Below are 144,179 nucleotides of genomic sequence, written 5' to 3'. Positions count from 1 at the left end.
GGCACTGGGCCATTTTGACATGCCATAAAGATAGGCAGATGTCTAATCCAAAGCTCACGAAACCCATCAGCTCTGCAGCAACCTCCAGGCTTCCTGTCAAAGTCGTTAATGGCAAAGCAAAGCATGTGAGTGTCTTGAGCTAGGGTCCTTCTAATAGCATCGTGATTGCCAAGCGATTGAGGACAATCACCAGGACAAGACCGAAAATGGCCTATTAGGACTTTGTGGCCACCTCCCTTCCTTCCCAGAGAGTGGCTTTCTTTCTCCAGGCACAATGGAGCAGTGACCCACAGGGACCAGGGAATAGCTTTCCTTTACTCTATTCAGCTACAACTTTAAAAAAAAAAAAAATCTAACAAGGAAGGGCATGGCTAGAATGGGGAGAAAATCTAGCTTAATTCTATAAATATATACTGTATTGCTAAATATTTTCAAAGAATTGCTTCATATAGGAGACAAAATAATGTAGATGTTCACATGTAGGCTATACCTACCCCCTTTCTTGTTTTGTTTAATAACAAGCAATCTCACAAAATTCTGCATACAGAATGCATTTCTTTTAGTACTTTGGGAAAATAATAGGTGAAATTATGTTTATTATTTTCCAGTCACATCCAAGGATCTGCTGTGTGTCTGTGAACAGCCCTTTTTCCATCCAAATAGCATAACTGGATCCAGCAGAGGGTAGGCTATTGCAGAAGGTGGAAGGTGGTACCCAACAAACACACAAATTATGCTGGCTTTGTTCTCTTCTGAGTCTATGATCTTTTGGGGGAATTTTACAAGACTCCATTGATAAACATTGCTAAGAACACAATGAATGGCCAAGACCTTCATAGGCCTAGAGAGATTTAAAAAATAAAATACCAGCTATGTTCCCAGAACTGATGATGTGGAAATTATATTTTAAACATCCTGTTTCCCAATCCTATTTGATTAGGAGACTCACTTCCTCCTAAAGAATGCCCATTAACCTATTAACAAGTCAAAGCACCCAACTGCCACCTGCCAATTATAAAGCAGTTGGGAACATGTTAGCCTCAGTGTTTCTTCTACTCACTCTGAGAACATCTCCAGTGTCTGCATAAAAATGTTTGCCTTGGAGATGGCATCTTTAAATGCGGCCCCATTAGATGGCTTTAATCTCAGACTCGATCTGCCTTCATGGCTAAGGCTGAAGAGTAATCACCATTCATAAGCTGAGTAAATCATATCTCTGTGCCTGTTTCCTCATCTCTGAACAAATGAACTCATAGCCAGGCAGCACTTAACAAGGCTTCTACTGCCTTGTCAGGAAAGCATGATTAGTCAGTTTCATTGTTGGGTGAACCTCACAGACGGCATCGAGGTATCAAAGGCAGATACAGCCTCTTAATACCAAAATACTTGGCTGCTTAAAGATGCAATACATACATATATATATATATATATATATATATATATATATATATATATATATATACATATGACTTAGAATAAAGATAAAAAGTGGAGAATATTGCATGTATAAACCAAGAAGTGATACTGTCACTTATTGTCAGCATCAAACATTTATATAGGTAGCACAGTGGGAGTCTTTCCATCAGCCTCACCATAAACATATATGTAATGTGCTGTTACAGCATCATTATGTCTATAATGTTATTAGGCAACAGCAATTTCCAGTTTAAAGTAATCGTGTAAGACCATCTACATAAATGCAATGCATGTCTAGGTACAATGTCATGTTGCAGCAGATGATGATGTACACGGTTCCATACAAGGGCTTAGATAATGTTCCCAGAACACCTAACAAATGCTAGGGACTGCTACTGTCCTTATTCTGATCCGTAAATGATTGAGACCAGGCCTCACAAAAGAAACTTCATCCTCACTCATTTCTACGTCATTCTGACCTTCCTTCTGTATGCTCACAAAATACTCTCCACTGCCAATTTGGCTCTTAACCTTCTACCATCTCAATTAGTAAAAATCTTTTGAAATAGAAAAAGAAAAGGAAGGACAAAAACAACAGAAATTTACTCCATGTCCTTGTACAACTCCAATTTTGGCTTTCCCACTGAGATTTTCCACAATTTTGAGATGAATTGTAGCAATTGTCTCAGTTGCTAAGCCAAGCATGATACCGTAGGAGAAGATTTCCTAGAGGCAATTCCACATCTAACTGTGGTCTTACATCTTGGTCACTTCTGGTTTTGTTGGCTTTAAGTAGCATGACAAAAAGAACTCTGAAATACATAATGCTTGCTGCCAGACTATCTCATATTGTTGTTCTCTACATTAAATGGAAGAGACTCTCTGGACTGATTGAAACACTGGAGAACGCATCTAGAGAAGGTCCTGGACTGAATTGAGACCATAATGTGTCATATTTAAACAATGGGATGGGTGGTCCTTTTAAAATTGTATAAGCCTTCTTTGGACATGTGAGGGAGGGCTATTTTTTGTCATTATGAAAGATCTTTTATTTGGAACTTGTTTACACTGTTTCCCAAAAGAAATATAGAACAAAGAGTGCTCATCTATCTTTAGACAGTGGTGAAGAATAAATGATTTTCTCTTTCCTACACACACATGTCGACACTTCAGTTTCCAAAGTGATACAAAGATGGGATCTTTGGGTGTCAAGTTAGTCATAAGAGTGAGACCTTCATGAAGGAAATTGTGCCCTTACAGAAGAGTCCCTCAGAAACTGCCCTGTCTCCTCCATCATGTGTAGATAGAGCATGGAAGTGGGCATGTATAGCCCAGCAAGCTCTTGCTAGATGCCCCACCAGCTCCTGCCTTGATCTAGAACTTTCTAGCATCCAGAGAGTGGGAGATAAATTTCTGTCATTTATAAACTGCTTGGTTTATGGTATTTCTATCATAGTGCTCAAGTTTTAACATTTTACGGCATTACTTTCTCTCTTATTGCCCTTCCTCATCTTTGTTTTTTGAGTTTTTATTTTTGTAGGTCACTTGAAGTATTTCTTTATCCCTAAAATAAGTTGCCTATATGTTGCCTCTGAAGAAGAGGGGTATTTATTTTCCTACACAACGGTACCATAATTAGCAACTTTAGTAAATTTAACACTAAGATAGGAATTTTATCTACACAATAAGTAATGTTCAAAGCTCTATCAACTGTCCCAAGGGTGGTTTTATTTCATTTTTTTTAACCCTGTAGCACAGATCTGGTGTGATTGATGCGTTTCCGCTCACATATTTAAGCAGTCTGTAATCTGGATCAGTCCATTGTCCTCTATAGTAACGTTTAATATGTTTTTTAGGACTAACATGAGTGAGAAAAAGAGTTTCTCCACACTTTCTAGTACTTGTCTTAATCATATACTGCTCATCTCAGGCTGCACAGAAATTGATGGATTAGATTCAAGTGTCCACTGAGACCAGAATCCCACACAGGTGATGCCTCTTTCTCCAAGTGTGCAAGCTAATGATGTACAATGCCTTTCTAGCCCTCATTAGTGATGCTGAGTTTGATCATCTGGTCAAGGTATTGCCTAATTAACTGCACAATTAATAAACAGTATATGAGAAAAACAATTTAAGAACATCTGAGTTGCCTACTCATTATCTTCAAAGCTTCTTCCCAAGTTTAGCATCAATGGACAATTCTTGCTTGATCACATATTTACTATTCTTTCTAAACTTCTGCACTCCCTCCAATTCTCCAGGTCTTCATTAGCTTCTACCATTCTCCAGGAAGCAGGACCTGCCTTTCTCTTTGTTTATGGCTATCTTTTATTACAGAAACTCTAATGATTTTGATGGATTAAATTCATTACCACACATCATTCTGGCACTGTGGTTGGTCAAGAATTGGCTAGTAGACCCTTCATGTTAGCTTCCGTATCCTGAACATTGTTACCATCATTTGTCATAAATCCTTCTTTTGTAACATAATAAGGAAGTACAAGTCATTTTACATATCCAGACTCAACCTTGGATTCAGCCATTTCTCTGATCTTTTTAAGATTAATGAATGATTTTAATGATCAAGGTACAGACGTAAGGTAAAGACATTGCTACTGAGGGTCTTTCCTTCCTTCTTGATGAGTCCAGTGACCAAAGATCAGAAATATATAAGGACATATACATTGATAGCCACAAGTGCAATTACATGGATATAGATATGAATGTGTGTGTGTTCTTATAAAACCACTAAGAAACTTTCAGTCCATTTGCTTTCCTGTTTCCTACTATTCCATATTTAGGTGTGATTTCATGTTGAATCCAGTCATCATTCTGGCTTCCAACAAAACAAACCCATCTATGCATTTGCTTAGTTTTGTTGTACATCTAAATGTTGCACCTAAGTTATGGTGACATTGAAAGTGTCCTATTCCATAGTAGAAACACATTTAAAAAAAGAACTGGGATGGGTTTGCGACTCACTCTAGTCTTCTGGAGACTGAGGAAATACACAGTTGAGTTCTATTCAAAAGTAATTTAACTCTTCTTTTCCCTCCTTTCTTCTAACCTTCTTTTATTTTCATTATCTTCAATTCAACTAAAATAGTCATTATGAAATACAACTTATTTGTCCTAGCTTGCTTCTGGTTCCTACAGATATGATTGTATTTTTTTTAATGTGTACAGTCATAGGCTTTTTAAAGTCAAAAGGACACACAATCATTTATTCAACAATCATTCCTTTGCCTTCCACTCTATTCCCTACCTCTCTGTAAAAAATGTAGTCATTTTCTGGTTTAGTCTTCCTACATACTTCTTAATAAAGATAAAAAGACATATGCATATTTTCTAGTTTTTATTCCATACATACACTGCTACATTCTGCTGTGTACAGTGTTTTCATTTATATGTCCTGAAAAATACTTCATTACAGAGGCTCCCCCAAAACTGTCTATAGCTGCATCATGTCTAATGAGACTTCATAGAATAGCTTATGCAATCAATCAATGTGTCCGTACATTTAAGAAGTACCCAATATTTTTAATTTCAGTTAATGCTTTAGTGAATATGTTTTTCATATTCATATGAGGCAGATGGGGGAGATGGGCAGATACAAAGTTGACCTTCAGAGTGTGTTCTGACAGTGGGGTTGGAAGGCTAACATGCAAGTGTCCTCGTGGTTGGGTAGTTGGGCAGATATTGCAATTTTTTCTGCCTAGGAAAGGTGGCCTTCGCTGTTCCCTCTAGGAGGGTAGGGGAGCACGCAGCCTTGTTCACTGCTGTTCCAGCAGATTTCAGCCTCAGACTTCAGAGATTACCAGTCTGCTAAATGGAAAAGAACATCAACAGTTTAGTTCACATTTTCCCCATCCTGCTCAGAAATTTACACATCTTTCATGTGTTCTTTCTGTGAATTGTTCCTTCTTGTCTTCTGACTGTAGTTTTATAAAGAAGCTTGCACTTTTTACCCTTCCTTTTCGAAAACATGTTTACACATTAAGTTGTAGCTCTCTGTTGCTGATGTGCACCAAAACCGTTTCTTCCTAATGGTCCATGGCCATTTTCTTCCACCTTCTTTCCTTGAGATGCTTAGGTGCCTGGTGTTTGGCTTATTCATTTTTGCCTTCTTTCTGTTTGTTTCCTTGTTGTTTTTGGTTTGTGGTGAAAAATATTGGTGTTTGTTTGTTTTGTTTTAATGGGCTTTGTTGGTTTGGCTTGAACATACAAAAATTTATTTTTAGAAAGCCAAATTTAGTTTTTATTCTAAATAATGAATAGCATTTTTTATACCATTGATGCAGAGAAATTCAGATATCTTTTCTACTTTCCATATTTTTTATTTAAATCTATATGTACTGAAGTTTTGTTTTTTTCTGTATGAATGAATTAATTTTGTCTTTTAAAAGGTGCTATGTCAAGCCAGGAGGTAATTCTACTGGCCTTTAATCCCAGCACTTGGGAGACAGAATAAGGCAAATCTCTTAAGGCCAGGCTGGTCTACTGACCGAGTAAGTTCCAGGATAGACAAGTCTACACAGAAAAACCCTGTCTCAGAAAAAAAAAAAAATGTGATTTCAAGACTAATTTGGTGGTACGCATTTCTAATTTTAAATTCTTGGGAGGCTGAGGTGGGGGTATTCAAGTTTAAGGCCAACCTGGGAACTTTATTGAGACATTTTCTCAGAATAAAAAATATGTAAATACAGTATCTAATAAAAAAAGAGAAAAATACAAAGTGGACTGGAGACAAAGTTCAGTGGGATAGCACTTATCCATCATGTGCAAGACTTTGGGTTTAAGCTTAAATGTCACATACTGAAAAGAATAGCAATATTAATTATTACCCAAAAAGCTAAAAATACTCCTGGTTTATTGTACATTTTATATGGATTGGAATCACTTTATAGCATGCCTTCTATTTCCTTCCTTTTGGTTTCAAACAAGGAGTTTTGTGCACATATATTTATTACCATATATATATTTGTATATAACATTATATACGTTATATATATTATTATGTATTACCATCCATTACTGTATGTTAGCATATATTACTAGATTCTTGTAGAATCTGGCTTGTAATGGCAGAGCATTTTTCTTAATCTTTAGTTTTTTTGATATTTGATATACATTTTTTGAAAAGCTGTACAATATTTGAATCTAGCACATTCATTTTACTCTATGATTGACAAATTTTGGGAATAACCCATCAGCTCTGCACTAAAACGATGTAATGAAAAGCCCTTTCTTAGATGACTAACAGGAAGCAGTTTGCAACCCTCACATTTGCTTGATGTCAGATGTGGAATTAACAAAATCCATGGGTTGTTTCATCTTTTGTGCTGGTTATGATAATGGTGCATAGATTCTGATGGCTAGTCAACCAGGATGCCTTTGGATGGCGACATGTCTTCTTGTCCATTCTGCCATACTGTAGTTTTGAGACACTTAACTTATGGGGAGATGAATACACACACACACAAACACACACACACACACACACACACACATACACACACACACACACACACACACACACACACACACACACACATACTATTTTAGAAGAGAAAAAAAATTATATAAAAATCAAAGGTTAAGAGTTGAATACATGTAACAGAAATGAACCACAATAGGTGAAGTGACTTGTTGAACTCCTCATAGTTACCATGAAATCACTCTCTCCTGGCATAGGTAACTCAGCAACTAAGTGTTCTCTTTCTCACTCTCCTATTAGGATAATTCTATGTAAACCAAAGAACATTCTTCATTTTGCAGATACCTTGGGCAGCTGAAAATTTGTATGCCCAAGACCATGTGTACATCACAATGCATTAATTTTGTCCTTATTTTCAGATCATTTATAAGAGGAAAACAACACAGAAGTGAGCCAGTTGGCTCTTCAGAAAACAAAGGGAAAAATAGGGACAAACATTGTGGCATTCTCTGGCATTTCAGTGTCAGAAAGAGAAACAGATGGGTGTCCAGGACAATGGTGACTAAGCCTGCAAGCTGAGGGTCACTTGTGGTCCTGACCCTTTATCCTGCCTGGCAGTCTCCAGGACCCCTGCTGTGACAGCCACTAAAGCCCAGGCTGACACAGATGCCTCTCCTAACTTGGGTAGCATAATACATAAATGACAAACTGACAATATTCAATGTCGAAAAGTGCTGGGGGTGGGGGAACTTTGTGTCTCTCTCTCTCTCTCACACACACACACACACACACACACTGTTCTTTGAGGAAGAAGAAAGTAATCAGGCCTGCTAGGCAGAAGAAACTCTAGTGGTGTAAGAGCGGTCAGTGGTTCTGGAGGGATAAAGCATCGCTGCATGCTGAGGCAAGCAGCTCATTCACAGACGTGTCCTTCAGTGCAGCAGCAGCGTGGAAATCAGCTTAATCAGGAGAGAAGAATGCTCTGGGAGTACTGAATAAAGCACAGTAGAGTCCCAGGAAAGGGTAGAACTTGTTTTGGTCAAAACACAGCCGTGATAGCAATGGAGGAGTCCCATCTCTCAGGGTCTCTGAAATTGTTGAGAGACTCCTACTCTCCTGGTTGGTCTCAAGTTGAGTCCTCAAAGGAGTTCTTCATGCAGACATGATTTCGTAGTCTATCACACAGGCAAGACTCCTGTTCCTGTACAGAGGAATGTAATCATCGTATATTTGTGGGTAAAAGATGAACAAGAATCTTCTAATATAGTGGTCTGAATATGCTTGTCTCAGGGAGTAGCACTATTAGGAGGTGTGGCCTTGTTGGAGTAGATGTGGCCTCCTTGGAGAAAGTGTGTCACTGTGAGAGTTGGCAATGAGACCCTCCTCCTAACCCCTAACCGTGTGGGAGCCAGTCTTCTCCTAGTGGCCTTCAGAACAAGAGGTGCTCCTCCAGCGCCATGCCTATCTAGACTCTGCCATGTTCCCACCATGATGATAATAGACTGAACCTCTGAACCTGTAAGCCAGCCCCAATTAAATGTTGTCCTTTATAAGAGTTGCCTTGGTCATGGTGTCTGTTCACAGCATTGAAACCCTAACTAAGATACTTAGTCTCTCCATTTCTTAGGGAGAAAAATCCTAAAAGTATTCAATTCACCACCCACAGACTAGGACAATGCCTTCCAGAGAAATAAACATTGTTCTGTTCATGGTTTTAAGACCTGTGATGCAGAAGTAAATTATTTACTTTCAAAACCCTGGTAGAATTTTATCCTTTGAGAGAAAAAAAGAAATGGCAATTGCTAACAGAGAGGCTCATTATAGAATTCTCCATGTCAGGGGACACTGTTCCAAAATGTTGATTGCGTTCTTCTTGTCATTCTCCCTGGTACCTTCCAGGCTGTAACCAGTGCCACAAAATGTAAGAGGGACATTCAGTCTCAAAGACAGTCACTTCTTGTTTACACACCCAAGGGACCATATGGAGATCATAATGGGTTAATGAGAGCCCCTAACTGTTGGTCACAAGGACGAAGAGCTCACCTCACCGATTAGCAGAGCAACAAGAAAGCAGGAAGCCATTTCCCAACAAAACAGAGAAAGCTCACAATTTGCAATTGTCTAAGAAATTCTTTGAGTGTCTGTAAATAATGAGAAGAAATAAACATTTCAAAGTAGGCTAGCATAACTTTGAAACTGGTGATTCCCCCCCCCCCCCCCCCCGAGAAAGAATTCTAGATGAACAGTTTCACACATACAGAGCACAGGGATTCTTCATAGAGTACATTGTGCCTAGGATTTCTGCCTGATCACAAGTCTTTGAATCAGACAGTGGACACTTGAATGATGGGTACCTGGCTGCCCAAAGTGTGTATAACACATAATTAAGAGAACTGCTCATGAAACCGTGGATGCAGGTACTTGGATAAATGGTGTCTTCACATGTGTACACTTTATAGTGGGGTGTGTATAGTTGAGACACACATCTCCCCTGCCCTGTCTCTGGTTGCCCATTTGTAAATGAGACAATCAAATGAAAATTAAATTAAAACAAATGACACAGCTTTAGATGGCTTCCTTATTAGAATATTTTTGTCATGAAGCAATTCAATCATGTTGTATCTAGGACCATTCCTCTGTTCCTAGGCCTACCACACTTTTCATTTAGGTGAAATGTTTATACATTTCTAGGAAAATGTGGACATTAAAATCACAATTATTCCATTTGTTTCTCACTTTCTGGTGTTCCAAGGAGACAGCAATGTATTATTCTCTTGGGTGACTTGGAAGCAGTATGGTTTTTAAGGAAATAACCTGGTACCATATGTCTATAAGTTTTTGCATTGTATGCATGAACTCAGAGGAGATGCTCACTGTTTAGGAGGCAAACACTTTGAGGTTGCTGGGATTGGGTATTTTCAGTGCGTCTAGGAGGCAGATGTAGTGTATAAGAAATGGCAGGCAGACAAAAGGGGAAAAAAAAGTCTGCAAGACAGTATCTGGCAGCAGGTGAATAAATAATAAAACGTAAATTAATGCTGACCACATAAACTGACAGATACAGCAACGCATTAGATAGGATAAGAAAAAGAGTGTGGTGTCAGAAAGGCAAGAAAATGAAAATTGATGTCATGGCTGTAGGGTAGCATGCAGGGAGTAGTGTAGGAGGCTGTAAAAACAACAGTCAAACAGCAGTCGGATGTGAGCCAATAGTGACCATGGATTAGCAGCCTAGGAACACTGCTGGACAGTCCCGTGTCCTGCCACCTCCACAACATCTACTCGACCAGCCTATGTGTTTGTTAGGGAAAATGGCAATTATAACACATTGATGACATTCCAATGCTCACTTTGAAAAGACTCCAACAAACATTAAAAAAAAAAAAAAAAATCTTGTATCTGTTAAGCCAAGGCAAAATTGGAATGTTCTCATGAATCCAAGGGGATTTTAGTTCAAACAAGTTGAGGGTACGTGACTAACATACGTCGTCTGTTTGAAATCGATGGAAATGAAAACGTGACTTCACCTCCTGGTCTTTGTGCCCTCATGCTTTGGTTAATGCATTCATGTATTACTACTTTTAATCAGCACATGACTGATTGGTAGAAAGAAAAAGAGAGAGGGGGAAAGAGAAAGAGAGGGTGGGAGGGAGAAGAAAGAAGGGAGGGGAGAGGAGAAGGGGAAAGGAGGAATGAGGACAGGAGGAAGAAGATGAAGAGAAAGGAGAAAGGAAGGGGGAAGAAAGGGTGTAGGAGGAAGGAAATGGACATGTATTAGATACTGAACATGTGGAACATTTATCTTCTCATTTACCAGGGTCCTGGACTGAGAAGGACCTGTCAGGCATATGTATTATTTCACCGCAGACTCCCGTTCGCTCTGGTATTGCTGAATTGCTTTGTATGAAAATAGTTGCTTTTTGATAAAGAAATCCTAAAGTTACGTACACATTTTCTTTGATTAATTTCCTAATTTGTTTTTTTTATTCTTCATACAATAGTTGAACAGTAGCGTTTCTACTGCTGGGGGTGGCTTTTAAGCAACACCCCCAATTCATTTTTCACACCACTAGAAAGCAAGAAGTCTAGGATCAGAGTGCCAACGGGTTTGGGTTATGGTAGAAGCTTGCTTTAAGGTAGAAGTTTGCAACAAGGAGTCGGCTTGTTGGTATGTCGGCTCACATTGGAAAGGACCAATGAGTGAGGGCCCTGGGCTAGTGTAATAGGACACCAATCCCCTTCCTAAAAGCACCCCCTTTCATGCTAATCATTCTTCAAAGGCCCCACCACTTCTTAATGCTATCACCCCAAGGCTTTGGATTTTAGCACATCAATTTGGATATGGTAAGTAAGCAGCCTAATAGTCAGGAGGGGAAGGTGTAGGTAAGCATTAGGAATGAAGAAAGATATAGTTGCTATAATGCCTTGAGATGGTGGTGACCCATGGGCTGACAGCTTCCTGTTTCCACAATGCAGGCTGGACTGTAAGCATTTGTGATGTTTAACAAGGGAGCTTCAATCAAGTCTCTGCTGTGGAAGAAAAAGAATGAAGACATTTCTAAATCTGATTTTTGGCTAACACTCTCCTAGCCAAACCCTTTGAACAATAAATTCTGAATAGTGGTACTTTATGTCTCCCAGACAAATGTTTCTTTCATGAAAATGGGTGGGGGATGGATGAATTTCAAAATGTCATAATTTCAGCAACCATTTATTCTACTCTATTACAAATTCAATAACCTTGAACCAGAGTTAATAGAAATTCATGATAAGTAATAAAACTCCAGATGGCCTCCAATCCCCTGACTTCAAATACCACCTCTAAACTACCAAACCCTTAGTCAATCTCATTTACCTCTCTCCCGAGTCCCTGCCAAATCACTCAGGAGCATCAAACTAGACACCTCTATAAACTCTGGTCTTCATCTCCTAAGTCAGCACTCCCCTAAGAATTCTGTGCTTCTTCGAAGGGTTGCTCCATCCAGCCTGCTTCCTGGAGTGGGCTCTCTCATATCTTTTTCTTTTTCTGTTGCTTCAAAAGCTGGAGGAGCAATTTCTCGAATTTCATCAGATGACCGCTAACCTTTCCCATGTATAATATCTCCACTCTGGAGTCTGAAATTCGAGTCTAGGCTGGGCATGGTGGTGACAGTCCTGTAACCCCAGTGCAATGGAGAAGGAGACAGGACAGTTTAAGGTCCACCTGAACCACACAGAAAACCCTAGTTTGAAATCAATAGAGGGATGAATAACAAATTAACTAAGAATCAAATACAGCTCTGATTATATTTTACAGCTTAAACTGTGCCAGGGTCTTTAGAGTAAAATTCACTTTTTCTAGCAAAGTACTGAAGGTGGGGTCTAACCAGGTTGGTAAATGGTTGCTGTCCCTCACCGATAGCCACTCCACGTTTCCCACCAGAGATTCTGCCCATTTGCTGGCTCACTGTAAGCACAGTCTCAGTTTTCCGGAATCCTATACATTTCTTGTCCATGTGGCGTTTGCTTCTATCATCCTTTCGTAGAAGGGAATGCCTCTCCTTCCCGCCTTTATGTGTCTTCCCATGACACGCTCAGTCCCTTTGTGCTATAGGGCACATTTCAGGGCACTCAAAGCAGTTGGATTCTGTGAGCCCCTGAGAAAAACCTTGTCTTCATTTACTTTAGGACTGTTACTAGGCATAGGATGAATGTTCAGTCAACACATAAAAAGTGAACACATACAAATAAAAGATATTTGAGATGGGAACCTTCTCGGTCTGAAGATCCAGGGACATACTCTGGCCCTAATCTGATTATTAACAGTTTCTATCTTTACTTTCTGAAGTGTTGAGGTACAGACAGTGCTTTTTAAGTCATTGTCTATGATGTAATATACAAGATGCTTTGCTAAGCCGGTCAATGATATAGCATTTGAAAGCTGCAGCGATATGTCCACTGAGAGACCTGGGAATAGATGATACCACTCAACTAGTAAAGTCTCCAGTGATGTCTACTCCTATCTGTGCTTTAATTAACTGACTTTCTTCTTTTCGTTGAACATATGGCACTTACACACAGTAAAGCCGGTTTTGAAAAAGTCACAGTATAATTCATTTCATGTGAACTTTCTAGAATATTCAGGTTTATCGTTAGAGTTACAGCATATGCCAACATTCTCCGCGTTGAAAGGCGGCTAAGTAAATGGCACAACGACTCCATGGTGGGGATAAAAGACATCTGAAATCCGTGGTTACATTCACAGATTTGTCACCCAAACCCTTATTCCATGAGAAATGAAACCAAACTCAGCTAAAATAAACAGCTCTAGAGAACAGGATATCAGACTACTCAGACATTTGTTTGGAAGGGTCTAGACTTCCACAGCTGCTGAGGAGAGTGAAGGCGCAGACCAAGCTTTCAAGCAGAGACAGCATATGGGATATGTTAGCTGGAACGTAAACTCCACTAATCAGAATCCAGCAGAGGTAATGCGAAAAAATGTCCCCATGTGTGGATGTTCCTCCTCTCTGAGCTCTTCTCTGCAAGCGACTGCATCTCATGAGTTCGAACGGATAACGATTAATGGAATGTTGGCGTTGGAGAAAAGCAATCAAGCCTCCTATCAAGTGTTTGCTGTGATTAAATGTGTGAGGCATCCTTGGCCAGTCACTTTTAACTCATACTTAAATATAGAAGTTATAAGTACATTCATGATTGAGTCAGTTTCAAATAAAGTTCCGGACCAATTACTTTGACTCACTTTCTCTGTTTTTCTTGCTGACTTGCAGATGTCTCCAAAAGAGAACAAACACATCTGTTCTGCCTGAACGGGGATATTTAAAATAAATCCTCTCCATGTTGGAGGATTCAGATTGGAGGCTGTAGCTCACATATCTTCCAGAGTTTTCTATTTCGGACACAGAATGGGTTATAAAGTCTTGAACATCAGCTTAACAGAAGAGATAATGAGGTTTACCGAAGTCATCAGAGGCTCTGACTCCCATTCTCTCAGTGAGTCAGATACCTGGGTTACACTCTACAAATGATAGTTGACTTGAGAGGCAAGCCTGTCCCCCAAACCAGGACCAAACTAACCAGTAAATTGAGGGGTGAAATCATAGCCTAGAGATTTAGGTAAAAATGCTGATCTGTGACTTTGGTTGACTTTCTTGAACCCTTGATGCAATTCCAAGAGAAGGCTGAGTTTTGATCACTGTTCATCACCCATGGCATAAAGAACCACAAGGTACTGGGATAAGCTAACTGAAGAAGCCATTTTCAGAAGAGGTAAGGCTCGTGAAGAGAAAAGTGAATATTTCTCAAGTCTTCAGTGAATTCCCTCTTGGGGGAAGGATACATGACAGCCACAGTGGGAACATACCCTCCGTGCAAATTAACATTCTTCGAGAACATGAAGGACCCTGGTGAAGATTGTCATTAGCAACTCAGTCATACTAGAAGTGACAGTTCTTCTAAGTGAGTGTGTTACTCACCCTCTTCGAGACAATTCAACCTCTTCATCAGCATGCATCCGTTACAATCCAGCCAGCCAGCCTATGTCACTCCGGGAACCCTCAGACATCTCTAACTGACTTCTGAGGTTTCCACTCAAATGTCATCTCAAACTCAGACTCAAACACAGACACACCCAACCCTTACCTCTTTACCCATCATCTGTTTAGTCTTAGGGAATGCTTTCACCATCTTTACTAGCAAACCAAACCCAAAAATTTAAATCTCATCTTAGCTGAATATGTGCCTTATATACAAAATAAAAAATTTATACATCATTCACAAACACAAGTAAACTAAACGGGAAACAGATAAACCAAACCAAACCAAAACCAAACACCAAGCCTCCTGTGATGCACGTTTCTATCAGGACTGTGGAATCTTCAAAACTATAAAAGCAAGCAACATGTTTCTTCTAGAAATTTATGTATCTATAGTATTTTTGTTCTCGTTTCTTTCTTAACAGTAGATTCTAAATATCAAGTATTCTTGGTATGTGGGTTCCCAATTCTCTTCACATCTAGAAGGAGTCCCATTTGCATCACCACAATTTATTTAAGCAGGTCTCTGTGGATGGATTTTTGTGTCCCACAGTGCTGTGGCAAATAACTATGGACATAAGTCTTCACATGTACAAAATGACATATCTAAGAACGCATTCCTGGAAGTGACATTGCTGGGGTCAAGGTGAGTACACTGTGTGTTGCCAATTTCTCTCCAATGGACTCCTAGAATTCTCTTGATATCCTACCCCAGAGTTTCTGGGGACTTGCTTCTTCAGAAGATTTCAAGAAAGCTGTCAAACTTCTGGAGGCTTTGGCTAGTAGGAGAAACCATTGTTCTTGTGATCTCTTAATTTTCATCATCACACTTATGAGTCAAGGCAGATGTAAGTCATTTGTTTAAGTTCTGAAGTTTTTCTTTACGGCTTCTCACTTTTGATTGTCTTTTCCTTTCCCCATCCTCTGCGTTAGCTTTTACCTCTCGTCTACTTTCAGGTGACTGTCAACGTCACTATCTTCCTTCAGGTCCTGTGTGTCTTGCAGAATGCTCCAGTTTGCTTCCTGATGACCAGCCACCCTCTCTGTATGATCACTACCATAACTGACCTCTCCAATTAGGGGAACGGAAAATGACCAGAGTGATTATGCTAAAGCTCAAAGCAGGGAGTCATTCCCTAGTACAAAGCTCCTTGTGTGCCTCAGTCTTAACCTCCCCCTTTTGATTCTCTGATTCCTAACATTTGTGCCTAGAAGACCAAATCCCCCAGTGCCACCCTGTACAGTTGGCCAATCTATGGCCTCCCTAGAATTCCAGCTCAGAACCTCATGTTAGAAGTCCGCTTCTATCCTTCCAGAGCATCTCATTCTTGTGGTCATCTGCTGAATTTAGCTACTCTGACCGTTGACTTGGTGGATTTCTCTGGTTCTTCATTACAGCTCCAGAGCCTTACTGATACTTGAAAGGCAACATCAGCATTAAGATCTCACTCCTACAAGCAACTGCTAATCCCTGCATGAGCTATCCAACTGGACAATGACATTGTTTCACAAAGCCACGATAAAGGAGCACATAAAGACAAAATCCTTGGCTCAGAGCTTGACATATAGTAAGCCATCAGTAATAGCCCTGATGTACTGTAAACTATCACCGGAGGGCCAATTCTGGCCTGCAAGTATGTTTTATTTGGCTCAGGGTTATATTTAAGATAGAGAACTTTTGCCTACAAGCCCAGAGTTTAATTTATTATGAAAACAAGTCTTAACAAGCTAATATCACCAGGCCTGTATTCCTCACACAGTCAGCGACTCAAGCCAAGTAGTACCCCTTGGATGCAACACGAAGCCAAGCCTGTCATTACAGCATCATCCCCCATGCTCCCAGCCCTGACCTGCCTCAGGTTCCATCGAGGCAGGCACCCACTCCTTATCCAGGACAAAATTATAGAAATACCCTCCTCTGTCTCTGTCTCTGTTTCTCTCTAGTGTGTATGTGTGTGTGTACATGTAAACACGGGCATGCACATGCATGTGAAGGCTCACGTTTAACTTCAAGCACCTTTGCTTTTTTAAAAAAAAACATAATTAAATATAGAGCTTCCCACTTGCCTGGGGCTGCCTGACCACTGAGTCCCAGGATGTCATCCTGTCCTTTCTCGTCAGCGCTGATTGACAACTATATGCTACTAAACCTGACTTTTTCACATCAGCTCTGTGAGTTGAACTTGGGTTCTCTGCTGGCTGAGCTATCACTATAGCTCCAAATTGAAGAAACTCCTTTGAGGTGCACATGTGCAAGATCATATGTAGAACATTCAAAATCAGTACAAATTGATTTCCATCTGAGCCCCGAACCCATGTTGAATGTGCACTAAATTACTATAGGTCTCTGAGCTATAGAAAAACTTTCATCCTAACACGGATGTAAGAACCATGACCTGAAGCAGAGAATCAGCCATTTTTCTTTGTATTCTTTCTTCCAGAAATATAACATGAGTTGGTGGATTTAATATTTACCTCACATAGCCAGAGAAGCCTGTGCTCTGTTTCTTAAGGAAAGATGGCCCCCCAACTGGGGATTGCTGTCCCTCCTTCCACATACCATCAGCTGCTGGTGACATTTCTTCAAATCAGTGAGGAGTCCTGTTGTGTGTGGAGCCCCAGCCTTCAGGCCCCATGGGGCCTCTGATTATGAAGTCCTTTGTTAAAATCTCTGCAGGCCAATACTCCATCCTCAGAAGGCGACTTCCCACAGGGCCTCTGATGTGCTGTTCTGTGGCATCTTTTCACAGACTACAAAAACCCAACTCTAAGCATCCTGACCTCCAGTTCCATGCAGATCAAACCAGAACCAGCATGTTTCAACAACAGCTTGGAATTCAGCACTGCTGCTGAGCTCCAATTCTGAACATGGTCCTAATTCATTGTGTTTCCCTGGGCTGGTCAAAGCTTTCATGAATCCAATCTTCTTGTGGCGATGTGGAGAATTACTGAATTGAAATATACCTTATACTTGACATTCATGTGTACACACAAAATGATTAGGAAATATGTCCTCTATAAATGCTTTAGATATCACCCAGTTGAATGAAAGGATTACAAAGCAAAGTAGCCATGGGGGGAAAATCAGTATTTTCAATCAATAGAAGTGTTCGGTCATTCTCTATGATTGTGTGTGTGTGTGTGTGTGTGTGTGTGTGTGTGTGTGTGTGTGTATGTGTGTGTATGTGTGTGTGTGTGTGTGTGTGTGTGTGTGTGTATGTGTGTGTATGTGTGTGTGTGTGTGTGTGTGTGTGTGTGTGTAATATAAAGTAGAAAAACACTGAGGGACTTAACATACATATGTTTGGTATCCACATCTTACTTCCAGTAAAAACTATCATTTATAAATTCATGAAAGTAAAACATTTCACCAAGGATAAACCTTCATCAGTAATGAATCAACAGCCAGTCACCTTTGTCCCATTTTCTTGCAAATACTGTCCCAGTTTTTCTAGCTGCCATCATATATGATGTTAAAACCACAGTCTTGTAAGTTCAGGCAAGTTAAGGATCCCCAAACAAAAGCTTGTTAATATATCAGTACTAGAGATTTTATTTTTATTTGTGTTTCTTCCTTCCCTTCTTTCCTTCCTTTTCCCTTCTTTTCTCCTCCTTCCCTTCCTGCTCACTCTCCCTACGCTCCCTCTTAAATAAACTTTTCTATGAACTATGTCATAGTTTGTAGAGTGGAATTCTGAGACCCCAACTATACTACTACTTACAAAAACAACAACAACAACAAATCATCTGCTTCTGTGATTAAACTGGCTGCAGAAGACACATCTAGAAATTACTAATGATCTGAATCATCAATAAATAGAAAGAAACCCTCTTTACAAGTTGCTATCAATTCCATATGCCCTTCAAGATGAGAATTCTCACTATCAAGCAGAGTAAGCTAGTGGTCAGCAAGAAAGAATTGTACCTCAACTAAGGATTCGTTAGGTGGGTCAGTAAAGAATACGTGTATTTTATCATAGCATGATGAGTTTCTTTGAAATTTCTTTTTACATCTGGAGATGGACCAATCACTGGCACAGAATCCAACATGCCTAAATGTCATCAGCTTTCTTTTGTGATGATATTATTCTAGAACAACAAGAAGCTAGCTAACCCATTCACATCAACACTAAGGCCCTGCAGCTCAGACTGGGAAAAAAAAACACATTCCCAAATTGCTTAGAAATATTTACAGATGGGCTGGAGAGATGACAGGCACTTAGGAGCACTGGCAGGGTTTGCAGGGGACATGGGTTCAATCCCTAGCACCCACATGCCATCTCACAACTGTCTGTAATTCTAGCTCCAGAGAATCCAACAACTTCTGGCATTTGACACACCCATCACACATGCGGTACACACACATACATGCAGACAAAACATGCATACACAGAAAATAGAAACCAACATCTTTAAAAAAGCAAATGTCAATAGAATTAGCTTTGTGGTTGCGGCTTTAGTGGAAGATTATTTAATGCTTGGGCTGCACAGCTCTTTGGAAAGAGAACAAAAGGTTCCTTCCTTTGTACTTATCATTGATGTTTCAACAAAACACCGTCTTATTTTTCTTATCTGTAAAATGAAAGGGTTGGGCCAGACATTCACTGCTACTAAGACCGGAAGAAAGGAAGTCACTGTGGGGGAGCATGCAGAGGCAGGCTCTGTAGTTTGAATGGAAAGGTTACATTATGAACCTGTGATGCATGAACTCAGGAATCCAGGGACTGTTGCAACTTGGCCTTGATTGCTGCCATGCTCCAAGAGACTTCTGGGATCATCTAATACAAATTCCTCTCCGTACAAAGAAGGAAACTGAGTATGATAACGTGCCATTTTTGTCAATGGGGACATTACCAAAGGTACTTTTAGAACTCTTTCTGTATGGAATTAAATGCATGGAGTTCAGAGAGTTCCATAAAAAGATGAAACTTGAAAAAAGAAACTTTTATACATTACAATGGAAGTCAAGTTTTTTGCTTGTTTTATTTTGTTTTGTTTTTGTTTTTGTTTTAGTATAAAGAAGGGTTTATTGGGGGCATGGGGAGGAAAGTTAAGAAGGGAGTACAGGCAAAGAGAAAGGCTTGTCCTGAGCACATGGAGGGGGTGGGGGCATGGGAGACAGCAGGGGCAGAAAGGCAAGAGCAAGAGAGGACCAAGAGAGCAAGAGAGCAAGGGAGAAAATCAATTTTTTAAGCTATGAAACAATTACAAAAGTGCTGTAGATCCTTGCATTCTGTAATCTAGCTCATTATTCTTTTACAAAGGAAAAGAAAAATTGTACAGTATGTGTATAATAACCTCATTGTTCACTTTAGCATCGAAAAAAGGGGGACTTGTTTTAACCAGGCAAAATGCATTTTTTTTTCTGATGTGGTGAGAATTAAAACAGAAACAGTAACATTGGCGAACAAGCTAAGCATCTTTTATGTCAAGAGAGTCATTGCTATAAGACAGTAACAATCAAGCATTCTAAGGGTAAGATTTCCTTCTAACTATTTTATAATGAATATAATTTGTATTGATACATCGTGCATTCAGACTACAGTGAACAACATAAAAGCTCACTTAGAAACTTTAACAGCTTAGTTCAAGCTTGTAGGTAAAATTAATAGAGTCTTCATTCCTTGCCTCCCACCAAACACTAAAAATGTAACTGCAGAAGTCTCACAGCATTGGGTAGGGCAGAATACCAAAAGAAAGCTCTGAGCAGGGTTTCCAGACAGCTGGGAGTTAATCAAGTACAAACTCTCCAGAAGTCAGCATCTGAATCATCACTTAAACAGAAAGTCTTTATAGACGTTTTATGATGAGAGTCTAGTCATCCAACTGCTAAAGTTTTGAGGGAAAAAAATATTTTTAAAAGAGAGAGAGAGAAAAAAAAAAGAAGAAATAATGAGTTTTCTCAGACAAAGGCCAAGTAAGAAAGGGTCTGTAGAAATTCTGAGACCGTGTTCCAAACCTCCTCTGTGCCTCTCTGAACATGATCACATGGAGAAGGGTGACTTAGTCTTGTGCACACATTGTGATGAGGAACCTTTAACAGCCTTACAGCTGGTGTCTGTTGGTCCACAGATAACACAGAGCCCCACCATATGCTCCTAAAACTCATACTTGGGTGGAAGACATTGTCAAGGCATCTCTTGCCAGTTGGCTGCTGTCATAGACAGAACAGCCAGGGATCAGGTTAAGGAGCCCTGGCTTCTCAGATCCTAGATCCTCCCTCACCCAGCAAAGTAACCACCATCCGTCAGTGCCTAGACCGAATTAACGCTTGCTGACGTTAAAGCAAATTTACAGAGGATTAAGGAGCCCAAACGTACCATTATGCAGCTTTCAAGTTTCCACCAGAGTCGGGGAGTCTTCAAAGGGAGTTCTGAGAAGGGTAGGACCCAGAACAAGGGAAGCAAACATTAAATTAAAAAATACTTAACTGCTAAGCAACAAGATAAGCATCTGGATGCTCATAAACACAAAGTCCCTGGATCTGCCTCTTCGGGTCATAACCCTAAAGTGCCTACTTGCAAAGCCCGTGGCCTTTGGGGTGAACAATATTCCAAAGCATTTTAAAGAAGTTGCTCTCGGGACATGGCATCATAAAATCTGACTTCTTTTAATGAGGAAACTTCCAAATGAGCATCTTTTAAATGCCATTGGTCAAACTATCACTGACTTTAGTTAGGTAAGCATATATGTTAATACTATATACCCTTCTTAAATATGGGGTAAAATTCTCAGAATTTGACTATCTTTTAGGGTTCCCTTTTAGAATATGGCTGCATTATCTAGAGTTCTCCTGCATTTCTATTCGAACTTTGGCCACTGACCCTTTAGCTATAATGTGTGTAGTGTCAGCCAAAAAAAAAATCTCAATGGCCAATTATTCTCCTGGTTCATCTCTGTCCTTATTTTTAAAAGAAAATAAAAAGCCTACAGTGTCCTTGCTCTTCTTACTCAACAATAGTCTTTTCTTTTTAAAAAAATTAATTAAAAGCTGTTACCATTTCTGCATCAAAACTCGCCTACGGCAGGCATATAGAACAGTGGTTACTTACACTCCCAGGCATTCTCCTGGTAGAGGCAGGGGGATTATAAGTTTGAGACCAGGTTGAATAACTTAGCAAGAACTTGTCTCAAAAATAAAAATAAGGGTTGGGAATGTAGCTGAATGGGCGAGTTCTTGGCTAGAATTCACAAGGCCTTAAATTTAATCTTCTGTACTGCAAAATTACTTACTAACTGATTAATTAAATAATTTAAAAGACCGAGGGCATAGCTCATCAACAGATGTTTAGTAGCTTTCAAAAAGCCTGGGATTTAATCCCCAATAAAAAATAAAAACTAAATGATCTATTTTGAATATAATTAGTTTTTAAATATACATAAAGCTATTTGAGAAACTGATCTATGGTATATACTCTGGAGTCCGGCTCAGCAGTAGAGCACTTGCCAAGCATGTTCAAAGCCTTGGTTTTTAGGATTGGTGCTGTAAAAGCACCTTTGCTGAAGATATTTACACACAGATCTCCAACCCAAATGCAACAGACAGTGAAACTGACAAAGTGAACAGCTGGTCTTATGAGTTACTCACACACATTCTCACAACAGAAGATGCAAAGGAGGAGTTTCTCAGCACCTCATCCCTCCATCCATTAAGGTCAGGCTGAGAGAACAGAATTAAGCAACCTCCCGCTCTTTCCTGCTCTCCAGAATCTGAGCTTAACAAAAGGGACATTGCTGGTACAGGGAAGAAGGAAGGCATCCACCCTCCAGCCTCTTAAATCAGGTTGAGCCATGATGCTTGGGGGCCCCAAGCAGAACTACATTCTTCTTGACCCCTCCGGTGGTCTTTGAGGAGCACACTGATGCTAGCGAATAGAGCTTTCCAAACGTTTTCATGAAAACACAGATATTTTCAAAGACCAAATAGAATCAGCACTGGACGAAAATGAGCCGCTTCATTAAATCTGGCCTTAGTTAGTTAGTTTAGTCCGTATGTAGTTAATTTGTACAGCCACAGCTTTATTTGAGACTGGAAATGTAACTACCAAAAAACTAAAAAATACTCTGGCTTCCTTGCATAATTTGTGAGATTTTTAAAAAGTTCAAAGAGGTTTTGAATCTGAGTATTTTCATTTGCCAGATACTTACAGACTAAAAGTTCATAATTTGCCTTAAACCTTTAGACCTATAATTCACAATGCAATCTCTGACTGAGGACTTTCCCAGATGAGTTGATATTTGTACATTTATCTTAACTACCCTATGTTAAAGAGAAAATAAGCCATGTGTGATTTCACACAAGAATTTGAAAGCACCAGGCTACTAAACTACTACCAAGTATAGAAATGGATTTGCCCTGTTTTGCCAAGATGGATATAAAGATTGTCTAAAATAAACTTAGGAACAGGGTCCCTAAGTTCTAGAAAGTGATCATCAAAAACTAAAAAATACTGAAATTGACAGATTTAGGAAGGACAAACATGCATTTAATTCATTCCATAATCAGCTATGAAAATATTTGGCCTCAGGAATTAAGGCCCTTCAAATCCATTTGTAAGAAAACGACTTGGCTAACCTGCCAACCACAGAATGCACAGTTACTCAAGTTTTCCTGCCTCGAAATGATATCGTTAAGCCTAGGGCCAGCCCTGCTGGGCACAGCAAACTCTCAATTCATGATCATATCCAAGGTACCAGCATCCTCTCTCTCTAATTGTGGTTTTTCAAAGGAATTCCCAAAGGGGCCGTGGTTTATGGAATGGATGGAGACAATGTAATTATGCTACTTAAAAAAAAAATCAAATTGCTAAAGTATGCATCTAGGGAGAAAGGGGTCCTTACATAATTCCTCTGAAGCCTTTGGTGAGTGAGATGATTTTCAGGAGTGCAGGTAAACGGACTAATGTTCCTGGCTGACAAACGCTAAGTGAGCTACTGCCCTTACTCCATCTTGCTTCATGTTACAAAACGATACATTTTCAGAAAGATCCCCTTCATAAAACAGCACCCCAAATGGCTTTCCCTTGGCAACCTGCTACACTTCTCCCCAAATATCTGCTAGGGGGAAATGGATGAGGCAGAAGGCAGAAGAAGAGGAGTACAGGCGGACAACAGAGCAGGCAGGTATAACTGGGAGAACCTCCCTCTGCAGCCTTCATTACTATTGTGGGGTGTAATCGAATGTATTAGTGTGTCTCTGTAGGAATGCAATTCACTAACACACTCTAATTTTCACTACTTTCTCAAAGCTGTCATGTGAGGAATTTGAAATATGTGCATAGAGAAATTAACAAGGGCTGGTACTGAACAAAAAAAAAAGGTATTAAATTGGTTTAAAGTGGAAGAGAAAACGCAGAACTTGCTTATGACAAGGAAGATGCTTAAATCACACCCAGGGCAGTGCTCCACGGACAGACTAGCATTTATTATTCCCGAGCAGCCGCTGTGCAGGAGAGAGAGGGCGAACGGAAGTCCTCCTGTACTGACCATGGCAAAAAAACACTTCATTGCGCAAAAGGTGGGTTCAGGGAAGCTGAAATTATGTATGAGATGGAGGGGAGAAGATTCTTTTTATATTTTTTCAAAAAGGTAAAGTCTGTCTGGTGAGGCTTCATGTTTTGCTAAGAAAAGACAGGGTGCCTTGCAAATACCTGCCTGTATTTGGTGGGTAACAAGATAATTCCAGCTCCCCCACCTGCCAAACTATATGTCAAATGAGCATACTAGGGCTAAAGTCAGATTGGTTCATTGTCTCTGGAACTACCCCAAGGGCAGTGACCTGTCACTGTTATTTCTGCTTTACAGATCAGAAACCAGAGATTGACAGACACAGGAGTCACTCATAGGCTTTCCGAGGCACTGGAGCCAAGACGAGCCTGTTCCATTAAGTGCAGTTTAAGGACAGTCAATGTGCCCCTGAGCTGAACAGAAGCAGGCACCCTTACCTACTAGCATTACCCACCATGCTTCGCTCACAGCACTCTAGAGCTTCTCTAGCCCACATCTCCAAACTCTTCCACATTCCTCACACAAACCAGCCCCAAAGCTCTAAGAACCACATGCTCAGACCCAGTGGAAGTCATTAACCTCACGACTCTAGCCCCAGGCTTTCAGTTAGTTTTCTCAACTCTCTGCCCAAATACCAGACACAAATAACTTAAAGGAGATGCTTATTTTGGCTCATGGTTTCAGAGGTTTCCATTCATCCCCACAGGGCAGACATGGATCATAATGTCAGTAATGTATGACGGGGGGATTCTACAGCGCAATTTACCAGGAAACAGAGATGCTAGAACCAAGGGATGTGCTCACATTTTCAAAGCCAGTCTCCCTTCAACAGTGGCCTACTTCCCCCAGGCAGGCAGTTCTAAGCTTATGAAATAGCTCTATAAGCCATAAAACAAGTGTTCGAAATTCAAGACAGTGGGGGATATTTCAGATTCATACCACAGTTGGGAAGTAGATTTCTAGAACCCTCTTCTCATACAATTTCACCAACTCAAAAAAAGCCAGGCCAACATGCCTAAGCACAGTCAAATCTCTACCTGTCCCCACTGTTCTGTTGGCTAAAGCCAGTCACATCACAGACAACCACGTTAATAAGGGTTAGTAGGGAGGTACCCACAGTGGGAAGAAGAACGTGAATATTTTCTATGCAGACATTTGATAACAGTTATTCTAATAGCTGTAACAGTAGCGTCAACATGAAGTCAAAACATACTGGGACAGAAATAAGACGAAAGGAAAATTTGCAGCTCACTTGAGAGGAACATGAGGACATCAGAGTCAGTCACAGCTAGTGCCACCAGCAGCCTCACGTTTCTCATACACGGATCTGGGGAAATACTCCCACAATGAAATGCAACAACCCATTTCTCTCATGGCCTGTTCCATCTTCTCCCTGCCTAACCTGCTCAACAGATTTTCCAGACATTGAGCTGGAAGCCTACCCTAAATGTGAGCAGTATCACTCTCTGGGCTGGGGCTCCAAACTCGATGAAAAGGAAAGAGAACACAGGACACGCACATTCATCTGTCTCTCTTTCCTCCATGTAGACAGTCTGCCCTGCGCCCCCGTGGCCTCACCTTCCTTGCCTGCCATGACAGACTATATCTTTAAATGTCAAGAGAATACAAAGGCAGAAAATTAATCTTTCTGAGCACATGAAAATAAAGACAAAGGTGCAAAAAGAGGGAAAAAAATCAGCTTTACTTGCTTGGTGGCTTAAATTTAAAAATAAAAATCATTGTCTACAATTTTTAAATATCTGTGTGAGCCTCCGGATTGAGTTCAACCCTTGCACAGGAACTACTGTGTGCTTGCTCCCACAGGAAGTCCCCTCCACGTGGATGTCAAGCACTTCCTTTACTTGGAAAAATGGTTGTCAGCCCATGGGGTGTTCGCTTCCTCCCTAAGGCCATCTCTAGGCTGTGCCAGGCTGTAGGCATAGACCTGAACAGATGCACGTATCACACCTGGTCCTTAACAACCAAGTGAGCCACTGGTGTCATTGCTGCTTCTTCTCCTGTGTCAGAAGGAAGAGGAAATCACAACGAAAGGAGCCCTCCAGTCAGGAAGCCTCACCAAAGCAAGTGACAGCAGGGTTGACCTGCTGGGGATTCTCATCCTTTCCACACAAGTGGTAGGTAGCCATGGTGAAAGCCTATGGCTGACAATTAGGACAGTTTTACAGCTAAAGGGAGCTTGGCCTCAAAAATACTGTATCCGATGCATGTGACCCTCAGTGCTGAATGGGGTGCACCCTATTTCTATGTATTCTTTAAAAGCATTTTTAAAAAAAGGAAACAACAACTAAAATTAACCTATATATGTCCTTTTTAATTTTTTCGTTTGTCTTACTAAGGTTCAAATTTGCTATGGGTCCAGGCTGACCTTGAACATGCATTCCTCCTATGACTCCATTAGTGCCCGTGTCATGAACCTGCACCCCCATATTGGGTGACGTGCAATTTAAAAATTATAGACAATGTTTTTTTTTTTAATTTAAGCTATGGAGCGAGCTCATTTGATTTGCCTCCTCATTCGAGGGTCAGTCCACACAAAAACGCATTATTATGGTTTTCTTTTATAGTGCCTTATACATGAGAGAATGAGCAGAGAAAAGGAAATAAGGGAGGCAGAAAGGAAGAAAGTTATGCAGGTAGAGGGACCAGAACTGGGAGAGCAAAGGGTTAGAGTCGTGGTACTTATACTGGTGATAAGATGTTTTAATGAGGATTTCTACTTAGAAATTCTGTATTAATAGTCTGTTAAAATTAATGAAAGTGCAACTTACTCTGCACCTGTCATATCAATTCGCTGTGGCTCATTGTTTATAAAATGCAATCACTATTGGAATGTAGTCCAAGAGTGGGTTGTGTGAGGAGATTCCTGAGTGATCGTGAGGAAAAAAAACTTCAAGAAAATAGGACATGGTTCTTGTGACCGCAGTGTCTTCTGAACACAGAATTGTTCTTGGAATGTGTTTACTGTGCTCTTCCCAAGTGTGGTGGATACACGTGGGTTTTCTTTGACTGCTGTTATTTGTATGCCTGAGCTATATAGTTTTATGTTAACTTGATCCAAGCTAGAGTCATTTGACAGGAAAGATCCCCATTTCAGAAATTCCTCCATAAGACAAGACTGTAGACAGGTCTATAGGACATTGTCCTAAACAGTGATTAATAGGGGAGGGCCCGGCCCACTGTGGGTGGTACCATCTCCTAGGCAGTTGGTACCTGGTCCTATAAGAAAGCAGGCTGAGCAAGCAATGAGGAGCAAGCCAGAAAGCAGCACCCCTTCATGGGCTCTGTGTCAGCTCTTGCCTGCAAGTTCCTACCCTGGTTGAGTTCCTATCCTGACTTCAATAATGAACGATGCTGTGATAGTGTAAAGCCAAATAAACCCTTTCCTCGCCAACTTGCATTCTGGTTATGATGTTTTGTCACAACAACAACAACAAAACCTAACTAAGACAGCCTTTGTGGAAAAACCTGTTTTTATCATGTGTGTGTGTGTTGTTCTTGTGACTGAACACCCTACTCATGTGATTCTTCCTATACCTCAGAATATCTAATGCCTGGTGGTATAAATAAAATTGACTATTGCAAGAGACTTTAGTCCACCTCATGTTTAGGTTCTGTTCTTTCAAGTTCATGTCACCAGCTACAGGGGTAAGCAACTGACCATCTCTGCATATTCCCCATGCTGGAAATTGTCAAGTGGCCCTGCAGTCTGTCATCAATAGATTCCCAACCCCATGGTTAAACTACCCCCGGCCTTTTTAGTCATTTCTTTAAATAAGTAAGCAAGCAAGCAAGTAAGTAAGTAAGTAAGTAAGTAAGTAAATAAATAAATAAATAAGCAAATAAATAAATAAATACCAAAGTTGTTTTGTCTTAAGAAAACCTAGCAATCATGACTGAAAATCCTTCTGTCCCCCAGAGTCCATCCCACTTCTGGGCTTTATTTTTTCGGTGCTCAGGATCAGAGAGGGGGCTCAGTGGCTCAGAGTCTTGATGAGCCAGCGTCATGGTAAAAGCATAAGAGAAACAGTATTTACTGTAAGGGAATCCTCAGTCTATCAACGTGCAGAATGCAGTAATCAGTTGCCCTGCGTTAGAAGGATGGAAGACCATCTATCCCAATGCCGCACACCTACCACCTCTGACTACTAAGCCTCTTAACAGTCACCTAGAAATGCCAAGCCTGTCTCACCTAGACTGCTAAATTATATCCTGTCTTGAATATAGATGACTCGATTTATTAAACTGAAGGAAGAGCTCCCTGTCTCTTCCCATTTAATTTTATCTTATTGGATTTCCTCATCTTTCATTCTACCCTTCAGAGATGTCTTTGGACCTTCCAGGGTGCAAATGTCTTCCCAGCTTTATATCTGGAATTAGACCACCAATATATTTTTTTTCTCACATAATGCATTTTACCAAAAGAAACAAGAAAAATAGAAGCTGACGGAAGATGTGTGGTGTTTCCCTGGAGCACACAAGCTGAATTGCCATCCAGGTAAATGATGTTCTTCTTGGATGTGATGTGGTCATGTTGTTGACTACAGGCACAGTCTAGCATTCTGTCACATGGGGTCCTTTTTTTTTTTTTTTTTTTTTTTTTTTACTTGTTGCTATGGAGAGTTTTATAGACTGAACAAGGCAAGAAGAGCCGGGGGAGAGCCAACTCTTTATACTTATATGCGCCCATCCTGAAAGGCCTCTAAAATTCAGGCCCATTGCAGGGCTTTTCCCTCTCTCTAGTGTTAAATGTCCATGTCATTGTCAACTTGATTAGGCTAAAAAAAAAATTACATAAGCCATCAATGAGGCATACCTTACAGCATGCTGGTGAGGGTATTTCCCTAGAAAAGTGGTTCTCCACCTCCCTGATGCTCTGACCTTTTAATACAGACCCTCATATTGAGATGACCTCCAATCATAAAATTATTTCATTGCTACTTCATAATTCTAAATCTACTACTGTTAGGAATATTAATGTAAACATCTGATGTGTCAGATATCTGCCATGTGACCCTCTCTCCCAAAGCAACTTGACGTAAGTTTAGAACTGCCATCTGAGAAGTCTAACAAAGCAAGAAAGACCCACCCTGAATGTGGACAGCACCATCTCATGTGCCAGGGTTCCAGTCTGAACTGATGTCCTCTTTTATCTGGTCCCTGATTAGTGCCATAGTCTAAGCTTTAACCACTGTCATGTCTCTGATCAGAATAGACTCTATTGTTTTGATCAATAACCTCCAGTATTTCTTTCATCCCTTAAATTGCTTCTTATCACCAACAAAAAATAGTAACCAGTATACAGCATTCTCAACGACAAGAAAACCTTAGCAAATCCCTATAACCTCATAATGTTTCTCCGTTTTGTTCCAATTCTCAAAATACCCTTCATATTCTCCCTTCCACTGGTCTAGAAATGAAGCCAAGTCTTTATTGTTTTAGATTTACTCTTACCTTTTCAGTGATGTGCATGCCTGTGTGTGGACCTATGCACATGCTTACACATGCTTGCACATGCTTGCACATGCTTGCACATGCTTGCACATGCTTGCACATGCTTGCAGAGGGCCAGAAAAGGGCATCCCGTACCCTGGAGCTGATCGCTGCAGAACCTTGGAGTTACAGGCAGTTGTGAGCTGCCTATATTGTGAGGCAGTTCATCTGCCTGGAGTGAGTCCTGGGGACTGAATCCAGGTCCTTCCACGAGCACTATATGCTCTTAGCCCCTATGTCATCTCTCCAGCCCCAAGTGTAGCATTTTTGAGACTTTATTTGCCAAACCTCGAAAACCATTGTTTCCTTTTAACCCACAAATATATCATGATGAACAATAATAGCCAAGAAAAATGACTTTCAGATTCTCTTCGTGAGATTAGATAACAATTAATTTTTATTAAGTCGGTGAGTGAGATAGTGTTATAATCTCCTTTCTTTACCTAAAGTCCATGACCAGACTCAAGAGACTCCATTGGCTTTAGAGAAAACACAGCGCAGCAGGCGACAAGCAAGCCCAGCAGTGGCTGAAGTCCACAACTCATGTTTCTATCCATGAGAAGCCAGGCCTTACTGTAGACTAACAATGTTTACTAAACCTTGCACTTGATATTTGGTAGCTCTTTGAAGCAAGTCCTGGGCACTGGGATACAATGAGCAGCATTATCAATCCTTTTGATCACAGAGATATAAAACAGTAAGCTACAGCAGCAGCGAACACCTATAACAGAATAAAATAACAGCAGACTATAAATAATATTTTTGAAACTGATAAAATTTCCTTTTTTTTTTTCTTTTTTTCTTTTTTGCTTTGCCAGTAGCCTATGCTCACTTTGAGACAAATTTCATCCAGGTTGAAGGCTGGCAATATTTTAGGCTGTCATCCAAACACAAAGAGATTTTCCTGCAGATTTAGTAGATGATAGCCCTGCAAACTCTAGACTGGGCATCATAAAGAACACAGGAGAAAATGGATAATTATGTAAAGCCAACATCTGAATGCATTGTGTGTGTCTGGCAGCCTTCTCCTGCCTCACATTAATATTCACACCGGGCACTGTTTAATGACGCCATTCAGTGTGGGGATGTGGAGCAGGAAGAGGAATAGAGGCAATCAAAAAATAATTTATTGCAATAGAAATATTCCTCCTTTTGAGGCATCATCTGAAAAAAATAAAAAGGCACTTTTTTTTTTAAACCCCGGTTCCTAATTTCACTAAATAGATTCTCTTTCCTGTCGAATCCCTAAGGTTTCTTTCTGAGAAATATGAAATTGGTATGATAAAAATTCCTACCCCACATGTATCTCACTCAGGTGCCTCCCGTACAAAACCTCCAAATCTTCCAACTGTCTGAAATACGCCTGCACCTTCCACAGATTGCACACTGCCCCCCTCCATGTGTTTATGACTTTGCCAGGTAGCTTGAAGAAATGCGGAAAGCACAGACTTCCTCTGCTGTCTTTGTATTTCCATCTTCCCTTATCCATTTTCAGCTGACTTGGACTGAGAAGCAAAGGGTCTTCTGTTGTTTTTCCTCCTGGAATCCGAAGGTAAGCTTCGCTTTCCTAAGGTCCCATAGGTAGTAATGGCAGCCGTGGGGAGGAGAGAAATTCTCTTCAGCAGTGTGGCTACTGGCAAGTTGACTGTGCTCTTGTATGTAACACCAATTAAACTCACTGGTTCACCAGCTTCACACAACACACACACACACACAACACACACACACGTAGAAAGAGGACTAGTTAAGAAAGAGAGAGTCAAAACTTGGAGAGGACAAGAATGAAAGATGTAAAATTTAATCAAAATAAATTATTTACGTGTATGAAATGAAACTTGTCACTATGTATAATTAATGCATACTGATAAGAAACTTTTAAAAAGCTTCTTACATAAATATTTCTTCAGTCGCTCCAAGGCCATTGCCTTCCCATTTTTAGTAAAGAGTATATATAATCTCAGAAGCTTACTGCTTTATTAAACAGCCCAGGAAGGACTGGAGAGGGAGAAGGGGAGAGAGGGGACTAGCAAGCCTGGAATAGTTTCAAGAGCCAAAAGAACCTTATAAGGTGTGTGCTGTTACTGCTGTGCTTTAGAAACCTATGAACTGAAAGTTTATATGAATGGCAAAGCATATCTAAAATCCATAAGAGGCCATTTAATAACGAAGCTAAGTCTATGTGCATATGTAACAAGGAGTAGAAGCAGTTACAAAGACGTAGCTCAAGAGGTGTCCAGTGACTTTTGAGTGACCGGAAGCTATTCCCTGGCAAAAAGAAGTCAAAGGAACTTAGATTCCGGGGCTACGGAGGGTCCACCCGTAAGAAGACGGTTGAGTTCGAATGACAGACAAAAGAATTGCGCTGTCTTAAGTAAAGTGGGGATTTAACGTTCTCACACACAAACATCGTGAGGTTGCTGCTTAGTAGTATTGGTTTGATGATGTCAAGAGCGGATGAGAAGGTAAGTTGGCTGCTCATCTCATGCAAGAATAAAGCCGCAGTGACTCTGGCAGCCGCACCACAACCCTGGGGCGCGAGCGGCACATGAATAAGAGGGATGCTAAAGCTTTCTCCAAACCACTCCCTCCTTGTGTCTCTAGTTAGGTCAGAACTCACTCACAGTCAAGCAGTACCAACAAAGCAAGCTACAGAATAGGTAGCAGGAGGATCAGAACATCTCCCCCCACCCATGCCCCATAGCCAGAACTGAGGCAGGATGCTGGGATTCAGTCAGCAGCTAGATGTGGGGTCGCCATGGCCGCCACAGGGCCTTAGGATAGCAAACTTCTGGAGGCAAGCAGGCAGGATAGATTTTAAGTTTTGAAGGCCACATAGTCAGTACCATATATCCCTCTATGTGTGGTAGGGAAGGAAGAAGGGAGAGAGGAAGCAGTGAGAGAATTCATGTAATTCGTGTGCTTTCTGTCTCTAAGAATACTTGGTTTGTGGGTTATCTTTAAATAGGGCATGAAGGGTCTCTCTCTCTCTCTTCTACAGTTTGTCAACCCACAGGCTACAGGCTACACCCATGAGCCCCTAGCCCTGTGCTGAAGGTATTCATGAGACTGACCATTTCTCTACAACCATACTTTCATTTTCTCAAGTAGCAACCAGGATGCTTTTATTTTTCCAGTCTCAGAGTGCCCGAGAAGGGCAGCTATAGTCCCCTCTTACACCAACGCTCAGTGACTGGAGCACTACAAGAGGGGACAAATCACAGAGACGGTTGGATGGAGGCATTGGACATGCAAGCAGAAAGACCTGAGTTCAAATTCCCAAGAAAGCATGTAGAAGCCAGATACGCAATTAAAGCATCTGAAATCACAGTGTTGCTCTAGGTAGATCGAGTCTAAGATGGGGAGTCTCAAGGAGTTCTGGTGGCCAAGACCAACAAAGAGATCTGACCTCAGAATAATGTGAAAGGGCAGGACCAACACCTGAGGATGTCCTCTGCCCTACACCAGTGTACCATACATAGTAAAGCACACATCCCCACACCCCCTACACACCCCCACGGCAGCTATCACATATGGATTTGCCAACCTATAATTCCTTCTCTTTTGGTATTCTCTTCATAGCCTCTGCCTCTTTGCTTTGAAATAAACATGGCGGCTTTTATTACTTCACAATAAGCAGAACTGACACTTAAGATCTGGGACCTCTGTGTGCGTTGGATGATGCTTCCACATCTTGGATGCAGGATCTGGTCAAGTGGGCGAGGACACTGACCCGGGACCTCTACAAACACTGCTGGATACCCTGCAACTGCCGGATGTGTCTTTATGGCCGTCGTTCATCGTAGCCTAGCTTGAAGGACTTGGGCTCTTCGTTTGGTTCCCAGAGTTACAGAAACTTAAAATGCAAAACAAATTTACCTAAGGAGTAAATAAAAGCAATTTTTTAGAAAAGTGAGTAACAAGGCCTTTGTTAAAATTCAATCTAATTAGGACAGCCCAATGGGCAGCTTCCATTTCTGATCCTTCGCTTTCCTGATGCATTCCACTTCGGTTGAATTTATTGTCCCTTTGAGATCTGCAGTGTTCAGGTCCTCCAGGCACATTGCCATCAGAGTGACAAGGCTCAGACCTTATTTCCCACTTCACACTTTGTTTGAAAGTGGCCTAACAGGAAGATCAGTCATGGGAACAAAAAAGATGGTATCAGGCTTCTTCATCTCTCTCGCCTGGAGTAGGCCCTGCAAGAGAGGGGCGGGACCCTGTAATATTTACTACAGTTCAAAGCACACCATATGCCCCGAAATCTGGAAATGCATTGTTTATATTAAAGCCCTTTGACATTCGAACAGTGAGTTTAGCATTAAAGGTGTTTGTCATGTGTGGCTAGTTATTCAGCAAGATCTTGCTATGTCAAAAGGGAAAAGCTGCAGAAGTGATCAAGGTAAAAGATATATTCTAGCATGACTGAAACACATGGGGACTCCTCCTGGTGGGCTCCTCCCCTTTCCCAGCTCTCCATTTATAAACTGTCACCCATAGTCCTGGGTTGCTGGTTAAGTGGATCAGATTGCCTATTTAAGAATGTGGGCTCAGATCCAGTAACCTGGGGTGAGGGTCCTCTTTCCTGAATAATAGGTGTGGTTGGGCTCTGAGTAATGAGCAGTAGAGAGGAAGTTGCCTCTGGGAAGTGCAGCATCCTCTGAGCCTTTGCAGCCCATTCTGAGACCCATAGCCTTCCTATCCTTGTCCTGGGGCTTGCAGTGAGTTCCCTTTGAATCTGAGGTTGACTCAAACTGTTCTCTGTGCTGTGCATAGAGAAGTGTAGTGGTAAGAGTCTTGCCCATCCTGGGAGATATTACTACCAGGAGAGCGAGAAGGAAAAGGTAAAAAATGAATATTTGCAAGTATTCTTGTCACAGAGGGGGTTACGTTATTGAGGAGATAGAGTCATTAAACAGCTTGAGTTAATAATTCTATGTGGTCTTCATAAGTGATAACATTTTATACTATACGCCATGAACTTAGATGATAAGGTCTACATGACAAGGGAAACTGGAATAAATAGTGTTGATCTTGTATTTTCATCCTGAAGCTCCAATACCGCCAGCCATGTCTCCGTCTTTCTCATATTCACCTGAGTTATTAGGTCTGATATGTCTGACTGGGAATAACAGAACACTGACAGCAAACAGGCCTCTTTGCAAAATGGCTTGCAGACTCAAGATTCCTTTCTGCAATCCAAACTAACATGTCCACATTGCAGATTGGTTTCTTCATGACGCCCTTGATATCGCTTTGTGGTCTCCCCAGGTAGAACAGCAGCCTCCTGGCCTCAGATGTGTGTGGTGAGTTCAGAGTTATGCACACACGTAGAGGCCAGAAGACTGTTTCAGGTGTTACTCTTCAAGGACTACCCACCTCATTTTTTGAGGTAGAGTTTCTCACTGGTCTGGGACTTACCAAGTAGGCTAGCTGGCCATCAAGCTGAGAAGATCTACTTGTTTCTGCCTTCTAAGCACTGGGATTGCATGGCTTCTAGGAATCTAACTCATGGGTATAGCAGACTTCTATTGAGCTTGTTGGGAGGGACTAGTTCTTTCCTGTTCTCATACTATCACTAATGGTCTCAAGCCAATCAATTCTAAGTCACTCAGTGGAGCCAAAAAAGACCTTTGACTTGGCCAGGCAGATAGAGGATGCCACTTGACCCTTATAAACATTCCCTCAGCAGCCAGGCTCAAGCTCCAGTGCCACTGTCCCCAACTTCATTCCTGCCTCCAGCCCGATTGGCACATCGCTTCCTTGCTCTTGTATCAAGTCCCTCCAGCATCCTTCCAACCATGTGCTCCCACTGTCGCCATCTTAGCGAGGTGTCCGCTTCTTGTGAAACTTCTAAAACGCTCCCCCAGGTCTTCTCACTGTCACCCCCTCTCTTTGCTTGGAGCCTGGGAAGTAGGTAGGCGGGTCTATAAAGCTCTAAGTGATGTCACTCTGCTTTGCTTCTGACACTTGCACTTGACTCCTCCAGCTTGAGAGAAGAATTCATGCTCACTTAGCCTGACATCAGAGACCATTTGAAATGGCAAACCAAGGTACATTTTCCACTGCCTCCTGGCAAGTAGTCTCATTTCCTATTGCTCTCCACATATGCGGGGGAGGGGAAGAGGAAGAGAAAAGAAGGGAGGGAGAGGCATGAGTCTTTATCTTGCCATTTCTCCCGTTTATCTTCTATTTCTTTTGGGTTTTGTTGTTGCTTTGTTTGTTTTTGAGACAGAAACCTCTGTAACCAAGGTTGATCTTGAACTGGTAGCAATTCTCTTGTCTCTGACTCCGAAGATCTGGGACTATAATCATAAAACTGCCACACCTCATTTCTCATGTGTCCCTTCTAACTTCACATACACACACACACACACACACAATCATGATGGACACATCTCATCTACTTAAGGAAGTTTTTTTTTTTTTGTTTTGTTTTTGTCTTTGTTTTTGCTTTTACTGTCTTCACAGCAGGCCAATCCACAGAATTCTCCCCTCCCCATTGTTATATTCTAAGCACAACCACTCAGTTAAAGTTCAAGGCCAAGCCTCTAACCAGCTGCTTGCCAAAGGCACAGCCATGAATTTTTCTAGTATCCAACATACTGGTAAGAAATCCATGCTCAGAGCATCTCCTTGCAGTCTCCCCATGTCCCATGTATGGCCCTCCCTCAATAATTTATCTCATACATTTCCTGTTGTGGCCTTGAAGCAGAACTAGCTATATCTGGCTCTTATCCCTCCCTCTATATAATACTTGAAAGCAACCTCTGCCCAGGCTTTGTAAACAGGATTTGTAGGAACAAGAATGCAAACCAGCTGTGGAGAAGCAGTTCTTACAACAGAGTTCAGGAGAGGGGTCATGGTCGGCCCCCTGAGGGGCTTCTTCAGGAATAAGATGGACACTGGGCTGAGAAGATGAGATGTGGTCCATGGACAGGGAGGTGAGGGAGAAGCAAATGAGAACACGGCTTCCAAGGCAACGTTCCATCTCCATCAGCACACACTGAGGGAAAGTGGTGGTGTTAAAGGCAGGGTTAGTTCATGGAGGGGAAGGGATCCACAGGGCTTCCTGGAGCTGAGACTGAGCACCGAGGTACTGAGAAAGGACAGTGTGGTTGCCCTTTCCAGCAAGGGCTGCCCATGGTTCCCAAGGCCAAACACCAATGTTCAATATATTTTTGACTCAATACATTAAGCTTCCTGTAGAAAATGTACCAATTCAAATGGTAATAATGTGTCTCCTGGCCATAAAATTAGAAAATTATGCTATTGAACTAGAAACCCAGAATCCCTTTGTTTACCAGGATTCCAGAGGGTATATAAAACCCAGCCTCAGTGAGAGGGACTATAGAACCCAGAGGACATGAAATGAGGCCACCAGGGTAATCACCAGTAGGTGGTGCACTCCATTGTTTAAACCTCTGAATCCTTGTGCCAACCTCTCCAGACACCAGGAAAGGAAGATGCTCCCACTAGGTCCCTGGTAGCTGAGTGGAACAAAGGAAGTACCCTTGCCTTTCTGCTGCAGGCTCCCAGAATGCTCTGTTTTGAAAATTGTTCTGAACACAGAGGTTCTTGGAAACTACTGAGAGCAGAAAGTGGATCATGTCATCTCTGGTAACGTTAAGGACAGAAAGTGGGAGACTTTCCTTGTGATTACAAGAAAATCATTGACCACTTCAGCAGTATGTGGGAATGTCTTACCTGAGTGTGTCTTACAGGTGCCCTGTCTACCCAGCATCTGGACACAGAACTCAGAACACATCGTCACTCTGGGTCAAGGAGTGTTTCATTTCCCTCAGGGTAGAAAAACCAAAAGACTTCATAGTTACCTTTTCACCTTGGCCACTAAGAAAATAGAACTAGGTGCAATGTTCTTTAAGTACTTAATTCATTCCACATACACAGTAACTCTATTTGTCTCATTGTGGAGTTTGTATTTTATGTTTTTGAAAAGATACCATGAGAAAGATTTCATCTTTGAACCACTTGAAACTATGTACCTTAACTTTAAGCTTATTTTTTATTTTTAACAGCATCATGCATGTTCATAATGAACTTTAATCGTTTTTGCTCCCTAATACCTTCGCTAATCCCTCCTCATTCTCCTTCAGAGATCCTTCTTCCGAATACTTCTCCTCTCTGCTAGAGATACGTTCTCCTTGAAAGAAGTAATATGAAGACATGAATATTCCAATCAACTGTACCAAGACACACAATTCTTTGAAGAGATGCAGGTGCAAGGACATCGCTCAAGTGGTGTAGCAGCAAATGGGGATGAGCTTGGACCGTTTCTTGAACTATATGACTGTGCTCATGGTTGATACTGGCCCGGAGGGGGTGACGTCACACTGGGTAGATCAGAAATGGGTTTCAAGCCTCAGCAGTTGTTCAAGCGGATAAGATAAGCATCAGATGGGGTGTTGATGATACTGTCGACTTTGGCTCTCGTCCATCAAGGCAGAGAAGACATGGCAACTGTCTATTTTCCATTTACAGGCAGGAAGCATGGAGATGACTTTGGTCTTCTGTTCACTTTTCCCTTTGTTTTCTCTTACTCCATCACAACCTATACCTGTACCACAGCTCCAAATTCTCCTGCATCTCCAGCCAGCATCCTGGGGATGCCCCAGACCTCGGTTGTTCCACTTGCCTCCTGCTAGTCCCTGCAAACCTTACCTAGCTACTATCACTCTTCCTTAAGGGTTACTATAAGGCTATTCCTGCTTGTCAACTTGACAATATTTGGAATGAATTACAATTCAGAATTGGAAGGCTCACCTGTGATCCAGATCTTGAGGCACAGTGGCTATGAACACTAGGAAACTAAGGCAAGGGGATCTCTGAATTCAAGGTCATCTGGGACAAAGCAAGTCCCAGATCTAGGCATGGTTATATACACCTTTAATCTGGGCTACACCTTCTGCTTAGAGACTTACATAAGGACATTGGAAGAAGGAAGACTCCCTCTTTTTAACCTGCTTGACTTGTGGGGCTGAGCAACTACTAGATCCTTGGGCTTCCATTCACAGCTGCTTCTGACCATTGTTGGGGAGTTGGACCACAGACTGTAAGTCATCCTAATAAATCCCCTTACTATAAGAGACTACCCATAAGTTCTGTGGCTCTAGAGAACTCTGACTAAATCAGTTGCCCATGTCCTTTCATGGGACAACCCCAGCACTGAGCCATTTCTTTATCTTTGGGGTTAAACAAAGGCCTTTTGACAGCTCTGTTTGTTCCCTCTGTGTACAGAACTCTGATGTCTGAGTACTCAGCTGTAGCTGAGGGATCCGTGTGCTTTCATCCTGCAGCCTAGTGCCTAGACTACTCCCAGCACTCAACAGATACCAATGGAGTTGTTACTCCTACCTATGACATCATTAGACACATGTCATGTATGGAGGGGCAAAACCCAAATCCCCTTCCCACTGGCCCTAGGCTACCTCCTAGAAGCCAGGGCAGCACAGTGAGTTTGGTAAGTGACGTGGAGAAATTGACCTTGTGTACAGATGTATCCTGGCATCTGTTTCCGGCATCTGCCAGAGTAATTTCAATTAGCTTTCAGAACAGATACCACCATGGAGCTGAAGCTGCACTTGCCATTTAAAGCAGGGTGGGGTGATTTTGTTTCATGAAGCCATGCCAGCCGCTGAGATTGGGGTGTACACCACATTTGGGAAGATGAAAATGGCATCATTATGTTCTAAGGAGAGTCTATAAATTACAAACCAATTCCAACAGCCAAGGAATCAAAAAAGTTGCTTTCCCCCCACCCAAAGCTGACTCCTGCAGTTATTGGAGACCTGTTCATGACAGCCAGTGCCAAAAATAGAACCACACAAGAGGTCTTACTTCCACAGAAGCTTCTGAACACTTCACACCAGCATGTCAAGTGGGCAACACTGTGGGAAAATAACTCTTCCGAGTATTCCAGCAACTATGTGGACCAACAACTATGTAGATTTCCTATTTGGAGGACAGCATCCTTTCAGACAAAGAACAGGATTTTTCAGCTATACCACCACTCTGGAAATCAGTCTGATGGTTCCTCAGAAAATTGGACATAGTACTACCTGAAGACCCAGCTATTCCACTCCTGGGCATATACCCCAAAGATTCTCCAACATACAATAAGAACACATGTTCCACAATGTTCATAGCAGCCTTATTTATAATAGCCAGAAGCTGTAAAGAATCCAGATGTCCTTCAGTAGAGGAATGGATACAGAAATTGTGGTATATTTACACAATGGAGTACTACTCAGCTATTAGAAACAATGACTTTATGAAATTCCTAGGCAAATGGATGGAACTAGAGAATATCAACCTGAGTGAGATAACCCAGTCACAAAAGAACAGACATAATATGCAGTCACTGATACTTGGATACTAACCCCAGAAAGCTCTAAATACCCAAGAAACAACTCTCAGACCATATGAAGGTCAAAAAGAAGGAAGGATAAAATATGGAAGCCTCAGTCCTTCTTAGAAAAAAAATAAGTGTATAGCACCCTCTCAGAGTGCGGCATAACTAGACCTTAAATCATTAATAATTTCAGAGCTAAGAATGCATCCTTGTAGCAATCCTTGGTATTTAAAAATTATTATGTTTAATCTTTACACACCAAGTAAGCCTCAACTATTTCCATGTTACATTTTTATATGTCCTTTATGCTCATTGTAACTAGTAAGTTTTCAATGCATACTATCAAACCTTTAAATAAAATCAAATACTGACAAAAATATATTTATATAGTTTATGCAAAAATGCTTTTTTTAAATCTGTACATTTATCTTTGTTTTTTAAAATAAAGTTGTTTAATTTAAAAAAAAAAAAGGATTCTCCAGCTAAATGGCTGTTTACAAGATGCCACCTCACATAACCGAGATGCACCAAAGCCAAGAAGAGGAAACTTGCTGGGGGCACACCTCATCGCAAAGCTCTAGTGGTGGTCTAATGAATTTGAAGCTCTAGGTTCCTGTCCCTAGATCTACAAAACAGGAAAGGAAATAAAGAAAAAGAATAAAAGAAAAATCTCCAGGCTGAAAAGTATCGATTACTTTGATAACTTTAACTAGCTCTAGCTAATAGGGACGGACTTATTTGTTAACAGTAAAAATGGGACAAAAAGTGTAACCCACCTCTCTGCCCAACACTATATATTGTTACAAAATGGCAGTGTGTGAACAGAATCAATCAGGTCAGAGAGCAACAGTGTGTGTGTGTGTGTGTGTGTGTGTGTGTGTGTGTGTGAGACAGTGTGTTTGTGTGTGTGTGTGTGTGTGTGTGTGTGTGTGTGCTGCTGCTGTTGCTCCTGCAGCAGAGAGTCCTGGAAAGAAGCCAGGGAGGGGTGCCACACTTGAGTACCTGCCACAAGTTACACCCTTACTTCTAGCTTTGATCATTCGGGCTTCACACTGCCAAGGTCGCTGTCAGTTCCACTGTGAAAGACGGAGCTCAGCAAGGTTAAGGTGAAAGTTCAGCATCACACAGCCTACAGGGTTACAAGGCTTAAACTCAACCAGTTCCCCAAGCACTAGCTTGTGTAGCATTTTTCTTAACACCAGGCAAAGATTAAAAGTGTAGCCTCCCATCTGCAAGAGCGGGGTTCCAGTGATGCAACTGAGTGCTCCGGTACCATACCTCTTCCCTGTTCATTGTTATCTATTTAAGAAACATCCAACGGTAGACGTGTTCAGTCTACACCAAACTACGCTCATTGTAGCCAATGTTTTCATGTCATTCTTCTGACACACATTTCTGGCACATTTGGGAGAAGTAAACATTTATAAATATTTGGGTTTCACCAGCGTAATATGCATGCAGCGGCTTCCCTCGTTTGTTTGGAAGGCTTTAATAGACAAGTTCACAGTCACAGATAGAATACCAAATCAATACCTCACATCTGATTGTTTTCTCCTCAACTTTATTTTCATGTTAGGAAAAAAAAAAAGAACACTTTCTCCCCCCGCCCCAAGTCCTAGAAAACAGGCAACCAAAGGCACGGGGGATAAACCTCATCATTGGTCTATTTTTAAGTTAATAAATATTTAAAGGCACACATTTGTTGAATCTAATCTTAAAAATCAGAGCTCTAATGTATTCCCATGGTGTGGGTGAAACCTAATTTTAAATCTCAACCATCATTTAAAATCCAGAAATATAAATTGTAAAATCAGAAGCAGAGCCTGCTCTGCTTTATTTAACTGCATTTTAACATACTAATTTACAAGTATATTTTCAACCCATTGAGCTTTTTAAAAATAATATATATATATATATATATATATATATATATATATATATATATATGTATTAAAGTATAAAGTCTTAAATACACAGTCTGATGAACTACTATATATGCTGTAAGTATATACCTATGCAGTTAATATCCAAGTGGATACATAGAAAACATAGACTAGTCTAGAAAATTCTCTTTGGCCTTTCTCCCAGACAATACTACCCCATCCGACTGTTAACATCGTTAGGCTCACCTCCATTTTGTCTGCACAGTCATGTGCTCATAAGAATGCCTGCTGTTCCTTTGGCTGCCCAGTAGAGTTTCTGAGATTCCTCTCTGTTACTTCATGTGCTAATGGTCAATGGTTTAATTTTTCACCTTCTTAGACTTCTCAACGCTGTCTTCCCTGACCTAAGGCCATGTTTCTTGTCTCACAAATCCTGCCAAGCATCCCCACCACCATCCCATGCTTCAAGGATGAGTCTTCCCAGACCCAAGTGTTTAAATCAATTTGCCTTCTGCCTCTTGCATGTGTTGCTAGTTCTGGGGAGGGACCTGCAAGTATTGGTACCTCCATTCTGTACAGCCATTGGTTGCCAGGAGAGGGCGCAGAGAGGATAGACAGCAAGTCATATGATGGATGAGTGCCAACCAAGAAGCAGACATGAAGGATGGAGCTAGAAGAAGAAATGATGGAGACAAAGCCATTCACTCATACAACGCTCTTCCCCTCCCTTCTTAGTTCTACTTCTTCATTTGCTTTGCTTCTACTCTTCCACCATCTTCCTTTCATCTTCTCCTCCCCTTGGCCCCTCCTCCCATCCTGAGCATCTCTTAACCTCAGACTTCGCTCCCTCCTCCTGGGATCTTCCTATTTTTCTCTTCTTATATTAGTTAATCCACTTGCCAAGAGCTTAATGGAATTCCAGGCTTTTGAGTTTCCCAAAGCATCCTTTGCCCTACACCGAGAGAGCAGGTGCTGTGGCTGGTGCTGACTACACAGATGCAGTGAGGAGATCAGGGGTAGACTGCACAGCCAGTAGAGAAGAAGAGCTGGGGGATGGGGGTGTAGGTAGACCTATGTTCTATGACTTGAATGTAAAATGTCCCTGGAGGCTCGTGTGTTTGAGCACTTGGTCCCCGGGTTTCAAGACCATGTACGTGGTGAATGAGATTCCAGCCATAGATTTTAATAACCAAGTTGCAGTCTTTCATGATCTCTACGGGGTATGTTTCCATTAACTAACAAATTCAAACTTGGGCAAAGCAGGAGTTTCTCACTGATCACACACACACACACACACACACACACACACACACACACACACACACACACACACACATACACACACACACACACAGGTTGGAGGTTACAACAGTTACTTCTTGCATTCCTGGCTGGCTTCCTACCACTATTCACTTGACTTTGATTCCCAGCCTTCTTTCAGATCCTTGGCTTACAGCTTATTTCTGAGGACTGGAATCCATCACTCCAGAACTGGGCCTTTCTGCTCCTGAGTAAATGCCATGCTCTGTGGTCCCCATACTCTCTCCATCCCATTCTCTCCAGTGGCTCTCATCTCAGGGAATCCTCTGAGATCTGCCACAAACCTGATCAGCATTCTACAGCCTCAGGATAATGGAGGGCAGACTCTGCTAGAATGTGAACTCCAGAATTTAGTCTACCTCTTGGGGCTGAGGCTACTCACAGGTTCCAGCAGAGCCTGAGGGTCTGATTGAAAACAACAGCCTGGTGTTTGAATTGCCAACATTTTCTATTGGAATGTTGGCATAGCTAGCTAGTATAGGCTCAAAAACTATTGGTAAGGGTACAAATTTCAATCCCAGTTTTATAGGAAACATAGTATGTAACAGATAGCCCCATGAAGGATGCTATAAAATTACATCTCTGGGCATAGTTCACATCTAACACTGTCCAGTGTGGCAGATGTTCCCAAGAGCCTAGTCACTATACCAAAGCTTGCCATGTCTTTGAACAGAGTCTCCACAGAGACGATACTCTTCTTATTATTTCTTCCAAAGGGGTAGAAATAATAAGAATAATTATTATTAATTATTAATTATTATTAATAAGAAATAAGAATAATAAGAAATGCAATGGATGGGAAGCTTCGGGTACACTATCCCTTTTTTTTCTATGTGTTTGTTAGCCAGGCACATACTTATAGAAATGTGAGCGTGCACATACACAATGCACAATGTGTAACGAGAGATTTATGCCCAGCATGGCAATGATTTCAGAAGTGAGAAAAGGATGCTCCTCATTTGCAGAGTACAACGTGCAGCGTACTCTGTCCCTCCTGCTTTGTGGGAGGGACCTTTCCAGTCCTTTAAGAAAAGCACAAGTTACAGTGCTTACTCAGACGAGACTCTCAGAAAAACTACACCTTAAGATATCTAAGGAAAACAACTGTTTTATAGGAAGCAAGTTCCTCCCAACAGTAATGCAGTCAACATGTTCTTCTATATGCAGTCCAGCACATGTAGAGTTCCCTATGCAGTCCAGCACATATACAGTCTAGGCCAGCCAGAGCTATAAAGTGAGAACCTATCTCAATAGGATAAAAGTCCTTCTTCGAAGTCAGCTAATGTTGCTGTTTCTTAGTTTTCCCATCTGTACAATGGGACAAACAAATATGCCATAAGGACGGAATGAACACATATTTGCATAAATCCATACAATATTGTGTAGTTTTAATGACAGTGCCCAGCTTAGGTAGTACTTTGTATCTTTTATTTATTGCATCTGTGCTCTAATTCTTCTTAATCATCTACTAACTAGGTCTTCGGAAAGAGTAAACCAATCTATTACCAAGTCATCTGGCACTTCAAACCACAAATGGATGTATCAAGTATATCGCAGCACTAAAATGGTGTGAAGACACTCGTGTCTTGGGCTCTCCCTTTACAGTAAGTATTGTCATCATACACGTTTCTCTGGAACCGTCGGGGCTCCGTTAATCGCACCCAGGTATGATTTATTTTGTCTGCAGTCCAAGGGAAGCATTGTAAGCTCCAGCACTGAGAAAAGGGAAAAGCAGGAGGGATCCAGTCAGAAGAAAAGAAAAGCATCAAATGTCACCCGGCCACTGCCACAGGGCCATCCTATCTGGGTGCCACAGAAACACCCTTTCTGCAGAAGCTCATCAGCCTACAGATGGCGTGTTCCTTTTCCTGCACAATTCCGTCTATGGGACCAAACAGAGGCCACCTGATTCTCTTTCAAAATGCTCATCCTCCCATTTTTAAACACAGCTGATTACTCAAGCCTGTGCCTGGCAGCACTCCAGACTGGCTAGGTTCTCTCTCCTGCCCACACGCACCTGATCGTCCCCAGGCTTCCATCCACTGTCCACACATCTCTCTCTCACCGGGAACAGATTCTTCCTGTGTCTTATGAGCTTTGCTCCTTACAAGTGTCAATTTCTCAGCTTTGAGATGTGTTGCCCGGGGCTACAAACAACCTTCATGGTCCCTTTTCCTTATTTGGCAATTTCCATTCCTCTTTCTAGCTTAAGGTACGAATGACAGTACTACAAAATGCTAAAGCCCAACAGTTTTCTGATGGCATTGCGACAGATTTTTTTTTTAAGTGGATTAGCTTACGAAGTCCATACATGCTTGCAATGTGGTTTGGTCATTTACACCCAACTCTTCCCCATAATTCCTCCTGAGTTTACCTCTGTCTCCCGATCCCTCCACAACTCTGCATCTCTTTTTTTTAAGTCCAGCTGTGCTGCTCACATACAAAAGGGTGTGCCCAGCCTACCGTGGCCCAATCCCTTAAAGGAAAACTGAGTCTCCCTCCTGGAAGCCATCCATTTTTGGTACCTTCTCAGCTAGGATTGGGAACTCTTGAGGTACATCCCAGATATTAGAATGCTGACTGGCTTGTCCTTGTGCAGGTCTTATACAGGTAACCTACCTGCTGTGGTGGTAAATGCTGTCATTAAATGCCCAGGTCCCATTAAGTCCAGAAAATACACCTCCCCAACTGCTGGCTCTTAGAGTCTTTCTGCATGCTCCCTCTTTAATGACTATCCCTGGGGAGAAGATTATGGTGCAGATGTCCTATTTGTTAGTGAGTAGTCCAGAGTACCTACTCTCTGGACTCGGCTAGTTGTACCTTTCTGTGTTGACTGGTATGTATTACACAAGGAAACTGCTCTAATACAGTATGAAAGCTGCCATGATCTATGAACAGGATTTAATACTATGTCCATTTAACAACATTTAGCTTCACCCCTAGGACGTATAATCTCTTCAACCATGGGTTCTTGGTTCTCATAGATTCTCAAGTGTAAAGTACCAGGCATGCATTCCCTCTATGCAGTGGGCCTTAAATCCAATAGAGTTTTAAAAAGTGGATTAATGTTACAGAGCTGGGGAGAGGTCTCTGTCAATAAAGTTCTTGCTTCAGAAGATTAAGACCTAAGTTTATATTTATAGAACCATGTATGTCGAAAGCCAAGCATTGCAGTGTCTGACTATTTCCCAGTATCAGAGAGAAGAGAGGGTGAGATAGAGAACCTCTCACTGACCTAGAATTCTAGGCTGATGAGAAGCCCTATCTAAAACAGAAAGTGAAAGGCAGCTGAGGAACAACACACACACAAACACACATGTACCCAAATATACACACATGAACATTCATAAATATGCACACATGCACATATATATACATACACATATACATATGCACATGAAAAGACATGTAAATACACATACACACAGACATATATATGTATATGCACATAAACACACATACACAATACACATACACATATACATATGCACATAAAAAGACATGTAAATACACATACACACAGACATATATATATATGTATATGCACATAAACACACATACACAATACATATACACATATACACATGCACATACATTCATCCACACACAAATACATACACATGGTTATATACACAGACTCATACATGTTTAGGCATACACCCACATATAAATACCATCCATACACATGAACACAATGCATGCACACATGGAGACACGAGAATAAAATCTATAATAAATATTTAAGGAGAGATTTTTTTCCCTCTACCTCATTTTCTGTTCATTCTGTTGCTTATGTGAAAACCTTAAGATATTTATTTTCCAAGCAAATTGCATGATACTTTTAAGACTGCAATCAGTACTAACAGATTCTTCACCATCTTTCTTGCCAGTACATTATATAAGTTTAAAATGCTGCTAAAAGAAAAAACAAAACAAACAAACAAACAAAAAAAACCAGGAATGTGAACACGACATTGACCTAGTACTGAACATGACACAGAAAGCAGACAGCTCATAGAAATACCACCACACGTCTCCGTTGCCTCAGGAGGACACAAGTCAGTGGCCATCCCTCAGAGCCTTGGAAGTCCTTCCTGGCAAGTGTTTCATGCCCTTTCTGAATTTCATTAAGAAAGGGAGCTATCCTGATCTCCATGTTCCAGTTTCCCAACAAGGCACACCCAGCAGTTTTACTGATGTCACTGCAGAAACCCTAGGAGACCTCCTACAGTGTTCATAGGAGGTGTGTGCATCTGGTGAATTTGCCAATCCACCCTTGCCAATTCCATGAAGCTGGAGCTTCATTAAGTCCATGCATTAAGCAAATCGGAAGAATTCTTCCAACCCAGCTGAGAAAAAGATCTTCAGCACTTCAAGGAAAAGATGAGTCAAGGCGAGCTTCCCCACTTGAAACCCAGATTGAAATTGGACCTCTGTCTAATGCTGCTGGCACAGGCCTCGGTGTTGAGAACTCTTCAGAACTGCCAACTAAAATCACCCGCCTCCTGAAAATGATTCTGTGAATGTACAGCATTTAACCTAACAGGGAAACTATCTCCTGGCTGGGGCTCAAATGGTGGGTGGAGGACCAGACACAGTTCCCTCTGGGTCTCACAACAGCAGAACACGTTTGTCATCCTTTTTGGTCATATTCTTCAGACCAAAAAAGAAATTGAATTCACGCTGGAATTCAAAAAAAGAAAAAAAAAAAAGAAAAAAGAACTAAAAACAAATTTCCACTGATCTAAACACTGACTCAAGCTGTAAATCATGATGTGTAAGCATTATTTAAAAGAAGAATGTCTCAGTCAATGCTCTATTGCTGGGAAGAGACACTATGACCACAGCTATTCTTATAAAAGAAAGCATGTAAGTGGGACTTGTTTATAGTTTATAGTTAGAGATTTAGTTCATTATTGTCATGGTAGAGAACATGGTGGGACTGAGAAAGGAGTAACTGAGAGTTCTACATCTGGTTCCTCAGGCAACAGGAAGATACTGGGCCTGGCTTGTGCTTTTAGAAAAAAAAAATTAAGTGTTAAATACTCTTTACTTGATATCATACATAAACCACAGTCAGTGCTTTTCAGTGGCAAAAGGCAGCATCCTTGACATAGGGAATTCTAATTAAAATGTCATGGTCAAGAATAGACAGTTCCTTCCTGGTGTTTAGCGTTGCCTCTAATGGTCCAGTGACCACAAACTGAAGCACAGGTGAGTCTTCTGGGACAGTGTTCAAGTCTTCCCAGTGTTTAAGCATTTTCGTATACCCAGCCACAAAAATCGAAGTATAAAACCATTTAATAGGTTTGAGGTAACACCCTCATTCTTATGGAAAGTAAAACGTTGCTAATTAAGTCCATTTCTATCTTGAGAAAGGAAGAGCAGTGTTAGCATATATACATCCAGAATTGTCACTTTAAAAAGATCATACCCATTTTACAACAAGCCAGTTAGACTTAAGTCAAGATTATCCAACAAAAACATTGTTGGCCATTCATGATCTGAATTTGGTGTATGAACTAAATTATGGTTTACATTAAAAACCATGAGACATTTGTTTTACAATAAATAAGGCAGTAGAATTATTCATCAGTAGCCTTTAAGCTGTTAGGTCTGCTCTTTTTTCTTAATTCCAGTGAAGATTAGTTTTGTTCCAGAGATGTACTTTTTGGGATTCTCCAAATATTCCATCAGAACATCCTCTCCCCAGGTGATGCATTTGTTTTTGTTGGCTTCTGTGTAAAAAGATTCAGCAGTCTAATGTGTCTTCTGACCAAACAGACCATGGCAGTTTGGTACCGTCTTCTGCTTGACTCCCTTTTCCATGGTGTAGCAATGGGCACACTTCTGAACAAAAATCTTCTTTTCTTTTTCAACATCACCCATTTTTAATTTGCTTCTGGCTAGTCAACATCACACGTTCAACTCAAAGACAGACATTTCAACATACTTCTTCCAACAGAGCTACACCTACTCCAATGAGACCACATCTCCTAAACCTTCTCAAGTAGTTCCACTCCCTGAAGGCTAAGCATTTAAACATATGAGCCTATGGGAGTCATTTTTACTCAAATCACCACAAAGTGGAGAGCGGGAGGGATGGGAGGAGACACTAACTATTACATTTATATAACAAAGAAATCATTTTCACACAACTCACTTAGGTAGTTTTGCAAATCTGCAATTTCTCCAGTTGTTAGTGTTTGAATTAGTAATAAAACAGTATTTTCTAATAATACTGTCTATATTTTAGATGAAAAAGCAAGGTTTAAAATAAAATATTTCAAACCAACTACTATGGCCGATTCAGACACATGACTGTAAGTTGAGATGAGTAAGGAGGCAACGTAAGCATAAGGACCCAAATTTGCATCCCGAGTACCCATCCAAGCAGCTAGTGTTGTGGTGCACACCTGCCATTCCATGCAGTTCTGGCTGGTCCTGTTGACTTTGTAGCTGGCCAGCCTACTCAATTGCTGAGCTTCAGGTTTAGTGAGAAACTGTCTCAAAGAGAAAGTGGGCAGAAATAGTTGAGGATGCCCACTGTTGACCTCTGGCCTCTACTTATACATGCACAAGTGCCCTCAAAGTTGTTCCCATGCAAATGTCTCTCTCTCTCTCTCTCTCTCTCTCTCTCTCTCTCTCTCTCTCTCTCTCTCTCTCTCTCTGTCTCTCTCTCTCTCTCTCTCTCTCTCTCTCTCTCTCTCTCTCTCTCTCTCTCTCTCTCACACACACACACACACACACACTCACCTTAAAAATACTTGTATGTTCTCATAAGTGAGTGCATTTCACAATTACTAGGCACTAGTAACTGCCAAACTTAGAAGTGCACACATGTGCCCTGCCAAGATGTCAGTTTCTTCACCAACCTTTCACCTCCAAGCGAGGGACACTTGAAACTGAGTGTTTCACTTAGATATACACTAAATAGAAATCTACCAGAGCTCACAGTGACACTTAATGGGAAGACATTACTCAAGGAACTGGAAAACTCAGGTTTGAGACCCCGATCCATCTGTAACTAGTCATATGATATTGAGTGAATGGCATTCCCTGACTGGGCTCCCAGACAATCAGTGTGAAGAGGCCAGGCCCTGGCATGGGAGAGATGCGGTCAGTGGGACACAGCATGCCACCTGTTCACCCCCCACTCCACCTCAGCTTCAACTCAATGTGTTACTGTCAGGCTCTAATGAGGGCAAATTTAGACACTAACCCTATAGCTCACACTAAGGGTCCTCTCGGGAGAATGGATGCCTCCAAAGATACATCAGGTCAGAATGAAAAATCCAATGAAAACAGATCCATTTGTCAATAGATGCTGGGATTAACATCTATGGACACCTCCGAGTTCACAAAAAATTATCAAGCTAAAAGTGTTCTACTCCTCCAGGTAACACTTCTGAGGCCCTGAAATATTAAATTCATTACCAAAAGCAGACTTCACTTCAGTAATCAACCCTCAAAAGTCAACTTAATTCCTGCTGCAATCACCCAGTGCTAACTTCAGTGGCTCTTTATGATGTCATTCCAAAGGGGAACGAAGCATACAACTGGTTTCCTTTTTAAAGGAACTCAGGTCATCAATGGCGCCTCTCTGTCTTCGCTGAGTTTTGAGGCTGGCAGTGATCTGCGGGGTCTAGAGTTTTTCTTATTCCACCTACCCTCATTAAAGCAACTCTGCTTCAAACGTTTCCCTGCTTCACAAATTCTGTTTTTTCACTGTGCCCCTTCTTCCTGACACATCGTATTTTAGCCCTAAATATTTCTTTCCTCCGTTTCCATCATTAGCATCTAACCCTAGTCTTTTGAATGAGGAGATTCTGTAATATTTGCTTCCAAAGCAGCACTTCAGACTTTTCCAAAATATGATACAATATAGTACAGATATATATTTTTTTAAAAAATTAATGTAACTTTTTGATGTCTGTGCATGTGCTTGCACACCCATGTGCACCCATGTGTGATTACATGTGTGTGTTTCTGTATTCACCTGTGCTTGTGAATATAAGGAGCCAGTGATTTTCCTCTTTTACTCTGTTTTTTTTTCCCTTAAGATTTATATATATATATATATATATATATATATATATATATATATATATATATATATATATATATATATATTATGCGTGTGCATGTCTACATAAATGTAGATGTGTTGTGTGTATACCTGGCACCTGAGGATACCAGAAGTAGGTATGAGTTCTCCTGGAACTCTAGCAATGGATTGTTGTGATCCACCATGTGGGTGATAGGAATTGAACCTGGGTCCTCTGCAAGAATAGCAAGTGTTCCTAACCTGTTTGATCTTCTCTCTAGCCACCATGTCTTAATTTTGAGACAGGGGTTCTCACTAAACTTGGACCTTCGTGTTTCATCTAGACCGCTGGCCAGCAACCTCCAAGAATCCACCTGTCTCCACTCCTCCAGTACTTGGAATACAGATGGTTGCTGCTCCGCCAGGCTTTTTCATGGGTGCTGGGGACCCAAATCCAGGTCCTCATGCTAATGACATGACCACTTTACCTACTCAGCCATCTCCTTACCACCCCCTAACAAAGGAATTTTAAAGAAAAGGATTAACAGCTCTATCCACGAACATAAACTTTCCCTGTCTAGATAATCTACTCAGAGAATTGAAATGATTTTGTCAAAAAATGATGTAGTCTCATGGGGAAAAGAGAGGATTAAAAAAAAAAAAGATTCTGCAATCTTTAGCCTGTCCAATCTCAGATGGGAGTGAATGATATTTGAGGTGAGAGATTCCACCAGTTCTCAAGCTGTTACACAGTTCTCAATCTGTACTGAGACATTTGTAAAATGCAGAATATTCTGTCTTTGACAAAGTAAGAGAGCGGAACGAAAGGGAGGGAAGTGGGCTGCTGTAATGACGGGTGACACTGACAGCTGCTCCGGGCCTGTGGAGATGGCGTGCCCACTCCATTCTGCTCGGTCTACAGCCCTTCCTTGAGGATAACTGAGTGCTAATTCAAGTGGATGAGGCAACAAACCAACATGGGTTTCATAAAATATGAATGTTCTCAAGCACATAGTCCTTCCGGCAGCTGCTTCTTCAGGACAGCTCTGCAATGCTTAATCGAGTTCACACCGCGTTGAGTGTATTCGTTGGCCAACAGCAAGCCATGATTAACCCCTTTATCCCACTTGAGACAAGAGAACAAAACAGTAATCATAGAGAGAAATAATGTCACCATTTGCTTACTGTCTTCTTATTCCTCGCCTTTGGTAACAGTGCCACAAGTGATAATTATAATCTAAAGTACGGTTGTCTTCAAATAATATGAGCATATGGTTATTTGTGAAACTTTGAAGAGGGAACCCTCAAGACCTACTAAAGTTCATTGCTCTGCATCAACATTAAATAGATGTCTATGTGATGAAAAGCAAGAGTCACAAGCTGATGAACTACTAATCTTTCACTAAAATGAATAAGTTTAACATGAGTTAGAGAGTTGTTCAGCCAGGTGTTTGCTTTTAGTCCTACCAGTTAAGAGGTAGAAGATGGCTCCTCTGTATGAGTTCAAGGGCAGATTGGTCTACACAGCGAGTTCTTGTCCAAGCTAAATGATAAGATCTTGTCCCAAAGCCAATAAACAAATAAATAAAATTAAAACATTGTGCTGACCATAAAGAAACATGATGGTCTAAAACCAGGATGAAAATCTTGCCAGTCCTCAACCCCCCACAAAAATATGATTTATGGTGGTTAGGATACACACAATAATGGAAATTTATAACCTGTAAGTTTATATGGCAGGCATGGGAGGGAGACTGTGATTTATTTAGTCTTGGATTCTCATTTTCTAGTGAACAGACTGCCAATGTGACTGCTATATACAGTGGTCTAGAATAAGAGACAGATCCCAAGGTAAAGCTCCTTTGGAAGAGTAGATAAACAGCTTCATTTTTCTGGCGTCAGATTGTACATCCCACATGAAACCCAAGGAAGTCAGCAAACTCTCATGTTCTGTCACTCAAAATAGTCTTAGTTCCATCATCTTACTCACAAGAAAAACTCAGGTTCACTTTTTGAGGATGTACCAGTACTGTTAGTGTCTTATTCTTACCAGGAATATTCCAAACTGATAACCTCTTGTTCTAACCCAAAACATATATCCCATCTGCCCAGGGCACCATTCAAGCAAACAGTCCAGGGTAGAATTGCTTTGGTAATGTCTGATTTCCCTACAGAATTATCCTTCTGGGTGGGCTCACCTCACCTCTGCCCTCATCCCCAAGAAGCTGTGCGTTGTTTTCACATGTCTTGATTCCTTCACATCTTGAAAAGATGTCCTATCACTACCCGACAGAACATAGAGACCTGCGATCAAGCCCTGACAAGCTTCACCTCATTAGTGCCTTTTTTAATCATCAAGGGTGACAACCCATGATAAATTATGTCAAAACACGAGATTCTAAATGAGGAGAGGGAAGGTGGGAAAAAAGTGGCACACTCCAAGAATAGATAATGTTTCTTTGCCTCGTTTTGAAATTAAAGAGAAAGAAAGGCAAGCTGAGGGCAAAGAGGGCTTTGAACGGAAGATAAAAGCCCCATGCCCAGAAGAAATGAAATGGGATACTTGTTATTTTTCAGTTCTAGTTTTTGACCTCTCTGTATAGTAAGAACAGAGAACTTGTCTGAAACTCAAAATATAAAATAATAATAATAATGTCTGCCTTTTCACACTTTAGACGGCTGTGAGGGTCACTACTACAGCAGCAAAGCTGATGAAGCATCCCAAACCCTGGATGCCTGGCCAGTCTCTATCCATAAACTTACTGAGTCTCAGTGGAATCTCTAGAACTGATCAGAAGTGAAAGCAGAGATGGGTGTGGCAAAGGAGGGCTCACTATGGAGCTATTAGAGGCCATCATGCAAAAGCACATTCACACTCAGAAGGAAGCATCTTCAGCATCTGTCTCATCCACAGGAACCTCTCCACAACATAGAGCAAAAGACACAACTACAAAGAATATCTACATGCCTACTGACTTGACCTTTGTTCTCTGCTGATTGCGACTTTCCTGCCTTGATAACAGTAGGTTCCAGAAAAACAAGATAATAGAGAACATAGAGTGGAAGCCCTGAACAGGGCATAGGACTCATGGTCTGAATATCACTCAGAGAACAACCAATGCTGAGACTTGGCTGGTTCAATGAAGCTTTTACTTAATGAACTACAATTTGAGTTTATTAAGAAAATGTCTTGATAAAGATCTAAGCATATGCTTTAGGAGAGAGGGAAAAAGACATGCAAGAGAAAGAAAGACAGGAGCACCACCCATCTTAGGGAAGGTAGGGGTATCTTGAGGGAAAGTCCTAGGTAAGCCTTTAAGGGAATAAATCAAAGAACCACAGGTGTCCAGTTTGGAATGTGCAATGGAATTTTGAGCTTTGCCTGAAACTCAGGCAAAGCTGGGCTCACTGTTCCAATGCTTCTGTGACCAGAATTCTAACCAAAACGTAAGCCCACAATAGACTTTCCTTTACTGCTAGGCCCAACTCAGGAGAAAAGTCTCTGAGTTGAACATCAAGGCCTCAAAGATGTTGAGAGAAAAGTGTTTAGATTTGTACTTCCTGCTTCCTTGTGTATATCTCTCATTAAAATACCAGCTTCAATCTAGAAAGGGAGGTAAAAATGAACTTCCCCCTCAACTCTGATGAACTATGTATTTACATTAGATGAAACTTCTATCTTCTTTAGCAATTAAAGCTGAGATAGTCAATCAACAGTTTATATAATTTCAGAAACCCATTGCACTGCATGCTCTGAACTCCTATGCCAAGGAAAACTGTCTGGAATTTACAAGATATCCAGCCTTCTTCGTCTGAAAATATGAATTTTGTTAACACTGATGTTACTTTCAGCACTTTCTCTTCAGAATCAGGCTGCCTTTAAAAAGTCCGATAATTCCCTCTTACTTACTTTTTAATCTATACCAACTGGGCATTCCTTGCCACAATGCTATCAAAAGCACTAAGGTCCTGGCCTTACCCAATCAAAAGGACACTTTGAGTGCTTTAACAAAAATCCCCTTGGAATTCACCCATGTCCCTTTTACTTGGCTGCCTGTTGGTCTGTCCATGACTGGATCACTGTTGCTGCTGACCACATCCCTACTGTGCACTTGATTGACAGCACTCTTCCCTCCCTTGAAATGCCTTGGATCTCATAGATTGTTCTTAGCCATTCTCCTCATTTGTACACATTCATTCTGGGAGCTGATTCATTTGAGAATCCTTCTCAATGACCTGCCACACAGACATCTTTTCTCTTCTGGTCCTTTCCACTCTGGTGATATAGTTGGGACACATCTTCGGTATGTAAGTCAAAGTAGTTTTGAGAAACACAATAGGTTCAGTAACCAGAAAAGGAACAGGTGCTCCAGTCAAATGTGTGGAAGAGAGTATTGGTAACTCTTCAGGGGATCCAGAGAATGGGCTCCAGGAGTAGAATAAAATGAGTGAGTTGTGGTTAAGTCTCTCAAATGCAATACCACACACCTGCCCATCAAAGTCAGTCTCCTCATCCTTGTAATGTACTTAACACTGGATAGATGGAAGTGCCAATCACAGCTTTCCTAATTCTAAAGTCTCTGTTGTTTGTTACTATACTTTATCTCCCCTACCCTATTCCTCATATATTCACACACACACACACACACACACACACACACACACACACACACATAATGTTGTGGAGAGAATCATTGTCTTTTACTTTAGAAAAGAAATTCTGGTGATGTTACCTGCAGGATGTTACCACTGATGTGGTAAAACTGCATCTGGGGGGAAGGGAGAGATATATGGTACAATCCAGGTAAAGCAATCTAGGTAGCAGCAGAACCAGTAGTCCACAGGAAAGAGCATCAGTAGCATCTGGGTGACCAAAGGGCAGGAAAACTTAGCCATGCCTAGAGGAGAAAGTCACCCTAGAAAGTACTAGACAGTGACCCCTTGGGGAATTCCCATAAAGTCACAGAAAAACTGTCAGGGGACCCATAGCTCCTGTAAGTTTGGAGCTTGAACCAGAAAAGGGCAGGCTGTCCCTTGATGTGTTCTAAGACAGAGCCCCCCCCTCCCCCATGTAGCTCTAGAATTACCAGGACTGTCACCAACTGCTTGTAATCCTAGCAAGCACCATAACACCTGCTGCCCCTGAAAGGTTTTGTCCTGGAAAGTAATGACACACAAAGAAGTTGTGAAGTGTGTATTAATAAAACTGTTGCTGTGATGTTTTTGGTTTTACCATGGTAGTAAACAAATCACATTTTAATCACAGGATGATTCTTTGCTTTTCATCTGCAATGTTTAATTTTATACATACATATTTCTAACATGGTGAGGTGATAAGTGTGGGAAGCTATTACAATTTTATCAAAAATTATCAGCTCACGATGGAGTATGTTACACATGTGAATGGGAAGGATTACCTGAAATAATTACAAATAGATTTTTGCTCACAGCAAATTCACAACAGGGCTCTCTTAATAAATAGTCTCTTTTCACTCCAGAGTTGACTTAGTGAAAGGGATTAACTCATGATCTGAAAAGAGATTCTAGCAGGGCTCAAAGGACAGTATCCCAACAGACATCTGGAGAAGCCCCTGATTAATGAATAAGTTAATTAATCAGATAGCAGTACTCTTAGGAGAGAATTTAATTGTTTGGATAAAGAATCCTAACAATTCAACCTAAAAGTCACCAGTCACACAGGTGAAAAAAAAAATGCCATTTTTTGTAAGGCAGCATCTTATGATGAACATTCTTCTAGAACACTCTCTGGATGACTCAGCAATTGTAACCCAGGACACTGGGACTATCATGAGTCTGGTGATGTTCCAGCTGTCCATGATGACCTAGAACCTCCACATCTTGACCCCTAACCCTCTATTATGACACGCAGCATCATGAACACACAGCATAGATTCTCATCTGTTATTCATCTGGAGCTTGAGATGCCAAAAGGAAGCCTGGAATAAAGTCTTGAAGCAAGCGAAGAGATGTGTCACCCTCAGCTTATCCAATGGGTTCACCAGGCCCCTCTCACACAAAGGCAGAGCACATGCAGCAGACTCTTTTCTCTAGCACCAGCTTAGCAGGTGGTAAAGATATAAACAATCAGAAGTAAAGAGCATGGTTGTCAAGTGCATAAAATTATTTTAATAGGAAACGCATCTGGGGGTACTCTGTGCATAGAATAGAGGTGTCTGTTGTGTCAAGCACAAGGAATGAAGTTTAGACCCATAGAAGTTACATTAATTTCAGGTGGCAATAGCATGCCACCTTGTCATAGCCTCTTGTCATAGCATGTGGCAATGGCATGCAAACATCTAAAGCTGGCTGTCTAGACTAGCTAAATCTTCGAGCTCTGGGTCCCAGTGAGAGACCCCACTTTAGTATATAAGGTGGAGACCAACCAAGTGAAGCACACAGTACCAAGTTCCAGCCTCCAATCCCACCTATGCTCTCACACACACACACACACACACACACACACACACACACACACACACACAGAGTGGGGGGAGAGGGAGGGAGGGAGAGAGAGAGAGGGAGGCAGGGAGGGAGAGAGGGATAGAGGGAAAGAGAAAGAAAGAGAAAGAGAGAAAGGTAACAAAATAAAATTAAAATAAAGTAAACCTAACACTGTTTATAAAGAATAAAGCATTCTTAAATCTTCACAAAGTATTTAATAACAGCTCGTTAGTAATCAGGGAAAGGTAGATATTATTTAGAAACTTAATATTTACTTTTTTTTTAAAAAAAGACACTCTGAGAAAAAATAGCTAATTCTATTCAAGATATTATTTAGAAATTCAACATTCAAATACACTTGTAAAAAGACACTCTTAGAGCAAATAGGTAATCCTGTTTCTTCAGAAAATATCTTTTTATAGTCCTGATAATCAATTAATACACAGAAGCCAAAAATTCAGATAATGTATGCAAGCAAAAATTTTGCTAGAGTATCAAGCAGGACCTTAACCACAGTCTTGTGGGTTTAGTAAATCTGAAACTGGAAGTAAACTTCTATTCCATTGTTGACTAATACTAAGTTGAAACTTTACCTATTGTATAAGAGCTACTGTGGTAAATATGCAGTGAATAGAGACACAGTGAGGCCAAAAGTCTGTTCACACTATGATATATTGCATGGTAAAAGTTATAGAGATTGTTAATAAAAATAAGAATAGAAAAGCTTTGGGGAAAACCATGTAAACAACATCAGAATCCCAGCCAAGAGAAAAAAGTTCAGGAAGATAAGAGAAATAGTAAAATAATCTTGTTTTCTAGACAATTTTCAATTGCTTTGCTATGGTGACGAGTAGCATGCTTAACTATGAGCCTGGAAATTTTTGGACGGGTTATAGATAAAGACAAATAAGATTCCTTTGCTAAGTTTGGCGAGCCCAGTACACTCTGTTAAACATCAGTGGCACAGTCACCTTTGTCTTGATAACAAGATCCTGTCAGGATGGTGGGACAGCTCAGAGGTAACGTGGTTGGTTAGCAAGTGGAAGACATAAAGGTTTGAATCCTATCACTGCGAAAACAAAGAAACAAATCTAAGGATAACTCTAAGCAGTATAGAGAGTATGTATTATTGCTTTCCAGGTAAAAAGACTGACAGTCATAGAATATGGATACCTTGCCTACGAATAAATCTTCAGTCACTTCTCCTGGAGGGTGGTGAGTGGGGGAACCCAGCCTAGAACACCTTAACTCTGAGGCAGGCAGAAAATCAAGTTGATGAAGACTGGATTGTGACCTGAGTTATAATCTGAATGTTGCTGATTCTTGGGGAAGTCACTTTAAGGTTCAGACTGCTACAGGGAGGAAGCAGAGGCCATTTGAGTTTTCTCACCCAATATTAAAATCAACAATGTCTGTTCCTGTCATCCTTTGAAAAATGGATCTCATAGATGGGGCAAGCATTTCAATATTTTAAAGAGCAGCTTGGGGGACCAAGCCTCACTGCTAGATCAGTTCCCATGGAGACCTGGTCTATAGCTGTCTTTACCAGCACAGCAGTTATGTGTCCGGTGGTTTACAAAAATTACTCTACCATATAGAATTAACATCTTCCCTGAGCTTCACATTCAGAGTTGATGCCAAGTGAGACTCAGGGCTGGAAAGGCAAATTCAGGCTCAGTGAGGGTTATAGAAAACCACCACCTTTTGTAGGAAAGAAGCATAAAATTCTTAACAGAGTGAAAGACCCAACACTAAAATGACTTCAGCTTTCCTCAGGAGCCTCCAAAGAACTAGCAGACAGGACCCCGATTTTCTTCATATGACCAAACTTTGGAGAGATGCTATACCATAATGATCACCTTCACTGGTTCCCAGTAAAGACCCTTCCAAGTTTACTTTCCCTAAAGCCAATTATTTGGATGGATCCTGCACTGTGCACTGCTTCCTGATTCTGCCTCTTTCTCTTTTGTTTGCAGTTCTGGGGACCAGGTGGCAAGTGCCCTACCAGAGAGCTAGTCCTGTTAGTCAATGCTGGAAAGAATCATGTGTTTTCATAAACCTATTGTCTGCTCAATAATTCTCCTTAAAGCGGAAACAGATATCACCAACACACACCTTTGTAGCAGAATCAGTTAGATTAGAACCTGCTATGCCAGCTCCATCTCATTTAGCTTTGCAACGGAGAACTTGGCATAATTAAAAGAAATGACATCTGTAAACTTCATTAGAATCTCATTTTACTTTCAATATTCTATGCCACCAAAACCTACAGCAAGACATGCTAATAAAAGAGTGGGACTACTGTATCCTTCTCTCTGCTCTTTCCTGACCTCTGATTGAGTCTTGACAAGCAAAGAAATGAACAAGAGCTGAGCAAGGAGAGGGACAAGCCCCAAGAGGGCAGATAATTCACACACAGTCTAATTAAGTTATAATGCAAGTCCCCCTGGTAGCACTTCCCTCCTCTGCCCCTGTTGCTTTTTATTTTATAGTCGTGGGGTGAGTTTGTGAAGGAACTTAACAGGGCTCCTGCAATGGATGTTTGCCCTTACCTACAGACATAGATGGAATTTGAGTGCAAGAGGTATTGATGGAAAAAGAAGAATGCGGTCAAATATGGAATGCATGCTTTTGTGGATTTAATTCTTACAGAACCCGTGTCTGAGTTTTGTCAGCCTCTGAAAGACCTTCAGGTAAGACAGCCTGAAAAATGCTGCACCCAGCCAACCGCAAATGATGGGTAGCTAGTGCTCTTACACAGCTCCGGGGCACTGCTTGGTATTTTGAACACATTTGTTGTAAAGAACATACCAAATATATTAAGCGAGCATTTTGTAGCATAGATGAAGATCTGCTGAATTAATAATTTTAGTAGCAAGGAGCTTTTATGGTCTCTAGATTAAGGTAGATTCCCTACCCCTCTTGTTTAATCGCCTCCTTTCACTTTAATGTATTGATCACATAGTAATTTGAATACTTATTAGTATGTTTCTGCCTCTCTGCTGAGCTGGCAGTTTTGTTGAGACTAGGAGCCAAGTCTGATTTGTTTGACACTATAAATCCAAGTGTTTTCCTAGAGCATGATATGGAATAAATATGGCTTTTACATGCCCAATAAAATGAATGAATTGGTGAGGGAATGACGATTGACAGATGACAGGGCAAAGTAATAATAATAGACAGTCAGTCAGTCAGACAGACAGACAGACAGACAGACAGACAGACAGATGAGCACATAGTACTGGAGTCCAGGCCCAGATGCTAACTTATGTTGTGACCTGTTGACGTCATTGTCCTATACAGCATTTCTGTCTCTGCTACATGGACTCAGGCCCACCACAGTTTTGGTTACCTCCACAGAACTTGAGGATTCTAGTAAATAGTTTGCTATTTTAAATCAACCCTGGTTGAAGGAGGATCAAGGTCTCAGCAGTAAATGGATCTGATGATCCTGGGCACAGTCTGAGAAAAGAAAGCAACGGTAAGACCTATTACAGCATCTGTCCTATTGCAGCATCTATAATGGCCCATTTCCTGTCGGCTAGGGCTGAAAAGTGTATTCACATTCTCTCTTATCTCTCAAGCAACCCTTCAGTATGGTTGTTACTGGATGCCTTGCAGATACACAGACAGGAACACAGAAGAGCTAATGTAGTTGTTATCACTATCATCTCATCGTTGCTGGGTACCAGTTGTTCACACATCCAAGCTTTGGCAGCCTAGAGAACAGAAAGGAATATGTCTTTGCCCCTCTTTAGTGTGAGAAGAATGCAGGCCTTCAACTAGAGACCTGACTGAGCATAAGAGTTTATGAGTCAGGAAGTAGGGGAAGGCAGACGTCATCTTGTAATATGGGAGGGTTTGGTGATTGATGTGCGAGGCTGGGTAGGAGCCAAGTGAGAAACAAGTATAGAACCATAGATGAAAAATGAGTTGAATTCATTACCTGGGCTACAGTTTTCAAACTATCAGAGTAAACGTCCTGTTTGGGGCTCTGCTTGCAACTTATCTTTTATGCCCCATCCCCGAGGAACATCTCCCAAGCTCTGCGGACAAATCAGGAAACAGCTGCTTCTCCCAAACCCCACAGTGGACTCTTACCACCTTTCTTCTTCCCTATTAGATTTATGTCATTATCCCATGTAGGAGAAAAACACAGACCCCTTTATCCAAGACCTAAGAGAAATGGGGGGGGGAGCAAGTCCCCATGATGTAGTCTGGTGGGAGGGAGGGGGTGATAGAGACAGAGACAGAAAGACAGAGACCCTAGAAAGAGCAACAGAGACTGGCAAAAAACACAGAGAGACTCCAATGCTGGTCCTGACTGATGTGAAGGTTTTTCAAGCAGCAGAGCTGCCGCTTGTAGAGAAGATAGACCTAACCAGCGGTGGTCCAGGGATTCTGAGTTTCACACTCCTGGAATAGGTGCTGGCTGAAGGCTGGAGAGATGTCTGCACAGGCAGCCACCTTCTTATTGCAGCTTGAGTCATTTTCCAAAACCGTCACAGCCAACCTTCTATTCCTGTTCTAAGCATAATACGTCAAATTAGTGAGGATGTCCTATTTTCAATTTAATACAATTTTCATCTCAGTGGAAAACTGAGTGGTACAGTGCCCAGATACATGGCTGGGCTGAATGCCCATCTTTACAGCACAAATATTCAAATACAAGCTGATCAGAAAGAAATGTTCACAGTTATGCACAACGTGTCAAGGCGGCTGATGTTTACTAAAATTTTCTAATGAACAAGCTGAAGGAGGGAGAGAGGGAGGGAGCGGGGAAGTGAGTTGGAGACAGATGCAGACAGACAGAAATCTGAATTCAAGCCTGGGTTTAGCCTCTCTTGCATGGCTCATATTCTCAGTCCAGCTGACATTCCCTAAGACTCTCTTGAGTCTCTCATTCAGGAGAGACTCATGAGGAATGCGGACAGTTCGATAGCTTATCCGCCCTAAGAGTTCATTCTGGATAATAGTTATACCTTCTTCATAGGCCATTTTCTCATTAGTAAAATATATCCTAAGTCATCTGGAGAAACAGAATGGCCCTTTTAAAGATGAATACTCCCCCTCCTGAAAAATCCACAATGTTTGCCACCATTAAACCATCATAAATACGGTTCTCCCTTCAAATAAACTGGAAAAGTAAACCATGCCTTGCTCATATTTCTAATTTAGCAGAGTCTTTATATATACCCTGTAAGAACAAGTGAAGTTCATTTTTTTTTCATCTTATTTGAAATATGCTGGCACTTTCCTAGATCTTTTGCTGCAGTTTGGCAGCCTGAACACTCTGAAGATAGAAAGAAGCGCTAGCTCCAAGTTTCTAATTCTGGTCCCATGCAGACAGACATAGGCATGCACTGGCTTTGAATGTTCCTGATGTACACATTATTGCTGGTGTTTGGAAGGGACACCTTAAGAGATGCGCCAGGTAAATAAATATTCAGCTCTCATGTGCAGAGTGCTAACTCCACGATAAGCCCTGGAACTTTTACCATATTTCCCCTCCAGGGTTCTAATAACACTAGTTACCATGTACCGGGTGGTTTCCATGTGCTGAGCCTTAGTCTAAGAATTTTTGTATTTGTTAAATCATGGGACTTTTCCACCATTAGAATGGAGCTGGGATTCTTACTCGTGTAGTTGGACAGTGGAGTGTAGGCTTTACTGCCCTTCCAAGAGCCATCAGCACTGTCAGGGATAGCTGAGGACGCAGGGACTGAAGAGACCAGGTCGCTCAGACATGGCCACACAGCCAGCAAATGCTCAAGCTGGTATTTGGACCCAAGTGTCTGGCTTGACTCCCAGTCCTTCCTGTCTCGTTTAGCTGTATTAGATTTATCAGCATCTGAGAAAAGCAATGGTAGGCAAATTGGGGAGAGAGACAAGTCATGAGATATCCAAACTATATGGACCGAGAGTGTTTTGAACACTGTGGATGGACCTACCATAGAGATCAGTACACAAACTTTCGAGAATGAAAGAAAGCAATGTCCCAAGGCAAAATACGTAAAGTAAAAACGCAGAATTAAGTCAGGGAGTTCTAGCCTAACATCACGCCTACACTTCAGTGAATCAAAGTACTCAAAGAAAGTATGAAAACTGAGTACTCCACGCCCACCCAAGCTTCTCCACACTAAGTCATCTTAAATCATTCAAACGTTACACTGATGCCCAGGTTGTTGGAGAACTAGGACTTCCGTACGCGATTTTCATACGGCATCATGAAATAAGAAAACAAATTCATTCAGGAAATGGAAATGAGTCATTGAAAGTGAGCACTGTGATTCATGATGTGCATGCATAAAAGTATTTAAAAGTAAATTAGATGCATATCTGCATTTCCCACCAAGAGTTGTTTATTATCACTTGACTACTGCTAAGGATAGACAGGAAAGACATAAAGCCTCTTTATATTTCAGACTTTGCCCCCTGGCTTCTGATAGTCTCACATTATTGCCAACTTCCTCTGCATTTCTTTCCCTCTGCCCTGCAAACTTCGTGAAAGAAAAGTATCTTTCATTCTAAGTAGTCGTGCAAAATTCTAGACTTAGGAGGTCCGTGGTTCAGTTTGAAAACTGCAAAGCTCCTTAGCATCACAAATATCCAGAGAGCCCAGAGCATCTTTCAGATAAACAAGTCTTTACAGGCCTGGTCTTTCTCTATACAGTTACTTCTCCAGTTGAGGAGAGAGGCTGTGTTAAAACCTGGGAGATGTAAGTAATTGCTCTGTGGACAGAGGACACACTGTATCAGAGAGAGCCAACGCCCAGAAGAATAAGAGTTCTATCAGGTTTTATGGTACCCGAACTCATGCTGAAGTTTGATTCTCAGGGCCACTGTGATAAGGTGGTACTACATTGACAGATGAGTGGATCAGGATGGATATAGATCTACCAAGAGGTTAATGTTTCTTGGGAGAAACTGTGTTAGGTGTCTTGAGACTGGATCAGGTCTCATGGGAGTGAATTGGATCAGGCAGGTCTGGATTCATTGCATCTGAGAGCAGATCTTACCATTACTTCTTGGTCTTTCTTGGGAGAGTCTCACCCAAAGCCAAGGAGATGCTAGCGCTGGCTGACGGACTTACAGAACTATGAACCAAGCAAACCTGCAGTCTCTATGTTATCAGCCTCGCCCACTCTGTACTAACAAACTAATTAGTCCATGGCAGCAGGTGATTTTTTTATTCCTTATTTTGTGAAATTTTAGATTTACTCTACTGGATACTTTATATACTATATGCCACTAACAACCATTAGAGATGATATTTGCTCTCGATACTGGACAAGCTGTGTGGATGACATAGGTCTTGCTCTCTTAAAGTCTTTAATAAAGTAAAGAAGACAAGGGTCAAACAAATAATCACCAAAAAAAAAAAAAAAAAAAAAAAAAAGAATAAATACACTTTTAGCTAGCATTTAGCTAGAGACTTGAAAATTGACTCTGTGGAAAAGTAGGTATGTTTCAAAGCTCAAAATAATTCCTGATGCAGAAAAGAGACAGAATTTGTGTTGCTATGGTTATCTGATAATAAATGTTTGGTAGCCCCTTATCCTAAATTCTGTTCTTGAAAGACAGGCTAGAAAAATGGAAGAATGCTAACGTGTCTTCACTCTCACTTTTACTACATTAATTGACATTTGCTGAATATTATTCTCAATGTTGTAGGCTTTCTAATTTAATCTATACATCTCTGTATAGTCTAAAAGTAATTCTAATAACTAATGCTTGAACCCCATGATCACAACAGAATGTGAAAGAGATTATAATTAAAAAAAAAAAATCTTGGCAAGTTGGACTTAAAGAAATATCATGCTAGCTAGGTGTGGTGAAAAATGCCTATAATCCCAGAACTGGGAAAATGAGGCAGGAGGATTCTGATTTCTCAGGCCAGGTTGAGCTATAGACTGAGATCTTAATTAGAATAAAATAAAATGAAAAGATAGAATAGAACTCATGGTTGTGTTTTAGTTTAAATGTAGAATTGAGATAAAAAGATTTCAGCTCCTCCATTTAGAAATTCTGTGTTAAAACCTGTAGATATCATTTGTATTAACATCAGTTAATAATAATAATAATAATAATAATAATAATAATAATAATAATACAGTCAGTTCTTCTCTAATTTTTCTTTGATAAGGCATTAACATTTTTTATTAAATATTTACCCTAAGGTGAACTTTCATAAGATTTGGTATTTTTGAATGTATGCACAATAGATTTCTCTCCACACCCATCTGAAATAAGTAAAATATTTCTGTCTCCATGGCTTTCCAAATACACACTCTTGACAAATTGGTTAGTTATGATATGAGACTAGGCAGTTTGCCCATAATTGGAGACATTTTGCCAACAAGCCACAGGCTGCCAGGGGAAGCCGCTCTGTGCTCTGAATATGAGATGATCCCTCTGTAAATATCCAGGCTCTCTGCCCTTTCAAAGCAATGATTCCAGGCCACATGATTGGCAGATGCCTTAATTAATCATGGTGCTGTGTGACGGCCTTCCTTAAAGGATCCCAGCTAACAGAGATCTGAGCGCTCATTCTTGCCTTCCCATTCTTTATTATGACCCACGTCTTTTTGTCAAGGCCACGTCACTCAGAACGGAGACACAAAGAAGTTTGGATTTCGTTCACAACTCATGACTCCTGCAGTCCATTTGATTAAATTGTTACCGGTTCCCTAGCCCTGTTTAGTCTTCACCCTATGAACGGATACATATGAATACATACATTCTCAGCCTCATGTCCAGATAGCATTAGGACTTCAGAAAGCCAAAGGTGTCTAGAAATTCAAATATTGTTATTCATGCAGAGATAATTGAGAACCAAACTGAGAATGCTTGTGTAATGAATCAATAAAGCAACTGCAGATTGTAAAAACTATGTTACAAAGTCTCTGGTCTAGCTAAGAAGAGAATAAATTGCCACTCCTTGGGAACAGTTTTGAGGGACCTTTTAGGGGCAATTTGATTTCTTATGATACAGTTGTAATTTACTAAGTGAATTCCTAGTGGCTTGAGGTGACTAATGCAGCTACCAAGAAAGAACACTTGGTTGCTTCTCCTTATGAGCTCCCACACATTACATAAAGTTCACCAGAGGCCCATAACTGCTCTTATGACCAAATATTACTCTTTGGAAAGATTAATTATTGACACTAGGGGTGTGTATTCCGATTTAGCAATCACTAGGAAAGAACTTGTAGGCTATATCTGCTGGCCGGGTTGTTTCCCACATCTGATTCCTCTGCTAATTCTTACAGTACCATTTAGGATGACCTCCATAGTTCCAGGTTTGAACCTGGCAAAGCTTAAAAACCCTCCATTAAGTCTCCTTCTCTCTCCATAGCCGATCTTCCATCTAGGCTCAGCTGTGACTGTCATCTGCCTCAGCACACATCCCATAAGTCAGAGTGGCTTACTCAAGTTCCTGGAACTGTGGGGATTGAGAGGAAGCACAGAGAACAGGACCAAGTACGAGTCTTAGATGCACCCCTTTCTTCCAAACCTATCTTGGGGGATTAGAGGTACAAACTGCATCTCAGGTGCCGGTCCACTGGACCCAGGTTCTCACACTTTGAGCAGTCAGCACTTTCCAAAACGAGCCATTATCCTCATCAATAAACCATTATGGTAAATGGCCAAGCTTTTCTTGCATATGTATGCATTTTTCAAATTCTATTTTTAGCACGATTCCCAAGTATATCATTCTATGCCGATGGAATCCTACACATCTCCCTCACCCTTCATTTTGCTGCTGTAGGTCAGAAGGGCACGCTGCTCTCGAACATGGCTGGTGAGCCGGTTTGTATTTCAGCATAGAAGGTTTCTGTGTAGAACTACCTGCAACTTACAGCGCCCTTCACTCGGGCAGGATACTTCTAGTTGAATATGCTGGAGCAAGCACACTGGAGTCAGCTAAGAATATGTCCCTCACACACGTGTCTGCTCTTTCTCATTCATAAAGGATAACGTTGTACTTTGACTCCCTGAACAATTGGCTGCCACAATGACAGCTGATTATAGCAAAAACAAAGAGAGCCTTTTTTTTCCTGTGTGTGTGATGGGTCCTTAATAGGTTTTAAATAATAAAAATCACAATGTGGCAAGCTCAGAAGCACCGCAATTATGTTTCCCTTGTTTAGAATGTAATAATCCAAGTCCCACATTAATTCCATGCTGGGTGTTTAAATTTTAGCTCACTGAGACTTTCTGATTAGATCCAATGCACTGTGCAGTAGCATTTCCTTTGGTATCTAGCTAACTATGGATTAGGATTTAGCAGCAATTCCCTTCAGAGCCTGATGTGGCATCTGGAGAAACAGCTGCTTGGCTTCGTATTAGGGAAATATTCATGCAACGAAATGTGTATCTTTAAAACTAGATATGGATATTACACATCCTATTGTCGCTTAATGAAAGGGCATGTGACTTTAAGAAATCATTAAGTATTCGAGTGTTTAGTTACATCTTCATTTTGCATAACGAGGCTCCTTCAGACATTTCTACCAAACGCATCCTATCACACACAGCATGCCTGAGGCAAATCTGTCTTTTCTAGCACCTGTGAAGGTCATCATCTATCAGCTGCACATGAGGGCACGCAAGCGTCACACACAGCCAGCTCCCTGCAAGCAGATGTTGCTAACTACTGAAGGCTGGGCCTATGATCACAGCTCTGGACCAATCGCAAGTGTCACTCATGGCCCAGGGCTAAATACCTCAGACACCCAAGGACATGTTTTCACACGGTTTCTCTAAAATTAGAACGGTGTACCTGAGACACAAACTGAAAAAGAAAAAAAATAAAATCAAAAAAGTCGCTGTGCTGGCTTTCTGCCTCAGTTAGAGAAGGAAACCTAAAGTAAAGTTCTTTTCTACTGCAGAGCCTTCAAACTGCCGCCAAGATCCTTCAGAGTAACACTGGAAAGGTTGCTGGAGGGAATCCACCAACCCGACGCACAGATGACTGGGATTATCCGATCCTTCCAAAGGATGTTTGTATTCAAAAAGTCAGGTGGAGCGTCCTGGATGGAGAGCTGGTTTGACTAAGGGACAGCACACAAAGCACCTTTCTCCACTGCTATCTACTGAACCTGTTGACAGCTGCAGCCATGCTTCCTGTTAACCTTAAATGGCATGACCACGCCCCCTGTGCCCAAATCTGGGATCGGACATTCAGAACCTGATCGTTCTTTCTTGCTGGTTGGCCCCTTGCTGATCTACTCACTCATGCATTTTCAACCCTGGTCGATCAGCCCCCTTCTTGACACCATCATTTACATTCAACTCTAATCGGCCTTCTACAGAGTTCTACACGTAACTCTGAAGGCTTTTCCAGCTCTGGCCATCCCAGCAGAAACTGCTCTCCCCGGGCCTGTAGTTTTCAGAATATGGAGCTCCATGTAATGTGCACTTTACTACCTTCTTGTTTCCCGACCTTCCGTGACCTGTGATACCGCTGGCTGTCCTTCATTGTGGGGCTTGGTTCTCCCTATATTTCTCATGACTGCCATATGTTGGTTTGGGTCTGTTTCCATCACAGAAGTACTATTGTTGGGGCCCATTATATCCATTCCTGTCATTTAAATTACTGCGTGTTTATGGATCCCCACTATGTACACACACATATATACCACACACACATAAGCGACACACATACACACACATGCATGGACACAAGTGTGTGCCTCCAGTGTGAATCTTTCTCTAGAAATACAGGTATTTAAACCACATCTCTCTGAGAAGAACTCAAACTCAACATGTTAAAATAAGATGAGCTCATGACCCCTATGTTCTCACATGCACAATTTATGACCAAGGAGTGCCCTGTGCCAGGTCACATATCTGTTCTCTCTTTCCTTATCTAAACAACCACTGTCAAACAGGAGCTTGAGAGGAAAAACTGTACACCACTAGTCAAGTCTGTTCATCTAATCCAGAGCTTCTCCCCTCTGCCGTTCTTAACCCAGGAAGTCCATTTGGAGAAGAGGACAAAAGTAGAAAACTATTCTCTCTCTAGGTTGGAGAATAGGAATAGCCAAAAGCCACAGCAGGGATTTAGCCTGAAGAGAGCATCTCCTTCCTGATTGCTACCACTCACAAAGAGCACATGGTACAGCCACACCTCACTTCTAGATCTAGTACAGAATTTGGAAAAAATCAGGTCAGGGCCGGATATGGTACTGCACACTTGTAATTCCAGCCCTCAGGAGACCAGTCTGGTACATAGGAACTTCCAGACTACACAGGGAGACCCTGATTGGGAAAAAAAAATCATAGTTCGGTACAGAATAGAATTTCTTGAATTTTAGAAACTAGAACAATTGGATATAAGAATTCACCAAACATATGTTTGTCAAGGAAATAAAATATGCACTGAACTGGATACTTTCCATGAACATCTAGCCATGTGCTATCTCATACATGGAACATATGAATCAACTAAAATTAAAGACTGGACTTTTCAGTCACATGAGCCACAAAGTGCTTAGTGGCCACACAGGCCAATCCCATTGGGCAGTGAAGAGGACAGCACTCTTACCATTGCACCAAGTCCTACTTGGCAGTGCTGGCCGGGACAAGAATCAATACAGAAATCAGAAGAACAGCAACGAACACAAATGAGAAACAAGTTAAGAGAAGCCAGTGTTGAGTTTTCAGAGAGGCAGGTGACTTAGAGACGTTGTGATATGATTGAAGAGCTCACAAAGATGTTAAAGGAGGTCTCAGCAAGTCTAGCCAACCAATGGCCAGTATGACAACAGAATTCAGAGACAATGGAGTCAGTTTACCCTCAATGCCAGCACCCTCTCCTGCATGCCTAAATTATACCATGTTCCTCCCCAGTGCTGGCAATGACAGCATCAGAAGTCATCACCGAACGTATTTAAGGAGGCAGTTTGTGAGTGACTTTTACTCTTTTGTGCAGTAGGATCTCCCTATCATAACCCGATGACCATGGACTTGCATTCTAAGGTCTCTTCATGAGAAGAAGGGAAAGTAGTAACCATCACCAAACTGCCACACCCATCATGTGACAGACACAAGATAACATTTTTCTTCATGTGTATAGTGGTACCTCCTATACTTATGACATAAAAATATGCTGGTTCCATAAGTCACTAGTTGTAAACTTAAGTGCAGTGAGTTGGTCTGGTATTGCTCTGTGTTCAAATGTTCAGTTTTGTACCTCAAGATCTGGTTGCTCCAAGATGAGGAGATCCTCCTGTACACCAGCTTTTGTTGTGTAAACTTGCTCTTCAGGTTATCTGTGATTGGCCAATAAAGATGCCTACAGCCTGGGCTGGGTAGAAGAGAGGGGGTGGAGCAAAGCTTCCCCGGCTTGGGATCTCAGCAAGGGACCACGAGGAGAGAAGAGGACAGAGGCAGAAGGACAAAATCAAGTCACCATGGGGTAGGTGCATTGTGAACACTTGGCCATGAGGGCTGGCTTGTTGGAGAAGGAGCAGGCCAGAAGGAATATGACAAGTCATATCTCTGGGTTACTGGCAGGAAAGTAGACAAAATAGCACAGACGGTTGACATCTGTCCAGCTCTAGTGCTTTTATGACTTATTATAAATATAAAGGATTTCTGCCTTTTATTTGGGAACTAAATGATGTAAGGTAGAGTAGAAACGTCCACATAATATTTACAATACCTAATGACAGTTTGGAAATAGTTTGGAAATTTGATTTTCCCTTTAACTATGTATACCATTTATGAATCTGAATCCTGCTTCTTAGAGAAAGTAGACATGTTCCTTTCCTTCATCCCTTCCTCCTTGGTACAGAGCCATCAGACACAAAACGCTGTGCACCCCCAACCAAGGGCAAAGGGCCTCATCTGGGAACCCCTCCTTACTTCACGCTACTCTGACTTGTGGTCATCACCAAACTCCCCCAGCTATTTAAGAGTCTTGTGTCTAAAAGATACACCACTTTATCTCCTCAGCACACACCACAAACTTGACAAGAACACCATTCCATTCTGATGGAGATTGCCTTCTTCTCTGAATATCTCCTATACAGAGCATTCGGTTTTCACTCCCCCAATGGCTCATTGGAGCCTACGATAATCCCTGCAGTGGACACAGTTCAAGAAGTTCTTCTCTATGTGTGTGGTTTAGGCATGAATTTGGGTCTCAGGGAGTCTCTGTAGCAGGTTTATGAATGTGGAAATGAATAATGGGGGTAGCAAATAATTACTGGAAATATAATATATGGAGAGAGATAGGCAAAACATTCACACATACTTAAAAGAGCTGATGTAGGTTACCCAAGGCAAGCCAGGGAACATTATCTAATGCTTTTCTTCCTTTTACTGATGCACTGTCTTATCATCTTTAATAAGTATGGTCTGGGTTGGTGCTGTGTTGCATGTATTACTCTTGATGCTACATGTAAAACATCAAGGATGATTACCCACATTACTCGCTGCCGTATGTTCTCCAAGTCTACTCAATCCAACTCTCAGTCATTGAAGGGACACTACATTAGTCATTTTGTAAAAGTAGGTGATCTCTCAGAATTTAGTTTTTAATTACAAAATAAACTCATTGGAAGAAAATGTCTTTCAATGATCAAGGTCTCATGAAGGCATATTTTAAAAGGGAGATATGGCAATGAACTAGTGGGTTAAGTCCTTATACAACCATGAGGGACTGAATTTGGATTCCTACCACCTACACAAAAGCTAAGCAAAGCCAGCATATATCTGTAATCCCAGTGACTGGAGGTAGAAACCTACAATTTTCTGGACAGGCTATCTAACCAACTGCTAAGGTCCAGGTTTGGCGAGAGACTCTGTCTTAAAAACTGAGGTTCCAGCTGCATATATAGCAGAGGATTGCCTTATCTGGCATCAATGGGAAGGGAGGTCCTTGATCCTGTAAAGACTCTCGATGCCACATCGTAGGAAAATGTTAGGGCAGTGAGGTGGGAGTGGGTGGGTGAGGGAGCACTCTCATAGAAGCAGGGGGAGGAGGGATGGGATAGAGGGTTTGTGGATGAGAAACCAGGAAGGGGGATGACATTTGAAATATAAATTAATAAATAAATAAGTAAAAACTAAGGTGAGGGGCTTCCACTGGGCCTATGTGAGAACAGATTCATTGGTAGTCAGGCATGAATAGAGGAGAGTCCCAGAGGCCCCACACCTCACTGTTCAGCTATTCAGTTTTAATAGAATCAGAAAGAGGGAACAGGGCCTCTGTGTCCAGAACTGTACATATTAGTGACCCCGCTGAGCTTCAGTGAGTACTTGCAATCTAATCATCATACGAAATGTTCTTGTTACAATAAATGGGTCACAAAACAAAATCAAATGTCATAAATCTGGGAGAGAGAGCAGTAGGAGTGGGGGTCGATTGGGACAGGAGGGCAATGAGAAAGTCAGGGGGAGAGATGCGTCAGGATGCACTTTATATGTCTATGAATTGCCAAAGACAAAACTTAATTAAAAAGTAATAAAGTCATATGCAAAGCAAATAATTATTCTAACTCTGTACTGAATATTAACAGCTCCTTGATATTATTTGTGATTTACAAAATCTGATTAAATACAGCTGTGTTCAACTTTCTATGATTTTAATTTTTACTTTATTATTGTATGTGGGAAAGTGATTAAAGGCATTGCACCCACATAAGTGTCATGTTTAAATGAAACATTGTAATTCCTTTTTGTTTCTTAGATACCTCAGGTCATTAAACAAATTTAAAGGATACACACACACACATACACACACACACACATATACATACATGTATATATACATCCTTTATATATATATCTGAAACTGAAGATATTAACTTCCACATGAACACACACACACATACACACATGCACACATGTACACGCACAAAGGGAGAAGAAAACTCATCCTTTATTAAAAAGACATACTCTAATGAAATTTATTATGGCAGACTTAAAAGCCCCATTGTGATCTATAAAGGTAAAATCAGAAGCATCATGCAGAGCAAGCTGCTATTGCAATCCAAGCTTCGTTTCCTTTGAGGAAGTAGGAATGGTTATGCATACACATATCATAGATGCATATGACTATATGTGTATATAGAAATAGAAATATGTGTATATATGTGTATATAGAAACCCTATGTTAGTTTTTCATTGAATAGAACATAAATGGAGAGGTATGAGTTGTTCTAATAAAAATAAAACTAGGTAGGCTTTGTATCAAATAAAAGATTAAGGATTAATAATGACAGTTTAAGAAACTTCAGATATAGAACCTCCAAAATATTATTTTTTAAAAAAAGAGAATTCTCTCTTCTGAGAAACAGGACATTAGGTACATAGGTCTCCTCTATTTCTCCAATACCTCCCTCAAGAGAGCTTTGTAAATGCATTTCAAACTCACCCCATTGTTTGGAAGAATCAGAAAATTTCCTTTGTCCTAAAATTGCAATTCCACATCTATATTTTTTATAGACTATACCTTTGTAACAGTGTATTTAGTGCTAGATTATAGTTTTCATCAACTTATTCTTTTTCAATTATTGGTTAAGATTACACTGTGGCTTGTATTAAGGATGCACTGTATATTAGATTCATGTATATAGTGAGTTGCTATGTGCTTTTCAAAAAACATAATCATTAAAATTACATACAACTTAGCTGTTTCCTGTCCTGAAAATGGCTACTTTGGTTCACATCCTGGTTTTTTTTTCTCTGTGGATTTTAAATGTAAATGAAAAATGTTAATTTTTTATTTAGAAATCACCTTTTGGCTAACCTATTCTTTATACCTCCAAACCAGGAGATGTGCCAATGTTTTTAGGCTTGCTTATTCTTCACATGTTCTTGGAAGGAGATGAAAGGATAGCAAAAGGAAAGCAGATGAACAAAGTTTATAGGGAAAATGAGATATATTCAATTCATTTCACCATTAGTTCCAAGAAAGTTTAAAAAGAGAATAAGAAAGGAAGACGGGAAGAAAGAAAGAAGGGAAGGAAGGAAGGAATGCAGACAAGCAGGAATCAAAAAAAAAAAAAAAAAACAACTTGAGGCAATAATTTCAAAGTTCCGCAAATCTAAGCCTTAATTATACTTATTAAATTAGTGCATTAACATCTAATGTAATGGTGCTGTGCTCTGAATGTGAAGTGCACAATGAAATAAATGGCTCTCAAGTAGTACTTTAGCGTGAGCATTGAGGTGGAAGAGGTTAAGAACCATTGGAAGCCACATTTTGTTATGGAACCAACTGAATGGTTAATGGTTCCTTAATAGTTAAGGTTCAGGGGCCTTAGCTCCCTCAATCACAGCCCCCCCACCGCCACCCCGGAAACACCAGATCACTGTAAACACACTTTTCTCCAGGATGGGCTACACAGAGCATACGATAATACTTGAAAACCTTGGGCATGAGTATAAAACTCTCTGTTGGCTTTACTGTCCTTCAAAATCTTACTTCCAGGTGTGGTGGTACAGGGCTTAATCCCAGCATGCAGGAGGCAGAGGCATGCAGATCTCTGGATGTTCAAGGCCAGCCAGGGGCTACACAGTGAGATGAGATCCTGCCTCTCTCTCTCTCTCCCTCTCCCTTTTCCCCTTCTCATTCATGTGTGGATGTGTGTGTGTGTGTGTGTGTGTGTGTGTGTGTGTGTGTGTGTGTGTATGCACTTGTGGTGTGTGAGTGTGTACGTATTATTAATTGGTTTAATACAGAGATTTCAGAACTCTTAAGGCACCATTTCAAATGGAGATTTAACAGTGTTCCTTAGAGAAAAGAGAAGAGCAGTTAAGAACAATATCGTAACTGAGTTAGTGTGCTTCATCTAGAATACAGCTAATCCAGTAAGGCTGCTTCTTATCAAGACAAAGATGATCAAGACCAAGAGGTGAGTGATGTCACCTCCCACTGGGACTTAAACTCTGCCTTCATTGCCTCATTGCACAGAACCTCCTCAAGGACCGATGCTTTGCCGGGTTGTTAGAAGAATTAAATGGAATCCTACATAGCTCATCCTTAATAATAAATGCATGATCCCCTTCCTCTTCAAATGCAGAGTTCAAGGCCCATCTCTCTCATCTCATAGCCCCTCCCCCACACTCTTCTATCCCACACATGTTCTGAGTGTCATAGACAGAAAAGTAAATGCCTCTGAAGGTATTTTAAAACTTTTCAGTGTTTTAACAGAACTCTAATACATAAAGTCAAACTGGTAAAGTTGAAGCTGCTTCTTGAGATAGTATGTATTATACACATATGTAAATTACACACAGATATAAATGTGTGCACGTATGTGTACAGTTTCTTACTCTGAACAAGTAGTGAGAAATCCTTACTTTCAAGAGGGCATTAGAGGGGCTCAGCTCTCATTGGGCATTGTTATTAAAAAACAAGAACACTCAAGTAAGAAATTATTATTTCTTAATAATAGAAAGGGCAGGGGATAGTGTGCTAAATTCTATAAAGTGATATTTAAATCATTGTTTAAGGACTCTCCATGAGCCAGGGGTCTCCATAAAACACAGAAGCATGGCAGTAAGTCAAACTTGACCAATGTAAATGATACCTCTGTGGTGTAAATCATGTCTGAACCACATTAGAGACTGTTAGCATAGGCTCAACTAGAAGCAGAATAAAATAATTACTATTTTAAGCTCAAGGCAAAATTATGAATACACCTTCATTGGCACAGACAAAGTGAACTAGATAAAAATCAAGTAGTTGGTCAAAATTTCTTGTAACTTAGCAGACAAGGATAACTCATTGCTTTGAATACACACATTTCTACATTTTAAATGCAGGAAGAACAATAGAGAACCTCAGTACATTTCCTCTTTCTCTCTTCCTCTCTTTCTTCTTTCCTTCCTTCCTTCCTTTCTTTCTTAATCCTTTTCTTTCTTTCCTTCCTTCCTTCTTTCTTTCCTTTTTTCTTTTCTTTATTTTTAATGTTCTAGGGATTAGGGGCAGGGCCTTTTGAATCTTACATAGGCAGCCTGCATTTGTAGCATAACACAGTCTGCTTTGAATATGGCTTTACCATATGCAGGTCAACAATGTTATAATGTCATTGTCATGCCTAGTAACCCAATTGCAGAGCCCATGACACTTCAGTCAACAAATCACACAAAGGTCATTTGAAGAAAGAATGGGGTCAGAGAATTGAGGTCAACAGGGTCACAGATGAACATGAGCCAGAAGTGATGCACATACATCTACAAAAAGTGTTTGCATAATCACTGTGTGTGTTTACTTGGTTTTACTTTTATTAGTGATTATGCAAAGCCAGTCAAGGAGAGAAACAAGCATCTCCAACTCAGAAGAGCTACACTGCAGAATCCATGAGGGCTGGGTTGTCTGGATCCTTGAGTCTTCTACCCCTGAACCAGCATGCATAAACAGTAGAACATATAGTCTACAACAATGATTCTATCACTTCAAGATTTAATGTTTGCCTTGCTGTGTTTTGGACTAATTAGGGATATGTTACTCACTTTTCCTTTCCAGCTGTTTCCTATTGGAATGGAATATTATTCTGTGGTACTTTAAACGAAAATGACCAAATAGCCTCATGTAATTTAATGAACTGAACTGATCAGGAAGGATTAGAGGTGTGGCCTTGTTGAAAAAGTGTGTCACTAAGAGTGAACCGAACAGATGCAGTCTCTCTCTCTCTCTCTCTCTCTCTCTCTCTCTCTCTCTCTCTCTCTCTCTCTCACACACACACACACACACACATAGGCAAGATATAAATGTTATGCCTGCTTCCCTGTCTACCACTGTGTCCCCCCATCACAATATGTTCATGGGCAAATGCTATGAAGCTCTTGGCAAATCTCCAATTATATGTTCTCTTGTATAAGTTACCTTACTCATGGTGTCTCTTCACAGCAATAGAACAGTGACTGAGACACTCTCCTGTGCTTGTCTTATTGAATTTTGGAAACACATATTTCACATCAAGTTTACAGTTGGGGAGCAACTGGCCTCAGGATAAAGCTCATCTTTGACTCTCATCTCTGATTAAAATGATGAAAGGGGCTCCAGACTTAGACCTTTCAGTTGGGATAAGTTAAGACTGTGAGAGCTCCTTTGGTAGAATATACTTCACCTATACTTCAGATAAAGTCAAGTAGATTTGGAGAGGTCACAAGTAGAAAGCAGTGCTTTGGATTTACTTCCTCCAAACTTCATTTTGCCAACAAAATTGTATTAAGGTATGATAACTTCTGGAAGAGACTGTCTGGGGTGGGGGGTGGGAACTCAACTCTTGGAAATGATATTAAGACCATCACAAAAGAGGCATTACATCTCATTCCTTCTCTTTTTGTTCTGCCTTCAGCCATGTGAGGTCATGGCTCAGCATGACATCAGCATCCCCACAGAGGGTATAGCTCTCACCAGCAATTAAACCTGCCAACACTTCCCAGCTGCCAGAGCCTTGCAAAAATAAATGACCTAGACTTGGGTATTCTTTTACAGCACAAATGGGCTAGACAACATCTTCAGTTCTTCTCACACCTGAAACATACCTCCCTCCCCACCCCACCCCCAGTAATTCTTGCTAATATGTTACCTCTGGTTTCTTGATAGAATAGTGTTTGCATTTGATTCTGGAAATACTTCCATGGACACATAAAAGTTAAGAAGGCAGGCTTAAAGTAACCCTATTGGAACTTAAATGTTAGACTTTTGATTATTAGCTATGTGGCTTTGGATTAAGTTACCAAAAACTCATATTAATCTCAGTTTCTTCAACTATAAAATGGGAATAATTCATAGAAGAAACATTTTTTGCATAGTCATTGTGAAGATTATGTCAAGGGTTTAGTTGCCTGGTATGTATTAAGTGTAAGTGACTTATGAATACAAACATCTTCTCTAATATATTTTGTAACCATTTTAATTCATAAGTCACATATTTCCCTTTTAGCATCCCTACCCCCTACCCCTGTGCCTTCCATCTGTCAACAATGCCTACCTGTTATGTGCATCTTTCCTAAATATAAGATCTCTAACTAGTAGGATTATATGGTGTTTTAAAGACATAACCTTACTTTCAAGGGAAAGAATAGACTTAGTGACTTGCATAAGGTCACTGGGGTTTGTGAATCTAAAGGCTTGAGACCTTCCCCTTTCTTGTATGCAACCTGTGCATATAAGGGGATGAAAGAATGCAAGTTTTTAATCACTGCTGAGTGCCAAGATCCCTTTGAAGTCAAGTCATCACAATTCTCAGCAGCTCTGAAGGGCTCAAACTTGGGTCTGAACAACTATTTCTAAGTTCTTACGTTTCTACTGGTAGGAAGCAGAGGTAACCGGAGGGAAAAAATAACCTCTTAAAGGAACAAAGTACTTGAATAAAGCACAAATTAGCATTAATTGTACCTAAAACAGAGTGTTTCCAATATGCTAAGAGAATGGTTATCCCTCAAAACATATTTTGTCTCAGTTATGGTTTCTATTGCTGTAAAGAGACACCATGTCCTTAGCAACTTTTATAAAAGGAAACGTTTCATTGGGGCTGGCTTACAGTTCAGAGACTTCATCCATTTTTGTCATGGAGGGGACAATGGCAGCATACAGAAAGACTTGGTGATGGAGAGGTAGCTAGGAGTTCTACATGTTTATCTATGGACAGCAGAAAGAGCCTGAACCACACTAAATTTAGCTTGAGCATAGGAGACCTCAAAGCCTGCCCCTCACAGTGACATACTCCAACAAGGTCAACACCTACTCCAACAAGGCAATATCTCCTAATCGGGCTACTCCCTATGGGTCAAGCATTCAAAAATATGAGTCAATGGTTCCATATCATTTCCAACAGCCAAATCTCTTTATTTTGTCTGACAGAAACCATACATTAACATGAAACAGGCAATAACCATACTGTGACCAGTTTTCATTTCAGGAGTGAATTGATCCTTAGTTTTAGTTGTAGGAATAGAAGACATTCCTCTGACATTTCAAGAAAGAAAGAAAAACGCCAAGAAAATAAAATCTTGATTTCAATAATGTGTCATTTTATTAATTGATGTTTCTTCACCAGTTATTTGATAAGAGAACATAAAATTTTAATTGGTAAACTATTGAAATTCATGACTTTTATATAAAAAAGAAACCTGGAAATCTAGAAAACCTGAATAACAATGGAGCCATGCTTGCAAATATCTAATGGGAGATGTGGTTGTCCAGGTCTGAAGGGGAAGGGCAAGCTGGTCTGCAAATACAGAAGGCACGGTGTTCTTCAAGTTTTTTGGAAACCCTAGTAGAACCAACTTATTGACCCTGGAGTTCACTTACTTTCAGCATGAGAGTTTATTCGGTCATTCATTCATTCACTCAGTAACATCACCAGGAGCCTACACAGTACCAAAATGTAGAGCAGGATATGATGAAAAGTACCACATTTGAACAAGCTTAGTCTGGGCTCAATGGACATGCTGCTGGCCTGGGGAAGGTCACCAAAGACCTCAGGCAATGTCACTTTATTACTTCCTCCTAAAGACCTGCTGTTACTTACTTACCATCTGCTTCTCAAACCTTTCCCAGGGTGTGTTTGGTGATTCTCATTCCAGAATGCTTTCATAGATGGAACATAGAAGGTGGAAGAGGAAGTTACCTAGACAGTTCTACTCACCAGGAAAGCCAAGACTAGATTCAGAATTTCTGATTTGCAGACAAAGACTGAGGGAAAAATTAAATGTTTGTTCTTCTTCCCAAGGGGCTATTTTGTGAATGTTCCTGTGGAGACTGCTGAACTTTCAGAAAGAAGTTAGAGTTAAATTGATTGAACTGATAGGAATATGGAAGACTGCTCACTGAACACAGAGTTCACAATCAATGTTCATTACTCAACCAAGAAGCAGATGAGATTCCACAGGAATCCTGTTTTTGGTGCAAGAATGCATTTTAAAGTAGATGATGCTAGCTTAAAAAAAAAAAAGTGTTCATAATTACAGGAACCTACTCTGTCTTTGGGGGAGGGGGTGAGTCTAGGAGGGATCAATGAGTAACTTCTTCATTTAAAAGTGTTTAAGATTTCTCTTTTAAATTAACAACAATTCTCTGTGGGGCACCAGATGGCCTGGAATCAAACTAAGGGCCCTCATTATCCAGATTCAGATGAAAGACTTTTCAGGAGCTGCCTGATGTGAACTGATTTTGACTAATGACATAAACCATTTATTCTCTATAAAACTCTCACTGGTGAGCTTTGCTGCATTCATACCACTTTCTAACTTTTAAAAAAAGTGTTTCAATGCTGTCTATCATATCATGAACTTTTCTAAATATGCTTATGAAATCAAGGAAGACTTGGAGGTGAAATATTGGGTTTTGTAGCCAAGTCCTGGTTCCTAGAAGGTCCTGGGCCTACATGGACAAGTGCCATGGCTAAGTCATGAACTAATGGCCTAAGATCAAACACAGTGGACTCTAGAAAAATGAGACTTTATTAAAAATGGCATAGCACCCTTTAAGTATATGTACTGGAACCTATACTGGACAAAAAACCAAGAGTAGGGGACTTGGGAAAAAAACTATCTACATCTTTACATTAAATTTACTTTCATCTCATATTCAATGTAAACAAAAACAACCACTAGAAATTATCAAGGCACAAATAACCCAACACACTGTCACCAAACTTCAATTTAATGTTTGGAGTCTGTGATAAGCAATAAAAAAGATTATTCTATTTTTTTCTAAGGTCCTCAAATCCTAAAGCAATTATGTTAGGCTTTGAATTCAGGAGTCCCAGTCTGATGCTGTCTCTAAGACATGGCTTATCCGCAGGTGAATTGCAACAGTCCTCAAGTGGATGCAGAGTTCTGGGAGCCCCAGCAGATTCACATGCAGAGAAACTGCTATAGGACCCTCCCTACCAATCAACACACCCCACAACTCCTGCTGTGTAAGTCTTTATAGTGCTCAGCATCACAAAGAAAGGTTGCTTTGTTCACAGATAACCATCCCAAGAGTCTACCAGAGCTCTTATGATGGACTTGATGGACTTCCAAGTAGTGTTACGTGCAGTGTAGATGACTTCTTTTGTAGCTGAAACTCTGATTCTCTGTGCTGACCACGAAGCTAAAGTGTAAACATTCATATGGTAAACAATGTATATGTTGTTGCCTTCATCAGAATGTAAAAGACTACCAAAGAGGCCAAGATGGAACCACTGTGAAAGCTGTAACGTTTATTGAAGGGGAAACATCCGTTTGTAAATCACAATAATGCATACATGATATGGTTCACAGAAATGTCTCAATTAAGCTCCTCACAATCTTGCCACATACAGTCCCTTCGTAAAGAAACAACTCAAAGGGGAAAAGGGTTATTTCCTCATTATGTTTACAAATCCAGATGGTAATTTTTCAATCAGAAAATCTGTGCTTGACCCCTTATCTCGACTTGGAGGTCACAACCTCTTTGCGTGTCGAATGACCATTTCAAGGCAGTGGCATCTCAGATACCTAGCATATCAGATAGCTATATTATGATTTATAACAGTAGTCAAATTACTGTTATAAGGTAGCTGCTAAAATAATTTTATGGTCAGGGGTCACCACAACATTGAAAACCTTTATTAAAGGGTTGCAGGATTGGGAAGATTGAGAACCACAAACCTCTACATGGGAACAACTTTTCAATGCATGACTTTAATAACTCAATGCATATCTCATAAGATATTCAGCTAAGGGGGCGGTAACTGCAATAAATGGTAGACTGTCTAACATCAGTCTCATTTAACATACCACCTTGTTTTTGAGACTTAATATAATATTTTTAGAATAAGAAAAATTCACCTAATAAAAGATATTACATGGTATGTATCTATTAAAAATGTCCAGTTTAAATGTTCAGAAGTTGATTAATTCAATGTTGGCTCAGTGGAAAAAAATTTGAGGAAAATTGTAAAATGTTTTTTGTTTTTAAATAAAGTGGGAAAAAAGGAAATCACACAGCTCTTATTATGGAATTTAATCATTTATGTTCCCTTAAAAGTATCATTAATATTAACAGTAAAATGAAACTTTATTTCCAGAACTTAGACAATTTTAAAAAGACAATATCTATTTTGATAAGTAGAAAGAGAAAAAAAAGGTTGATCAGTTTACTAAGCTTCCTTCCTCCCCCTTTGCATGTGACAGAAATATCTAAACTAGTGATGACAGATTATGTAGGAAGTTACTGGATTTTATCCCATTAGAACTAGAGGATTTTAAAATCAAGAATCTGACACCGTAGAATATGATATGGGACCAAAAAATTAATGGTTAGACTCATTGTGAGTGAAATCAAAATATTCTAGAAACCAAAGCCTAATGTGGTTTGCTCTGAGCAACCTGTTGCTGCTTATTCAAGTGTCTACATATGCACTCCTGTGGTTCTACCCTCTTACTAGCTTATCCCATGTATAAATTCCCCAATTCCTGTCACTGGGTTGGGAGGAAGACTTGGCCATTGGAGACTGGGTCTTCATTTCATTTTGTGACCATGGTTCCAATACTCTATTTTATTCCCTTGGATCCTTGAGAGTGGGGCATAGCCCATCAGCCTGGACAAATTACTTTCTCACCAACTTAGACAATACTCACAGCAGATATGAGTGAAGCACCCCCCCACACCCATTTTATTTTCTTCAACCTTTCTTTTTGCTGTTCTTCAACCCCCTACTCAAGAGAACCATTTACAATACTCAATGAAAAAAATATTCAGACTTGATGGAGTCAGTTCTGAGACAGGTGCCCCTGCTCTGAGTGGCTTCTTTCCACAGCTTAGAAAGGGGCTGATTCCTCATCACCTCATCGCTTGGCTGGATTCATCACAGATGCAAATGAAGTGATGAGAGAATCCACTTGCACTCTTGCTCTTTCCTTGAGCAATACAGGACTATACACATCTGCCACACCCAGGCCCTGAATCTATAGGCCTGATGTTGTTATAAAAGCAGAAACACTAACAAAATATCTACATATGTGCCCATATGAAAATTTCTCCAGTCAGGAAAAGTGCTGGTCTTTATGAACCTCTCATCACTTTTTCTGCTGGGTGATGAAAGTGTGATGGGGGGGGGGGGCAGGCCAGAGGACAACCTCAGATGTCCCTCAGATGCCATCAACCTTATGTGTGTGAAAGAAAGACAGGGTCTCTCACCACTAACCTGGAGCTCATCAAGTAGGCCAGGCTAGCTCCAGGGATCAAGCTATCCTCACTTCCCTAGCACTGGATTACCAGTATCCTTTACCATGTTATCCTTTATAAATGAGGATTCTGGAGTTTAACGCAGCCCCGTGTGCTTGCAAGGGCAGCATCTTCCTGGCTGAGCCACCTCCCTAACCTATTGTGGCTAAATCAAATTCTCTTCATTCAGCTGCTAAGGAGCATTCATTGAACTCCTTATTGTGACCTCACAAGGTAGCTTTTCTGAGCTCAGAGAGAAAGAAAGCCAAGGTCCCTGTTTGATAGGCAGCAGGACATGTCAATATATGCTTGAATTCTCTAGTTAGTCTTAAGGTAATCTCTTCCACAGAAGAGGAAATGAAGAAAATAACTGAAATTCAGGACGGGAGTGGGGGTGGGGTCAGTGAGTGCCTGCTAATGCCATGCCAAAGCCAAGACTGAGAAAGGCTTTTAAGCCTCTTAAGGTCTTAAAGAAAAGAAAGGAGGAAATACTCATTTTTGCCATTTGTGGATGAGAGAAAAGAAGCCTTACATTTCAGAATTACTTGTGATGATTCCTCAAGCCATACTACACGCAGCTTAGGCACCTAGCGGCACCACCACAGGAGAACACTCCTGGGGTGCTTCTAAAATTTGAACCACAATCTGTGGTTCAAAGGAAAACCTTACTGCTCACTGTCATCTTGTAGTTCAAACTACTTCTCTCATCTAAGAAACTGCTTGATCTGACCTGAGAAACTGTATTGTGGCCAAATGTTCAGGTTTTTTTTTTTTTTTCCCCCTGAGATTTCTGGCTTTATTCATCCCTTAAATTGCTATTTTCTATGTCTAGAAATTTCTCGTGTCCCTCTTTCTCCATCACTGTGTGATTGTGTGACTGTGTGTGTGTGTGTGGGGGGGGGGTATGTGTGCATGAGTTCGTGTGTATACACACACACACACACACACACACACACACACACACACACACACAGGGAGGCCAGAGATGTCCTCTGCAGGCAGACCTTGCTTTGGCTTCTCTGTTTTGATTGTTTCAAAGCAGGGTCTCCCATTGGTCTATAACTCACCAAACAGACTAGGAGGCCAGCCAGCAAGCCATGGGGATCTTGCTCTCTCTTCCTCTCCAGTGCTGAGAACATAACTGTGGTATCACACACCTGGCTTTTTTCTGTGTGTCCTGGGGTTCAAACACTGGTCCTAAGGCTTGCACGGTACAAACTTGACCAGCTAAGCTATCTCCATAGTCCCTCCTGTTTTATTCTGTTTTGTTCTGATTTGCTTACTGAGACAGAATCTCATTACATAACACAGGCTAGCCTTGAACTTGAAATTCTGCTGGGATTCTGGATATGTACCACCATACTGAGCAAAGCAACATTTTGCATAAGTGGGATTTCTTCATATGCTCCCATTTTTTTAAAGATGAAGAATATTTTGCCATTATTCTCTGAACCTCTCAATATTATAAACTAAGACCCTGTCACTTATGACTTTTTTTCTGGGGACTATGAATCATCACGTGATCAAGATTTGAGTCTTCCTGTTATATTTTCATCCTTTACATTTCAATATCAAGGAAATCACCAGTGTTTAGATAAAAGGGGGGAAAGCACAAGGAGACATTGACTCTTGAAGATAAATCCCTATAAATGCAATTCAAGGTCAGAATTCCTTTGATGTCTTCTTCCTCTGGATTCAACACAAAGCTTGCTAAAGCTTCTCCTTATTGGTTCTCTTCCCAAGTTTTATTCTTCTAGCTTTACTTCCAAGACATCTTCCTTACCCACTGGCTATTACACCATCCTAAATTGTGACTCGTGACTTAGGTAGGTTATTGTTAATTTCTAATTCCAATAGTGGCGTGGAGACAAGATTTAGATTTAGCCAAATAATTGAAGTTGGGCATCATTCAAATTGAAAATAAAGTTTGAGAGGCCCCAAGGGCCCTTTTTGGTCACAGAGGATTTTATTCTATTGCCTCTGGGGAAAAGAATAGATTCTTCAGAAATTGGGTTCTTGCTAGCCACAGTTCAACAAATGCATGCAAATGTACATCTGTGGAATAAATCTTCCACAGATGCAGCACCTGGAAATGAGGTTTCAACCAGGAAGCCGTTTATTATCACAATAAATCATATCAGTAATCTATGCAGACACCCACACCTCTTTAAAAAAATCTAACAGGTATTTTACAGATCAGCTTATTTGAAAAGGTGACGAGCGGTTGATTGTAATCAGCTCGTAAGGGACAACTCGCACACGTACTCTTAGAACTTAATTTCCTTACATTTGCATTTAAAGCTTGAGAAAGCCTTTGCCCGGTGCCTAAATTCATCTCTGAAGGCAGCTCAAGTGGTTAAACTTTAGATTTAAAAACAAAAAACCAGTATTATGCCATGAATGCCTCTGGAGATGTAGTCCCTTCTTAATTGCCTACCTACTTCTAGAGACAGAGCAAACATCAATCTCTTGCCTTTGAAAGTTTCCTGTCCGTGTCGCTAATTATAGCGACACAAGCTTGCATCTTTGCGGTACTTCAGAGCAGTGAAAGGACAGTTCCACAAGTCAGTACAGCTGAGGGTCTCTCTAAACCTGCCAGCTCAGATGCCTGTTAACATTGGGAGATCACCTGTAGCCCTTTCTCAATTAAGTTTAGACACCCATCATGATGGCTGTATTTTCTTAGCAGAAAAGCAGACTACCAACACCCAAAGAAAATAACAATGAGAAAGAAATAATAATACTCCAGGCTCCCTTCTCCTTTCCTACTCCTTTCCCTTTATTCTCCTTGCCTACTGCCAAGGCCACTTCCCTGCCCACCACCTGGTATCAGAAGCATAATGAGGGGGTGGGGGATGGGAGAGGGCATCTTGGGGAGGTGGGCAAGGACAAAGAAGAATATAAATAGCTGAGATGTATCAGGACATGGTCTTAGCTGAGATGTATCAGGACATGGTCTTAGCTGACATGTATCAGGACATGGTCTTAGCTGACATGTATCAGGACATGGTACACCTAATGTAACAGTCATCCCTCCACCACATTCAATAGTAAAAGTCAGAAAATAATTTCTTTCTTAATCTGTTAATGTTATGGTTATACTTATATGTGAAATCACTATATAAAATACCTAAAGTAAGAGTTCCTTCACCAAAGGAGTTTATATAGAATTATATGAAATATTGTAACTTAACAAAAACAAAACCCTATACAAAGTAAAATAATGTGTATGTTAAAGTATAAAATGAAAGTTGCTGTTTAAGAGATAGAGGCTAATTTGAAAGCTACATAATTAATTAGCTATTGGAAGAAACCTACTTTTATGTAGTTTACTTCAAATTAGTAATTACCTACAAGTCTCAGTCAACCCCATCTACGACAATGAAAAATTCAAAGAGCAAAGGAAAGAAATTGCAAGACATGTATCAGAATTCTTCCCACATGGAGTGTCCATTAAAAACCAAGTTCAATATATTTCCATAGGTGGTCTGGTACTGCCTTATTCCTGACCACTACAAGCCAGTTACTTGGCTTACTAAGTTGATAAATCCAGAATTTTCCGAGCAAAATGTTAAGCTGATGAGTGTTTGCAGAGTCACCATCCAGTCCCCTTTGTGAAAGAAGGTTCTAAACGTGCCCCTTTCCAGTCGCCAGCACCTCATCATTCCGCCACGGGCTCTCAAAAATGATATCTAGCGGTTCTGTGATGACTTCGGCCAATTCATTAAGTACTCTAGGATGCCAGCCATTGGGACCTGTGGATTTGAACATATCTGGGTTACTGAGGTTATGTTTTGCCCATTTTTCCCCAAGTCCATCACGAATGACTTCCTGTCCTCAAGTCAGGCTTGTACCTTTCCGGTTACCATGCAGACATTTAAAAACCAGCTTTTAGCACCTCTGCTTTTTATGAATTCGCTTTCTCTTTTATGCTAATGATTGAAGAACACCACATTATATTCTTCTTAAGCCTTTGGTTTACTTTTAAAGGGTTTCCGTTTGTTATTTGTCTCCCCTCTTGAATGTCCCTTGTAAGAAAAGAAAAATGAAAACCTCAAATCTGCCTTATGATAGTTCAGATTTCTCCATCACACCACTCCAACTTTTTATTAGCAACTTTTAATAACAGCCTTAGTCAGCATCCTGCAGAGGCTCCAAATGTTGATTGGCTGCCTAACTCACGTGCAAAGGCAACTTTTGTGTTCAACTTACAACTGTAGCCCCTAGTGCTAATTCGGACTGCATCTTCCAAAATAAAGACAGTTCACAATCATCTTTAATCATTATCATTTGGGTGCATAAAGAATGATTTCTTCTGTGAGGCATTTCAGAACTGTGACCTGGAGGGAGACAGGGATTTCTCTGAAAGCAATAGCATAGTAAAATACATTTGCTGTGTTGTCATCGGTGTCCAGGGCCTCGGGTTTACATTAATCATCTCCAAAGTCTTATAGGTGTTGGCAGTTTTAACCCCTTCATTGTCGCACTGGCAACTGAACGGCAGGCACAGATGATTGCTTTCTGCCTGTCTGCTATACTCTGCCATACTCTGAGGATCCCCTGACAGGCTCATGATGGGCAGAGGAGGAGGAGGAGGAAAGGAGAGGCTAAAGAGACAAAGACACCTAACACTTGCCTCTCTCTCAGGCTTTCATGTTTCTTGGATTCAAGAAGGGGTTGGGGTTCTTGGTCTGTTAGTTTGCTGTGCCTTTGTTGTTGCTTATTAGAAAAGGTACTTTGGGGGAAAGGTTGAATATGTCTTTTGTTTTGTTTTGTTTAATACTCTATCTCAGTCACCCTAATACCGAGGTTCACTCTTTGAAATGGAACAATGCCCCTCAAACGCAAGCCATTCTGCAGACTCCATGAAGACTCCTTTAAAGGATGATTCTACACATCTAAGACCTCCCAGAACACCCCCTTCTCACGCTTGCTCCTGCAATGGCCACCTGCTGCCTGCAGCTACAAGCTAATATGCCATTAACATTAACTATTAGCATGGGAGACACCACAATCAGGCGATCTAAACTGGTAGAAGTATTACTGACCAAGCTTAATCATTCTCCTTTATAGAGAGAAAACTATTTATAGTCCTCTGGTCTGGCTCTCACTTAAGAAAACCTCACTAATAATATATTCAAAAAGTCACCTTTAAAAAGAAATCAAACTTAATTCAATGCCTCTGTTAAAATCACCTCCTGTTACCTTCTGTGATTAATCAATCTTTAGTTTGTCTTAACAAGCAGAGTTGTTGGGATGGTTCTGGGGGGGGGGGGGTACAGGGGTGTATGGTGACATCCTAAAGAGAAGAGATTATTGAAACACAAAGGTGAAGTTGCTTCATTTCTTTTAACGCTGTAGTATACTAGTAACTGGGTATTAACAACTATCATATTTACTGTGTTATACAAGATAACTAGCTGTTAATATCAGGAGGATAATGGGTTTTGAGAGCCTCAAGTTAGGATGTAAGTAGTCACAAGGAGAAAGGAAGACCTTGGCTGAGAAAGAACAGGTTTATAATGCACCTACTCTGGAAGAGGCAGAACTCTGAATGAAGTCAGCTCAATGGCCTTCATGCCTTTACATGTTCCACAGACATGTGGAGACAAAACATGCCTTTGGACAGTTTAATGTGCCTCAAGTATTGACACCCTCCACACTAAACTCATCCGGAAGCCTGAACTCACTTTACAACTGTGACCATAACCCAACAACCTCCAAAGTCTCTCCTTGTTCTTGGTTCTACGAAAGCAAATCCAATTCACCCAACAAGCCCGGTCTTGCAATATGTCGTTTCTCATTCCCAAGGGAGGAGGGTGGGATGTAGACAAACGGGATTTCCACAACTGGGGCATGACGAGTTTCAAGTTGAGAGAGTAGTAATTAGAAGAGCCTGCGTTGCCTCCCGACTGGGGAAATGTTAAGATTCTCCCTCTAACTGATGCTCTCGGCGCTCTGACGGCTAGTATGCACTGTGATGTCTGCAGCCCAGTCCTTACAGTTCCCACTCAGGTGGAAGAAAACCGAGCAGACTCAGAATCTTGATGAGCTAAGCAAAGGACGAAGACCTCTTAGAGTGAGACGTGCAACCGGAGGCACAGCTCTCACGCCTTACTTTTCAGTTTTTCAATAGCCCGTTTTCCCCTAAATCACGTGGCATCCTCATACAAGACGAATGGGTCTCTTTTCACTCCACCAAGGAAAATATCAATGTATTCACAGTTGTTTATATCTTCTTCCTTAGTTAGTGAGCAAGTGGGCCTAAGAACGCTGGAGGTGAGATGAAGTTGTATCTCCATGGTAGGAAGAGAGCTCACCTACCACTTAAGAGGTCCGGCCTTCTATTCTCAGTACCACAAGAAGGGTTGGGGGGGGAGGGAAGGGAAGGGAGGAAAAATAGAAAAAAAAAAGAGCCATGAAAGCAATAGTATATATCTGGTGGGCTCTCAAACCTCTCCAAATCCAGTCTTAGGATGCATGAATGCTGCATTGTTCTTAGGCCTTAAAACAGCTGGAGCTTTCCTGCCTTTAAGGACTAGATGTTCCAGAAGATTAAAAGAACGGCACGAAGTTAAGTGGGGTGGCACATGCCTGGACTCCCAGCACTTGAAATTGGACACAGGACATTCAGAAGCCCAAGGCCATCCTCAGCTACACAGTGAGTTGGAGATCAGCCTGGCTATAGGAGACCTCATCTCAGAGAAAGGGGGGAGAGAGGGAGAAAGAGAGGGAGGGGGAGGGAAGGAGGGAGGGAGGGAGAGGCAGAGTTTTTTGATGGGTGTGGTTTCACATATCCATCTTCCCAGTATTTGGAAAGTAGATGCAAACTAGTTTCTGTAAAATGGAAACTGTGCCCTCCCCACCATAAAATCATTTTGTTGTTACTTCTTAACTGTAATTTTGCTACAGTTATGAATCATAGTGTAATATCTGATATACAGGATATCTGGTATGTAATCCCTGTGGGGTCAAAACCTGAAGGTTGAGAACCCCTGTTCTAAGCAAAGTCCTACCTTTCCCAGTCCGATAATAACAGGAGGTGTGACACGGTTCAATGCCAAAACCTTAGCGTTAGTAGGTCATGAAGCTAAAACAAAAGAAATTTCTCATCAGCTACCTAGGGTTTTTCAACTTTGGTTGTCTTGGTTTATCATCTGGAAGACAATATCATCTTCCTTAGTAAGTTTTTTCTGGGAAAGAGTCTCACCCCCCACAATCATGGAACGCCCAGAGAAACTCAACTGTTCAGAATGACCACTTTTTTTTTTTTCTAATTTGAAAAACTAAATATGGAGACTGTGTGGCTGTTGGATTTGCATCTGTGGTTGTTCTCTAGAGTATTATCAAGTGGAAACTCACTTCTCAGGATGGGTTAGCTAGCACGAAGCTCTTAGCTGCCTGTAATTAGGGGAAGAACCACAGGCTCAAAGAAACAACAGGCTTGAAGTTGCCTAAAAGTCAGAATAATCAACTGGGAAAAATAAGATCTCAGGAAATCTTGATTTTTTTTTTTTTTTTTTTTTAAGTACAGAATCATGACTTCTTTGTGGTTTGGACACTGTGTCTCCTTTCCCCCTCCCCCACTTCACATTTCAGATTAGGGGTATAGCATTGGTAGAGATTGCCAGATCTATAGCATATTCTTACGGATAATTTCTCATCAGAATAAGCTCCTGTTAGGGAATTTGAATCTAGAAAGTTATTTTCCTTCACCTGCACAGAGCAAAAGTGACATGAGTCACTAAGCTCCTATGGCTCCTGACTGTCATTTCTAGATTGTGGATGCTCGGACTGGCCTCTGGCCCCACAGGAAAGAAGATGTGATTTCATACAGTACAAAGAGCTGGTATATAAAACACCTTCTCCTGTCTTCTATTTTAGGGAAATCTTACAGAATAGACTTCCTTAGATTCTATGCACTAGAAGAATATCTTCTTTTTCTTTAGAAACAAATATGTAAAATGTCCTCTTGAAATAAAGAACGGGTCCTGTTATTATCCAAGCTGTCTCCATCCTTGTTGACTTAATGTTTCCTATCTGGAGCAAATTAGACAGATCAGAAGCAACTGAGCCTCCATTCGTCCTCCGGACACAAGTTTCTAATCTTTTACTTCCCGACTTATCTACAGCTTTTCAGCAAATGCAAACTCTGCTAGAGAGGCTGCATGGGAATTTTCCTACACACTTATTATTCATAAAACTCTCTGAAACACACTCGGAGGTTACAAAAGCAAAAACATCTTTGTCTGTGTTATCCTCAAGGCATTAACTGATGTTATAATTTTTCCAACTGAACAGTTATGTAAATTCACAACTTCAAAAGCTGCTTTGCAAACCTCAGCACTGAGCACTCTTGAGTAAAAGGACTCCACTCCCCACCCCCACCCCACCACCTCCTGAAGGCCTGTGGTCAGCCAGGGACAGCCAGCACCCCAGGAGCTTCTAGAGGCCTTGAGTCAGCCTCATCTAGCTCCTCCATCAGTAACAAAGGCTCAGGAATGTAACTGTAGGGGATTCAGCGTGAAGCTTCTGTTGTTCTGTAATAATTAACAGCCAGTCAGAACAGGCACCCAAGGTTAGTTAGGGCACCTCCCTTTTTCCAGAGTTTTCATAGTATGGCTGAAGAAGCAAAATGGAAGTGAGTTCAGAATAGACTTAGCCACAGTTCCAGACTGGGGAAGGGGTTCCACCGTATCCACACAGGCAAGTAAGGGGAAAATGGATGCCAAAGTCAACAGGGATGATAGGGGTGACCAGAAGGGCTCTGACACTGGTACGCCTGAGGTCAGGGGAGAAACAGCTCATGAGTGAAACTCTGCTTCCTTCTGAAGCAGAGGCAGGCCAAGGCTGGCTGCAGGATGGGCCGTTGGGGAAAGAACTCTAAGGAGAAGGTAACTAACAAAGTCCACCCACCCAGACACTTCCATGGGCAAATTAGTCTCTTGTGAGCAGGCAGGTCAGGTGGAATGACACCGTACCGGGGCTTTTGGAGTTTCTCTCCACACTGTACAGTCAGGTCTCCAGACATGATCATAGCCTATGAGTGCAACAGTGAAGACTGGAAATCCCAGAATGCACGGTTCAGAGCGGTTGGCCCTCTAATGAAGTTCTTTGAAAAAATTTGAAACACTCTTACGCGGTGGCTCAGTTGCTGAAAAGAAAAGCTCCTGGTGGTGTTGGTCTCTAGGTAGTGTTTTGGACCCTCACCCTGTTACTCCTCTTTCCCTATCCCTGTCTCATTTTCTAATTGTAGTAACATCATCTGTTACTATTAATTAACAATCTTCGAGATCACCGTTAACCTTAGTATCTGTTTACTCTTACTCCACTGATCACAGGTATATTTGTCACTACAGTAGGTGTCTAATGCACACCAGGAGGGTTCTTATCCACTGCTCCACGACTGTAAATCCACTGTTATTATCCACTGGGGGAAATCTCCCTATGGCAGGCACCATGTCAAGAATGTGTGCTTGCAAATAATCTCTCCTCCTCACCCCATACCAACTTGACAGTGAACCTAATTAACAAATGAAGAAACGGAGGCTTTGAGATATAGATGAGCTGCTCTGGGAAAGCTGCTAATCGAGGGAGAGCAGTTCTGTTCTATAGCAAGTTCCACCTTTCCAAGGAAGTCAGAGCAGTTGGCTCACTGGGGTTTTAAGGTGGGCCTGCACCCCACTGTCTGGTGACCTCATATGAAGGAGAGAGGGAGTAGAGACATACTCAGGACACCACATGAAGGGAGAAGCAGAGATAGGAAGGAGTGAACCACCATAAATCCAGAGAGTGTAGAACCACCAGGGTGCCCAAAGGGCAAGGAAGGGTGCTCCTTCTTAGTCTTTAGCGGTATCCAGGCCTCTTTACACCATGACCTTTACGCCAGGCCGCTAGAAGCCTGAGGGAAAGGCCCTACTGCTGTCAGCCTCACAGCTTGTGACACCTGCCACCATATCCTTAGCGGTCAAACGCAGAGCACCTTTCACCAACAGACATAATTTGTAACATGATGATAGGGAAAGGTGTAACAGTTCTGTTGTTTTTAGAAGTATATGCAAATGTGATTTTTAGTGAATGGGAATTTTATTTATAGAATATAAAACGTTATACAAAAAGTTTATTTAAATATTGTACAAAATGCCCCTTTTGATTTTATTTATAGCACTAATTATATATATATATATATATATATATATATATATATATATATATATATATATATAATTTATATATATATAAAATTTGGACTCTTCCTATTTACACATGATATAAACTGCTTGATTTATGTAAAAATACATAAGACTACATTAAGGACTATAATATATATTTATGTATATAATATATATGTATATACTATTATATATATACATATATATATATCATGTGCTAATACATCTCATTAAAGAAAAGAAACACTAGGAACTGTCAAAAGACTGAGTTTTCTAAATTTCTATTTTCCCCTTAAGCATTTGCCCTTTGTCATTAACAATCAGCAGTGTCTGTTGTCTTCCTTGAAACACATCTTCAGGATTATGGACACACATACACACAGACACACACACACAAGTACACGTGCACACACATGCTTGTTCTCTCTCTCACTTGTTCTGACACATACACGTACAGGCTCATTCTCACACACTCACATACCCCCACATACACATACATACACACGCATGTTAGTTCTGACACACACACACACACACACACACAAATAAAATTTTTAAATATTTTTTAAAAAGAAAAGGGAAATACTTGATCCCATACTATTTTCGAATAGTCTTTTAAATATCCCACTGTGAATACTTAAGGCACACCCACAGCAGCTCCCTCCAATGAGAATGGAGCTCCACGGAAAAGCATGTTCAGTGAGCAAAGCAACAGACAGTATCAGTGTCTGCCAGGGACACAGGTTCATTCACGCTTCCATTGCCCAGGGAAGCGGGCCACCTACTTCCGTTCCGTCACTCAGAACTCAGAATGGAAAACAAAACAGGTACACCAAAGCTGAGACGGTGTGAAATTGTTGTGAATTCTATTGCGTCAGTGAGGCTCAGATGATGGAGAATGATTTCTTAGGGTTTGTGGCAGTTTGGAGGTCAGGGGTGAAGTGTGAAGACAGACGAGTTAGCATCTGTGTCCACCATCGCTCTGCTGACAGTGCACACACCTACATGGTGAAAAGGCAGATAAGGGCATTCTTGTGACATTCTATCTCAAAGTCCCCTGGAGGGAACCATACTTTTGAGACCCACCGTGTCTACTTCATTTCTAGACACCTCAGACGAGAGGAGAATCACAAACAAACACATCGAATCTCACGCCAAGTGCTGAGTCTGGAATACAGTTACAGTTTACCCTTTCACACCATAGACAGCTCCTCCCGAACAATAGCTGCACACTGACCCTTCTGGCCTCCCATCTGGCTTTAGTCCCACAGACCTGGGGACCTTCCAGTCATGAAGGTGAGCTGACCTTTCCTGTCTGGTGAGAGGATTTGCAAAGATGGCTGGTCTACTCACAGACGCAGGCTTCCCTCGGGGGCTTAGCTAGCCAGCCTTGAAAATAGCGAGAGGCTTTGGAGTGAACACGGGCAGCCTCCTTTATCAAAATTACCCACGCTCCTCTACCATCCAGACTCAGCCCCCCAAATACTGAAGCGTGACCCTTGCTGGGCCTTGACCTCACCTGCCAAATTGAAATGGGCAGGGAAGCAAGACACGAGTCGTAATCCTCTTTAGCAATTCCATCCTGGCCATATTTGCATGTTTAGTGGCAGCCGGAAGGAAGGAAGCGCTATGCGGAGGGGGGCATCGTTTTTTCCACTGTTCACATTGTCTCTGAATTTGGCCTTGGATAGGGACCCTCCAGACAATAGCATGGACTAGCAGTATAGGAACAGCAGGGAACACCCTCAAAGGGCTCACTTCACCTAAATGAATTTTGAGGAGGCGTGAATGGGCTCCTGCAGTGGCCAAAGATGAAAATCAGGCTGTCTCTCCTCATGCCCCAGAGTTCTCAACCAGGCACACTCGCTGTTAGACAGTGATGGTACCCAGGAGAAGCGGGAACCGAATGAGAAATCGGCAGCTTCCCTGACAACTCAAGTCCCTGTGGGCTCCACACAGAGCGTTCGTGGAGATGCTGTGAGGTGAGGATGGAGGCAGAGTGACTAGAGGGGGAAGAGTGGGCTTCAACGGCCCGTCAGCTTTTATGTAGTTCTAGAACCATCTTATCCTTTCCTTGTAGCGTGGCCATGAGACGCCCCCTAGCGGGAGTAACTCAAGGCTGGATTCAACCACAAGATGATCATTCCCTAGGTGAACAGTCCGTGTCCAGCCATCCAATCTTACAACTCTTTCAGCTTACCCTCTGTCAACTGCAAACACCATGGCGTGTCACATCTCTGAGGGCAGGTGTTGTCAGGAACAATATCGTGGAAGCATCTACCCCATGCAGAAACATGAAATCATGCCTTTTTGTTCGATAACTAAGGAATGTAAACTCCCCCTTAAGGAAGAATTGATTCTCGGGCACATCTCCCAAATAGAACCGTAATGAGCGTTCAGAAGCATTATTGAGTTAGTCACCCACAAACGTTATTAAAATAGATCATGACTAATGCACACGCTTTAAGCACTGTTTAGCCATTAACTTTTAAATTTTTCATTTAGCTTTGTGAAGCATGCCCCATAGAACATAACTGCCACAGACGTAGTCCTCAGCTTGTTGAAGCATAAAGATCTCTTTAATTGTTTTAAAAACATAGACTTGCCCTTTCGGTACGCATGTGCGTGCGCATGCGCATATGCACACATTATAAAACTGTGTTCTTTTCCTACCATCTTTTTTTATTGAGGAAAAAAAATATTGGTTTAAAAGTGACTGGGAATTCGAGAACTTTGAATACATTTATTTAAAACACGACATTTATGGAGCAAGTTGGTACCAATACAGTTTATTTTTAAACTGGCAAAAGGGTTAAATGAGTAAAAGCCATGTCCCAGAATTTTAACTTCAAATACAGCACAAGTGGTCTCTCTGTACTTGGATCGGGTAGCATGTATCAGACAGGAATACTCTACAGCCATATTTGAAGGCGCTAACATCTTTTTCTTTTAATGCAGAGTGGTTGGCTTGCTCTCACCCATTCTTCCCCAGTTGGGTCTTGAAATATTGTTTGCTTCTTTCCTTCAGTGGTCTGTCCCATTGCAACAGAGACATTCAATAGAGCTGCAGGGAATCCCTGACCAGCTCTCTGGAAACCCCGACCCCAGAGATGAAATACAACTAACTAATGCTAGGTCCAGGGAAATGTCCCTAAACAAAAACATAGCCCGGAAGGTTGGATACATTTCAGAGAATTTATAGTGGGAAAAAAGGATTTTAGAATCTCCTGGTTTGTGTATCACAGGACCCAATCCTGATCTTCGGCTTCTGTTTATCAGAAATGTATATGCACGCACACACATACACACACACACACACACACACACACACACACACACTGCCCGCCTGCCTCAATCACATGAATTAACACTTTGTTTCTATATTTTTCATTCCTGTTGAAACTAAATATAAAGTGACTATTCACACTAAAGGGGCTGTTTTTTTCTTATTTTCAGACATAATGTGGGAAATCATGCTACTTAACACTACATTACATTCGCAGAGCGTGCAAGTTAAATGAAGACACCTTGCAGGTTTCTTAATATAGACTCTGCTAAGATTAGTTATGCATCTGCCACCTTAACATTCAGATTGGGGGGTGGGGGACAGGAAAAAAGGCCATAGTTAGAAATCACACTTGTGTTGCAAGTGCTTAGAATTTCATGGCTCATTTAAGAGCGTCACAATCAAGAATTTAATTATGCCAAAAGGGGGAAAGTATCTTTCTAACGGTTCAGATCATGTTCCCCTTTATCCTTTTCCTACGCCACAAAACAAACCAGTCTTTTTAACCTCCATGAGTCCATTTTCTGATATATGAAATGAAGAGATGATTCGAAAGTACCCTCTGTCCTACTGTGTTGTGATTTTGAAGTTTGCAAGGATAAACTGAAGAGGAAGCAGAGGAGGCTCAGAGCCAAGGAATTATCACTGCAATCCCCCAACCCACCCACCCTCCCCCCCACAAAAAAAAACCCACTGTCCTACAAGGCACTGAAAGTGGACTGGCAACTCTGAGCTGAAGAGCAAGGAAGTATTTTAGGATAACGATGTTACCTACCACTACTGTGCTTTAACATTTCACATTTTCCCGTTAACGTTCTGTTAAAAAGAAGTCTCAATTTATTACTGTGGGTGGGGGGTGGAGCTTAGTTGGTACAATGCTTATCTGGAATGCACTTAATCCAGGGTTCGGTCCCCAACAGTGCACAAACCTGACCATAACAGCACATACAGTAGTTCAGTAGCTGGGAGACGGAAGGAGGAGAATCTAAAGTTCCAAGTTATTTTAGGCTACATGACCTGTTCCAGGCCTGGCTGCTTTATAGAAAGCTTATTTCAAACCAGCCAATATGGGCTCCATCCAACTAAGACTAATGTGCTATGTGTCATGAACATGCTTTATGGCTAGGTGGCCAGGGCAAGGGAGTGACAGAGGCTAGAACAAACAAATCTAGCAAAAATAACTTCTAGTGTGACTAGCAAAGCAGTCATGTTTTGGAGCTCCTGTAAACTAACACTATGATGACATACACCACAGAACTATATAAGTAATCCCTGTGATGGTACACACTGCTTTGACTGGTTCTGTTGAAGTGGAATCTAATAGAAGGTGGGTTGTATTCCTCTGGGAAGCAAAGCCTGAGACAGAGGTCTGTAGGCAGGTGTTTAGGACTACAATCCCTGAGCAAAGGAGGGAAGGGGGAGGGAAAAAAAGGCAAAACAATGAAGAGAAGGTCAGTACAGGGTGCAGGGTGGAATTAGCCACTTGACTCTGGCATGAGCTTTCCCAGAAGCAGAATCTGGCACGAAGAAAGCAAGGCGGGAACCACTTCTCCACCGGCTTCCATCACCCACTTATCAAAGCCATCCTCGGAAGTATTAATTCCCTTGCACTTCCTGTTTGATCCATGTGACTGCTTAGTCAGCTCCTGTAGGGAGTGCTTGACAGAGTGAGTGAAGCTGTATCGCTTGCTCAGCAGCGGCTAGACTAAAACGTAAGGCCAAGATGCACACCAGAGTCAGGTCATCTGTATTAGTCAGGGTAGGCCAATTATGCTGCAGTAACAGATGACCCAGCATTTCCATAGTCTGCAACAAAGGCCTATTTCTCACTCCCTCATATTATTTCTCCCAGGTCTACTCGGGGTCAGCTGTAGTTGTGCACCGTTTTCTTCGCTGAGGGTTGAGAGTTGACCAAACCAACTCTATCATGAATACAGCCAGTACTGAGAAGATTGAAACTATGACTGTCTCATTGGTTTGTAAAGATGCCTATTAAATTACACCCAAATCATCTCACCATCCCCTTCTTTGACCAAAGCATGTCATTGTTTAACGGACAAGGGCTGATAGGACACACCACAGTGTAGACCGGAGAGGAGGCTCAGCGGGTAAGTAGCTTGGTGAACAATCATGAAGGCCAGAGTTTGGATGCCCAGCATCCGCATGAAAAGCAGAGCATATGGAGCTTGTCTGTAAAGCCAGTGTGGGTGGGCAGACCTTGGGGACTCACTGGCAGTACGTGCAGCTGAAATACCAAACCCCAGGTTCAACCTCAGGACCGATCTCAAAATATAAGATGGACAAAAGTAGAGAAAAATGTAGATGTCTGGACATGTGTGGGAAAGTGCACATGCACATATATGTGTATATATATATATACATATATGCATACATATATGCATACACAAACACACAAACACGAACATGAAAACACACAGAGACATATAAACACACAGACACACACACACACACACACACACATGCAAACACACACATATACAAACACTACAAACATACACATGAAATGTACCATTCTGTGTCTTCATTTGGGGGAAAGAAGGCAAAGACTAGGAAAACAATTCATTCTGGGGCCCCTGTGAAAGCTTGCTCATGGTATTATGTTTTCTTTGAGCGCAGAGCTCAAAAGATGTTTTTAACTTAGAAATTAAAGAAAGAACTAAAACACAAATGTTTAACAAATATGAACTCCTTATAAAAGAAAACAGATCAATTCCACTAGATTTTGTTTCCAATGAGAAAACAAGGCATGGACATACCTTAGAGAGGTACCCGAGCTCATTTAAGTACTATGTACAAATTTAAATATTTTTATAGCTGTTTAGTCAGCCCTGGTTCCTAGAAATCACCACAAATGTGACACTGAAGCAAGTTAAAAACAAAACGTGGAGAGGGACTCGGATCTCCGGATCCCCTGCCAGGGTGCGGGTGGTAGTCCACACAGTGTTTATCATGGTCTGGTCTAGTCTAAATGTAGACAGCAATTAGACATGTTAGCAACCAAGATAACTTCAAACTCTTGTCATGTTCTGTAAAACTCCTTTTACAGATGTGATGCCACAGGGAGAGATGGTGTCAGTTCATAAGAGATGATTTCTTTGAGGAGGTAGCATATTTTAAAAAAAAAATCATGAAACCTTAGGTGTAAAACCAAAACATGGTTTTGAATATTAGTTAGAGGCACTGTCCTTCACACTAGGGGATATTGTTACTCTATTGTGATGTCATCTTTGTTTCTTTTTATACTCTCCACTCCTCCTTGAACCAATCTCTTTTAGTCCCATGCATATGTGTGTATATTTTTCCAAATATATAAATTCCATATATACATGTAATTTTTATTGTACTCATTAAGTGAAATTTTGTCAATATTGTTGGTAATTTTAAATCTATACATTTTTTATATGGCCATTAATTGTTTCTTGTTTTGAGTTCTGTTAGTGGGTGTTAGTTTGCTTGGTTTGGTGGGTTTTTTTGTGGGGGCCAGTTTTGGTGTTTTCTGCCAACCCAAACTAAAATTCACCCTTTCTCCTAATCAACTCCAAACACTCCCACAACTAAGGTGTGTTGAGGAATTTCTTTTTTAATCTGCACTTGGGCAGAAACACAGGGCCCCACTGAGCAAACATTTGTGTGGTGGACAGGGTTCACAGGCAGACCCTCCAATTCTTGCCCTTAAAGCTTTTGCCCTTCCTAAGTAAATGTAGGGAGGATTTGGGAATGCCCAGTGAGGTGTTCACCCAGAAGGTGGTTACAGTGTATAGCAACAAAAAAAATTACTAGGGCTAGCCTAAACTAACACTGTTAACTCTTCAACATGTCTCTTCAACATGTTTCTCTTGATGGAAAATTAAAAATTAGCTTGAAAAGTTGGCTTACTTTTGTACTTTGACCCTAGTGGGGGCCATGCAGAAAGGCACGTAGCTGGCTGTTCTATACACAGAGTGGGCTGTGGCCACCAGCCAGCAAAACATGGAGAGCTCACATCTACAGCAGCAAGGAACTGAATTCGTCTGAAAACCTAAATGAGCTTGGAGGAACAGATTTCCTCAGCACCTCCAGCTGATACCCTGAATCTCACTTTGAGCAGAGAATTCGAAATCAAGCTTGGAGCTTGCCCAGAATTTTAACCTACAAAACTATGAGATGATAAATGGGTATTATTTTTAGCCACTAAGTTTGTAGTAATTAATTATGCAGTAATAGAAAACGAATACAACATGTAACTGGATTTATCAACTTCAGTGTTCTGTTAAACAGCCAAATAATGACTCTTTCCCATCTTTCCAATGTGCATCATTAATTCTCCTGAAAGAAAGGAATTCACCTGGGACAGAGTAAGGAGGTCAGTGATGGAGAGGCTGGGCCCAACGTGGGACAGACTAATTGGAAACATCATCAGCCCACTGAGCAAGGTATACTTAGGGCATGCAGCCAGTGACTGTAAAGAAAGAAAGATTTTAAAAAGACCAGGATGGATGACCATATACCAAGCTACCGTGATAGGAATCAGAGAAAAAAAAACTACTGATTTTCTTCCCATTAATTAGCATCTGGGTCGGGAGAACCAGGGAGTTCATGAAATAAAGATGTCACATATTCATGATATTTTCTTCATTGTGAATTCATGAGATTATAGGCTGATATTTCAGAAGCATTTACATAATGAAAGACATGAAAAAGCATGTCCATCTGATAGTGTTTTATCTCCCCTTTCTCTGCAAAGAAAGGCTTTACTTTCGTTTCAATAGATGGAGGTCATGAATGAAGTTATGATCCAAGGGATGCAGTTAGGAATAACCAGTCACATCCAGCCTTACTCTTAAAAACTAACTAACTAACTAACTAACTAACTAACTAACCAACCAACCAACTAACTAACTAACCAACTAACTAACTAACCAAAACCACCATAGGCCAATGTTTCTAGAGAAACCAGGGTTGAGATGATAGGAGAAAACAAGAGGGAGGGAACATGGATTCCAGAGGCAAAAGATGGAAAAAAGCCTTCACAGACACTAGCCCAGGTACTCTGTCCAGCCTGAATGAGTATCTGACTCGCTATGGTTTTAAGTTAAAGATGGGGGAAGGACTAGGTGTTTTCTCATGAAAGCGGAGCCTGGCTTATCCTGAACACTCATAAATCTTCTCAACCGTGTCCTCCATAGCTTGACAGAGTCTGTCTTCTTCAGATCTTTGTCTTCATTTAGTATAATACCCAAGCACCGCACAGGAGCTCATATATCAAGTTTGTTAGTCAACGCTGCCTGAAATGTATGTTCTAGACCAAGCAGGGTGACGCACACCTTTAATTCCAGCAAAACTGGTAGGCAGAGGCGAATTCATCTCTCTGAGTTCGATACCAGCCTCATCTACATAGTAACTCCTGGAACTCCCTATTCTGCTTCATCTTTATAACTAAAGTTAATTCTTCCTTATATCAAACTCTAAGAAGCCTACAAATCTCACTTTCCCACGTATGTATGTGAACACATCTTTGCACCTGTAAATCTGTACATGATTACTAAGTATAAGAACGCCGACTAACTTCCTCCAGGAAAACCAAAGAAATGTACCTACTCCCAAGTATGTTTCCATCCCCCATTGTTTCCACCCGCCCCTCCTCCAATCAGAGGAGTCTTATTTACACACTGCGAACCTGGACGTACAACATATCACAGTGACAAGCAGCATTTGCTTAGCATGATAAAGACCTATGGTGAAAGCTTAAGAATGTCTTCATGAACATCCCACAAAGCATGTTCACTATTTGCAAAGCAGAGGCAGGAATGAGCAGACTGCTCTACGGTCCTCCCACCAACTTTTCCCATTCGCTTGAAATGAATTTCCAAAGACCTAACAAGAGACAAAGGGCTCATACGTATTCTTTAATGTACAAGATTATAATTAACCCAACGTCTGTTTCAAATTTACTATTATCTATTAAGAAATAAATAATTTCACAGCCCTCTAATGTAGCTCTTAAGCTTTAAATCACTGGCCATAACTAATAAGCAGTTTAGTAACAAGAATGGCCTAAATAGAGCCACGGACCACAGTTTCACTGGACATAAATCATCATCATTTTTAATGCAGAGGCAACAGCAAATCTCTGTAATTACTGGGTGCATTTTGAATCATTTTTATTATCACTGTACTGGCCCCATTAAAAATCCAAAACACTGAACTGCATGGAATATAAAACCAGAATTATGACACACTGCAAACTCTAATTGAAATCCATAAATTTCCAACTAGTATTCAGAATTATTTTGTGGCCAGAAGAATTTCAAGTCCACCAAATTAAAATAAAAAGAATTAGCTTTGAAAGCATTTGCTCAGTCCGTAACAATGAGTAAGAGCATCTCGGACTGCAAGATTTGATGGAACAAAAGTATTATAAGGGCGTTTTTCTAAAGTCTTGGACAACCAGGGGACTATTGCCTGAAAATTTTTCACTGCCTTATTTACCATGTGGAAAGAGTTTGGTTAAATTCTGTGTATTAGAAACACTGTGCTTCTCCTTTAGATGTTTTGTATATTATTGTTTTTTCTAGGAAACCCCATTGTGGTTTTTATTGTTTCTATGTGCCCTTTACCAATAAAAGACGGTCTATGGGAAAAAAAGTATTATCAGGGCTTTTTCCTATTCATCCCAGATTTTGTATTTCTAAAACCGATATTGCTGTGCAAAAATAAATAAATAAATAAATAAATAAATAAGAAATAGAATTAATGAATTTAATAGAATATTCTGTATGAATCCCTGGTCACCAACAAACCCATCTTGTCTATTACAGGCAACTCTGAAAGATCCCGCAATGTCAGCATCCGCATCTTCTCTGTGGGGATAAGGAAAGCATGGCACAAAATCTGCAAAAGGAACACAACGTGGTATCTCTCTGATTTATGCAAGCGGCATAAATGAATATGCAGGGTGAATGTTGAAGCCATTGTGATGAGCAGCCATGCTCCAAATATAAATTTAGTGGCTGATAACAGTAACGGCCTTGTAAAGCATCATAATCCCCTCTGATAAACATTTTTTTTTTTTGATAACTATGGCCCAAGTTGTTTCACTAGACATATGAATTTGTACAGGTCTGTTTCCACAGAATGGTTGGTTATGCAGGCAAAGCTGGTGCCTCAAAACTGAAGAGTCTCTGTCCAGTTCTGCTTCGGAGCAGGTTTCAGATAGCTGGAACGGGGGCTTTGGAACATTTGCCTACAAGGGGTGAGATACCTTGATGCAGGGACCTGAGTTTGAACTACACAGGAAGTTTATTTGCCTGTGTGCATACCTCACACACATCACCTGAAGGAAACATCACCCAATATTTTTCACAGGAATCAGTTTTTATAACGTGGAAGTTTTCACCTCTGTTGCTACTCAGAACCCTTCAGATTTAGAAGCTTCGGCTTTTGACTTTGGGATGGCATATGCTCTGATTGCATATCTTTTAGACAGGTAAATAAATATTCCCTAAGTGCTGGCTCTTAGGTAAATGTATGTGCATATATTATCTCTATCATGTGATGATCTTGCAATAAAATTCTTCTTATTAAAACTCAAAACTTCCTAGCTGGGTGTAGTGGTACATACCTGTATTCCTAAGTACACAAGAGGCAGAGCCAGAAGGACTAGATGTCCAAAGTAAGTCTTAGTTCAGGACCACCCTGGACTACATGAGACCCTGACTCAAATAAAGCAAAAGAAAAGTAATCGCAGATGTTGGAAGGATGGCTCCATTGGCAACGTGTCTGAGCCCCCCCACTCTCAATTTAGTATAGTCACTAATCAGACAGATTTCTCAACCTCATCACCTAAAGTAGATCTTAAATCATGCATTAAAGATTTCAAATTCCTGTCTTATGATTTTATCAACTATCAGTTTACCACGGGGTCATTCTTTGTGTCAGGAGTCATAAAGAAAACTGTACAGAATTCTAAATGTTTACCTGTTGTTTGTGGGACATCAGAACTGTATGTCCTTCCTCGAGTTATTTGAACTTAAATATTGTGAATTCTACTAATTGTGCTCAGGTGTGCTTCACACTTCACACACGCCAGCGCTGATATGAACTATCTGGACATTTCAATAGTGAATGTTCTGAATGCTAAGCTTGTCTGACATAAATTCAGCTAAGGTCTAATCCTGACTTCACTATCATGAGAAAGTGTCCCTCAGCAATGGAGCCTTGGTTACTTCATTTTAAGCTGTGTTAATATCTCTAGACGTGTGGGGGGGGCTCTGCTTAAGCAAACCAACACAAGATCAAAACTAGAGGCTCTTCATAAATAAATAAATAAACAAACAAACAAATGACAGTGAGGACCATGACTTCAAATCTTGGTTTTGTCATTCCTTGACCTCCTCGAAAGTCATTACTCCAGTGATGTAGCATAAGACAGACACTATCCAGGGATTTTTCAGCTCAGACAACAACTCAACGGAAATTGTCTTTGCTGCTTATCCTAAACATACCTTTTGATAAACAACTGCTCACTGTTGGGGAAGGTCAGATTGCTCAGTATTTTTTTTCTCCACAGGAGTTACATAACAGAAAATAATTACAATACTATCAGTCCTGGCAGGACAGGTCTCTGAAAATGTTCCTACTTTATGTGGGAGAAGGCAGGCTTGAGAGAGAAAGTTGTCTCCTCTCCCAGACTGACAACTAGGGCAGCTACCAGCAGAGTGGAAATCTCAAGCCCTAACTCACCCCTCCATTCTAGGTACCGGAAACTGTCTCCACACTGTCAGGAGGTGACCTGCTCCTGTAAGACTTCTGCACAGTCTAGGCCATAACTATAGATTCTGTTAATCTAGATGTCTCTACGAAATGATGCCAATGTGACTAGCGTGTAAATGGTACATTTTAGTTGTTTCTCTGTGTTGCTTTGCCTGTTTACCCCCTACACACACACACACACACACACACACACACACACACACACGTATTCTTTTCTACCTCCCTCACCCTACCCCATCGTAAGCCAGGATTCTCTCTTCTACCCTCCTACTTAATGCAGGAAAATGCTAGAAGGAAACTTGATCCTCTGTAGTCTAACTAAAAAGTAAAACAAACAAAACCAGCTTTTAAATGTTGGGGATGCGCTTGCTTAGTGGCAGAATGCCTGCTCAGCTTGTACAAGACTTTGCCCCAAGTCTCCATCACTGAGTAGGAGGGAGAGAGGACCTAAGTCAGTCAGTACATTAGAGTCAAGTAATTATCCTGTATAATATAATAATATAAGCAGGCTTTATCCGATCAACTGAAGGCCTTAGAGAAAATGTTGAAGTTCTCCCTGAGAGAGGGAATTCTGCTCTGAGGCTACCTTCAGACTCAACAGTGCAATGTCAGCTTTTCCTTGAGTCTCAAACTGCTGGTCTACCCTTCAACCGTGAAACGCTCAAAGGCCACTCAATCGCATGGCACCACTGCTTAAGAGGAGGCACACAGATATCTGTGGTTATTTATCCAATGCAATCTTTGTTGTCCTGCCAGAGAGTTGTGGGTCCCCCCCAGCTGTCTCCTGTCACCACTGATGAGCAGACAGTGCCATCTAACTTTATGATAAAAAGTGGGAAGCTTGGTTTCCTCAATGCTTTCTGAACGGATAGAAAGCTGAACCACCATGAAGTTTAAGCCTCATGGCCTGTTGCCCAGACCCTTTATCTTGCTTTTTCTTCTTATCCCTAAAGGTTTTTAAAGTATCACTCCCCAGAATCCTGTTTTCCATGGGCTCAAGACTGGTCTGGGTCCAAGTATCATGTCTCATATACCGCCAAGGCCCTTTTTCACCCAAGAGCAGAGCTGACTTCTGGCTCCCAGTTACATTCTTTCATTCAAGTTTGACAACTTAAAAGTGAAAAACAGTGACTGTTCCAACATGTACCCTGGTTTATATGTATGTGTGGTGTTTATATGTGTCTGTGCGGTATGGTGTATATGTGCATATGCATGTATATATGTGTGTGTGTATGCATGTATGTGTCTGCGTGTATGTGTGGGGTTTGTGTATGTGTGTGGTGTGTGTCTGTGTGTGTATATGTGTGTACATGTCTGTATATGCAGGTATGTATATGCTTTTATATGTATGTTTGTGTGTATTTCTGTATGTGTGTATATGTGTGTACATATATGTGTGTGTTTGTATGTATCTGTATGTATAGTGTTTATGTGTGTGTGTTTGTCTATGTGTGGTGTATGTGTGTGTGTGTGTGTGTGTGTGTGTGTGTGTGGTGTGTGTGTGTGTTTGTCTGTGATATGTGTTTGTGTGTTTACTAGGTTGAAGAGAGAAATTAACCTCTCATTTAGGAATGTATACATAAGGTGCCCAGCAGGCTTTGTTGCCTGGGTTCGGTTGACAACATGACTAAGCCACAGGGACCTGCCTTCACATCTTTTAGAAATAAGAAGACTTAAAACAACAATTATCCTGATAATAATCTAAGATTACAATTAAACACTGTGATTTCGGGAAGGGTATTTTAAATGCCTAGCTAGATCTATCCTACAATTTACATAATCACAACTGATCATTATGGCTTTAGTGTAATTTCATATGTGGACTGGACTTGATTCACATAAACAAGAGTAAAACAGCATTCTTCTGAAAAATTAGAAGAAAAACTGACAATACTCCAAAGCCTAAAAAACTTAACTCTAAAATTGGACAGAAATGAAAAGGAAACTTTTTTGTTTTTTTAATTTCAAAGGTTTAAATGTTCTGAAATAAATGAAATTGCTATTCTGGCTTTATTATACAAACTTCCCAAACCAGAAAGGATCTGGGAGAAGGCAGTCTGAGTTTTATAAACAGGACATTATTTCATATGCTAGAGTCAAGACAGTAGTTTACATTTTTAAACAAGGCTAATTCTACATGAAACCGGGTCAAGTTCAGAGGTTAACGTGGATTAACTTGGATCTGCATTTCATGATTTTGCAGTTCTCAGAATAGCACATTAAGACATCAAATGGAAACCACAGAGAAGGTTGATTATGCAAAACGCCTCCGGCTCAGCACCCAGAATCTGCCTGTTCTGCCTTTGGGAGCCACTGCCCTGGCCACAGTAATTCATCAACTCCACTCCGGTGCGGAAGCCTGCTCACTTACTTTCAGCTGCTGTCTCCTTAGCAATTACAAGAACTCTCCCATTTGCAAGGTTTGCCTCTCACTGCTGTTCTGCTTATTAAATTAATTGCAGGGATCACTATAAGGGCTACAAGACGCAAAACAGCAGCTTGTTTGAAAGTAGGGAGGTGGGGGTTTGGCTGGCTGGGTTGTCCCAGGGACACCAGTGGAAGGAAGGCGCTGGCTGTCCCCCCATTCCCCCAAAGCACTGTGGCTGCCTCCTCCTTTCTCCTCAGCTGGGGATAAATGGGAACTGACATGCCCTATCACTAAAGGGGGGAAAGCCTTCTGCACCTGCCTCTTGAAGGCTCCACACAGACCTTGCTCCTCCAAGGAAAATTCCAATAATAAGTGCAGGAACTTGCAGCTCACGTGTTGGTATGCGCTCTGTACATGCACGCTTACTTAGACGTCGTGGTGGTGTTTTATTGACCCACCAAAATGCATTTCTCCTTGGTTTCCTATCCACACTGCTTTTCCTTATAGCTAGAAGTGCAAGGTTAATTATTCCTGATCAGAAATCACCTATACCAACAATATCCTTACTGAGATAAAACCTAATTCATTTATTTGATAGTCCTGCTGCTAGTCTGGAAAACATAATCTCGATGTCAGAAAATTAGATTCCTCAGATACAGCAAGGGCTAAGCCATTCTGAAGGAAATAGAATGATTGTTCTAAAAAAAAAGTGGCTAAAGATCTACAGTATATAGATTTTCAATGTTCTCCCAAACCAGATCTAAAATAAGAAAACCCCTTCTTACTAACACCATTCTTTTACACTTTTAAGATTTGCTTATGTGTTTGTATGCACATGTGCACATATGTACGGGTGCCTGAAGAGGCCAGAAACTGGAGTTACATACAGGTAACTGTGAGCCTCCAGACAGGAGTGTTGGAAATTGAACTCAGGTCCTTTGCAAGAGCAGTAAGGACTGAGCCATCTTCCCAGCTAACTTAAGTTTATTCTTTTAAACACACTATGTAAGCACATATTCCGGTGACATAGTAATTAAAACATTAAATGCTTTATGTTATAATATTTTAAAGTACCCAACCCAATTTCATTGACTTATCTTAATATTTTGAAACTTTTATTTGTGTGTATGTGGGTAGGTGTGCACATGCCTGGACCAGAACTTGTAGAGGTTAGACAAGGGTATCAGAGCCACAGGAGTGGGAGTTACAGGCAGTTATAAGCCACCTGACATGGGTGCTAGGAACTGAACTTGCATGTCTCTCTCTAAGAGCAGCACATATTCAAAAGGATCGAGCTACTTCCCCGGTTGCTAAAGATATTTAATATCCTAAAATTAGCATTAAACTAGCAAAATAGCTGTGTAAACCATTAGAGGTAAAATGACTGCTTTTCTTTGAAGTAAGATGGAGTCAGAAACCTAAGGATTTACTCAGAATTTTCTACAACTGCTATGCTTCTCTTATGTAAATCTTGGACCAGGCTTCCCATAAAGGCATCTACAGTGAAACATGAGAGGTGTCCGATTGTCCTGTGTCTAAAGAAGACAAAGAGATATTTCATTTGTTTATAAAAGAAATAGGTTTGGGTGACTCTTCAGATCAGCGAATCTGACAGGTGCTCAGTTCTTAGCATAAATTCTAAATGCATTATAGCTACAGGGAAGTCTCCCAACAGTCTCCACCTCTCTTACAGTTTTGGACCCAGAATATCCTCCAAATTCTCATGTTCAAGGTTTGGTCTCCAGCTAGGACAACTAGTGCTATTAGGAGGTGGTTGAATCATTAGGAAGTGAGGTCTGGAAGAATTGGTCGTCAGTGGCATGTATTTCAAGGCAGGGTTGGAACCTTGGCTCATCCATCTCCGCCATTCTCATCCCAGGAGGGATGATGGGAGCAGCTCTGAACTTTCCCATGATGCCTACTTTACCATATGCCCAAAGGAACAGGGTCAAGCAACCGTGGATGGAAATCTCTGAAATCGTGTGCTGAAATCAATTGCCCCTCCCTTTACATTACAGATCTCAACATGTTGCCCCCAAGATAGGCAGCAGGGACACAGCCCACATCTGGGCTGCTGCTCACATCGTAGAGCTCATGTTTCTCCGTCACCACAAAGGAGGCCACTCCCCCATCTAAATCTTGCCATTGCCTTTTGCAACTCTTTCATTTGACCCACATTGTCAGCAATGTGCTAAATATACAAGGAGCAGCATACAAAGGCTCATAAAACAGACAAGATCTGTGTATAATCCACAGGTTTACCTATAGTTTCCAGTGCCTGGGCCACACTACAGCTCTCCTAGTGGGATCTGTTACCTATTCTGTATACTACAGTGCCTATCCAAAGAGTCTTCAAATCACAGCCAAAATGAACAAGTCTCTCCTTGGCACTCCCATAGAAAGAACTCTGTTTATATCTCTTCTTGGCATTCACATCACAGTAAAACTGTATGTTTATATATGGGTGGGTTTTATACATGTGTATTATCCATGGATGCACATCTCCCTCCAGATTATAAATTCCCTTAAGGAAGAATCATACTACATCCAAGTAACACCTAACAGTGCTTTGAATATTGGAATATAAGAGATATGCGTATGTGTACTGGATGTAATTATCAGTACGAACAACAAACAGATAAGTTGTTAAGGTTGATAAGCCAACGTGTGTAGCCATCAGTCCAAGCCCTGACAGCACCAGGCTTACACAGTGCTTTCCCTGGGTCACACTTGTTTCCTAATCCTCTATACTTGTCCACCCTTTTTAACTAAACAGCCACCAAGTTCCCTCTCCACGTTCTGTCCCGGGGATTAATTTCTGACAGTGCACTGGGGCAGAGTCTGTGAGTGGCACTGATGAAGTGCCAAGAAGCTGCCAGGTGCTATCTCTGTGGTATTTTCAATGGACCTGTCCCTGCTTTAGGAACTTAAGACTGGTTTAGAGATGACGTCTTACAACCAACATAAGAACATCTCTCTTTCCAGGACATGGGTTGGCTTTATCAAAGGTTGTTTTTTTTTCTGCCTTCGTGTGGCCAACAAACCAATCCTGCTCAAGAGGCAGAATCTGTTGAGTACAGTCAGGGTTCTTGGGCAGTAAACAATTGTGGAGTGGTTCCAATGCTGTTCGTGTTAATTAGCTCCCAAAATTAAACAGGAACCACACATCTGCCTGTGAGACATGAGGGTCACTGTCCCCAGTTAGCTTTGATTGGTAAATAAAGTTGCCAGCGGCCAATGGCTGAGCAGAAAGACAGGGACTTTCAGGTGCCTGAGCAAGGGGACCAAAGAAGGAGTATTGAGAATCGCCATACCAGGAAAGGAATAGGAAAGGAATACGATGCAGGCTTGAGAGCTGCGGAAGAAAGAGTATAAATCTTGTAAGAGCCAGGGAAGTGTAGACCCAGCCCTTCCCCCAGTCCTCACATTGGGCCTAGGGTAGAAAAGATGGACTATAAATTTCAGTCAATAACAATTCAGGAGTGTCGGAGGGGAGGTGTTACCAATGTGGAAGTCTGGGAGTGCCCCACCCATTGAGCTGATTTAGGCATATTAAATATAAGGTTTTGTGTGTGTGTGTGTGTGTGTGTGTGTGTGTGTGTATGTGTGTGTGTGTGTGTTTAATTGAAGGATCCAGAGCATTTGGGCAGGCAGTGAGGAACTCACACAACCACAACAGGGGGATCAGAGCAGATTAACATACCACCTACCACCACTATAACCAGTGTTTTCCTCTGGTTTCTTCATTAGACGGTAATATAGATGTAGCCAGTATTGATCACACAGTAAGATAACATACGGTTTACACCTTAATTAAAGTCTACACTACTCTCTCTAGAAGTTTACATTGACCTTCCACAATGCCAAGACACAAATGGGAAAAAGCCAGAATCACATTCTTTGTGTTCTCTGGCCATCAATGTACTAATTCCATGCAAGTTTTCCCCTTATGTATTAGTGTTCCACCAGAGTTTATTTTTAGTCTTCTTTCTCCTTTGATAGTTTGAAACACACACATGCACACACACATATGCAGATGCATGTGCACATGCAATTTATGTGAATACACACACACACACACACACACACACACACACACACACCCCTTAACCTTTCTTCCACTAAAATCTTTTCCAAGTTCACTGCCAACATTCATGTGTTCGAGAGAAACTCACAGAATTTAAATAGAGTTGCATGCATGGACAAATTAACAGTGGTTATGCCATAGTGCGCATCACAGTAGATGTAGTGCCTATGAAGTTGTTCGTTTCCTCGGTGAGTCTATAGGGTGTGGGCTGACTAGGGTGTGGGCTGACACTTCCACTTTGCAGTAACTCCACCGCATCATAAGATAACAAGAAAGAATGTTAACAAAACTTTTTTGAATGAAGGCAGAAATGAGACCACTCAACAACATAAACATCAATTCAAAAGTACAGTAGCAACATTCTTCAAAGTCATGAGGCCTCAATAACACAGAGTGATATAACATGCCTGTCTCTTGTCAGAGAAATTGAAGCAACTTCAGCATGAGAGATACACTGAGTCCTTCCTGTGTCCTAGGCATTTTTAGGTACTTCATTCAAATTAGTATTTTTATATACATAAAAAAGCAAAGGTACTCAGGGAATGCTCAATGCTACTAGACAGCACAGCCTTGTGATAAACAGACTATTAATCGTTTTAAAATATCATTTTAATTAGGGATTCTATGACGGTTTCTATATGTTCTTCTACAGCTTAATAAGTCTTTGTACAGACTTCAAAAAAAATAACCCATGTATGATTGTTTATTTTTTAAAGTGAATTTGAACAAGTGCATGTGGTCATATCCCCATCTCGATAATCAGGATAAAAATCACTGCAATCTCATTTATTTGCCTTGGGCCCCTTTGTCTCTTCCTTCCATCCTGGTCCAGGGCAGTCATAGATCCACATTCAGTACAGTTTCATCTAGAATTTTAAATAAATAAAATCAGATGCCATCTTTTGTGTGTGGCTTATTTCATTTGATGCAGTGGTTGTAGGGTTTAATCTATGTTGTTGGAAGCATTAGGCAATGTGGCTCTTTATGTTCCTGAGTTTATTCCATACCAGGAATATATGACTATCTTGTGTGTTTGTGTGTGTGTGTATGTTTGTGTGTGTTTATGTATATATGTGTGTGTTTGTGTATGTGTGTATGTATATGTATGTGTATATGTGTATGTATATGTGTGTATGTATGTGTGTGTATGTGTGTATGTATATGTGTCTGTGTGTGTGTGTGTGTGTGTGTATTACCAACTACATTAGCATCTGTGTTGCTTTTGCTTTGGAGATATTTTAAGTAAAGCTTTTGTACATATTTGTATATAGGGTTCTAAAGGCCTCTGTTTTGATGGCTCTTGAGTAAGATCTAAGAATGGGGTGCTGCTTCATTATTTGAGTTTATGCTCAACTTTGTAAGAAAACCCTACATTATCCTCCAAAATGATCACCACTTTAAACTAGTATCTTCCATTTTTATATTTAGCTGCCATTTTAAGATTTCTATCTATAATTACAACTTCTCGACCACTTCCATGTCTAGTTACATCAACCTTTTTCTTTGTAACTCAGATTTTTTTGTTTACTATTTTATAATTTTTGATTGAATGCAAAACATTTTATTAAAAAAGATCACCAAGCCCAATATAAGCTATATCTATTTCTCAAATATGCCTATTTCTTTTGCTGGCTATTATTGGGGGTGTTTTATTCAGGATGTGGTTAAATGGCCACATACAAAGAGCAGTGGAAAGGATAGTGGTGTGTCTATGTTAGTAGAATGTTTATTTAGCATTCAGAGTCCATGGATCAATCTCAAGGTCCATGTAGATGAGGCATGTTGGAGCATGCCTGCAATTCCAGCACATAGGACAAAATGGCAGGAGGAGCAGAAATTCAAGATTGTTCTTGTTACATTCACCAGTGAGTTGTTCAGTCTCCACGAGTTTGCATACTTTCTGTTGTTAATATCCAGGTTTAATCCATGGTTGTCAGACAGGATATAGGGTATATCTGTTGAGACTTGCTTCAGGTTGACTTTGTGGAAAATTCCATGAGCTGCTAAGAAGAAAGCATATTCTTTTGTATTTGGGTACAGTATTCTGCAAATACCTCCTAGGTCCATTTGATTTATGACATTATTTAACTCCAGAGTTTGTCTGTTTAGTTTTTGCCTAGGCGATATGTCTATTGGCAAGAGTTGGGTATTGAAGTCACCCACAATCACTGTACAAGGGTCAATATGTGATATTTAGCTGTAGTAGTATTTCTTTTAAGAAACTGGATATCTTTGGGTTTGGTGCAAAAACATTTAGAATTGTTAGTATCCTCTTGGGAGAGTTTTCTTTGATAAATATATATAGCATCCTTACATATCTCTCTTGGTTAATTTTAAGTTTAAAGTCTATTTTGTTAGATCTTAAAATGGCTACACTTTCTTGCTTCTTGGGATCATTTGTTTGGAATGCCTTTTCTACCCTTCCTTTTATTCTGAGATGATTCCTATCTTTGGTGATGAGGCATTTTTTTTTTTTTTTTTGGAAACAGCAAAAAGATGGATGCTATACTTTAATCCAGTCTATTAGCTTAAATCCAGTTCAAGCTAGGCTTGAAGCCCCAGAGACCCAGAAGGGGTGGTAGGAGTTTCACCTGATCCTCATTCCAGGCACTGTCATGTAGCTACAACCCCTATAGAGAAAATGGTGGCCATCAGTCATGTGGGGTAGCACCCACAAGTCCCGCCTCGTGTAGATGAGACATCTCAGGCCAAGCCAATAAGGAAGCACCTGCTGTCAGATCCAACCCATCTCCAAACTGTATATAAGATCCTATCCTATCTGAGAAGAGAATGTTCTCCCAGAGCTTGCACCACCAGAAGCTCTCTTGCACTCTGCTTGCTAACCAGCTCCACCTTCCCCCGACTCCCCAAACCCCAGTCTTGGCTCAGCTCTTTTCTGCTCTGCTCAGTGTAGCCAGAGCAAACAGTGTATGCCTGGGCCAGGAGTACCAGAGCATCATCGGCAGCGGTGGTGGCAGCAACAGCACTTCCCCCTCCCTGCTCATGCCCTATCCCCTTCACTTGAACCCTCCCACCAGGCCGGGCCAGAGGTCTCTGTGGATAGCCTCCAGTACATAGACCAACAGATAGAAATTGCTTGCTTGGTTTTATTGTAGAATGCTTTTCTTTCTTTATCAATTGTGATTGATAGTTTTGCTGGGTATAGTAATCAGGGCTGGCAACTATGGTTTCTCAGAGTTTGTAGAAGACCCATCCAGGCCCTCTGGCTTCCAAAGTCTCCACTAAGAATAAATTTTAAATGTTATTCTTATGGACCTGCATTTATATGTTACTTGGTCTTTCTCCCTTGCAGCTTTTAATATTCTTTCTTTTTTCTGTATGTTTACTGTGATTATTATGTGTCATGGCAATTTATTTTCTGTTCTATGTATTTGCTGTTTTTTTACACTACTTATAGCTATAAGTACCTTAAAAGACAATTCATTCTTTAAGTTTGAGGAACCTTTTACATTTTTTTTTTTTTTTTTTTTTGTTAAAAAACATATTTTCTGGGTTTCCTCTCCTTGCTCTGTTCCTATTGTTCATAGCTTTGGAACACATCTCATCTGGTTTTATGAGGCATGGACATCTACAAGGGACTTATCCTTCTGTCTTGATCCTATGAGTAAACTTTACTCTTGGCAAAAGTAAGGTGTTCCAGCTTTTCTTAGATGCTTTTTGTCTAGATTGTTTGTTTTTGTTGTTACTTTTTTATATTTCTTAGATTGATCATTTTCTTTGTCTAGGGTTTCTGTTTCTTCTACTTTGTCTTCCATGCCTAAGATTCTCACTTCCGTGTCTTGTCCGGAATTGGTGAGACTCACCCAAGAGGTTTTTATTAGCTTCCTAAATTTTTCCTTTCTGGTTTTAATTCAGTTTGGGTCTTCTTTGGATATACTATTTTCATATCTTGGACTGTTCTTATTATTTTATTCACCTCTTTTCTTTAGGTTTTCATAGTCATCTCATATTTTCTTTAGGGTTTTTGAAAATACTCAGAATTGCTATTTTGAAGTCCTTGTCTGGTGTTTAGATTATGTTGTACTCTCTAGGCCTCCTGAAGTTAGGGTATTGGGTTCTGATGTGGGGATATTGTCTTGACTCTTCATGGTTGCATTTTGCCTTGGAGTCTAGGCATCTAGAGTTAACATGATTGACATGTTTCTAGGTGTTGATATCTACTCTTGTCTTTCTTGGGTGAATATCCAGTTCTTTGGTTGCTGATTATAGCCAAGTGTGACAGCTATAGAGAGTGCTTCTGCAGGTCAATGGGTGGCAGAGAACACTAGAAAAAGGCTCGGAGAAATAGACCGTTGGAAAGAGCTAGGGAAAACTGGTTCATACCAAAAGGAGGGAACCCCAGGTAATGGAATGCTGGGAGGTGGGGTTCCTGAAAGTAGGCTGCAAATCATGTCTAGAGAAATGGAGATGAAATGGGACCCTGGTTCTTTATCAAGAGGTAGAGTCTCTGATGAATGGAACTAGGGTAGGAGGAAGGACAACTTTAAGTAGGTTTCTACAGTACAGGGATCCTAATGAAGGACAGAAAGGATACTGAACATCACCTACTTGTGTTTGAGACCAATGTAGTTACTAAGATTCCCCAGCAGAGGGTCCACAGGCAAAACTTTGATAGCAGCCTAAATTTATTTCCATGATTTCACAGATAAAATTTAGGCCAAGTCTCATCAGAGCTATTTAATATAACAACTAGGAATTTGGTTCAGCTTACATCTCCCTTACACAAAGCCAAGGGAAGGAGCCTGTTTCCCAAGTTTGTAAGAGATTCTTAGGGAATTTCAAATATTACTCTCATGATTATTCAAACGCATGACTGTATAAATTAGTTGCTTATTAGAAAAATTTTAGGTATATTTCAAAGCAGATAAATAAAATATATGCCAAAATTCATTCTTTCAAAGTAATTATTGCTTAGAGACCTTACTTTTGCCAAGAGTAAAGTTTACTCATAGGATCAAGACAGAAGGATAAGTCCCTTGTAGATGTCCACGCTTCATAAAACCAGATGAGATAATTTTCAGCCTGCTTTTATTTTACTGTTTTCTTAATTGTTGGGATTTGGATCTTATAAGAAAACTACCCACCAGCTAATTTTTCTACCATAATGACTACCAAGTGTTTCCAAATTTTACCCCAGATGCCAAACAGCCATTCTGGATACTCAAAACTATAATGTGTGTTATAACAGCAGCCCAATTAATGTCTAGGACTGACCTACAAAAATCATCATTTGACTAAATGGCTGCTCCCTTCATATTATTTTATATATTGTCAAAAGGAAGGAAAGCCTTGAATCCTGGAGGTGAATGATCAACTCACATAGAAAAGCCTGGCTTTAGCGGTCTCTGGCATGGTTAGAGATTTGCTAAGAAAGATAATGTTTTGTTCTTTGTGTGACACAATTACACACACACAATCACAACTATATATAGGGAGTGAAGATGATCTCTTCATGCTATAAGAGAACATGGAGTGAGAAGATAAAAACCCAAGATTAATAGAAACGTTCACTATCAAGTTGCTATGGTTTGGCTTCCTCATCACTGTCTCTGCTGTTGTCTATCACATCCGAAACACAGTTGGAGTCAAGAAAAGAGTTATATGCTAGGTCAAATATAAAACACGGGCTCATTCTAGATTGTCATAGAAATTTCCGTGGTATACTACTATGTACATAGTATAGAACTCTTTTAAAGCATTAAAAGCTATAGGCTATATCTACTTCCTTCTTCTTGCCTCAATAGGTGAGAGGACCATCAGATCCCATAATGCAATGTTTTCAGGCAGAATTGCAGCCGTGGGCTCTGATGTCCGTGCATGGCTTTCAAGTGAACTTTGCTAATTGAATGCCTTCTGCATAGTCCACTCAAACTCTTTAAGCTTCGTTTTTGTTCATCCATAAAATAAAACCAACCAAAATAAGCTTCTGCCTCTGAGGCTCGTCATGCTATTTCAATCAATAATGCCCTACAGTTCTTCCCTAAATAACAGCAGCTACGCTCACAGTACAGTTATGTCTTGGCTTATCCCAGTCCACGGTCTCATTTGTAAAAGGGCTGACTTACAAAGCAGACCAAGGTAGGAGGTGAAAATAGCATCTTGGCTTTCCAAATTCCCGAGGTAAGAGAAAAGGGTTACAGCCTTTCCCTCCAGATATGACGAGGAAAACCAAATATATTCATAACTGATTATCATAGAATCAGATGAAGAAGAAGTCTAATTATCACAATTAATAAGATCAAAGCCCAGTGCAAACATCTTCAGAGAACACCTTCAGGTTACTGGAGAGCTCTTGCTTCTCAGTACGCCTGCCTACAAATACCGCCATCACCCTCTTCCTTCCTTCTAAAAACTCTTTTAGAAGAATTTAGCATATGGGCTCCCGAACTAGCTTTCTTGGGTTGACTAAGTATATTATGACTGTTGCTGCTTTATTTTTGGACAGAGGGTCTCCTGGAGCACAAACTAGCCTAGAAGTTGTTACCTAGCATAGAATAATTGTGAATGCCTGATGCTCCTGTCTCTACCTCCCAAATATTGACTAATAGGCACGCACAACCACAAGATGTTAGGGATCAAACCAACCAAACTGAGCTACATCCCCAAGCCTGGTTAGACACTCCTTGTCAGGAAGTTGGCCTAACATGGCCCACCAGTTCAGGGCTGTCCTAGCAACTGTAGTTTAATAAGTCATCAGAAGACAGATGATTCAGTTCAACACATTTTCAGGGAAAGTGTATGCATTCAAGGATCCCATTAACAGAGATCTAGCACTGGCCCACATTGTTATGCCAAAAGCAGCAGTAAAAAGAACTGTTGATTTAAAACAACATGGCAATAAAACCAAACATGAACATGGCCAATCTAATGGCAACTCTCACCACCTCCCTGTAAGGAAGTTCATCTCCAAGAGTAAATTACTTTGCATATCCTCTGGCTCCATTCTAATGTATAAATGGATGCAGGAAGCAACTCAGACCTGTTTCCTTGGCGCCCAAACATAAGCAAGTAGTGATGCTGTGTTACCATCCCAGGTGGCGACTAATCCCATTCTCTCTTCAGCCGCCTACAGATGACAGGGTCTTGGATGTAATTAACAACTTATCAAATTATCAGCTTCCACATTAGCTGGAGCTACTTTGCACCTTAACCTAATCCTGTAGGAAGCATGTCCCAAGCACTGCTCTGGGGGGTTTTATGTCAAATATTTTCGGTTCACGGGGTTCGTGTATAGCTTTATTACTTTCTGGCCATGAAAATATTGCTACTACTTAAAGCAGTACTATCTTTGTCAATCAGGAGCTTCCCAGAGGAGTGCTTCATAACACAGCAGGGTTGCATTCTGCTGTGTTGATACATGGGTCCTTTAAAGTGGCTATATGTTTATTGTGTGATTGATGGCTAGCACAGGGAGTGTTGGGTGTATCCATTTTGCAGACTCAGCTGACTTCAGCACCTGATTTACACATCTTATCCACAAACATACTATTCCTAGGTTCCATTTTTAATCCCTGCTTCACTGACTTCTTCTTATAAAACGTATCTATCCGTTTGACCTTTCAGTGAGAGTTTAAATGGACATTGAGGTGGTGTTAAATTGGTATTCCTTGGAGAGTTTTCCAATTCTACCTTTGTTACACATTGAGCTGTTACTGCTATGCAAAGCCAAATATTTAAATTAAAATGAATGCCCCTTCCATGTTCCTTATAAGGGTTTTCAATTTAACATAGGATCTGGCAAGAAATGCCAGCCTGGGAGTCAGCTGCAAACAGAAAACAGGGGAGCATGGGAGGTAAAGAAGAGAGAGGATGAGTGAGAGGACACATTTCCAGAGCCTGGGAAGGAAAACAAAATCATTTCTTGCTATGAAAATATACCCAGTGCCTCTCGCTAGAGTTTCTGCTTTTTGGTTCAAAACAATATTACTGCAGAAGCCAAGAATAGTTAATTATCACCTATACCCCTAAACAGGCATCACTATTAAAAAAAAAAAAAAACAAAACACTATTGTGATAAAGCCAAATATGACAACATCGTGACAATGATTGTTGAAGATATCAAATAATTAAAGATGAATACCAAGCATTATTCACACACACACACACACACATACACACACAAAGATAGCATAGAAAAATGTAATAAAGACTAGAAAACAAGACTCTTACTAATTCTTTATCTCATACCCTGGTTGCTTTCAAAGACACTTACTTTATCATTACTCATAAAGCCGTGTAAGAACGCTTCCATATTGAGAAGTTTGTTAGTTGAATAATTCCTCAATGTGGAGCTCAAAAGAAAAGAAAAGCTATTTTTAATTGGTTTTCTATATTTGTGTGTGTCTGATAAACTGAGGTCAATGCAATAACACTAGAAGTGAGAAGTATAATTTCAGTAAGTAGGTGAGACAAAGATGTCCTTAGCATAATTATGAACAGCAGTCACATATTACTTCACATCATGCATCAAAATAAAACTCAGACAAATTAGAAAATCTTAAAGAAACCGAAAAAGGTTTGTATGTGCATGTTCACTGACAATGGACTTGAACAGAAGTTTTCTAAGGAAGAAAACAAGTACAAAAATCAAGGTTGGTTCTCTTTACCCAGGCAAAGGGAAGTATCTAAGGCAAATGGAAATCAAGAAAGGCAGTAGTTTCAACAGTTAGAATGGGTTCAAAAGTTCTACTTTGGTTGCCTTGATTTTTGGTTTGGTTTGGTTTGGGTTTTGGAAAATATTTGAGTATTCTGTTTGTTTATTTGTTTTTGTTTGAGACAGGGTCTATGTACCCAGGATAGCCTAAAACCTTCTGTGTCGCTATATTGAATACGAACTCTTGATCCCTCTTGCTTTCTATTCCCTAATTGAATCACAGGTGGGCATTTTGAAGTAGGGCATAACTGGGAACATGTTTGTTAAAAGGTATGAATCTTCAATTGGAATAAATTGTGGAGACCTATTTTTCAGCACAGTAATTAGAGTTAATATTATGTTTTGTACATGTAATAATTGCTAGGAGATGAAATCTTCAATGTATTTTATCACAAAGACAAGTTAAATAAGGGAGATGGTGAGAAAACGTACTTGACTGATAGAATCATTTCACAATGACCTCATATCTAAGATAACCACACTGCACACTGTAAATACATCCAGTTTTGTCAACTGTATCTTCACAATGCAAGGTAAAATTAGTTTTCACATGATACTTGCTGACCAGTTTTGTGTACTTTATACAAACCAGGCATTCTTACACGTTGTGTTGGCTAGTTCTGTGGGTCAACTTGACACAAGTTAGAATCATCAGAGAGGAAAGAGCCTCAGTTGAGAAAAATGCCTCTGACATTCAGTTGTAAGGCATTTTCTTAATTAGTGTTCTATTGGGGTGGGGCAGCTCATTGTGGGTGGGGCTGTCCTGGGCCTGTGATCCTGAGTTTTGTAAGAATGCAGGCCGAGTCAAGGAGGCAAGCCAGTAAGCAGCATCCCTCCACGGCCTCTGCATCAACTCTTGCCTCCAAGTTCTAGCCCTGTTCGAGTTCCTGTCCTGACTTCCTTCTGTGATAAACATCATTGTGAAAGTGTAAGCTGAATGAACCTTTTCCTCAACAACTTCCTTTTTGGCCATGGTGTTTCATTATAGCAAAAGAAACCCTAAGACAAACATACATGGTTTTAAACACAAAATTTAAATTTTTTCATGCAGTATCACGCTAGAAATATCAATACAGGCTATTTACAAATTTCTTCTTCACTTCATTGTTCTCCAAATTTCCTCAGTACAGTGTCTCTACTCTTCAACATTTCAAAATAAATTTTTGTAAGCATAGTGATTTACAATGCCAATAAGATCACCTTCAATCTGTACCGCTCACCAATGTTTACAGAGTAGCCTCACGTATATTCTATCATTGACTTAATGCTGCAAGGTTATGAGATGAACATGGGCATCATTTTCAGCAGAAATAATTACTTTAAAGTCAGCAGGATTTTATATTTCACACTAACATGGAAGTGTGTGTCTCAGTTGCTGCCTGGAGGTGTCATTAAGAGAAAAATGGCTTCCCAATGGGAACCAAGAGGTGGCTCCATGGATAACAGAGCTCGCTACCCAAGAACAAGGGCCTGAGCTCAGCTCTCCAGCACTCGTGAAGAAAGCCACGCATGGCCCCACACACATGTAACACCACAGTGGAGAGGACTGAGAAAGGAGGCTCACTGGAGCGTGTTTGTCACCAGCCTAGCTTTGGGTTCCGTAAGAAGCACTATCTCAAAGGGAGTAAATTAGAGAGAGGTCCAAGACACCCATATGTCCTCCTCTAATTTTCACAGACACACACACAGACACACACACACACACACACAGACACACACACACACACAGACACACACACACACACACACACACACACAGACACACACACACACACACACAGACACACACACACACACAGACACACACACACACACACACACACACACACAGACACACACACACACAGACACACACACACACACAGACACACACACACACACAGACACACACACACACACAGACACACACACACACACACACACAGACACACACACACACACACATGTATGTTTTCATCACAGAGCTATATCACACTCACACGTATATCGCTACAGAAGGCACATGCCATATCAATAATCCTTAACAGTATCCGTGATAAGATATTTCTTCTGGGCAGGGTTGAGGGAACACACTCAGAGCTTCAGGATTCTGGAAAAAAAAAAATGAAGTTCATAGCTCCTAGCCTAAGTGTTTGTGGTCTACAGGAATTAAGATGGCACAGACACTCCACTACACAGTTGACCCCACACCCACAGAGTGGCTCCAAGAGTCCTTTAAAGAGCGTAAACTTGGGGTTTCACACCTGCATCATAGCACCACATATTCCAAAGAAAACCAGTCAATCCAAAATTATAGAAATAGTATCAGGGCGTATAAAAGCAAAACAATGACACCATGTGGGTTACTTCAACTCTATTATTCCTATTACTTCAACTCTATTACTCCCATGTGGCCACTTGGAGTTTATGTATTAAAATTTTTAAAGAGTAAGCCAGAATATAAAGTGCAAGCTGAAGTAGCTAAGTGAAAATTTTATTCAATAGATGACATGTTCCCCTGAAGTTTGAACACTTTAAAATTAGCTTATTTCATTTTAATTATTATTTCAAAAGTCAGGAATAGATAAAATAATAATAGTGAACTGCCTTCCGGTCTCCATCTGCTCCCAGAGCTCAGGCCATCCCTCCACCATTAGTACCTACAACTTGCCCACAGAGAGCAGATCACCTAGGAGTGCTCTCACTACTAAGCCTACAGACTCACACAGGAGGGACAAGCTCCAGTCAGAGACAAGACCAACAAACATCACAGATAACAGGATGGCAAGAAGCAAACACAAGAACCTAAGCAACAGAAACCAAGACAACCCAGTTCACCCACCATGGCATGTAGTAAATATCCTAAAACATCAGAAAAACAAGATTTGGACTTAAAAATCAAACCTCATGATGATGATAAAGGGCTTTAAGGAGGACATGAATGACTCCCTTAAAGAAATACAGGAGAACACAGGTAAACAAGTAGAAGCCCTTAAAGAGGAAACACAAATTCACTTAAAGTGCTACAAAAAAACACAACCAAACGTGAAGGAATAGAACAAAGCTATCCCAGGTCTAAAAAAAAAAAAAAAAAAAAAAAAAAAAAAAAAAAACCACACACACACACACACAACCCTGGACTTAGAATACCTAGGAAAGAGATCAGGTGTAGATACAAGGATCATCAACAGAATACAAGAGATAGAAGAGAAAATCTCAAGGCAGAAGATAACATGGAAAACATTGACACAATAGTTAAAAAAAAATGCAAAAAGCAAAAAGCTCCTAACCCAAAACATCCAGAAAATCTAGGACACAATGAGAAGACCAACCTAAAGATAATAGGTATAGAAGAGAGCAAAGATTCCTAACTTCAAGGCCAGGTAAATATCCTTAATAAAATTAGAGAAGAAAACTTCCCTAACCTAAAGAAACAGATGTCCATGAAGATACAAAAAGCTTATAAAACACCAAATAGGTTGGACCAGAAAAAAAAAATTCTGTCACATAATAGTCAACATGCCAAATGCACAAAACAAAGAAAGAAAGACTATTAAAAGCAGTAAGTGAAAAATGTCACTTAACATATAAAGGCAGACCTATAAACATTACACCAGACTTCTCAACAGAGACTATGAAAACTAGAAGATCCTGCACAGATGTCATACAGACACTAAGAGAACACAAATGCCAGCCCAGGTTACTATACTGAGCAAACTCTCCATTATCATGGATGAAGAAACCAAGATATTTCATGACAAAACCAAATTACACAACATCTTTCCACAAATCCAGCCCTACAAAAGATAATAGAGGAATGGAACACAAGGAAGGAAACTACACCCTAGGAGAAGCAAGAAAGTAATCTTCTTGCAAGAAACCCAAAAGAAGATAGACACACAAACATAATTCTACCTCTGACAACAAAAATAACAGGAAACAACAATTGCTATTCCTTAAAACTCTTAACATCAATGGACTCAATCCCTGAATAAAAAAGCAAAGACTAACAGACTGTATACGAAAACAAGACCCAGCATTTTGCTGCATACAGGAAATTCATCTCAGTGACAAAGACAGACACAACCTCAAAGTAAAAAGAAAAAAATTTCAAACAAATGGTCCCAGAAAATAATCTGGAGTAGCCATCCTAATATCAAATAAAATTGATTTTTCAACCAAAAGTTATCAAAAAAGATAAGGAAAGACACTTCATACTCAAAGGAAAAAAAATCTATCAAGATTAATTCTCAATTCTGAACATCTATGCTTTAAATGAAAGGGCTCCCACATTCATAAAATCAACCTTACTAAACCTCAAAGTATATATTGCACCACACACAATAATAGTGAGAGACTTCAACACCCCACTCTCATCAATGGACAGATTATGGAAGCAGAAATTGAACTGAGACACAGTGAAACTAACAGAAGTTACGAACCAAATAGATTTAATACTATAGAACATTTCATCCTAAAACAAAAGAATATACCTTCTTCTCAGCACCTCAAGGTACTTTCTCCAAAACTGACCATATAATAAGCCACAAAACAGGCCTCAACAGATACAAGAATATTGAAATAGTCCTATGCATCCTATCAGATCGCCATTGGCTAAGGTTGGTCTTCAATAACAAAAACAACAAGAAGTCCACACACACATGGAAGATGAACAATGTTCTACTCAATGGTAACTTAGTTAAGAAAGAAATAAATACAGAAATTAAAGACTTTTTAGAATTTAATGAAAATGAAAGCACAACATATTCAAAATTATGGGATACAATGAAAGTAGTGCTAAGATGAAAGAAAACTCATGGCTCTGAGTGCCTCCAAAAAGAAACTGGAGAGAGCATAACAGCACACCTGAAAACTCTAGAACAAAAAGAAGCAAATACACCTAAGAGGAGTAGATGGCAGGAATAATCAAACTCAGAGCTGAAATCAACCAAGAAGAAACAAAAATAAGTATACAACGAATCAACGAAAACAGGAGCTGATTATTTGAGAAAAATCAACAAGGTAGATAAACCTTAGTCAGACTAATAAGAGGACACAAAGACAGTATTCAAATTAACAAAATCAGAAATGAAAACAGACATAACAACAGAAAGGGGAGAAAATTTTTTAAAAAATCATCAGATTCTACTACAAAAAAAAAAAAAACAAAAAACAAAAAAACAAAAAACCTGGAAAATCTGGAAGAAATAGACCACTTTCTAGATAGATACCAAATACCAAGTTTAAATTAGGATCAGATAAACCATCATTCCCCATGATCAAGTAGGCTCCTTCCAAGGAATTCTGGATGGTTCAATATATGGAAATCCATCTATGTAATCTACTACATAAATAAACTCAAAGAAGAAAACCAGATGATCATCTCATTAGATATTGAGAAAGCATTTGACAACATCCCTTCATGATAAAAGATCAGTAATTCAAGGCCCATACATAAACACAGTAAAGGCAATACACAGCAAACCAATAGCAAAGTTCAAATTAAATGGAGAGAAACTTGAAGCAATTTCACTAAAATTAGGGACTAGACAAGGTTGCCCACTCTCCCCCTACCTATTCCATATAGTACTGGACATCCTAACCAGAGCAATTAGACAACAAATGATACCAAAGGGATACAAATTAAAAAAGAAAAAGTCAAACTATCACTATTTGCAGATGACATGATAGTATACTTAAGTCACCCCAAAAATTCCACCAGAAAACTTCTACACCTGAAAAACAATTTCAGCAAAGTGGCTAGATATAAAATTAACTCAAACAAATTAGTAGCCTTCCTCTACTCAAAGGATAAACAGGCTGAAAAAGAAATTAGAAAAACGACACCTTCCACAATAGTCACAAATAATATAAAATACCTTGGTATGACCCTAGCCAAGCAAGCGAAAGATCTGTATGACAAGAACTTCAAGTCTCTGAAGAAAAAAATCGAAGAAGATCTTAGAAGATGGAAAAATTTCTCATGCTCCTGGATTGGCAGAATTAATATAGTAAAAATAGCAGTCTTGTCAAAAGCAATCTACAAATTCAATGCAATCCCCATCAAAATTTCAACTCAATTCTTCATAGAGTTAGAAATATCAATTTGCAAATTTATTTGGAATAACAAAAACAAAAACAAAACAAAAAAACAAAACAAAACAAAAAAAAAAACCCAGAACAGTGAAAACTATTCTCAACAATTAAAAAAAAAAAAAACAAAACAAAACAAAAAACCTTCTGGGGGAATCACCATTCCTGAATTCAAGCTATATTACAGATCAATTGTGATAAAAACCATATGGTATTGATACAGATGCAGGCAGATAGATCAGTGGAATAGAACTGAAGACCCAAAAATGAACCCACACACCTATGGTCACTTGCTCTTTCACAAAGGAGCTAAAAACATTCAATGGGAAAAGAGCAGCATTTTCAACAAATGGTGTTGGTTCAACTGGCAATCATCATGCAAAAGAATGCAAATTGACCCATTCTTATCTCCTGGTACAAAGCTCAAGTCCAAGTGGATCAAAGACCTCCACATAAAACTAAGTACACTGAAACTAACAGAAGAGAAAGTGGGGAAAAGCTTAGAACATATAGGCACAGGGGAAATTTTCCTGAACAGAATACCAATGGTTTATGTTCTAAGATCAATAATCTACAAATAGGACCTCATAAAATTGCAAAGCTTCTATAAGGCAAAGGACACTGTCAAAAGGACAAAATTGCAACCAACAGATTGGAAAAAGATCTTTACCAATCCTACATAGGATAGAGGGCTAGTATCCAATATATACAAAGAACTCAGAAACTTAGACTCCAGAGAATCAAATAATCCTATTTTTTTCAAATGGGGTACAGAGCTAAACAAAGAATTTTCATCTGAGAAATACTAAATGGCTGAGAAGCACCTAAAGAAAAATTCAACATCCTTGGTCATCAGGGAAATGCAAATCAAAACACTCCTGAGATTCTACCTCACATCAGTAAGAATGGCTAAGATTAAAAACTCAGGTGACAGCAGATGCTGGTGAGGATGTGGAGAAAGAGGAATACTCCTCCATTGTTAGTTGGACTGCAAGCTGGTACAACCACTCTGGAAATCAGTCTGGTGGTTTCTCAGAAAATTGGACATATTACTACCTGAGGACCTAGCTATAACACTCATGGGCATATACCCAAAAGATGCTCTAACATATAACAAGGACACATGCTCCACCATCGCAGCCTTATTTATAATATCCAGAAGCTGGAAAGAATCCAGATATCCTTCAACAGAGAAATGGATACAGAAATTGTGGTACATTTACACAATGGAGTACTACTTAGTTATTATAAACAATGATTTTATGACATTTTTAGGCAAATGCATGGAACTAGAAAATATCATCCTGAGTGAGGAAACCCAGTCACAAAAGAACACAAAAGAACACACTCACTGAGAAGCAGATACTAGTTCCAGAAAGCTCTGAATAACCATGAAAAAATTCACAGAGCTTATGAAGCTCAAAAGAAGGAAGACCAAAATGTGGATGTCTCCATCCTTCTTAGAAAGGAGAACAAAACACTCATGGGAGAAAATACAGGGACAAATAGAGGAGCAGGGATTGAAGAAAAGATCATCCAGAGACTGCCTCACCTGGGGATCTATCCCATATGCTGCCACCAAACCCAGTCACTGTTGCTGACGCCAAGAAGTGCTTACAGACGGGTCTGTTATGGATGCATCCTCATTGGCTCTGCCAAAGCCATACTGATACAGAGGAGGATGCTTGCAGCTAACCATCAGACTGAGCATGGGAACCCTAGTGGAGGAGCTAGAGAAAGGATTGAAGGAGCTGAAGGGGTTTGCAACCCCATGGGAAGAACAACAGTATAAACCAACCAAACCCCCCAGAGCTCCCAGGGACGAAAACACCAATCAATGAGTACACATGGAGAGACCCATGGCTCCAGTTGCATATGTAGCAGAGGACAGCATTATCTGTCATCAATGGGAGGAAAGGCCTTTGGTCCAGGGATGCTTGTTTTCCCCATGTAGAGGAATGACAAGGCACTGAAGGGGGAGTAGGTGGGTGGGAGTGGGAGCATCGTCATGGAAACAAGAGGAAGGGGTATGGGAAAGGAGGGAAAGGGGATAACATTTGAAATGTAAAGACAGAGAATATTCAATAAAAATAATAGTAAATTATTGCATGACTTATATTTAAAATAATTTGTCAAATACAGATGAAATATTAAATAATGATTTACTTGTGTCAAGCATAGTTAGTGTATCTTTAGTCTACCTGTGCTCTTAGAGGAAACAATCTTAGACCCTGTCATCTCTATTTATTATTATGGGTTTGGTTAGTAGAGAATGTATACCAATTATTTTTCTTGTGTTTCTGACCTGTTCGAAATGAAGGAGATCTCATTTTGTTTATGTTTGTAACATTATGGAAATTTAACAGTAAGATTTTTAAAGCTCCTCAGACCATTTATTTCAATTAGAAGTGATAATGAGATCTCTTTAAACTATTAGATGTCACTTAGTCTTTATGGAAGACAAATTGTATGCTTAATGCCTCTTGGCATGTTCCACACTCAGTTTAATAGTTTTTATATTGACTGAAAACAAATACCATCTTATTTCCTCTCCTATTTCTCTTCAAGCACAGATCAGTGGTCAATTTAAATAGCAACATTTCGTAAGACATAGGAAAGAACTGATAAAACCTGTTCACCTCGATACCAGGAGTGGTAATAAGAAGTCGGCTTCAGCCACCGGGATACATGTCGCTTTGAGCATGAGCCCAACTCTGAGCTCAAGAAACTACAAGTAGTCCCCAATGCACTGCCCTTCACCTCAGGAAATGCTCCTCCAAGTATCCCTGGGTACCAATTGCTATCTTAAGAGTTTTCATCGTCTTAAAGTCTTCACAGACTTTAAGAAAAAAAAAAAAAAACGACTTCCTAGCATGCTTTACCACGTAAGAACAGACACAAGTCTCATTTTGTGACAGGGTACACTTGATCATGTGTCTTTGCCTTCAGCATCATTTTCCGCCACTCAAGTGGAGGAAGAACAAGTTGGACACTGTTAGGACTTGACTTGGAAGCATCAGGAAAGAATCTGCAAGAACATAAAAATAAGCAAATGCCAAGCCCTAAGGATACCTTGGCACCATCTGAATCCTGAGTAATCTATCAAGTGTACAGTGGTTAGTGGATCTCTCCGCATTCCACCTCAGTTCACCCCAGTGCACCACCGACACCTTTGCTGTAATTACCTTAATTACAGTAAGGTAATTACGGTAATTAATTGGTACTGGTAATTTTTTTTTTTTTTTTTTTTTTTTTTTTTGAAAATACCATGGAACTGCTTGTTGTAGGTTACGAATCCTTGGGGATAGTATTGGCAAACAAGAATTCACACTAAGGGTATGTTTCTTGTCATAAAAATACAAAAAGGAGTAGAAATGCCCTGCCTCCTAAAAGCCTCTTTATACATTACAACAAAATTACATTAAAAAAAAAGACAGATTTTGTTTCTGTCTTGCAGTTTATTAAACACCGTCCTCTTAATTGCCTGATTTGGTTCCAATGACAGTAGGTTTTTGCCAAATTAGTTCTACCTGAGAAGAATCAGAGCTCGCCACCACAAAACAACATCCCAAAGCATGTTTGTGCCTGTGGAGTTCAAGAAATGCTTGGAATATCTGGCAAGACTATCATCTTCTAAGTGAATACTTTGAAGATCACAACCCAGTTTTGAATAGTTTTATTTTTAAGAAATGATGTTTCTTCACAATCTGGCCATGTGGAATTGCTTAGAGATGGAGATGAAAACTCTACCATGGGTTTACTACTAAATAAATGGGTATTACTAAATCTCCCTCCCATTGGTCAGGAGGCCATTCCGTACACAGAGCTTCTGAATTCAGTGGTATATAGTGGCATCTTCTCTAGCCAGATGTGATGGTTCACGTCTGTAATCCCGGCACTCAAGACTTGGGCAGATTCTCTCCAAGTTCTATGCTGGCTTGAGCTACAGAGAATCCCTTCTCCAAAAACTAAAGAATTAAAGATAAATTAAGTTGTATGATTTAATGTCCCTGTTTGCACAATACTAATGTATAAGTGTGATGTGTTCCTTTAACAAATATTACAGAATTTAAACCGTTCTTCAAAAGTAAAAAATACATCGTTTGTTTAAGGCATGGAGCATTAAGTTCCTCAAGAGAGGAACCAACCTTAAGATATACGGGGATACCACCAGAAAACTCAGTGTCAGTAAGGACTGTCTAAGATTGAGTAGAAAAAAGTTAAAAAAAATAATAATAAAAAGATTGAGTAGAAAAAGTAACCTCTCTCCTAAGTAAGAGTTTAAGGCCTGTAATTTCTAAACAAGATTTTGCTGATTAGAAGACAAATCTGATAAAAATGCAGAAGGCTTCAGCCTCAGGAAATTTTCAGGTGTCCTAGAGTTTGGGATGGTGCATAATGAACTGCCTCTTCAGACAAGGAGGATAAGTTGAGGAAGCTCGCATCTCCCCCAATCCCACACCGAGAAAGAGGCACAGTATGGAAGGCCCGAAGTACTTCTGCACTGGAGAGGTTTCTTCAGTCTGTTAGGATGCAACCTGAGAAGCTGCTAGTTAGAAGTCCGCAAACAACAGAAGGTCTCCATCAGGTCCAGTGTAGAGTTAAGTCACCCAGTCACTTGAGCCATATGACCCTGTAGATCTGATGGTGCCTGGAGTGCTTGGGGCAGACAAAGAGAAGCTGTTTGGAGCCCTTGGCAAGACCTTGTTAGGTGAATCACACTGTAAGCCCTTAGGATTTTTCAAGCAAGGTCATGCCATTCCCCCAATCTTGAACTTCTAGCCTCCAGAACTGGCAGAGAACAAATTCACATTGTCTTAAAGGCCAAACACCCCATGTGTGGTATTTGTTGGGGCAGCTCGAGACAGACATGATGCTGATCTCATACCTTCAGGAGACTGAGCTCATGGAACCCACCTAGCCACCCTGTGAGGCAACCAATCCCATTGCCTTCTTCTGCAGTGCTGCCAAAGGTAACCTAGCACAGAATAGAGCTGCGACTTAAACATAGCATCCAGTCTGAGCCAGGGTACATAATCACTACACTACAGTGTCTGCAGTGGCATAGAAATGCACAGTGATGTTCTCTCCAGGGGAACTCCTAAGGTCATCTAACTCACAGAATCCGTATGCTGGTGAAGTCTTGGGGAGCAGTGTTCTCAGCACATTATTTCCAGAGCAGTTTGGATAAGAAGTGAAGGAAGACAGAAGACTCCTCAGCAGTGGCTCAAATGCTTGTCGTGCCGACTTACAATCAGTAGTTCATAAGGAATTGATTCTGATCCTGGTGGGGGGCACTCCAGGAGGACCCCGGAAGTGAGCACCTCCTTAAACCAGACACTGAGAGGATGCCTCTTATTTCCTGTAACCCCTGTCCCACTGCATAGCTCTCTTTCTGCATGTTCTACAGGGCCAGCATTTTAATTTGTGGTTCTTCTTCAGTATCTCTTAAGGGATAAACTGGTTTTGGTTCTTAAATGTCATCATTAATTTACTCTACTTTTCCCCACAATTGATTCCATTTTTGTCACTGAAATAAACATAAGCATAAAATTCTCTGATGTCTAATGTTTATAAAAATAGCACTGAACTTTGATATGGTACAACTATCATATGCCATGTACTGAGCTCAGCACTGCAAATATAAGCAAATGTCATGTCTGTAGAAAACTGAAATCCTAATTAATTCTAGGGCCTAATCCGTGGCGTACATTCGATATTGGTTAAATGGAAGAAGGATGGATCAGACAAGCAGCTAGACTAAAGAAGGCAAGGATGAATGGATGGATGGATGGATGGATGGATGGATGGATGGATGGATGGATGGATGGATAGATGATGGATGGATGGATGGATGGATGGATGGATAGGTGGGTAGATGGATGGATGGGTAGATATAACAAATGCACACCTGCGTAGACAGCAGAGGGTCAACTTAATTCTACAGATCATAAACTGTCAAGAGCATGAAGAAAACATCAGCTCTTGTTTTCTCCCCATCTCTTCTTTCCACAGTGTTCCAACTGGACTGAAAGCAAAAGAAAAAGCCTAGAAAGCTCTAGACTGAGGGTATTTGAGGATATTAGTTGGAAAATACTAAAACGTGATAGCTTCCAATCTGTCCTCGTAATGTCACACAGGCAGAAGGAATTCTTGGGAGGAACAATATTTATTGTCATGTCAGTTTCTGCCAAGACCCAGGCAAGATTCCAAAGGGCACTGCATGTCTTTGGCAATATCTCTTACTTTCTAGTACTCTGTGCCCTCCACACACAGAAGTATTCGTGGCAACTTTTTCTTCCCAAATTCCTTCATCTTAGGCTACCTCCTCTGATGATACCTCACAGCCTTATTACCACAGAATCTTGTTAACCTACACCATACTAATGTGTGAATGAGGATTTTCATGGCTACAACATTAATAAATAAGGCTACACAAATTCAAATACTTTCTCCCACTGGTAGAGAAGAAAGAAGGCATTTTCCAGGGGAGAGCTAGAGAAGTCTATCCAGAAGATGGCTCAGCAGGTGTGGGAGCTCACTGAGCAGACCTGGTGCCCTAAGTTCAAACCCAAATAAAAACTGAGGAGGAGAACCAGCTCCACACAGCTGTCTTCTGGTCTTCATACATGTGCTGTGGCTCATGCAACACTCTCCCATGCACACGTATGGCATACAGAATGACAAAAATGAATTAGAATCTTTTAAGAATTCTATAAATCTACCCCACTAATATCCTACCAGCCACAGTCTCCAGTTTCTCTGCCTTGAAGCATCATGGCTTCTAGTGTTTTCCAGAGTCTGTGTCTTCCTCTCTCTCTGCTAACATGGCCCTATATTCCCAATTCGAGTAAAAAAGCATCCTGTGCTTCCCATCAAAATGATATGTGCAGATTGTATCTTATGTCTTCCCTCCTAGACCCTACAGTCTTAGAGGACAGGACGCTTACATCCTGCCAACCGCTGTAAGCCAGAACCTAAGGAAGGTTTGGGGTAGAGAAGCTTGGTCACAAAACAGTTATATGTATAAAAGTGCACATGAAAAGTAAATACCTTTATACTTGCATATTTGTGCATATAAGCATGACCTATCATAGAGGTAGAAATCACTGCAATGAAAAACCCTAAAGAAAGAGGTGCTGGGGGACTGATCTATGTCTTCTGATTTGAATCCCAGTATCCCCAAGCTCTTGGTTTTCAAATATGAAGGAAAAACAAGAAAACCTTTCTTTTTACTTAGTTTAGCTCACTGATCAGGAAACCTAGGGTGTTTTATTTATGCAAGCCCTACAATCCTTTCCAGTCATTCTTGAGAAAATTCCTCAATTCACAGTTCACTGCAGAAGGTTCACCAACCCTACCATGACCAGCTTTGGCACGATCATCACAAAGTATTTTCATTGCTGTTCAATGTCCCAAAGATTGGCCATGCTTGTGACTGCCAGCAAGTGAGCCTGCTCTACCAAGCTGAATTCTCAGTCCATGTAATGAGTGGTATACATTATAACCATGACAGAGCTAAGGTACCAAAGAAAATCAGAACTAGAATTTCTTTACAATTACATTGTTTAAAAAGAACGGTTTATGAGAGAAAACAAATTCCCACACAACAGAAAGCCTAGAACTTAAGACGCCATCATATATAAACAGCAAATTCCAAAGAAACAACGTGAGCTGCTACTTCATAGTTGTATGTTTAGTTTTATATGCATTAGTTATGCCTTAATTCATATGACAACATGTGTTCTTCTTTCATACAATGAGGTTCTCCAGATCCATTTGTTTGTTCCCCAGAAGGAGCATCTTGAAGAGGGTAATGAGAATATTACTGCCCCCAGCTGTTTCCTCTATCAGTTAAGGAAAGAAAATTAAATACACATAAAAAGAAAAGTCAGCTGGGCAGTGTTGGCACATGTTTTTAATCCCAGCAACTTGGGAGGTAGATACAGGCAGATCTCTGTGAGTTCAAGGCCAACCTGGTACACAGAGCTAGTTCTAGAATAGTCAGTGCTACACAAAGAAACCCGTCTTTAAAAATACAACAAAGTAAAAGTGGACAGGTTTTCTTGTCAAGCCTTACTGTGATGGGATAATTGTGGAAGAGTAAACTGGAGAACTGTGCTTAGTGGTTCATGCCTATAATTCTAGTACGTTGGGAGGCAGAGAGAGGACTGAGTTTGGAGACAGTGTAGGCTACACAGCTTAGATAAATAAAGTTGACAGAAAAAAAAACTCTTTACATGGAAAATGAACAGTCAATGCAAGTTGAACTTTTTTTATATGAATCTGACTTACAAAAATGTGTTGCCATTAGGTGTAACGGTCACACCTGTGATCCCAGATCTCCAGGGACAGAAGTATCTGCAGTTCAAGTCCAGCCTCAGCTATACAATGACTTCCTAAGCTACAAGAGATCCTGCCAAAAGACAGACAGGATCTACTAGAAAGCCATACTACCTATTGATCTAAGCAGGAACCACAGCCTCTGCTCTGTCCTTTAGACGTTTTCCGGCTTGTAGATTTGGTGTTTGGGCTCGTCTGGTTTTGCCTTGTAAGAAGGAAACCAAAATACATCACTTCAGTGCCTTCCACTCTCCTGAGATCCACGTTCACCCATCTTAGTGACACCGCACCGTAGTAGTCCACACGATGAAACCAGCCCCGGCTAGTATCTGCCTCGTTTCTCCCCAGGATGTGAACTGAGCCCTCCCTGTTACACATCTCTTGGCACAAGCTCACTTTACTTTCTGGTACATTAGAAACAAACGTCGAGCCGGACTCCTGCTCCCTTGTTACTGGACTAAACTTCTGTTCCGCTGACCATGGTCCTTTGACACACACTGGACAGTCTGCAGGCTGGTGCATCATGGGATTGCGCCTCTCCGTTCCGAGCCCAGCACCCATCAATGGTCCTGTCGTAGCAGGTGGCTGGAATGAGTGCTTGAGGCAAACGTTCCTAATCTAGCCTCCTTATAAAAGCAACTTGTATTCTCAGGCAGGTGACCTCAGTTGCCTGCCGCCAACAATCACCACCTTCAAGAGCGCAGGGGGATAATATTAAACCATTTCCCTTTCTTTTGTGCACCACTCACCCTTGAACTTGCTCCCCTTGGGCATCTTGACCTTCAGTTTGGGGCTCTAGAGCACCTCTGGGGGCTAATGTCACCCACACAGCATTTAGACCGGCCCTTTCGTCCTGTGGTGTTGTGTTTCCCACTCCCAGCCTGCCGTTCTTCTCACAGCTTTTCAACTTGGCTTCTCCAGGCCCCTTGTTTGCGGGCTGGGATGCTCATTTTCCTGTGAGTCCCGGGCACTGCCAGACATTACCTGTTCTGTCAGTGTCTCTGCCAAACTGGCACTCTCTAGGAGGACAGCTTCAGAAACTAAGCCAAACCAATTCTCTTCCCTGAGCCAAAGCAACCCCCTAGATGCTAGAGACAGCTCTCTGGTGTGAAAATGCACGTTCTGGTACTTACTTGTTCAAACCCCAGTCCACCTGTCTGCGTGCCTCGCGGAGCAGCCAACTTGTAGCCTGCTCTCACCTGTGAGAATTCCCTTCTAAGGCACCAAAATATTGCTTCCTTCTGTCCTTCCTCACACTTGAAGTTTCGAGAAGAATCTATCTTCCTTTCAGCTTCATTTTCAATCCATAAATCGAACTAGTAATACCCCTGACCCCAAATAACCTATTTGCTCAGTATCCCCATTACCCTGGACTACTTAAAGCTTACGAACCTCTCTCCTGTGAATAGGCACATGTTTCGTGTTTAGTCTCCCCCCACCCCCCCACACATAGGTTCATGTTAATGGTACACTTCTCAGTAGCATGCAATTGAGACCAGCAGGCCCCCGATATCCCTACTCCTTGGCAAGTCACTCACCCCTCTTGGAAGTTTCTCAGAACTCAGGGGGGAAAGAAGTAAAGGAAAGGAGGAAGGTTGAAAATAAAGGCAGATGTGACCCATCTTTCTGGCACTCTTCCAAGCCAGACACTACCAGAGGCATGAGGATTTCCCAGTGGCCACCAAAAGCAAGTGCCCATTGCCCAGGACCTGACAATCGAGCCCGTATGCCAGGGCGCCGTATACCCGGTTAAGAGTGGTCTACATGCACAATCTGAATGAGCAGCTCTTATTAGTGACGCCAGGAAGGAAGGAATAAATAGATAACGCAGAAAACTGGAGAACCAGACACCCCAAAACACCCTGACTTCTCAATTGTCACCTAGGCTGACTGCTGTGCCGCCGCAGAAGCGCCAGGCCTGGTCCCCTCCCGCCCGCCGTGCCCCCAAGGTCGCTCTGGCGGCGCCTCCTTACCTTGCGCGAGTATGGAGGCTTGCTCAGGTGGATGCCATCGCGGACCAGCTTATCCCGGATCATGATCTTCAGCTTCAGCTTAGGGTAGCTCACCAGTTCCCTGCTGCGGGGAGCACTTGGCTGGCCACGAGGGTCTCCGCGAGTGCCCTGGGCTGAGCCGCCACAGGGCTCCCCCCGGCGGCCTGGGGGCACCGCGTCCACCAGCGGTGCGGGTGGCACGGGCTGCGGTTCGAGCGTGAAGTAGAGGCCGGCAGCGGCCGCGTCCTGTTCCCGCAGGCGGTGCACAGCCTCCAGGATGCGCCGGCGGTGCGCGGGAGCCAGCACCCCGATGGCGTCCAGGTCCGGGTCTCCGATCTGCTTGCACACTTCCAGGTCGTCGTAGCCATTATCCACGAAGGACTCAGCGTACTGAGGGAGCTGTAACGCTTTCAGCCACTCGTAAACTATGTTGGTGCACATGGCTGAGACCCGGAACTCGCCGGCGAGCACCCAAGTGACACGGGCGGCACCAGTTCTTGCAACTTTTAATCCTCTCCTGGAAGGGGGGGGGGGGGAGAAGAAACGGCGGCAGGAAAAGTTTCCCCGTTAGTGGTTAGGCTCCGGCCGCAGAGTCAAAGCCATGGGGAAGCAGCCGGGGAGGGAGCGAGCGTGAGCGGGGAGCGTCTAGCAGCGATGTGGATTCCCCGAGCAGGCGCGGCGCTCGCGGGCACTGGCGGCTGGGCGAGCGGCTCGCCTCCGCGCCGCCCCTCGATGCGCGGCCACCGCGGGGAGGGGCGAGCGGGCGGGGCCGGGCACACCCCTCGCACCCGAGCGGGTCACCGTCGCTCCGTGGCTCCCAAGAGGTTCCCCAGCTGGGGCAGTCCGGGGGCTGCACGCTGCATGTCGCTTTCTGGCGGTCTCTGTGGACGTCTGCACACCCGGGTCCCACGCCGTGGAGGCGGCTCTGGCGGGCAGACCGGTGGATGATGGCAAGCGCTTGTCAGTCACTGTCGTTCCCGGGGTCACGGTGACCCGGTGGCTATTAAGCTTCCGGACTCTGGTGGCTGCCTTGGATATCTTTCCACATTTCTTTTGAAGCCGACTTCTCCAGACCCCTAGATTTCTCTTCGCTCAGTTCCCAAGCCAGTGGTGACCCTCGCCCGAGTGTCCAAGGGTAGGACCCCGCCACCCCACTGGGCTAAGCAAAGCGGTTGAGTCCGGTGTTCCTTCTTCTTTCTCGATACACGTAGATTGTCCCTTAGGGGAGCCGGCTGCCAGGCTCCACTCGCACGGCGTGTCTGCCTCTGTGGTCCTGCGCTCTGTGCCCCGAGCAGCTGCGTTTTGGCAGCAGGGTGGGCGCGAAGTGGGGATCGTCCAGCCTGATGGGCGCGCGGCCCCTCCTTGCTACAGCGATCCACTCAGGGTAAACGTCGGCAGGGGCGCAGCGGCTCCCGATTGCCTCTCCCTTCCAAAGCAGTCTGATCTGTGAAAGTTTGGGGTGGCTTGTTACTTTCTCCTAGGCCAGAGCATCCCCTGCCTGATCAGCAGCCCTCCCCACCCCCACCTTTCTTCCCGCCACACAAGCACACCGCGCTGTGTCAGACCCCCCCCCTCAAACTCCCCCGCATTTTGCTTTCTCTCCACCTCTTCTCACAGCCCTTCAGCCCGGGTGGCTCCATGCCCAGGGACAGGAGGGGTTTTCTTCCTCCTAGACAGGGGATCACACCAGACTCCCCCCTTCTCTGCCCCAGGATCACATGTTAATCCATACACCACCCTGCAGCTTGCTTAAAGATAACACTAGGGCATCTAGCACTTTTTGCCTAGATGGGAGGAACAAAATCAAGATTACTCCAGGTGCCCATGCCCCGGCTTTAAAGTGGGGGGGGGGGGGTTAAGTCGACGACCCAAGCTCCTGGGCTGCATTGCCTTGAGGGAGAAGATAGAACCTTAAGAAACCTTGCAAGCAGCAACAATTCCCTCCCCTTTCACAAAAGTAACTGTCAGCTTCACTCTTGAGCTAGACTTGGCCCATACCTTTCCTGAAAGGGTCCTCCAGGGGCCATACCTGTCTCTAGACATGCCCCTGATTAGAGTCATTCTCCTGTCTCCAGGACCTTTGGTTGTGGATAAAGGAGTCTCTGTACCACCTTTCCTCTAAATAGTGGAGCTTAAGCCCCTCTTAGGACACAGACACTGAAAATCAAATTAATTCACCTCCCTCCCTTCCTCCGCCCCCTCTCTCCCTCCCTCCCTCCCTCTCCCTCTCTCCCTCTCTCCCTCCCTCTCTTCCTCTCTCTCCCGGTGCACCAAAAATGCTTCCAGTGTTTCTACAGTTGCTGGGGCTTGTGTGTTGAGTCGCAGGCTACTGGATCCAAAAGTCTCACATTGAAAAATAGCTACCAGGAAGAACCTTCTATTTGGGGAAGGGGCAAATTCAGCTCGGGCAGTCGTGAAGCTGCATCTGTCCGCATTCCTAGACAGCCTCCACTTCCTGAGCCTAGATTATGGTTCTGGTCCTGTAGCAATGTTCTGGGGTTGCCCCGACCCTCCCTCCTAGGACAGATAGTAACTAGATCTCCATCCTTTGCCAAAGCAAGCTCACAGTGCCCTCTTGTGTCCAAGTGCTGGAATTTTAAGGCGTTGCCCAAGTCCCAAACTTGTTTTGTTCAGCTGATGGAAGAGGGCTTTGTGGTTCCTATTCGCCTTTTTTAAGTGCAAATAATGCGTGTGCTTCTGTATGTCAATACTTTGACATGAAAAACCTTTTTTTTTCTGGTGAGGTGGATATTCCTGTAGTTTCAAAAAATTATGCCTCAAAGGAACAGAAGTTCTTCGGAAGTTGGTACAGTATGTCAGGCATTTTTATTTATTTATGTATACTTATATATACAAATATATACGTGTGTGTGTGTGTGTGTGTGTGTGTGTGTGTGTGTGTGTGTGGCTGTTGGAAATATTATCCACTATCCTACCGAAAAAGAAGATACATCTGTAAAATATCCCCCTCATCATTTATTCACTGTAGAGCAAGGGACAGATAACTATGAAGAAAGAGACTCAGAGCCAGGCTTCCAGCCACTAGACTTACAGCTCCCCAGCAGCTGCTGTTTGTTTTAGTTTTAGAAAAGGAATCTTGAAGCTCTTGAGTTTATTGCTCCGGCTTTTCTTTCCCAATTTATTTGAAAAGTCCAATAACATTACTTACTAGTCCTTTGCTTTCTCAAGCACAGCCTCTTCCCCCCACCCCATGGGAGCTGCGGGACATTTTTTTTTTTTTTGTCTCATTAATCTTCAGCCAGCCAGTAAGTATTTTTATTTCCATTTTACAATTAGGGAAACTGTATTGTGGGAAGATGTATGGCTTGCCCAAGGTCAAATGGTAAATCAGGACACAGACAAGAACAAGCCTGTCTCCATGAAGTCCTTCCTCTACCGTAGGCAACGGGGATTCTCCCTTATTTATGATCAGGGCACTGTCCAATTAGGAACTAAAGCATCCTGTGCTCTCGAGAGGGAACAGCTTTTATGAATTAATCATTTGCTAACCAATCATAAATAAAATCTCGTTTTGGGCCTCTCCTTTTCCTCTCTTGCACACGTATACATTCCCCATGCTTGTACAAGTCTCCCTGTGAAACTTCAGCTCCCAATGGACTTTATTTATTTCTCAAGTCACAGATGCAGGGCTTCTATGGCCTATACTTGGCTCTCCTTCCTAGCTGGTACCTGGTGACAGTCCAGAATCAGAAAGCAAAGATAGTGCTGGGGGAGGGGTGGGCAGTATATGGTCTGGTGGGCACAATAATTTACTGCATGGAGTCCAGATCTCCCTAGTCCAGCTAAAAGGAGTTGGGTAGAAGATGCAGTGTAGTGCCTGTGCTGGGGGAACAGGGAGGTGACAGAGACACAGAGATCCCAGGGACGCTTGAGAGCCAAGTGGCAAAGTCCAGGTTCAGTGGGAACCCTTTCTTGCATAATGAGTTGGTAGTGATCTGGGAGGTCTCTAGATGCTAACTTATGGCCTCCACATATGTTCAGAAAGCCAATCACCATGTACACACACACACACAGACACACACACACACACACACACACACACACACACACACACAACGTGAGTAATTTTAAGATTTAAAAGCCTCCAGGAGCTGAAAGGCCATTCAATAGCAACTGCAGCATTCAAATGTCCATAGAGAAAATGGAGGTCCTGGAAACTCAAGTTTACCTATGTGTCTTACTCATGTATGTGACAGAGCCCAGATCTCTTCCTCCTGGGCTTTTCCTGCATCGACTTTTTTGATGTGGCTATTGTTAAAATTATATTTATTCACCAATGTTAATTGAGAAGACAGTGCCAGACACCAAAGCAAAATCCGAGCATACAGTGTTTCTTCATTAATGGGAACTGGAAAGACCTACCCTACAGAAATTTAACTGGTAGGTTTTAAAGTTTGTTTGTTTTTCTTTGTTTTATTTTGTTTTGTATACGTGTTCTTCCATCCAAGTTCTAACCAAGTCTGACCCAGCTTAGCTTCTAAGAGCAAACCCACAGAGAGTGTAAAATTGGACCTTGGCATCCAGAACTCTTCACACAGACTTTTGTGTTTTCATTTTTAAGAATTATTTACTTATTTTATGTATGTGAGTGCACTGTAGCTGTCTTCAGACACACCCTCAGCACTGGATCCCGTTACAGATCCCGTTACAGATGGTTGTGAGCCACCATGTGGTTGCTGGAAATTGAACTCAGAACCTCTGGAAGAGCAGTCAGTGTTCTTAACCTCTCAGCCATCTCTCCAACCCCAAGACTTTGTTTTTAAAGTGGCTATCATATCCCCAGTCTTATCCCTAAAACACCAAGATAATTATTTACCCCACAGACCATGATAAATACTTTTTTGCAAGCTACTTTTTGATCGATAATGCTTTCTTAGAGGTTTTTTTTTTTTTCATCAAAGAAAAAAATCTCAAAGAGTAAATACTGCTAATTATTGTTTAATACATTGACATTTGGACTCTTTCTGTTTGATTGTTTTTATTTGCAGCAGTAACTCCTCTTTAAATGAAAGCCACTGATAAAATAGATTGTGGAGAAACTTTCTATTTAAATACCACCTCAGAACTATTTTGCAAATGATAATAACTATGGAAGAACATGCAAAGTTAACACTGGCATTCTCCATGTAATTAATGATAATTATATTCAGGTTTTAAAGTCTAAATACCAAAAAAGCAGCTTTTCTGCTCAGTAACTAGATTCAAGTTTTCCAGATTAAAATAATAATAATAATTTGTTTTGAAATCTTCCTGGTGTTACATACGGTTCCATACTATTTTATTTAGAAGATAGATGTTCGTACCTAACGTGTATAAAAGTTAAATTCCATTAACATCTATTAAACGTCAGTCCCCTGGGTATCCAGCCTTGTAAAAGTCAAGCATATGTAATATTAATCTTAAACGCTAAGTATGTCTTACCTCTGCTTAAACCACCAGCAGAAAGCATCTAAAAGGGCCTTATGCCACAGGGAGAAAGTGGGATAATGGGTCTGAGTGATGTTCTCTGCTGAGGTGTGGGGTTCGCACCTTAATTGGGGGCAGGCCGGGTGGGGGTTTCTGTTAACAGGCCTGGGCTGTAGATGTTATATTTATGTGTGACAACATATTTGAAGAAGGGACTGGCAAGGAGCAGTGGGGAACACCAGCAGGATGCCATTAGATTATAGCTTGCTATTATAACAAGCCTTTCTCAAAGCAAGAGAACAAAAGGGGCAAAGAATATTCTGGAAGTCTTCGGCTTAGGGGTCACCCAGAGGAGAACAAGAGACTATATTTGTGACAGAGGATAAAAATGAAACCCATGAAAGAACATTCTTGTCCTATTATCTATCTTCAAATAGTCTATGTTTGAAATACACCCCAAAGATGAACCCAGAATTTCTCGAGGTAAAAATAACGGGTGCGGGGTTAGGTAGCACAGGCAACGTTTGAGAATACCGTCTTCTTTCTTTCTGTTTTTTTTTTTTTTTTTTTTTTTTTTTTTTTTTTTTTTTTCCTTTTCTTTTTCAGTCTAGGCAAAGTTAACTTAGCACTTAAAAGTTAAGTTATGTAACATCCACCATGTAAAATGGTGGCGATAAAAGCTCACTGAGGCAAGTGAGAAATCGATTAAGTATGTAACCACAACAAAACCATTCAAATTTAGCACAGAACAATTGCTCCTGGGTGAGGGTTAGGAAACCTGACTTCTCACTCCAGGGCATCTGTTTCCCAGAACTTATTCAGCTCCTGAAGACAGGAAGGTGCTGATCTCTTTCTGATGGTGATGGAACCGTGAGTATTTGCCAGAACACTTAGATTCCTTCTTTTACAGAGCGAAGGACATAAACACGGGTCTCTCTAACACCAAGCTTTTCTTCTCTGCTTCTACACTTGACTCCTTAGCCCTTCCTCTTGAGCCGCCTTGGGTTTGAAAAATAGGTAATAGATAGAAAAACATCTTTATGATTAAAAAGTAGAAACTACTCACACCTACGGGGCCAGCCTACAGGACGGACAGACCCCCCCTTCACTGCGTGTCCTGGAGCAAGAGTGACCTTGAGAACCAGATTGTTCCTCCCAAGCAGTAACAGTGACAACAGACTCTACAGGACCCAGGAGTCTGCCATCAACAGACTCTACTTGGAGCAGGACTGCTTCATTATGCAGACCTCTTACCTCTTTACACCAGCCTTCCCTCTACTGAAACCTAAAGGCCCTGTCAGTCACAGAGGGACTTCTGGGGGGAGACCTT

The 144,179-nt window shown here is 41.1% G+C and overlaps 1 protein-coding gene across 1 annotated transcript; it reads right to left on the bottom strand.

Annotated features, from left to right (window-relative positions):
• Positions 1–87,349: 87,349 nt before the first annotated feature.
• Positions 87,350–137,863, bottom strand: SAMD5 (sterile alpha motif domain containing 5; the record flags this gene model as incomplete). The annotated part of the gene is made up of 2 exons (XM_080941694.1): positions 87,350–87,412; positions 137,405–137,863. 2 exons carry the CDS (start codon positions 137,861–137,863, stop codon positions 87,350–87,352), a joined length of 522 nt encoding a protein of 173 aa, XP_080797820.1.
• Between the last annotated feature and the right edge of the window lie 6,316 nt (positions 137,864–144,179).

Source organism: Micromys minutus, assembly GCF_963924665.1.
Source record: "Micromys minutus genome assembly, chromosome: 30".
Taxonomy (NCBI): Eukaryota; Metazoa; Chordata; class Mammalia; order Rodentia; family Muridae; genus Micromys; species Micromys minutus.
This window is presented reverse-complemented; position numbering and strand designations above follow the sequence as displayed.